The following is a 135,111-nucleotide window of genomic DNA, read 5'->3' as shown; positions in this document are numbered from 1 at the left end:
GTAGCTAACAGAGCTAGAAAGGATAAATTAATATTTTGATTTGATGGTCCTAAATATGGATTGTTCTATTTGTAGGACAATGTCACTCTTAAGTTGTACTAGCTATTTGACCGAGCTATGCTCGGTATTCGATAAAACATGAATTAAATGACATTTTCTGAAAATGATTCCTAGCTAGATCGATTTATCGCCCCCGAAATCCCCTTGAAAATTTTATGAAAATCGTTGGAGCCGATTCTGAGATTCCAATTATATAATTATATACATACAAGAATTGCTCGTTTAAAGATATAAGATAACTATTAACCCATCAATATACGAAAAAAATAAGTTGGTTAGGGTTCCGTAGTTAATCAAGTTTTGTTGATTACAGAACCCTAAAACGGAACCCTAAGAAGCTTATTTTTTGTATATTGTGCAGGTGCTATATTTTAGCGTCAAAACATTGCAGTAATAATAATATAATAATAATAACATTGTATGATTCACTCAAAATAGACATTTTAAACCTGCTATGATATATTTAAATAGTCACAAATGGTAGCGCGGAAATGTCGTTAAAATATTCTTGGAAAATTTGAGTCCAAGCCTCGAAGTCTGTTAAAATATTATATTTTTTTTTACATAATAGAAAAAATATGTTCTATTTTTATACTTTTTTAACCTTCAAGATTAAAGAAGTATAGAACCACCCCGCATTACGGTAACCGTACATTTTCCCCCAAAAAATAGCCTATGACCCTTCACTTGGTCTACTCTACATCTGAGCTAAATAACTTATAAAATTCATCCAGTAGTTCGCGAGATAAGCGGCTTCAAATAATTTTCCCGGTTTTTCCACATTTTCCTCTGTTTCTTCGCTCCTATTGGTCTTAGAGTGATAATTTATAGCTTATAGCCTTCCTCGAAAAATGGGCTATCTAACACTGAAAGATTTTTCAAAATCGGAATAGTAGTTCCTAAGATTAGCGTGTTCAAACAAACAAACAAACTCTACCGCTTTATAATATTATATGTAAGTAAGTATGATATACGAATTTTTAGATATTTTTGACACATCTTTGCGGGTATACGTCACGCAAATTAGATTTTTGTGAACCTAGTCAATGGCTGGCCAAAATATATATATATATATATATATATATTATACCTAACGGCAGATTCGACGCATGAGGCAAAAAATTCAATGAATAATTAATTTATTGATTTGTTGATGAATAGAACAGTTACTATTGCAAATGTTTAGCATAACTCGGCCTACTCTACTCCTAATTTGTGATGTTGACACTTGTGATGTTGCGATTTTTAAGAGCACATTATGTAAACAACATAAGTACTGGTGGTATTTTCTTAGAGCGCTTACAGACGAACGGCACGTGTCGGCGGCACGCGTCGGCGGCAGTCGACGACAGACGACGGCACGTGTCGACGGCAGTCGGCGGCAGTCGACGGCAGCCGTCGACAATTTATCACGCTTGCAGTTGTGACGTAGCGCGTAAAGGTAAAGGTCCACAGGTCGGTATCGTACGCAACGGACGTCTCGCATCAAACGGATATTTTTTACAGTACGTCCACTGTATCGGCAGCGTACGGATTACCGACTAGACAGTATGTTTATCTTCAAATTAGTCCAAACAAAGTTTCTAAGTGAAAATTTCCTTTTGACTATTCCATTTTGAGCATTCATTTACTAGGCTATTCGATAATCGTGCCGTACGCTGCCGATTCAGCGGAAGAGTACTTCCGCTGAATCGGCAGCGTACGGATTATTTATTTCACATTATATATTTCACAGTAGTGAAAAATTATCCGTTTGATGCGAGACGTCCGTTGCGTATGATACCGACATGTGGCCGCTTACCTTTAGGCGGTACGTCACCACTGGGGCCTACCACCACTTCTACTAAGCGACACCGTTTGACAGATAAGCAATAATTACTTTAACGTCAAGCTAGCGACCTTAAAAAAGTTGATATTTCACAGCGGATTTAACAATATTTTGCATTTTTTACTGTTTTTTAGTAAAATTATATTTAAAAAGTGAGTATGGTAATGTTATTGTAATGAAACTTGATTGTTTTAGGAAAGGTCGTGGTAGGTCCCCTGCAAGCGTCATAAACTATCAATTAACCGCTGCCGTCAGCTGCCGTCGACTGCCGTCAACTGCCGTCAACTGCCGCCGACACGTGCCGTTACTTACTAATATTTTGTTGATTTTCTTGTGTATTCGTGTCTTTTTTTCTATTGTAGCCTAATTTTCTGTTAAATCTAATAATTTTATTGCAATAATATGATAATAATGTTTATGTCAATTTTGCAATACGACAGTATGACTTCAATCCGGAATCAAAACGGAATCCATATGTGGAAACTTGCTATCAGCGTACAAGTGATTTGCTTGCTTATCTTTCAATGTAATTTTACACTGAAAGTTTAAAATTGATATAAAAAAAATGAAAAACAGGGTTAATATTATTTTATTTAGTCATATAAGACGTTCCTCCTACGGAGATGCCGTAATTTACCGTTTTTAGAACCTTATTAACTCATAATTTGAAAACTACAAAATTATGATATTTATATCATAATTTTGTAGCTTTCAATTGTATTTATACAGCAATAATCTTTAGTAAGTATATGAACGTTCCTTTAAGAGGATACACCAGGGGCTAGAGAAATGAAAAAAAAGTACTTGTAATATCTATAGCTGTCTCCCTTACCTGAAGCCTATACCGCAGAACGCGATAGAGACAACTGCAGAAAATCCAGAAAATCAACGATTCGTTGTCCCCTGACTCCTTCTCCAAAACTTAACCGATTTAAGTAGTTTTTTCATTAAAGATTAAAAAAAGGATTGAGCTGTGTTCTTATGTTTTGCTTTTTTTTGTATAATCTAGCCAAATCTGTTTTCTGGACGTTTGAACACAGCGGAAAATCTGGCCATTTTTTTGGGTTTTTGAACGTTCATATCTTATTTAATAATAAAATTATGAAAAAAAAGAAAACATAGGGACATTGTATTAGTAGCCGTAGATATTCAGGAAAAAAATTATAACTCTACTAGCATTATCCAGGGAGGAAACAGGGGACAACGTTTGTATGGAAATAAGGGCGGTGTGGACTCCTCTTAATAGTTATTAATTTTCTATTTTTTTTTATACTCATGATATCAGCTTCCAAAGTAATACCAATTTATTTAAATTCAAGCATACATTCAGTATCTCCCTAGTATTTACAAATTACGGTTATTTGAAACACACGCCAATAGATCGACAATTTCGTTAACTAACTACATACTGGACGTTTGAATATTTTTTTTGGTCTATTTTGAACTAAGATACGTAAAAAATAGGGTTTTGGCGCGATCTCGGCAACACGACAAATGTATGGTCAAGGTCACGTTTTCTCAGGGGATGGTCTTAAGATGCCAAAATGAAAAAGCACGTTCCTGGAGAACAATTCTTCCAGGGGTTTTGATCCTGGTTGGGTTGATTTTATATCTTTTTAAATGTACCATCGAAGAAAATAATTCATAGCTAGTTGACGGACCAAGTCATTTGATCGGATTATGTCAGTTCAATGCTAGTTGTGAAGTGTCGGCTGGGTTTGACATAACGCGACCAAATTACGTAGATCCCCCATCTGCCTATGAATTAACTTCTCTGATAGTACATCGCGTCGACTTGTCTACGCAACATGGATTTTTAAATTTGTTTGGCAATCACATCATAATATTGCGGCTTAATTTATTATGTAATTACAATTCAATCGATCACAGATCGTCGTGGCATACTTTTATACGAGTATTTATATTAGGAAGAAAAATGTTGTTTAAATGTTTCTGACGTCAATATAAACGATAACAAACCCGTTATGTGATCTAGTATTGTGATCTGTGAGCTGTGACACATATAATATTAGCTATCAAATATGTAACATAATGATTTTATATTTGACGACCTCTGTGGTTCAATTGGTTGAGTGTGGTGCAGCTCAAGCCGGGGGTCGCGGTTTCGAATCCCGCCGACGGAACAAAAAGTTTTCAATGTTCCCGGGTCTGGATGTGTATTAAATATGTCTATGATATAATAAAAATCTATAAATATATTATGTATAGCAAAAGTATTGAATATATTTCCGTTGTCTGGTACCTGTAGGCTGTAACACAAGTCCTTCAGGTACTTAGCACGGGGCTAGACTGACGTGGTGTGAAGCGTCCATAAATATTATTATATTATTATTGTTATTATTGTTATATAAAATGACTAGATGACGCCCGCGCCCGCAACTCCGTTGCGCCAAAATTCGTTTTTCGCACGGGAACCTCATTTCTGCAACAAAAACTATCCTATGTCCTTTCCCGGATCTCAACGTATTTCCATACGAAATTTTAGCGAAATCGGTTCAGTGGTTTGGGCGTGAAGGGGTAACAGGACAGACTTTCGCATTAATAATATTAAGTATGGATTTTTGTCTTTATTTATATCAATGACGTGAATACGCGCCTTCTGGGGTTAATGAAAATTTGTCTTGATCGGTGGTAGATCTTGTTTGTCTTCAGTCTCCGTATCCCTTTGGTATTTAGGTTTTTGGTTTTGGCTCATGGGCAATAAAATATGTAAACTGGCAAAAAAAGAGTTTACAAAAAAGATAATATTTAAGAAATAATAAAGGATCTGTTCAAAAATATAAGTTAAGATAAACAGATTAATCAATCAATAAACCAAATGTTATCTAAAATAACCTCCTCGTTTTTTGGATGTCGGTTAAAAATTATGAACCGTTGTCACGCGTTTATGTCTTTTGCTAGTGAAACTTTATTTAAGTATATTTTTTTTCAAAAATGTCAGCATGTATTTTTTTTTTAATTTCAATATGCTTATTTCAAGATTATTTCCTGATCTGATAATATGATAATTTATTTACTGAAAAAAATGCTATCCTTATACCTATACCTTTAACATGATTAAATACAGTAAATACATAATAATATCGGCCTAAAATACTGTTTTTTAAATACTTTTATACTGTTTTATGAAAAGAATGAATTGACGGAGAAAATTGAGTATTGCAATCTTGGATCTACGTGGTGATACTGTTTGAGCTGATAACGTATCAAAATTCACGTCTCGTATACGTGATGTATCACGTAGCTGATAAAAATATAATAATAAACTGACTGCTAAACATACTTTTTAGTCCATTCATACAAGTAGGCTGTTGAGAGTACTTACTAGTAGTTTTTTATTGACATTATTTTAAATAACATACTAAAAATACTGTTGAAGTAGCAGTGGTGGATTATAATAATAATAATGATTGTTATCTTTTAAGTACCTATATAGAACTTATTTTTCACACAGATGAAAACCAATTTCGGTTTCGTTTGACAGCTCGAGATTGTTGCTCTATTCCGGAAGGTGTATTATCTTTATGGTCGAGACTCGAGTTTATTACTTTTGTCAGTCCACGTGATCCTTCAGTCATAATGGTGATATTAATAATATAATAGTAATTCATAGCGCCTAGCGCCTGTACATTCCGCGTACTACTACGTAGGTAAATTGCTAACGCCGATATTGTAGGCACCACCTTATCTTATATCTTTAAGCGAGCAATTCTTGTATATATATACAGTGTGTAACAAAAATAAGTGATAATACTTTAGGGTGTGTACGTGTTCCTTGTAGAGAGTTCATTGTGGAAGTAGCAGCGCTGAAAGACCAAAATTTTTTTTCACTTTTGTATGAGCAAGGGCCCGAGCGTCACGAGTTTCCCCATACAAAACTGAATTTTTTTTTTGATCTTTCAGTGCTGCTACTCTCACAGTGAACTCTCTACAAGGAACACGTACACACCCTAAAGTATTATCACTTATTTTTGTTACACCCTGTATATATGAAATCTCGGAATCGGCGGAAATTTAGTATATAGGGGGTCTCGGGGACGATAAATCGATTTAGCTAGGAATCATTTTCAGAAAATTTCTTTTTATTCGTGTTTTATCGAATACCGTGTTTTGTCAAATAGCTAGTATAGCAATAATATGATGCTTTTGTAGTAAAATAAAATAAAGAGGCGAGGTAAATGGGCGTACCCAGGATTTTAGCTAAGAGGGGGGGGGGGGGGGGGGGGGCAGATGCACCTGTTTCGAGAAGATGATTGGTCGGAAGTAGCTTTTATTAATCTGACTGAAAAGATATTTTGTTTCCAACATAATTCCCACTTGTCAGGAAAATTGACGATTATTTTATCTTCTAGGGGTAGCTGGCCCCCCCTGCCCCTACCTGGGTACGCCCACGGGCCGAGGTTTGATTGTTATTGTAGGCTATTTATATTTACATCACTACGAAATTACTACTGGATCGATCTTTAAAATAGTTCTGACATAAATTAGACTCCATAAAAGGATACAGGCATAGCCTAAAAAGTTTTTTATAATACAAGGTGTAACAAAACTAAGTGATAATACTTTAGGGTGTGTATGTGCGCCTTATATAGAGTTGGCTGTCAAAGTAACAGCTCTGAAAGAGCAAACAAACAACAGCTGAGGTCTCGGAGGGGTAGTATTTTACAAGAAAAAGGTTTACGGTTTCACCTAGGTTTTGGATATTAAAGCAGAATTGCAATATCAAGTGTAAATTTTATTTTTACAAACGTAATTTAACATAAACCTAATGGTGAATAACACAATATACATAATATGTGTTGCATATATTATAACGTTCAATGTAAAAGAGACCGCTCTAAAAGAGTTCCTTTTGACTACTAATACTATAATAAATGACTATAATAATTATATGAGAAATGTGTACGAAACAAAATTCAACTACACTTATGTGTTTTTGCTATTGTAAAGCTTACAATAGATTATTCTCCTCATTAAAAAAGTATCACTTCAAACGCGGAAAAGTTAAAAGCAATTTATTATTTACGAGCTTTTGCCCGCGGCTTCGCTCGCGTTAAGAAGTATTATTATGTACAAACTTTCATCCCCTATTTTACCCCTTTAGGTAGAATTGATCAAAATCCTTTCTTAGCGGATGCCTACGTCATAACATCTATCTGCATGCCAAATTTCAGCCTGATCAGTCCAGTGGTTTGGGCTGTGCGTTGATAGATCACCATGTCAGTCAGTCACCTTTGAGTTTTATCCATACTAATATTATAAATGCGAAAGTATCTATGTCTGTCTGTCTGTCTGTCTGTCTGTCTGTCTTGCTTTCACGCCAAAACTACTGAACCGATTGCAATGAAATTTTGTATACAGTTATTCTAGAGTCTGAGAAAGGACATAGGCTACATTTTGATGTGGGAAAATATCTTATTTCCATGAAAATTTCGATGAAAATGAATTCGCATTGCGCGTGGCCAGCGCTCATCCCGGGGGTCCTGGGTTCGAGTCCCGCAGGCGGAACAAAAAGTTTTCAATTTTCCTGGGTCTTGGATGTGTATTAAAATAAAATTTCAAAAATCTTGAACATATTTTATGTATAATATTATAAAAAATCCAGAAATATATCAATGGAATGAACATTTTAGTTCTAATACGATTCAACAGATGGCGTTTTATTTTTTACTTTATTGTAACATAGAACTAATCATACTTATTAGTTAGTATGTTTTTGTTTATAGTTTTTAATACGTTAGAATATGATGTTTAATAATATTATAATCCATACTATACTAATATTATAAATGCGAAAGTATCTCTGTCTGTCTGTCTGTCTGTCTTGCTTTTACGCCAAAACTACTGAACCGATAGCAATGAAATTTTGTATACAGTTATTCTAGAGTCTGAGAAAGGACATAGGCTACATTTTGATGTGGGAAAATATCTTATTTCCATGAAAATTTCGATGAAAATGAATTCGCATTGCGCGTGGCCAGCGCTCATCCCGGGGGTCCTGGGTTCGAGTCCCGCAGGTGGAACAAAAAGTTTTCAATTTTCCTGGGTCTTGGATGTGTATTAAAATAAAATTTCAAAAATCTTAAACATATTTTATGTATAATATTATAAAAAATCCAGAAATATATCGATGGAATGAACATTTTAGTTCTAATACGATTCAACAGATGGCGTTTTATTTTTTACTTTATTGTAACATAGAACTAATCATACTTATTAGTTAGTATGTTTTTGTTTATAGTTTTTAATACGTTAGAATATGATGTTTAATAATATTATAATAATATTATATATATACTAGCTGTTGCCCGCGACTTCGTCCGCGTGGACTTTAGTTTATAGCGCGCGGTGTCAACAAAATTTGTGTCAAATTTAAAAACTTTTTAAAACCCTGGTAAGTGGTACCCCTCTTAGGGCCGCGCTACACCGGAATGGCAGCGCTGAAAGTGCTCGCCTCGCCGCTGCCATTCCGGTGTAGCGCGGCCCTTAATTAATCAAAATACCCAAAAACAGCTGTGCAGTGTGCACATAATCTATACTAATATTATAAATGCGAAAGTATCTCTGTCTGTCTGCCAGTCTCGCTTTCACGCCAAACGCCAAAACTACCGAACCGATTGTAATGAAATTTTGTATACAGATAGTCTAAAGCCTGAGAAAGGACATAGGCTACTTTTTTACTGGAAAAAAGTTGTAAGGGTCGTAAATTTGTTCAAAAAATTCATAATAGATGGCGCCGTGCGTCTTCTACATCGCGCTGACGCTTGCTCAAAAGTCTTTCTATAAGAGGTGGTATCATCTTACATTTAAGTCTCGATTTTTTTCGATTGTTATACTACTATTCTACGGTATTAAATAACTCAATACTTAATCTGTGCAGGCAGTGACGTAACCTTAAGACCAAATTTCACCAACGACTGTTAAAGTTAATGATCAAATTAGTATCACGTTAGCTGTTTCGTTTTTCATATGAATGAAAGAGAAGACAGGACATTTTAACAAGCTGTTAACACTAACAGACGTTGGTGAAATTGGGGCTAAACCTATCAATGATAAATAGTTTATGGGTAAAGTTGTGTAATTGGGGGGCTAAATATGCTTTGAAATTTGGCATAAAATATAAAGTTTAATATAAAAAATAAAGTACTTATTGTGTGTACACAGCTGTATTGATTTAAGGGGTACCAGGGTTTTTTTATAAAAGCTTTTGACACCAATTTTGTTGACATCGCGCGCTATAAACTGAAGTCCACACGGACGAAGTCGCGGGAAACAGCTAGTATATTATATAGATAATAATAGCGACCCGCCCCGGCGTCGTACGGGTATAAATATAATATAACCACTGAAAAAAATGATTAAAATCGATAGCCTTTTTTTTAATGCAATAAGGGGGCAAACGAGCAAACGGGTCACATGATGGAAAGCAACTTCCGTCGCCTATGGACACTGGCAGCATCAGAAGAGCTGCAGGTGCGTTGCCGGCCTTTTAAGAGGGAATAAGGTAATAGGGGAGGGTAGGGATGGGAAGGGAAGGGAATAGGGGAGGGTAGGGATGGGATGGGAAGGGAAGGGAATAGGGGAGGGTAGGGAGGCGACACTAACGGCCACTCTAACGGGAGGTAACTCCCGTTTGAGTGGCCTTACATGGCTCAGGGTTCTTAAATGGAAAAATATAAAAGAGATGTTTAATTTGATTTTTTTTTCTCAAATTGAAATTCTTTATTATGCAAACAATAATATAAAAGCTAGGTAGCGTCAAGGTAGCGTACATCACGTCGTCTAATCCTAAGTAAATAAAAACCGGCCAAGTGTGAGTTGGACTCGCCCATGAAGGGTTCTGCAGCAGCAAAAAGGTTTATTTTTATGGAATTTAAAGGTTTTTGATTTATTTTTATATTTCAGTTGATTTAATAGAAGTTAATTTAAGGTTTACCATTTATGACGTATAAAAAAACTACTTGTTATTTCGTTGGTAGTTTTTATAGTAATGTACATCATATATATTTTTTAGACTTATCATGCTACTTTAGAAGTTAGAGGGGGGGGGGACACATTTTACCACTTTGGAAGAATCTCTCTCGCAAACCATTCAGGTTAGAAAAAAATGATATTAGAAACCTCTATATGGTTTTTGAATACCTATCCATAGAAACCCCACACGCATAGCTTAGATGAAAAAAAAAATTGTTTTAGTTGTATATAATATCCCTAAAATTTTTAATAATTTTTCCATTTTTGTATCAAAATCTTAATGCGGTTCACAGACTACATCTACTTTCCAAGTTTCAATAGTATAGCTCTTATAGTTTCGGAGAAAAGTGGCTGTGACATACGGACGGACAGACAGACAGACGAACAGAGAGACATGACGAATATATAAGAGTTCCGTTTTTTGCCATTTGGCTACGGAACCCTAAAAACTTATGTTATGACAACGGATGCACGCCAAAATTAGGAAAGAAAATATATAATTAATTTGCGTGTGTTACCCAGATGTTGTCGATTTCATAAACATTTTTCATGCTCCTAATTAAAGCGCAGGCTTCTATAAATGTGCCCAATTTTTTATAATTAGTGCGCTAATAGTTTTCTTAAAAAACTCGAAACACAGATCTTTTTTCGAGTTCGAGACAGAGAGAAGTTTTTTTTCTAAGGCATACATTGAGATAAAAAGTATGCAAATAATTTAAGCGTTGCAGAGCGTTAATTTGTGCACTAAACAAATTAAAAATAGGAGATAGTAAAATTGCCGTTTTTTCCGAGTCAAGGCGGTTACGCGGAGGTTCGTAAATCAAACACGCCCCTTTTCTTTCCTATCGCAACTCGTATGACATCCGCATCCGCATGAAAATCCGCATTGATTTAACGCGGATGCAGATGCAGATGCAGATGTCCAAATTTGCGCGGATACTCCGCATTTGCGCATGCGAATATTCGCAACAGCCCTGGTTCATATGACCCATCCATTTTCGCCATGGGCCTGTAGTCTGTCGGCTTATAACATAATAATATCTTTTCGTATTAGCCACTACACCAGTATCATACATTTTTGTCAAGTTTCCTTTACCCCGCCTATAATCTATACATCTTTATGTATAGACTGTGTCAGAGAGAGAGAGAGAGACTCTGGGATCACCTGTCCACGAAATGAAACTATGTATGATTGATCCATGATCATAGTTTTTATGTTATAATTTATTATACCTATCATTTTAATGTTTTATTTAAACAACCATACATATCTGGCTCAAGGGAAAATCCGTATTTAAAATATTATATCCGTATGATTTAAGTTAATACGTGGGAAATAACCATTAATTAAGCAACAATAGTAATATTAAATAACAGTTTGTTTTTTAAAGAAAAAATTTTAATATTAAAACATTAATGTATTCCGAGCAAGGCAATGAAACGGCTCACGGCTAATTCATATACCTATAATAGGTAAAAGGCTTTTGAAGTTTTTTGAATACTTATCTGTCCATTAAGCTTTTTCCTTCATGGAGCACAATTCTTTATATTTTTTTAGCTGTTTCGTGTCCTAACTCCTAGTGAATAGAATATAGTATTATTATTTGCCAATAGATGACAGGTCATATTTTTCAGTTTATCGATTATCGAGTGATGAGGATGGTATGTTTTTCGCGTGGGACGATAGCGAAAAGTTGCAGGTGGTATGATTCCGAACAATTCCTCAGAGCACTCCCCGTGATACAACCGATAGAGGATGCAGAGTGAAGCTACATCTCGGCGTAATTCCAGGGGGTCCAAGCTGTTTGAAACACTATGGCAGTCAACAATTCGAGCAGCCCTTCGTTTGATACGATCCAGAGGGAGCAGTTGGTATTTTGGCACCACTGCCCAGAGATGAGAACAATATTCCATATGAGGCCGAACCTGCGCCTTGTAGAGTTGTAGGCGTTGGTCCGGACTGAAGTACTGTCTCGCTCTGTAACAACACCAAGCCTCTTCGAGGCTGATTTGGCCTTACCCTCAAGATGATATCGGAACTGGACTTCGCTCGATATGTTGACGCCAAGTATCTCAATGCTAGGGGAGATGGTTAAAGATGTGCCCTCGAAACGAGGATAAACGACCATTGGTGACTTTTTAGTGGTGAACGCGCAGACTTGTGTCTTGGTGGGGTTGAATTGGACTAAATTACGTCTACCCCATTCAGAGACCTTCTCCAATGAATTCTCCACCTTAAAAACGAACTTGTGTCAAGTTCGTTTCGACTCTCAGTGACATTTTGCCGAGAAATATTAGGGGAGCCGGTATATACAGCATCAGCTGTACTATCATCCGCATAGCAATGAATGCCATTGGTTTGTAACATGTCATTGATATGCAGTATGAATAAAGTAGGCGATAGCACACAGCCCTGAGGGACACCAGCATTAACAGACTGAGTTTTCGAGCATTCGCCGTCAACTACGACCTTTATGCTTCTGTCTGCTAAGAAACTAGTGACCCACTTACATAATTTCTCGGGCAGCCCGTATGATGGAAGCTTTGATAGCAGCGCTTTATGCCAAACCCGATCAAAGGCCTTCGCAATGTCTAAACTAACAGCCAATGCCACTCCCTTCGACTCAATTGCCTGAGCCAAACGATGAGTCAGATATGCCAAGAGATCACCAGCCGAGCGACCCTTACGGAACCCGTATTGTTTGTCGCTTAGCAATCCCTGGCCGTCCAAGTATCGAAGAAGCTGGCTATTGATAATGGATTCCATTATCTTCGAGAAGAGAGAGGTTATAGCGATTGGTCTGTAGTTGGAAGGATTTGAACGGTCACCTTTTTTGGGGATCGGGTGCACCAAGGCTGTCTTCCAGGAAGCCGGAACGATGCCATTGGAATAGGAGAGCCGAAAAAGACGCATCAAGACCGGAGCCAACTCTGGAGCACACTTTTTCAACACAATAGGCGGGATTCCGTCAGGCCCACTCGACTTTTGGATATCAAGGAAACAGAGGGCTTTTCGCACTGAGCGCTGATGAAACCGAATATCCGACATGATGCTCGTGCATCGCGTTATGGTCGGCGGTTTCTGCCTCCCGTCACCCAGGGTCGAGTATGACGCAAAGAACTTGCCCAGAAGATCAGCTTTGTCATTTGCGTCCTGGGCCAATGATCCATTTCCTACGTGTAGGGATGGTAGGGTTGGCTTGCAGAAATTTCCTTCACACGTGCCCCCAAGGATAGGATGCAAAAAACGACCGCATCCCATCCCAGTCTGCTGACTTGTAGTGCCACACACGACGGTATTTAACAGCGCACTGTCTTAACACCATCGTAAGTGGCACAGAACTCCTAACAAGGCAATGATCCGATGAACCAAGAGGTGCGGTTACGGATATTTGGTAGCCGTCAGGATTTGAAGTCAGTAGGAGGTCCAACAAGGAAGGATTCTGACCATCCACATCTGGGATTCGCGTAGGCGTAGTAACCAGTTGTGTCAAGTCGTTCGCAAGGGCAAAGTTGCAGACAGATCTCCCCGCAGCCAGTCGGCGTGGTGGGCATCAAAGTCGCCAAGTATTATGATCTCTGCGGATGGGATCTGCTGCTGCACAAAATCTGAAGCAGCTTTGCGGGTGCTCCAAGAGTCGGTCCGTCTCGGGGTCACCACTATGGGACCTATATAGGCACGCATAGACGCGAGGGTGGTCGTCGCAATCTATGCGGAGCCATAAGTTTGATAGGTCCATGACCTCAAGATTGCTGAGGCGGCGAGAGCTGATATCATCTCTGATATACACACACACTCCAGTTTTGGGTAGAAAGGAGTGCTCGAGGTAATACCCTGGGTGGGAAAGTTATGATGTGTCACTCGGAGATGATATCTGCGTCTCGGTTAAAAAGAGCAAAGCCGGCTTTACGGTTGGAGTGTAATCCTCTGATATTACAAAAGTCCATGTTTAATATCGAGGGAGGTGCCTTTGTGTGTTTGCTCTTGCCCCGAGCAGATTGGAGCGCAGTTTTGCCCTCCCCAGAATACGAGGGGCAGCCTGGACGTCCACGTTCAGTTCCAGGAGTTCCTGAGCCTGGAAGTCCAGAGAGGGATTCTCCAACGCAGTTGGTACCCTCCTGGGGTAACAAATTGTTTTTCAACTGCGGCATTTCTAGGGGGGTAGGGGATTGGGCCTCCGGTAAACTCACTCACTCGGCGAAACACAGCGCAAGCGCTGTTTCACGCCGGTTTTCTGTGAGGCCGTGGTATTTCTCCGGTCGAGCCGGCCCATTCGTGCCGAATCATGGCTCTCCCACGGACAAAATATGTTCTCATAGAAAAAGTTGTTCATTTTGATGGCATCATTTGATGGTTTCAAGGACAACGGTGTTTACACCATAGACTTAATATATACTGTTACACTAACACACTGTATATATTATATATATTACTAGAGATCGCCCAATGGTCGATATTCGACCTTAGTTTCAAGGACATTAGGACTACTACCTATAATATTTTAGTAAAAAATTTGTTTTTCAACTCTTGTCTCTGGTACTTAGCTGATCTCAGACTGGCCGTGTAAGCATTGTCTAATAGTATCTAAGATTCAATAAAAAAAACTATAATCCATTTTCAATTTGTCACCTTGTTGTCAACAGACTTCAACCATAAATAAAAGAGTATAATTCGTATGTATAGGCTTGTCACTCAAAAACATGTCATTTCTCATGTGTGTGTGTTGTAGTGTGTGTCATGTTTTATTTGTTAAAAAAATGTATGATAAAAGCATAATTTCAAAATAATATTAGTTCGATGCACTCCTTCACCATATAAACTATAACTGTGCAAAATTTCATGCACCTACGTTTCCCCATTTTTCGTAAAAAGGGTTACAAAGTTTTTTGTTCACCTATTAATATTATGATGATGATGTCGTAGGATGATTTGATAAATCGAACTATCGCGAAAATTCTAGGGATCAGGAAGTGGTGAAACAGGCATAATTTACATAACATACCTATTTCAATACCAACAATACTAATATAAAAGATAATATGAAGTCACCGCTATCTTAACATTCATAAACCTTAACAAAGACAAGAAGTAAGACGTAGGATCATCGCGTTGAAAACATTAAGCGATTGACGTAGTTTAGAATGGAGGGATTTTCCACTGGAACCTCACCAAACCAGAATAAACGTACATCTGCTATAACCACCGACCGGTTTTACTTTCTTGTTACTTTAATTTTTACAGTAATTACAGCCTGTGCGATAAAATTTAAATAATAACTGGAAATATTATGACGCCTAAACAAAAAATTAGCCATTCAAATTATAGATCTTTGATAAGCGGAGGAGTAGGAACCGTACAACATTATCATTTATCACTCTACAAAATTTGTGTCGAACAGTCATCTTTTCTAATAATAATAATAACGACGACGACGTTAGATAGGTACTACGTAAGTTACGGTCTATTTTCAGCAGATTTTTTTCTCTCTAATGCTAAATACTCACATACGGTTTTGCTCGATAGTTTTAATCGAATTCGAGCAAAAAAACCACCGTATGGACCGCAAAACTCACAGCTCGAAGGCTCGCATCGAGCCAGTTTGAAAGCTCGAATCGAGCCGGCTTGACAATTTTTTTGACACAGTCATTTCCTTAGTTTTTATTATTCGTAGCTAATTTCCTTCGAACTGGAGTAAAACCTATGATATTCTTTTATAAAAAAAGGAGTAAAACGTGTTTTATACGTGGGAGAGCCACGCTTCGGCAGGAATGGGCCGGCTCGACCGGAGTAATACCACGTTCTCACAGAAAACCGGCGTGAAACAGCGCTTGCGCTGTGTTTCGCCGAGTGAGTGAGTTTACCGGAGGCCCAATCCCCTAACCTCTACCCTATTCCCTTCCCTACTATCCCCTATTCCCTTCCCTACCCTCCCCTATTACCTTATTCCCTCTTAAAAGGCCAGCAACGCACTTGTAGCTCTACTGATGCCGCGAGTGTCCATGGGCGACGGAAGTTGCTTTCCATCAGGTGACCCGTTTGCTCGTTTGCCCACTTATTTCATTAAAAAAAAAACTATCGAGCAATGCTGAATGTGTGGACGAAAGCCCGGGCCGTGGTTTTTACTCTACGTGATTGCTCGATTGAGCAAAACCGTATGTGAGTACTTACACTAGGCGTGTATAGAAATTTAATTTATGGATATTTTATTGTCTTTATTCTTTCTCATTTTAGGTATTAGAACACACAGCTCAGTAGTCAGTATATATTAAGTAGGGTAACATAAAAGTTTCTTACTTGAATTCAGATGTAACTTGTAACAACTAACACCTCATTGACAACACCACGTATTATCAGAGACTTCAATACTTATGTTTTAATTTACATTACATTACATAAACTAAACATAAAGCTTACACACGAAACAAAGGCAAGTATGAGGTATTGCATCTAAAATCGCATTTTCACAACAACTCCGTGTCATTGCTAGATAACATCTAACTATAATAAAAGCACGAAATCAATAACATGATGCAGCTGTTGTATTGTAAAAATTCCAAGTAAGTACCTATTGACGACAATAATAGTACGGAATACTTTTATCTCGAGATTGGTTATAACTTGTAGTGGTGTGAGATATATGTAGCTAGCATTAAGAGCGTTATGCGGCTCTCAGATAATATTTTTGTCATTCAAAGAAACTTCGGCCATGCAGTGTTGCTTCGCTCCACTCCGCCGCAACGTAGCAGCCTAGTGTGGTTTCACCTTAATATTAGAAATTTAACGATTTTCGATATCAATACAGTATGAAGGTGAACAATTTTATCGATTTTGCGCTAGGGTGGAATAATTGAAATAAAATTCCTATATTGAATGGTCCAACCATTCGAACTCGGTAGAAATGGGTTAGTTAAATTGTAGGTAGATAATAATTAATAGATGTACAAAACAAATTGGCTGGAGCAAAATTTAAATCTATTATCTTGAATTCTCGACCTCAGTATTCAGTAATTTTGGCTATGTAACAAATAACAATCCTACTTTCCACAGACATATCGTCGCATCCTACGAATAAGGGCGCTGTTGCAAAAACCCTACTTTACAGGAGAAGGTTTTTTGTGTTTATTTCAAAATATTGTTAGACAACTTTTAGAAATTAATTATGAAATTATCGCATAACTACGTAGCGGTTGCTATGAAATTTTGAATGAGACGTTTAATTTGATATTTCGTGTAGATTTGTCCCTTATTTCTTTTTTCGGCGTAGTAAAATAAGTCTCATCAGACACAAGTAACGTTATGCCTTTTTTGTGCGGATTCAACGGGGTCTTAAGAGCATTTGTGTCTTTTTAGTGATCATTATCAAAGAATTTCCTTTTTAAAACCACATTGAAAAATCGGCCAAGTGCGAGTTGTACTCGCGCACGAAGGGTTCCGTAGCATTATACAGTAAAAATAGCCAAAAATGTGTGTTTTTTGTATGAGGGCCCCCGTAATTTTTTAATTTATTTTAATTTTGTCGTCAATTATTATTAAAGTATACGTAAGTACAACGGAACATTTCATTCCACAATATGACAAAAAATGTCATATTGTGGAATATTATTTTATATTTAAATATTCTTGTAGCACACTACCTTTAACTATTTTTCTATACGGCGGAGAAAGCCACAAAGTTCACTGCGGCTTTTTAACAAAATTAAAACAAAACATTATAAACTTTCAATTATATACTTTTCGAAATGGTTAGTATATTAAAGGCAAATTCATGTTATAATCTTTCCAATAATAACTGTTCAACTAAAGAAAAATTAAAGAAATCAATTTCGTACATAGAAAAAGGCAACAAAAGCCATTAGGGCAAACGATTCCCTAGTACTAGTACTAAGAGACGATTCCGTGGAAAAAGGCCACAGACGAAATAGTGTCTTTTTTCCAGGTAATTACTTTTAAGAATGTAAAACATTTTTTATACTTACTGTGTATTCCCTTTTACGGTTAACACAAAGTAATTTAAACAAAAAACAGTGCAATGACGCATTCGCGGAGTAAGGGCATGGTGGCGCGAGCGCCTCGTCCCCGCCCCGCGCGTCCTTTCACGCACTCCAAGAAAACGGTCACTGAAGCCTTTGTTGCTTTTTCGCCGGGGAATTTAAGAGCAAACAAATGTGGCATTTTTTAAAACTTCATTTACAGGTTATTAAAATTAACTTTTCACTGTTTTTTACACTGAAGGTTAAAGATAATGAGCTGCTGATTTCGATTTTGCAATAAAAATAAAAAGCCATAGTGACCAGGGCGCCCTTATTCGTAGGATACGACGATATATTTTGGAGGGGATCATTCACTAATCACTACACTAAAAATTTTCGCTGTAGGATATAGAAATGTCCTTTTATTATATGGCAGGATTTTGAGATTTTTCAATTTGACCTTAGATTTTGGGGGGGTCATGTCCCCTGTGGGCTGTGACCCCCCCCCCCCTTATAAAGGTGAAAGTTTGTATGTGTGGATGTATACATATGGATGTTATTTGACAGGTCGTCAAAACTCGGCCACCGTTTTTATGCCCTTTCGGTATTTGCAATTTATTATTTAAATCGTTTGTTATTTTCAACAAATACTATTATATATAACAATAATAACTTGTTATGTGAATGATTGCAGTGTAAATCATAGGAATAATCCTGAAAAATATACATTTCACAGGTAATTAATATTCACTAGAGATCGCGCAATGGTCGAAATTCGACCTTAATTTCATCGATATTAGACAATAGAATATTTTGTAAAAAATATTAACTTTATCATTTTTTTTCAACTCTTGTGTCTGGGACTTTGCTGATCTCAGACTGGCCATGTAAGCATTATCAATAGTATCTTAGATTCAATAAAAAAAACTATAATCCATTTTCAATTTGTCAATTTGTTGTCAACAGACTTCAACCATAAATAAAAGAGTATAATTAGTATGTATAGGCTTTGTCACCAAGGAAAATTCCTTGCTTGGCACTCAAAAATCTGTCATTTCTCATGTGTGTGTGTTGTAGTGTGTGTACCTAATGTTTTATTTGTAAAAAAAATGTATGATAAAAGCATAATTTCAAAATAATATTAGTTCGATGCACTCCTTCACCATATTATAACTGTGCAAAATTTAATGCACCTACGTTTACCATTTTTCGTAAAAAGGGTTACAAAGTTTTTCGTTCGCGTATTAATATTAATATGATGTCCTAATTGCTATGACGTGTTTATTGCTAATATTCTGTCTATAATTCTCTATTTCAAATAAAATATTGTTAATCCTCCCTTTTACTTCCATATTTTGCGTAACTAAAGGTACTATTGATCTTAAATTACACAATTTTTGAAGAAAAATTTTTCATCAAAATTTTGTACATAAACGCGAGTACTTCAATCAAATTTATCGATATGCCTATCGGTGTTTAACAATAACATAAAACTAATCTCAAAATGAAATGGGGGTGTAAAAGTATTATGATATGTATTTAATTTAAGAATAAATAATATACTTACTATGTGTGTTGTTTACTTTCAACATTATATTTGCATTTCTATTAATGTAAGGGCTGATTTGTCAGATAGCTTTTACCTGTGTAATAAATGAGTAACTTTATAATGTTTATATTATTTACCCTTATAAGAACCACGGGGGTGAGCTAAAACCTTTTCGTTTTCGCTTAGTTATAGAATTGCCGATGAAAATGTATGGAATTGACATAAGCGTTCGTTAATATGACGTTGAGGTTCGACTCGTCTTATGTCAATTCCAATTTCCATACATTTTGATCGGCGATTCTATAACGAAGCGAATACGAAAAGATTTTGGCTCACCCCCCTAATGTCTTAACATATTCGATGATAGAAAAATCACCCCAAACCAAAATGGGTATCTACTTTTCAATTGTCACTTTTGTTCTGCCAAATAAAATATATGATAAATAATTTGAAATACAATTATTTATTTCTCATAAAAACTCAGGTAAAATAACTCGAACGGACTATATTATCGATAGTAAAAGATACATCACTAGCACACGCACACATTTACAGATCGAAAATCGTCACGCATTTTCGGGTTGTCAGGTGGTCTATACGACAGTATATAAAGAAGTCTATGCCCGTCTATGGTATACCTCAATGTCATGTCCGGTCGCCCGTCGCTATTTGTCAAAATACCCTGTCAATTGTCATTAAGCACAGGACCGCGGTGTTACCATCGTAGTAAAATACCGATTTGAGTTGTTTCTTATTCAGTGGTTTTTCACTATTAAAAAACTACGCATTTTTCTATCCCTCAGCTCCCTCTCAATTCTCATACCTAGAATTTCGTAATTATTTAATCGTCAGATAGTTACCAAATATATTATTATCTTATATCTTTAAACAAGCAATTCTTGTATATGTCACCGTAGGATTGTAAATACCGATAGAAAATCTATCTCGCGTGATTGTGAAAGATTGTGAACCGCAACATATTACTGCTTTTAATTTAACGTATTCTTTTTCGGTAAATTGTAATCTATCGAAGTGAAACGGTCAAATTGTGAAACGGAACGCAACGCTCTAAAATTACTTTGACACATGGCATTTAGCAACTGGCAACACTTTACCGAGCGGCGAGCAAGTAGCAACCAAGCAGCAAAAATTACTCATGCTATCCAACACCTGTCACAAGATATTTTCTCGTAAAATAGAATCCTTGAGTTTATTAAAATAACTAAAACACGAAATGTTACTTAATAAAGTGCACACTTTAGCTTGAGTTCAATTCTAATATAACTCGTAATATTCACACAGAACATAAATGAAGAGGTGACAAAGTTTTGTGATCTAAAGTTTAATTTGATTTTATCATTAAATTTGTTTATTTTGGAAAATCGTGATGATTAATAGTGAAGATATACATCAGTGATAATATCGGTGAGTAATACATTTATAGTTAACGTGTAATTATGAGTGGTTACAGTCTTACATTCGCGGTACACGCCCACGGCTAAACCTGGACGATATCTATGAAATTTCACCTAAGATAATAATATAATTCTTATCGAAATCCACTTTAATGTTGTTTATTGTAAGTACATTATTTTATTGGTTTATGAATAATTTTAGGTTCCTTTGGTGCCTGCTCTAAACTGGGCCTGTTCTGTAGCTCACTAAGATAAATAAGTATAATTTCAATTTGATCGAAATTTAGTTACCAATTAATCAACCCATATTCTTACATAATAAACCTCAAAAATTTGATAAAAAATAAATTGAAGATTATTTTAGTTTATCTATCATGTCTTACTTGTAAAGGATTTAAAAACAGAAATTGATATTTAATTTATGTTATGTCTATTCGTTAAAAATCTGTAAAATTATAATTTTTCATCACCATGCCGTTGTGAATTCTTGCATTGTAAATTCTTGTTCAGTGGAAGCAAATATTACATTTTTGTGACTTCATTAAGTTATGATGGTTTTTAGATCAGTTATTCATTATTATGAATAACTGATTTAAAAACCATCATAATATTATAAAAATAATAACAATTAGTGAAGCCCCTCGTAACTAGACATGTCTGTACTTAACTGATGATTATTGGTACACAAAATCATCACTAATTGTAGGTAATGTAAAAATGAACTAAAATTAGAGGTTACTCCAGGAAATTATTTGTAGTCCAGAAAAAACCTTTTTATAATGTCATATTATCATTTTGATATCTAATAATATGTCCGAATAACTTAAAAAAACATTTTTTGGATTTGCGGTGGTCTATTACATTCTAGGAAAATTAATTTTACAGTGCATTTTGATCCCAATTCCCAGCATTGCATATGAGTAGACTGACTAGAACTAACTTATTTTATCTCCTGCAAATGGATGTTTTACTCCATAAAAAATCATAATTTGGCCATTAATAATATTAGCATAGTTATGTTTTTATGTTTGCCTAATCAGGAATTTCTTTTCGTAATAATTCAAAAGTATGTTAAAAGTCAATTAAGTTTGGCTAGGTTAGACATGCAGTTATCTTAACAATATTATTAATATTAATTCTTATTAAATTACAATTTTTAACATTGTGAACTTGTTTACAGATGTTTGGAAGCTATATCTTGGCTCCAAAGTTATTTCTTCTCCTGTGATATTTATTCAAAAGGTAAGAGTTCCAAACTATGTTTTAAATTGTAATATTTTAGCAATTGGAATTTAGAGACAGTTTACTATCTTTTTCTTAGGGTTTTATGTTTCAAAAGACACAATATTTAATGTAGTCTCTTTCACCGTCTGTTCAAATAGATATAGCATGTTTGATATGGTTTTTAACCCCCAACAAAAAGAGGGGTGTTATAGCTACACCTTTTTATTGCAGTTTCTCACAGCCTAATGCCCAATTTCTATGGTTTATTTAATGAAGTTTATCTACTTGCTAATGCTTTTGATTGGCTATTGTCATAACAAGGCATAAGAGAGTTATATTGAATATTTTATTAGTTTTCTAAATACATTGTAGAGACTCCTATGAGTTGACTGGCTTGTTTGTCATTAAGTAGATATTATAAGGTGTGGTAAAATTAACTGGTGATCTACCTGGTCATAATAATAACATTATGACCTACCGTTTTTCTAAATATTATATTATGTATACTATTTAGAAAATATTTATATTATATACTCGATATTGGTAGAGCTACTCAAATATCGCATTTTTAGTAACTGTACCAAACTCAAACTCATTCTTTAAAATATCGTTTATTTAAAGTTTTTCTTTCGAATACGACAATAATTATTATTTTTAATATTATGCAAAAAATCAGCAAACATTTTGGTGATTCGGTGGTTTCGTTGAAACCATTTCGGCTATACCATCTTATAGTGCACATGTATGTGCGCAGTGTGACGCCCTGACCTAGGTTACCTAAGTATAATGACTGGTAAATATTATTTTAAATCCTTAAATCCTGCGTACCATTCTCTTTTGCGATTGCCCAAGCATCGGTAAACAACCTCCAGAACTCGCTTCAACGCAACTAATTCTAGAAGGAACATGTGAAACATGCGTTTTAATAGTCCGTAAAGTGTTACATCAATGACGTTGTCGAAACGTAGAGATAGAGGCTGCGGCGCGAAGTGCGAACTCGGCCCGCGCGGCGACTCGGCCCGCGATACCACGATAACGTGTCGGCCCGCGCGCACGCGTCGAAAGTCGCATTCATATTCGTATCCGCACGCGCCACATAAATATTTTGTTTAGTCCGCCCGTTTTGGATACCCCCTTTTACTATGTAAGTGTTACTGTTATTTTATGTTGCATTTTTTATTATGCTTATTGGCTTTTAAATTTAATATTATTATGAATAGTATTTCGTTTATTTGTTTACCTTTACTATTAAAGTAAGTTGTAATAATATTAGTGAATATAAAACGATATAAAACAAATATATTACATCCTTAATTATAGATGAATAGTTAAATTTTTATTAAGTATTATTGCATTAATCTGCATTTTGTCCATAGTTTTGTTTGATATTTAAAACCATTTAACTCAAGCTACTTATCACCCAGAAATAATTAAAATACAATTTTAATCTTAAGCATAATTACGACCAAAATTCCTGTGATTGATTTGCAAATTTATTCGAAGTGAACCAAAAAACTTGTTTTATTTTCAAGAACTAATACCAGATATATAGGTACGTCTTAAAAGTGCGTAAATCGGACCATTACCAGCTTAATCTGTTTTAAAATTGATTATTAGTAAAAGAGATTTAGAAGTCGCTACACGTCGCCTGTCGCAATAATTTACCAAAAGTAATGATTGAGACATCATTTTCGGGTATAATCGATGACGAAATATAAACAGCGCTCGCCGAACGTGAAAAAAGTAGGTAATATGCATTGTTTGTCCTTGACTGTGTTTGATATGTTTACCTGAAAATTATGATAGATATTTATTTCAATAGATAAATCCAGTCAGCTGTAAGGGATGTACATACAACGCATATTAAATTCCTTGAACTTTGTTGCTATTATATTATGTCTGTTACTTGATACTTCTTCACGGTTACACCGCCGAATCTATTTTTATGGAATTTCGAGAACACGTGATGATACTTTGAAATCCCAGGAGAGGACATACGACAGTTTCTATCTATAAAAAAATGTTATCTATAAAAAAAATCCGCGCAAAAGAAATTGCGAGCACGCTTTTTGCCACTAGGCAAAAAGAGTTTGTCATTTAGTTAGTAGGGGGGTAGTTCCCGAACCGGTGGTAGGCATCAGGTAGACATTCTGAAAAAATTTGATTCAAATTTACTTAGAAATAAAACATTTTTTATTTTATTTATTTTATTTCTTATCGTTTAAAATCGAATCAGTCCGGTTTCTTATTAATAAACATCAAAATACATAATATTACAATTGTACTTCATGGTAATGAAATTCTACAAGTTATCTATATTCTATTGGAAATACTTATGTATTGGCACGTTCCTGAACGTAAGCTGTGCAGTGTGCTTATCTTTTATCTCACTAGCCGCTATCGATGCCATATTAAATACGCGTATCTCGCACTCGAGTTTATGACTTCGAAATCGTATGGTTAAAAGGAACGTTTTTGATAAAATTTTATCTATGTCTCACCCGAACATATCAATCTTGAATATTTGACACAAAACTTATTTTTTGCTGGATGGTTATACTTATTATACTTAACAAGATGACGCCCGCATCTCCGTTGCGCCGTAATTCGTTTATCGCGTGGGGACCGTACATTTTTCCGGAATAAAAACTATCCTATGTCCTTTCCCGGGACTCAAAATATCTCCATGCCAAATTTCAGCAAAATCGGTTCAGTGGTTTGACCGTGAAGAGGTAACAGACAGACAGACAGACATACTTTCGCATTTATAATATTTCTAGCGACCCGCCCCAGCTTCTATAAACTTAGTATATTAATTATTAAGTATGGATATGGTAGTTTGAATATAATATTAGTATGGATTATTATAATATTTATTTATTAATAAAGATTCAGATGAAATGCTTAATTATAATATACTAGACTAACACTGAAATAACTAACACTGAAATAATTTTTCAAATCGGACCAGTAGCCTAGAAATGCGAAAGTATAGACAAACTGTGGACATAAACTTAAGGTGCCGTTCTGATCTTTACCGCGGCTAATCGCGATCGACAAATATTCAATTAAAATGTCACTTTATGACAGACTATAGCCTGTGTCATAAAGTAGGATATTATTTGAATTTTTACGATTAAAGTCTGTCATAAAGTAGCATTTTAATTGAATTTTTCGGAACGAAAAAAGATCGGCATGGCGCCTTAATTTTATCTCGACAGTTTGTCTATACTTTCGTATTTCTACTGGTGGCCGTGCTAGGGCTACAGTAGTTCCTGAGATTAGCGCGTTCAAACAAAGAAACAAACAGACTCTTCCGCTTTATAATATTAGTACCTATAGATTGTCCTTTTATTTATACGTAGACTTGCATTTGTATTTATACTTTATAGTATTTAATAATAATAAAACTTTTCGAAAGGCATACTTCGTTGGTTGATTTTGAGGATTTACCATTAAGGACCGGGCAAGTAGACAGTGTAGAGACAAGACAAGAGACAATAAAAACAAGTGCGTGTCGGGCCACGCGCAATATACCTACGGTTCCGTGGTACCGCTAGTTTTTGATAATTTTTGTATGGTCAATTAATGTACATTTATAACGTGTTTTACACTACTAACGACATAATTTCAGTGACGTTCAATTTTCAAAGGAATTTGAACGAAAAGTTCTTTGATACTTTTTTTTTTAGTTGATCGACTATTACACAATAACTTTAAAGTCTTCTTAGCCGTGATAATTTTCGTTTTGAATTCAGCATATTTGCTACTCCCGTGAATTTTTTCACATTTCCAGAAGCAACCGTTTAGCTGGTAGAAGGGGGGACACTGGACTTTTTCCCCTTTGATTTTTTCAACGATTTTTTCCGCTTTGAAACTTCATATTTCACAAATCCCTATCCCTAAATCGGAAAATGATCTATGAATACTCATAATATTTTTAAAAAACCTATCCAACGACATCCCACACGGTGGACGCGAAAAAAAAATCATCCCCGCTTGATGTGTAGGGAAAGTATCATATATTTTTTTTAAGATTTTATATACCATATCTGTTTCCGCCTACGAATAATAAAAACTAAGGAATCGTTACTCCCATACTATTACCGTTTTAAATTTGGTTCCTTTTGATCTGTCATGTAACGTCAGCCTAGTACCGCTCAAGGTCACCTAAATATTGCAAATGTATTGAAATGTGTACCTAAGGTACACTTTTTTGACAAGTATTGTGGAGCATGTTTTTTGACGGAGTTACTTTTCCTTAGTTTTTATTATTCGTAGGTTTCCGCTATAACTATAAATACTAAAAACAAAATAAATTAAATATTTTAGCCCCCATACAATAAACGTGATTTTTTTAATGTTTTTTGCTCCATATTAATAATTGCAACACTCAGGCCCTTGAAATGTTCACAAAGTAAATACTCATTTGTATTTGTACTTTAATAATTGATATAAAATTAAAATAAATTAAATAATTAAGGGGGGCTCCCATACAAAAAAACACAATTTTTAACTTATTTTTGCTCTATAGGGTACACAGAACCCTTCGTGTGCGAGGCCAACTCACACTTTTCCGATTTTTAATTCTTTGTTATAAATTCAAAATATCTTTACAATTAAAAGTTCCTGTGTAACTTATTATAATTATGAAGATTTGGTACAATTAATTTACGATTTAACTTCGAGTGTAAATAATAATGATAATTAACATTCCGGCCCAAATGTTTTTTTCGTGTAGTTTTTATCACCATACGTTGTATACATTATTGTTGGCAAGGCGGAAGGGTAAACAAACACTAACACGTTTGTTAAAAAGTGTTACTTTACAACAAGGATTTTTTCAGTAATGTTGATATCATTGCGAGTTTCTTACGCCGGTTCTTCTCGCCGGGTTAGTTCCCGAACCGGTGGTAGGCATCATGTAGGACATTCTGAAAACATTTATTTTAAATTTATTCAGAAATAAAACAATTTTGATTTGATTTGATTTCAAAATATTTTTTACACCTGTTATGGCTTTAAATTTTAGTAAAGTAATTTGGTTGATTAATTTTACCGACATAGTGGTTTCTCAATATCTCTACAGAAAAAAAAACTTGTATGTTATCACTTATATAAATTTAAGCAATTTCGAAATAATTCGTAACTCTGATATACAGATAAAGAAGTAACACCGTCCTACAGATAGTTCCAAGTCCTTACATTTCCGGTCTACTTCAAGATAAACGTAGATTGTCGACTTGCAATTAATTTACAAGCAATAGTAATTACACTTGCAATCAATGTAATCAGAAATAATTACGTATTGTTTAATCGTTTTTACACGGTCAAATTCTTCTAATAAGTGATGGTGTGAAAATGATCTGTTTGACATTTCATGACAATTCGTGCTAAGTGCCGATATTATATTATGATGTAAATTAATGGGTTCATGGATGTTTCGTCCCACGACAGCTTGTCCCAAAAGGAAAACGGGACCTAACAGAGTTATAGGCGAAAGACTGAAGGATACTGGTACTGCTTCTTTCAACTTGTTGCCCACCTTCATGTCCTTAAACTGACCTTGAGACCTTAAGCCCTTTTCCAATGCTTACGTCATTAACACCTTTTAGTTATTCTTACGTAAAAATTAATTGTTTAATATGATAATTTATTTATTTTTGAGTGTATTTACATTTTTCATCAACTTCCTAATAAATACTACGAGTATATTATACCGAAGGCCGAACTAGTTTATTTATACTTCCTGTTCTCCGGTATATTGTTAAAGCAGATCACTATCATATTATGCAAACACTTTAATATTTATCTTTTATTTGTTAATGACCTTAAGTTTTAAGCTAAGATCTAAAGATTTGAGAAGATTTGTAGAGGTCGCACAATACGTCTATAAACAATCACTACGTATCATAGAGCAAATCCTCGATGAAAATAAAAAATAATATTGAATTCTCCCACATTACAAAAGAACGTAGCACAATAATTCATATAATTATAGTGACCTAACTACTAACTAGGTTGCCCCGTATTAACGGGTCAGCAGGCCTCAGATAATAAAAATTAAAATCCCAAATAATCATATCCAATGGGTCGAGTTGTTTTGGTACGAAAAACCAATGACCCATTTTACAAATAAAAAATATTCATAGTAAAACTGCATACAAAACGACCGCAATATTTAGTCTGATTGAAACTGTGCGAACACTCCGAGGCATCTATTGTGAGAATCCGACTGTATAATGAAGCGTAACGAATCTATTGAATGGTAAAGAACATTCATACATTTAATCAAAATTATTCAAGTATCTTCGTGAGTGTTTTAAATTGATTCATGTTTTATCTTAATTTCTTTTTTTTATATATTTATGAAGACATTGGACAAGTATAAGTAACTAAAAATTTTGTTAGTGAAAAAAATATATAATTATTAATTCATTTCAACATTTTGAGTAAGTAAGGCACAACAATTCGATTTTAATATGCGACATTCATTTAAAAAAAGGAAGAAAGAAACGCTTAATAAACAAACAATTTCAAACTTTTCTAACAATTACCAAAATCTCGAAAATTCTCAGTTGCATAATTCTTCTCGGAATCCGATCAAAAATCAAGGTTGGACGACGGAGACTTGTGACAAGTGAGAGTGTTGCACGAATGTCAAGGAGAGTTGGCCCATCGCGGTTGAAATGCCGCAAGTATGAGGCCGCGGGGTAACATTTGGGAAGGGCCCATTTCGCTAATGTTTTTCGGACATTCCTGACCTAATTAGGTAGTATATATACTCTATATTTTCATTCGAGAAAGGCTTACACCGTAGTAAATATTTTTGGACATTTGTGGTGTAAATAAAATGGCACCATTTTCATACCGCATACGTTTCTTTCTCTCTTCTCTTCTAATCTAATATGACCTAATTATTTTGTAGCAAATGTCCACTATACTATAAGCAGCCTCTACACGTTGGCCGTGTTTGCCGAACAGAAGAGGACGGCGCTATACTATAAAAAGAGATTGAATTATTTGCGTCTTTCTTTCTGGTATAGCGCCGTCCCCTTCTGTTCGGCAAACACGGCCAACGTGTAGAGGCCGCTTTAAATTTCAGGAAGACCTAATTATTCATGTTTTTACTAACCATATTTTAACTAACTACGTAGGAGTGAATTAGAATTATTCTTCTCAGGAAAAGCCCATAAGTACTCTTTGTAATGTTGTCAGTTGCATTGTGAGTAACTAAATTATCTTCATTAAAGTGGTTTTTATTGTTATAATGGTAAATCCTTGGTTTATTACATCAATATGGAAATTTTTGTACTTCTTTTTATCCGAAGCGCTAAGGCGAAACACATGTTTTCGTGAAAGGCCCGTATTCTCTTATTTCGTTCTACTTCTTCGCTAACTATTTAGCTAATTAGGTCGCAAGAGCACTACTTAGTACTTACTCATTTATTTAATATTCAATTCTTAATGCAGTACTTACTACAGTGGTTTTTATTATTATACCCAAATCCTAGGTTAATTGCAACGAAACACCGGTGTACGCTTTTTGGTCGAAATGCCACGGGTAGGTCAGGTTAGGAATGACTTCTTTTTGTTTTTGGGAAATACCTGTTTCTCTAATGTGTAAGTCTACTTAGTTATTTACCTAATTAGCCTAGGTAATTAGAAGCCTGACTAGTTTATTTGGAAATTCTATTTCCCTTTTTAACAGGGAAATCCTTTGCGAAACCCGCATTGGAACAAAAATGTAGAGCCAAGTGACAATTTTGTTATTTTTTTCTATAGGTCCGTATTTCTACATTATAATTATTATATCTTTAATAATTTTGAATGCATTTTAGTTTTTAACATACATAAAAAAAAAAAACATATTTCATTATATTATTATTAAATAGGTTTATACAAATGCCCTCAGGAAAGCAGAATTTTTTACATGGCTTGAGTTCATAATTTTCTTAAATATAAAAATATAGGGAAAATAAGTCTTAGTTATATTGCGTTCCAACTCCAAAAATTCCAACTTTATGTTGCTGCATAGTACAATTTTATTTTTATTCATATTAATATAATAATTTAAATTTTGTATTTTTATTACCTACTCGTTTTATTATTTTTTTGATAAAAAACGTATGCAATTATTCGTATTTCTTAATGAAAACGAAACGAAAATGATGCTCTGGTTACCTGTCAGTTGTAACCTTCGAGCTAGTGAAATTGCATTTCGAAGAATATATAAACGATAATTCTTAGTGCACGTAACACATACAGTAACGCAATGTTTGAGAACGTTCTATGGGATGGCTGTGGTGGGGTGTCTGTGGCACTAGGTCAGTGGTTCCGCAGGGCGCGGGTGGCGGGCCGCGCTGGCGCAACTCCTTACGTAAACGCTAGGGTTGCCAGGTGGACTATATCTTAGTAGAAAAGCTGGACGTCAGGTAGATAAGTTAGACATCCCATGTTATGAAGGATTTAAAAAGTTGACTATCCCCAGGTATGACCGATTTTGTAGTAGGAAGAAAATGACGACGTGAAAATTCTGTCGTAAAAATGTCATGCACTTAGAAAATTCTACAATAAACATTTCGCCAAACAAACAAACGCTCGGCACCGCCTATTTTTGGCCAGAAGATTTTTCAAAAAGCCATATTTTGGCCGGGTTTATCCTGACGTCTGACAACCCTACGCACCATATATTTGCAACAGAGCAAAGGACTCGTTTCCAGCTCCCAATAAATAAAAAATAATAATAATATATTTGCAACACATTGCTTCAGCCTTTGACAGTGAAAGTTTTTTTTTTCGAAAAGTACTTGCAAGTTGCAACCGATATCGATATTTCGGTTATCGATAACTGCGGCGAGAGACCGCGAGGTTGCAACAGCGTTTAGAATGTGTCGATACCGGCAGGTGTCTGTTGATATCAGACGGATCATTTTGTGTGCAATTTTCCTGCTTTATTCTGTGTTTTTAATTTAAAAACAAAAAAAACCCGGGGCCTAATATTATATTTTAAAAAATATATTCGAGTTAGGAGCTATATAATAACTACTTGTATTTAATTGCTTTACATTAACAAGGAAAATACAAATATTGAATACTATAATTATTAACACTTGATGACTTTACTTATGTTGAATGCTTTGTCATAAAGCAATTTTTCATAGTAAAATAATTGTTACCAAAACAGTAAATAATAATTATTTTCACATTGAGAAAAACTTAGCATTGTCAGACTCACTTACAAATGTATTACTTACTTCACAATATTTTTATTTTACCTACCTTTACTTTCTAAATACCTTCTTAAATGCATCTTCGGTACACACCTAATTAGTAGAATAGTTACATTACTTACCTGGAGTTAGGTTACCGGTCACAGCTAACTCCTTTAGAGTTTAGACAATGATGCAAACAATAGTAGTTATTAATAATTCTTATGGCTTCGAAAATTCTACACAACAATGCAGAAACTGGTCTGCAAACTACAACAGAAAAACTTGTTTTGCAAAATTATTATTAATTATGTAAGTACTCATAAGTAATAAATCTGTCATGAAAAACAAACTACAAAAACTATTTAATCATTATTATTTATTGAATAATGCAAATACATAGGTAGTTATAGGTACAAGGTAGATCTAATTCTATAATTAGGTATCTGATAACATAGGCTTCGCACAACTAAAAGATCGATCGATCGCCAAAAATGCACCGTGCGTGGTATCATATTTTGTGGGGTCAGCGGGGCTAAAATGGTCGCTTTGGAGAATCATGTTCCGAATCATAATTTGATTCATTTTTTTTAATCACAAAATGGAAGTCTGCTTGCAATTCATGTCTAGTAATTCGTACTAATTTGACATTAATTGTCAGTTTCACAGTTTTGATAATTCATTTGCTGAATTGATTGAGAGGAATTGCTAAATGTGACCATTTTAGCCCCGTTGGACTCTGGAGTGAGCGGGGCGGGGTACGCGTTGACAAAGACACGCTTTTGGTAGATTGGTGATAATATGTACATAATATTATAATGGTGCGAGTGTGATAAGAGCTCAGAAAAGCTGTAGATAATTCTTGTTATAACTTTTGTTCTAAATAGAGTAGCATACAGTAAAATAAATCTAAGGTATAACAAACCTAAACCACAAACATGAATGCAATAAGAACGACGCAATTGCCATAGTTATTTCATACTAGATGACGCCCGCAACCCCGTTGCGCCAAAATTCGTTTATCGCGCGGGAACCGTACATTTTTCCGGGATTAAAACTATCCTATGTCCTTTTCCGGGACTCAAAGTATCTCCATGCGAAATTTCAGCAAAATCGATTCAGCGGTTTGAGCGTGAAGAGGTAACAGACAGACAGACACACTTTCGCATTTATAATATTCGTTTGGATGAAAGTATGGATATTAGTATGGATACGTCCTATCTCTATTAGGTATTCTTCTGTTCTAGAGTGGCGGATATGCCAATTAGGAATTATTCACGTTTGTTAGCTCACGAGTTTCCACCGAAATTAAGCAGATTCAGCGGAAATGTTTTCATAAAGCTTTGTCAATTGAATCCTCTTCGCTCTCGACTATTCCAACCTGAGGCCCGATTCTCGAGTGTAACAATTATAAACAAAAAACTTTTTGAAAAAAAGCTTTTATTTTAATGGTCTAAAAAGAAGAAAATAAATTATATAGTAGAGGAGGGGAGGGTGCTATTTTTGTGGTCACTCGAGCGTTATGGGGACCTAGTAGGTTTGTACATTAGGTAAAGCTGTTAAAAAAATACTAAGAGCGTTTTTTTTATTTTAGCGGTGGGTTCAGAAACTGCAACCATTTTAAAGTTTTGAAAAAGAAAATATACTTATTCAGAAAATTGCTTATATAGGTAAATTATAAATATATTTTAGACAACGAGGACTAAATCATTTAGTTTAGAGCAAAATAAAATATCTGCGAAGCTTAGTGAAGCTTTATTTTTTTATTTTAAAATGTCCCTACAGGCTTACCTAACCTTTGTATCGTCAGTGCTTTATATGGAAGCTTCTTTGGGGTATACAAAACATCCCCTATCTTAATCTGACAGATCCGACATTTAAATATTCAAAAAAAAAAATTCAAAGGTAGAGGCAGGTGGCAGCACCAGCACAGACAGTAAACATAAAGTTTTGTTCGACGTTTGAGAACGTTTTTGTCAATATTCTGACACGACGTGTGCAACGTGTCGGATTTTGGTCGGATTATTTACTGTATGTGCAAGTAGCACCCCCTGTTCTGGCATTTGAGTAATCGCACGTCATCTCACTGAAGTGTCATGTAGCATGCGCGTACGAGATTGAGATAGAGTATAGACTGATCGAAATTCGACGCGTGAGAATCGGCCCCCAGTCATGTGGATGTATGTATGTACAGATTGTACACTACATAACAGGTATTCTATAACAAGAGTCTAGTATTTCGTCGCGAGTGTTATATGATAGTTCTCGGAACGTGACAATATCGCATAAGTGCACTCGACGTGAGTTTGGAAACATACGTGATACTCCGTAATCGTACACTTACCACGAAATAATATAACAGTATAAATTCTTAAGGTATTTTGACACATACAAGTAGACGTATGTACCTTTTTATGGAGATCTATGACAATGGCCTATGACCTTGGTCCTTCGCAGATAAGTAATAAATATAGGCTTTTAATTTTTTTTCTTACAAGTGGAACATGGTTGGAACACATTGCATTTACCAACTCTTCGGGCCTAGGGGGATTTGATTTTTTCTATTTATAAAATCTATATTTGTACTGAAAGCATCGTTGCTCGGTATGTTGATAGTAGATTGGATGAGGTGAAATGTGGAACGAAATTAACATTGTGTTAGGTAACGCTATGGGTCATGGTTAGATTACGCGCGGCTGTGATGACCCCACGAGTGTAAAACTACGTGACTAAGGTCTGTACTTTTGGCGGGAGGGTCCCGTTTTTAGTGAAATTCCCATTTCAGTGAAAGAGTCCTGTTTTTTGTGAAATGCGCATAGAGTCCCGCTTTTCGATAAAATATTGTAGAGTCCCGTGAGTCCCGTTTTTCGATAATTTTGCGTAGAGCCCCGTTTTCGTATTATGTCTCTACAAAGCTCACTAGTCTTCTTCTAACTATATTTAAATGTTGATAATGTTGAAAATATATTTTGGTTCATGCTATTCGTAATGCGTTATCAATGTTATATGTCCATTGTCCAATTATTTTTATCGCAAGGTGTGTACAGCAAGGGTGTGTACTGTGTAGTTGACAATTATGGCAAACCAATACACGCTATTCTGATGGGAGTTTATGGTTAAAAGTAATTGAAGCCATGTTAGCAAATAGGTTGATGTCTTATCGGTCATTTCACATTTGTCGTTAAAGCAGGTGATCGACGGGCGAGTAAAACCGCTGTTTTAAATACCGACAAACCTGGCGGCTAGTTGATGCTGATTGACTAGCGAGCAAAACCGTCGAAATCATCTCTTGTGCCAGGGACTTTTATTGCGAGCCGATTAAAATATATAGAACGACGCCGAGCCGCGAGCCAGGCTTGACGGTAAGTATTTAAAACCGCGGTTTTACATACACTGGCAAACAATAAAACCCTGCGGGGCTAAAATGGTCGCTTTGTAGAATTATAATATGATTCAGTTTCTTAAAATTGCAAAATGGTCACTCTGCTTGCAGTTCATATCTACAAATCGACAAGGCTTTATATGAACGTGGCGAAAAAAGGAACTAACGCTGCCATCATACAAAAACGTCATTTTATGACAGTTCTCCCTTACGTGCAGCCCCCCCCGCTCACGTTAGTAAAAAACCTTGTCGATCTGCAGTAATTCCTACTAATTTGACATTTGTCAGTTTGACAGTTTTGACAATTCATTTGCTGAATTGATTAAGAGGAATTATTGCTAAATGCGACCATTTTAGCCCCGCTGGTCTTACTCGCCCGTCGATCGTCCGCTTTTGTGGCTAAGTAAAATATCAAAATACTACATCAATAGAATATATTGTAGACCTATAATTAGGCTTAGGCCAAACCTACGCGACCAAGCGACTGCGAAGCGGGAGCGTCAAGTTGTCAAATGTGTGTTTTGTATACAAAAAACACATTTGACAACTTGACGCAACTTGACGCTCCGTCACTGACTCGTAGGTTTGGCCTAAGCTTTAAGGTACAGTCAATGGGCATGGCAGAAGATCGAGCATAATTTCCTGTAGATCCCTACAGGATCCCTATGATCCCTAGATGGAAGATACCTACAGTAATCGTTACGATATCGGATGTCGTACAAATCATTTTCGATAACGTTACGATTGTTTAAACATACTTACAGGAGAAGGAACTCGTGCTCATTCTTTTAATATGTAATGTACTTAAGAGGGCGACTAACCTCAAAAATCAAACATCGTCCTCTCTTCACACTCACGCCCGTCTTTCATATGCCAGGTGAAAAAGAACGACGCGGATTCATCGCCAAATTAGTTTTTTCTCAATAACTCGATAAATATACAACATTTTAAAAATCCGCTAGGTCGATCTCTCAATGATAAAATTTTATACAATGTGTTAAAATATTGACTTAGTTCAATGCGCGGTTATGACAATTAATGAAAAATTCGTGAAAATTAGATGCATCTTTGTGATTTTTTTCTATCGAGAAATTTTCAAGATATCGTGTTTTTGCTCATATCGAATTCTCGGAAATATAATGTAGTATCTAATTTTAGAAAATAAAACAATTCGGGGCTTATTTTCAAGTATAAAAATGAATTATAAAATGGACACTTTAGGGTTAGTCGCCCCCTTGACTAAGTGACTGCGCTTGGCGTTGTTTTACCAATGCAAATGGTCACACCGCAGTGTGCAAACAAGTTAAAAATCTTTAAAACCATCATTATGAGCTCCCACATATACCTGCTAATTCGTGCGAATTCGCATCGCAGTGTCACTTTTAGTTTTGTCTCAGATATTTGCCATGCGATGCAAATTCGCAGTTTTGTGTGTGAGCCCTTACCACCCGGACGCGGATCTGCTCCGCATGAAAGTTCACACCCTATCATTTAATATTACAATATGCTTTTCCTGGAATGAGGATAATCGCCCGCGTGCGGTAAGTTTGCTGCAACTTATCGTTTCATATAACATTATGTTTTTCCTGGCTTTCGGACGGCCAAGAGCATGTTGTGACCATAGTCTTGGCCGCCCGAAAGACAGACAAGACCCTAATCCTATTGCGGGCGATATATGCTTTTCCCGCAAGGAAAAACGCCCTTACGGCCGTTCCCAATATTTGATCTATCTCTGGTTTTGCCCTACTAGAGATAGGAATAGCTCATAATTGACATAAAATATATGTCTCTAATGTCTAATGTGAGTTATTCCTATCTCTAGTAGGGCAAAACCAGAGATAGATCAAATATTGGGAACGGCCGTTAGTGTGTTTCATACGCATAGTTATAACTTATACAATAAGTAATTTGTAATTTGTTAGTTCTTGACTTCTTGTTGCTATTATTATTTATTTTTTTCAGTAAATAATTTTGTGTTTAGTTTAGTAGCATTGTGAAGCCACTCATTGGCCTCTGCAGAAAATTAGTGCAGCGGGCTTGCTTGCTGCGTTTGCTGAGCTGGGGCCAATTTTTGGTGTCACACAGTATTGTAGTAATTAATTTTATAATATTATAGTCGAACTGTATACTTATATTATGATGTATTGTGTGATGCCAAAAATAAATCCATTCTTATTCTTATAAGTTATAACTTATGAGACCACAAATAGCTGATGATCAGTCAATAAAAAACAGCTTTATGTGAAATAATAAAAAGATTTTGAAGCCCGCAGTACGTGCTGATCACAAGGAAAGTGATCCTCGTTGCGGGATTGACATGTTAAGTGGGTATTATCTCTAGCGTCTACGGCGACTTAGGAGGCACTCACTGCACACTTAGCCCCAACAAAGGATGAGTAGCTTATTTTGTGGACACTGCCAGTTGCCACAATAAATCGGGAGTCCGGAATAGAGAATCTTGTATTTATTCTGTCTCTTTTTAATGGGAATATCTTCTTATATATAAAATTATCATGTCATTGCTATTTAATTTATTATGTGTTTGTGCGTCAACTTCTCCGAAACGGCTCAACCGATTTTAATTAAATTTTGTATGTACATTTGTTAGGCCTGAGCTTCGATCAAATACAGAAATATTTGATCGAAGGGCCTGAGAATATTTTTTATCTACTTTTTATATTGATAATAGAAATTTATGATATGGCATAGATGACGCCCGTACTGTTGGGCGAAATTAGTTTATCGAGAATCACATATTTTGCTGTAGCTGATATAATATTTTATGGACACTACCACGATAAAAAAAGATAGAAAATATTGTTTCTGTCCTGTTTTAATAGGTATAATACTCCCCCACACCGGTCTCGGTGACGGTGGCCGGTTTCATTGAAACCAGACCAGGTACGCAGGAGTAAATTTTATAGTGCCTTTACTCTCATAACCCAGTGGGACGGAAGACCGACACGACTGGCGAGAGATCAGGCGCAGGACCGACTTTTTACATGCCCATCCGACGCATGGATCATCTTACTTGTCAGACAATCAGGTGATCAGCCTGCATTGTCCTAACCAAACTTGGAAATAACATGTTTTCAACGCGGGACCACGACCTCCGGAGTCAAGAGCGACGCTCTAACCACTAGACCACGGAGGCATTTTTTTTTTAATAGGTATATTTAGAAGATAATAATAAATTAGATCACGCCCGCTAATCCGTTGCGCTGAGATTCGTTCATCGCGCAGGTTCTGTACATTTTGCGATGATAAAAACTATCCAATGTCCGTTCGACCTTAAAGTATCTGTATAATAAATTTCATCTTGTTCCGTTCATCTATTTAAGGGCCTGTTTCACCACAATAGCAACGTCCAACGCTATCCCTTTGCACAAACAATGGTCTCCGTCAGTCTCGAGTTGTAATAAATTGTGTCTGTCTGTCTGTTATTTCTTCACACTAAGGGCCTGTTTCACCACTTTCTAATAAAGTGCCGAAAGTGCCGAATAGGCTATCCACCACTTAAATCGATAGAATCTGTCAAAAAAAGCTGTAAAAAGCCTATTCGACACTTTCGGCACTTTATTAGAAAGTGGTGAAACAGGCCCTTAGTGTGAAGAAATAAAGACAGACAGACACAATTTATTACAACTCGAGACTGACGGAGACCATTGTTTGTGCGACGGGATAGCGTTGGACGTTGCTATTGTGCCATACTTATTTAGTCACTTCAATAAAATAATATGGGCGAATTACTTTATATGGCAAAACAACGTTTGCCGGGACAGCTAGTTAGCAATAGAGTCTTGACCTCACCTTCCTTTCTTTTATTTCGTTGAGTTGTGTCTACTAATAATTAGAACAAACAAAAAAATATAAGATTAGGTCGAAACACACAATAAATTCAACTCCAATTAATTTGTATATTACTTAAAAAAACGTTTTTTTTTCTATTATGTTTTTATGTTTCCTCAAAGATTTTTACTCGGCAAGTCCGTAATTAGCGGCTAATTAACATAATATATTATAATATTTTCCCAAAGAACTCTATCCTTATACTAATAGGCCTAATCGTTTCCGAGATTATTTTTTATTCATTCAAGGTGTACATACCGATTCACCTGCTATGAGGAAAGATCTCATTTGTTTGAGAAATGTATCGGCATTTTTGTGCTCACTTTCGGTAACAAATGTAAAAAAAAAAAACAAAATAATAAGATTGACCGTTAACGATAATATCTTTACGCGTGATATAAACAATGTGAGGGATTTAAAATATACTGCTATCGCTTAATATGTGTTTGATTTATAAGATTAAGACAGCAATTCGATAATGCTACGTAGCTGTCCTGTTTCTGTTTACCCCACTGTAGCTCGACCATGAGTTTAAAGCTATAGTATTTATCGATACTCGATACCGACTACGTAAATTTTTAGTATGGCAAAACAGCGCCTCTAGCGGTTACTTGCGGAACTAAAATCGTAAAATTCATGGTAGAGCTACTGGTCATTTGCTAGTTAATAATAGTTTACTTACGAATATTATATCAGCTAATTTTCTCCGTGTAAATCTTCAAGTCGCTTTTCATCATTTTGAACTGAATTTGAATCAACTGAAATTTATTCACTAAACAAGAATATTACGTACATTGAATTGACATACTAACAGCTTGCGTGGTTGGGCTGCCTGTATGTTGCTTTAAATAAAGAATGACTCTTTTAAAAATGCATCGCAATGTGGCTCGGTCGTTAGTCGTTACAACTTGAAGTGATCCGTAGATGATGACCTTACATAGTGTATTTCGTTTACGCCACCTTACGCTAAAAGTACAGCTTTAGTACGTGAATAGTGTAGTATAATAGTAAAAGTAGTTGCTCGATAGTTTTACTCCGAATGAAAGGAAATGACATATTTGACATATTTAATTCCATCGAGCCGGCTCGAAGCGAGCCTTCGAGCTGCCAGTTTTGCGGTCCACACGGTGGTTATTGCTCTATTTGGAGTAAAACTATCGAGCAAAACCGTATGTGAGTACTTAGCTTATAGGACCATCCATAAAGTACGGCACACGATTTTCATGATTTTTATACTCGCCCTCCCCCTTTGTCACAGGTGATCTATGAGGGCCCACCCCCTTATTATTCCCCCCTCGCTATTTAAGAGCGTTCCTGACTCCAAAAATCAAACATCGTCCTCCTCTCTTCACACTCATATTCATATGCCAGGTGAAAAAGAAGGGCGCGGATTCATCGCCAAGTTAGTTTACTTGAATAAAAGACGAACTATAATGATTATGAAAAAAGTGTTTTGAGCAAATTTAGGTTTTATCAATACCTTTTTAGATATTAAAAAATATTAAAGAAAAGACAGCAAACTTCGAAGATCCAAGCAAAAATGTGTCTAAAACAAGGTTTTTTGTAAAAAAAGAAACTATCGAGCATTTTTTCAGTAATCGTGTTGTCGTCTTGAGCATATTTTAATCTTCATGAACTGCAGTTACTTGTGTCAAAAAATCAGTTTTCTAGACCTTACAGATTTTGAGATCTAGGTTTAAGTATGTAGTCAAGTTAGGGTCAGGTGCGCTCTTAATTTATTATAATATGTATTTAAAAAATTTAAATGTGATGTCACAAAACTTAGGTCCCTCCATGTGACATGTCAACCCCTCCCCTTTGGGTAGGAGTGTGACATACTTTATGGATGAACCCAAACATGGTCGCCGTACGTTGAAAGTACAACAGTCACTCATATAAATCCCGCTTTATCTGGTAGTTTTCAGCGTAAGTCCACGCCCTGCACAGTAATTACTTATTAACCCCCGCGCTGAAATGGCCCCAGCCGAGCACGCACACCGCTCCCATTACCAGGCCACATTTAAACTCCACCAGACGTGTCACACCGACCTATCCTTGTGTTATAAATTCGCTAGTTACTCACCGACCTATCTATCTTTGTTTCAGATTAATTCGCTAGTTAATAAACCAAAGATGGAGGCTATTCAGGCGTGGTATACAGACCTCATGGACAACAGGAGCGGTGAGTTTTTCTTTTTTTGTAATGAGTTTATTACGAACGTGTAGAGGAGAATATTTGAAGAGCACAGGCAAAGAACAGGGAATGTCCTAATGAATAGATTTTGAGAAAACGGTTTTCTTTACTGGTATGTCACTAACATTCTCAGGCTTCGGCCATAGACAAAAACGTCTTTTTGGCGTCATTTGTTCACTTTTTTTAAATTAAGTAATAATTGGAGACTAAGGCAAAGATTTGACTTCAATAAAAATGGCATTCCCTATTCTTTGGGTACAGGACCCTTCATTTGTCTTTGTCAATGATCGACGACGATTGTCCATGCAGTGCATGCTGTAGACAGCTTTTCAGTGGCAATTATAATTTTTATCCATCATGGGCCAACATGGAGTTGGAGGGGCGTTATACTGAACATTTTTATAGTGATAGTGATGATTAAATGGCTAACATACAGTAATGGAAATAATGTGGCACTCTTTAAAACTGATAATATTTTTTATCAGTTCACCTGTTTTCGTTTGGTATAAACTAACTAGTTTGGTGGCTGACATAATGTTGAAATCGCCTACTCAGTTATCAGTTGCTGGAAATACTCAAGTAGGTGCAGCATTATCCTTATGTCATAATAAATATTGAATCATCCGCGCCTACTACTCAATGCATTCAGTATTTTACATGTAGGTACACCGATTTTGCTTTTATAATCCAACATTAATACAGCTTCGAATTTCGATCCAGTCCGAACCTTATTATAAAAAGTATTATTTTACACGTCAAAAATACTTCAAGTCATTATTTCTGGAGTTTTGACCAATCAAAACGCGTTTCGCGTTGGTTTGACATAATAGCGCACTCGGTCATAAACTTTGTATGAGAAATCAGCCCGCCCCGCTCCGCCACCTCACAATGTCCGCGAAGCTCTAAAATTGCGTTAAAAAGTAGAATCAGGGTCCTGTTATTGTATTGTCACTCCATAATTCATATTAGATATGGACCTATTTATGCAAAACAGAACCAACCCACACAATGACAGTTCTGAGAAAAAGCAATTTTTGCAAAAAATATTATTTATTATATTTATATTCTAATGCAATTATTAAACAGTATAATATTTTAAATAATTTTTAATGAAGTTGAATAACTACTTTGGAGAAGACAATTTTTTTCAATAATTGCTTTTTCTCAGAACTGTCATTGCGTGGGTTGGTCTGTTTTGAACAAATAGGTCCATATTGCAAATAAACTGTATCTGTTAACCTCCTAAGCATATGCAGTTGCAGTGAATACAATAATCGCGGCGTTACTAGGAAGTCGACGCGAGAGATGTGACGCAAACGTCGCGCGTCGGTTGTACAATCACCAGCATAAATATATTAATTACCATACACAGTATAGATGGTGTACGGAATCGTGAATAATATTTTCCGTCCTGGAAAAATTTGTAGCTGTACTCGACATTATAAAGGTTAAAATAATAATGTTCTTCAAATTGGCGATTTAAAAGTTGAAAAATTTTCACGTTGACTTTGAACTATTTTGCCGGTGGGCGTGATTCAAAAGGTTTTGTTCATATTATTTAAAAAAAAACATTCATAAAGAACGTTACCCATTGTATGGGTCACCAACACACCATCCGTTAAAGCTCAAACTTGCTCATATACTTAACATTTTGGTACACCTACCTAAATAATATCTGTACTTATATGATAAGTACCTATCTATTTATCAGGCATAGAAGATGTACCTCCCTACATGCCTGCCTTCTCTTTTAACCTTCTTAAGTTGTTTACTATAAAAAAATCTATACATTGCGCGCCGTCGCCACCGCTCCCGCCCCGCTGTCCACTGATTTTGACACTGGGCCTCTATCATGAGCTCTTAAATCCATTCACTTTACGTCCTTATACAGTAAGTAGAAGGACGTAAAATGAATGGATTTAAGAGCTCATGATAGAGGCCCTGAAGCTTCAAGAGAAGGCAAATCTTAGCTAGAGTTAATCTTCTCGCTTCTTAGTTATGACTTTTCGTTTCACAACGTTATCATAGCCGGCACTCGGCACTACTCGGCAGTCACCATCTCGATACCTAAATTAGCCAAACGAGGATAATAAGGGTGATTAAAGTGTGTGAAATTATAAATATTGTTACATTGTTGAGCACAAATAATGGGAACAACCACCAAAAAAAGATACTAGGTACGACTCATTAAAATTGATATTTTTATTTTTTACATATTGTATTTAAGTGATTCGTATGTAATAATTTATGAATATGGTGTCGCTTGTCTAAAAACATCCAGGGCCGAACATAATATTATTTAAACTTTTGCTTTTCATGAAATCGTCTGTCTATAAAGATATGATACCTCGTATGTGCCACAGACGTAAAAAAAGTACGGACGGATCGCCATTAAGAAATGAGTGAAGCACCCTTAATAAGCCCAGGCGATCATATGTACACATCTTGCACAAACACTAGCACTGTAATAAGCCGATCGTACCGCCATTACGCAATTAGACTGCATCGCGGTGACACATCTTTGTCATTCATAAATAAAAATAAATATGCCATCTTGTGTTGTAAAATGGTGCAAGAACAATACAACCTTACACAAAAAACATCAAGGAATAATATTTCATAGGTAAGATAACATATTTTTAAAGTATTTTGATAAAATAATGTAAATATTAATTCAACTTCAACAGGTCAGTATTGTCCATAACAAAGTGGGGAAATTTTCCCCAAACCGGGGAAAATTTTAAATTATTTTTAAATAATCAAATAATTAATTTTATTGTCTTTTATTAGTGTCATGTAAGTATTTAGCATACTATTGACCAGTAATTAGGCAGGAATACAATAATAGGGGTGTAGACAGTAAACGAAATCTAATACAAATTATTGTTTTTTTGAGAGTTTGTATTATAGAATTACCGAAAATGGACATATTTTACTTAATAACTTTATAATATTTTTTATATTTAATAAGTGATTTTTTTTATTGAAATAAGAGTGTATTTATTTTTTATACATATTTTTAGGTGTAACAAAATACTTATGTACTATCAGAGAAGTTGATTCCTATGCAAATCGGGGACATAAGTAGTTTGGTTGCGTTACGTCAAACCCAGCTGACAGATCACAATTAACATTAAATTGACATAAGTATTCGACCAAATAACGTTGGTCTGTCAGTTGCATAGGAATCAACTTCCTTGATGGTACATCTGTAAAATAAATATATTTCCTAAAAATAGTCTACACCCCTATTAATTTCTTAATTTACAAAAGTGGATATAACTGTTGTTTGACGACCTCTGTGGCTCAGTGGGTGGGCTGTCGGTGTTTCAAGCCGGGGGTCGCGGGTTCGAATCCTGCCGACGGAACAAAAAGTTTTCAAAGTTCCTGGGTCATGGGTGTGTATTAAATATGTGTATCATATAATAAAAATCTTAAATATATGTATAGTATAACAGTATTAAATATATTTCCGTTGTCTGGTACCCGTAACACAAGTCCTTCAGGTACTTAGCACGGGGTCAGACTGACGTGGTGTGAAGCGTCCATAGATAAAATTGTTGTCTTAGATTTCCTTCAGTAGTAGGGGAGGGAAGGTGCTATTGGTGTAGTCACCCGAGCGTCATTGAGACCTAGTAGGAATGAAAATATTGAATGGACCTCTAGACCAGGAATAAATTTAACACCATGTTATGTGATTTGATTTGACGTTAGCGCATGGTAGAACTCTCGATAGCTCTAACAGGCCGTTAACTGATTTAACAAGCCATTATTTATTTAAAATTACTTGATTGTTTGATGAAACGGGTTATGGGACTTAAGTATCTTATATCTTTTCGTATACAGGTTTCTTATATAGGTTTCGGGGGCGACAAATCTGTCTAGCTAGGAATTATTTTTAGAAAATGTCATTTTATTCGTGTTTTATCGAATACCGAGCAAAGCTCGGTCAAATAGCTAGTAATAATTTTATTATTGTAAATGTTTGTACATAATCATTATTACTAATAATGTTATGTAAATAATATACTTCTCTGTACGTAACATGTGTTTTTTTTCTATCTATAGTGTCATAAAAATAATATTTTCATTATGACATCTTTAACAACCGCTTACATTTCTGAAGCAAAAAAAAACATAAAAATATGTTTAAGTATAAAAAATACATTTAACTTGTCTGAGTTTACAAAATTTAAAAGTAGGGAAATTTATGATTTATATGGCAACCCTCATATCACGCACACGTCCTACACGGGCGGCCATAACTAGGCTTCACTCGTGATTAGAGAAGGTTACGTCCGTACTTTTTTTACGTCTGTGGTATGTGCAAACTGACAAACGTTTGCAGGAGAAACAATTTTTATAAATAATTATACTATAGTAGCAGTACTTGTTACCAAAAGTAGCTTTTTGCCATCAAACTCTATTTTAATGTTCAAGACATTAACGGGTTATTATAACCGAAAATACTATTTGAAATTTTTTTACTTTCACAGTGAAAAATGTGATAGCCTGTAACTGAAAACTCTATACTTTAATGGGATACATACACAGTGACAGTACACACCCTAAAATATTATTATTTATCACTGTTGTTTTGTTACACATTGTATATTATGTATCGACGAAGTAACTACTCTAATTTTAAAACTTAGCCAGTAAAAGGACGCAAAACGTACTTCTATTATCTAATGCAATAATAGAGATGAAAAGTCCTGCGAGTTTCAAAACCATTAACAATTCTTGCAGCTATGTTAATTGTTAAGTATAGGTATCCACCTATTTTTTCGTATGTAACTGCACATATTACCAAATACTTTTCGTAACTGCTTGTAACTGTCCATTTCGTTAATTACCGTAAGCGAGAATAAGGTAGAATTAGGTATTGTGGAACATTTTAACTATGTTTTTTTTGGGCTGACATAGAATTATGGCAAATTAAAGTCCTTTAAAATAAAGATTAAAAACTATATTTTAACATAGTTAAATTTTAAATGTTTCCTATAATACAATTTGAATAAAATAATAATTATTTTGTTTTAAATTAATATTTTTGTAATTCTTACAAATATAGTGTTTAACAATCCACAAATTGTATACTTAATTATATAATTATTTTTATAAATATTTTATTATATAATTTATTCGGCCTTTTATTCAATTGTTATTGTACTTAAAGCTAGCATCGCATGCTATTGCGCGCGACTTCGTCCGTTTGATTCTTTGAAACGTTGTGGATTAAAACTTTGCTGTTTGAGTAACGGATTGAATCAAACAAGTAACGCATTAATGTCGCATTCAAATGATAGAATCGAGGTACCTTAAATATCTATACTTACTAATATTTTTACAATCATTGAAAACTTAACTAGCTTCTTATTTTAATTATAAATTAATGACGCGCGTAACTCCGTTGCCGTTGCGCCTAAATATTCGTTTATCGCACAGGAACCTAATTTTTTTTTAATCCTTTCCCGGGACTCTTAAGTATCTGCATATCAAATTTCATCAAAATCGCTTCAGCGGCTTAAGTGTGTCTTAATAAATCCGAAAGTGTGTCTGTCTGTCTGTTTCCTTTTCTTATCCTGGAAATTTGATAAACGAATTTTGGCGCAACAGAGTTGCGGGCATCATCTAGTTTTTATTTGAAAACATTACACACACTACAACACACACACTAGGAATAATGACAGATTTTTGAGTGACAAGCCTATATATACGAATTATACTCTTAAATTTATGGTTGAAGTCTGTTGACAACAGGGTGAGAAGTTTAAAATGGATTATAGTTTTTTTTTTATTGAATCTTAGATACTATTAGACAATGCTTACACGGCCAGTCTGAGATCAGCTGAGTCCCAGAGACAAGAGTTGAAAAAAATATGATAAAGTCAATACTACCTATATTTTTACAAAATATAGGTAGTAGTCCTAATGTCGTTGAAACTAAGGTCGAATTTCGACCATTAGGCGATGTCTATTACGTATAATACAATAAACCCTAAACTTTATTAAAACTAGTAGTATAAGTATAGAAATTCACAATTCACATGGGGTTTTAATATTCTCTTGCTGATTTACCTTGCTGTTTTCGTGTACAACATTGCTTGCTCGGATGCCAAGGTGAAAAACATCACCACATCAAGACTAGCATGCACTAGCAGATTCCTTCACGCTTCATGATAATACAATAAGTTGTAGATGTCATTATTACTGTCGGTCAGATATACGTGGCGATGTAACACGTCTTTTTATTTTATTAGTAGATGACGCCCGCAACTCCGTTGCGCCAAAACTCGTTCTTCGCGCCGGAACCGTACATTTTTCCGGGATAAAAAATAACTTATTTCCTTTCCCGGGACTCAAAGTACTCTATATGGAGTCCTTTGAGCGGCTGAACCGATTTTGCTGAAATTTGGTATGCCAAATTTCGGCAAAATCTAAAAAATACAGTAGAACTCCAATTATCCGAATTAATGGGGACCGGGGCCTATTCGGATAATCAAATATTCGGATAATCGGATTTTTTTAAAAAAAATTGCCATTGGAGAGAATAAAAGCTACGTTTTGATATTGCACTATTTTTTTATTGAATTAAATGAAAGAAACATGAAATTTTCACATGTTTTAAATATAAATAAAATGTACTTATGTACAAGTTTAGAAATAAAAATCATTGTTTTTTAAACATCTCCGTTAATGTAAGCTGTTTTGCGGTCTTCAACCGTTTTCGGGCAGCCAGGTCACGCATTCGCTTGACGGTGAGCAGTTGCAAGTGGTCACACTCGGGCTGACGCGTGATTCGGATAATCGGCGATCCGGATAGTCGGAGTTCGGATAATTGGAGTTCTACTGTATAGCCTATAGTCTTACTCGATAAATGATATATCCTTAACACTGAGATAAGTTTTAAATCGGACCTGTAGTACCTGAGATTGAGTTCAAGCAAATGTGGCGGTACCCACAATTCGCCTAACATTCCTGCATCACGCTATCGAAGTTTTCTGAGCGCGTCGGTATATATACGACAGTTGAGATGTATCACGTGGGCTCCGGCCTGACCGAGCATACCACCTCGCTCGGTCGGAAGATCTTCCTTTGGCCTCCACGCACATATCCCACACAAACATACTCTTCAGGTTTATAATATTAGGTAGGTATAGATTTTTTTAATTACTTATCGCTTGGCAAACTCGAGTCTCGATCTAAAAGACTATGAAATGGTATGGTAATGGTATATGGCAGTGATGATGATGATGAATGTAATTGCATAGTAGCATATGCTTTCCGTTCTTAAAACAACGCCGAAACTCCCAAACTTGTATCTATAAAGAATCAGGAGTTCTCTCAGCACCTTCCGAACCACGGTATACCAGGTATACCTCGGTGCAAAATCTTACTTGTTGGTAGCATATGCTTAGAATACTTCTCACGAAACCGAAGTCACCACATGTTTTCCTATAAATTTTGAGGAGTTCCTTCGATTACTTATGGATCCTTCATCAGATCACCACTTTTGTGAATAAAATTCCAAATTGGGATGATACCCTATATACCAAAAGAAACATTTTGAAAATCGGTTAACAAACGACGGAGTAATCGTTGAATATAAGAAAACGAACATAACACCTCCCCCATTTTGAAAGTCGGTTAAAATTGTAGCCTATGTGTTATGATGTATAAGCTATATTATTGTAAATTTTCATTAAAATCCGTTCAGTAGTTTTTGCGTGAAAGAGTAACAAACATCCAAACAAACTTTCGCCTTTATAATATTAAGTAGGGGATATAATTATATTCGATCATCTGCGCACAGTAGCAGTAGGGCCACGTTGTTTACTGTTTAGCTTTAAGTTTTAGCTGACATAATCTTTGTTTGCATTAAAAAGGCTCTTAACTACTAAACCGCCACAATTGGTTAGGTCATCGCGGAATTAATATTCGGAGGCGAAGCTTTAGGTAACGGAAAAACTAATAAAATTGATTTTTGTATTTTCCATTTGCGCCCACGTACATAATTTGTAGCTTTTAGAGTTATCAATCGTTAAAAGTGTATGTGTGATGAGTGATGACTGATGGATCTAAAAGTGGCACTCAATCACACTAACCCCAGCCTTGGCACACGACAAGAGGACTCTCCTAGTAACGATTGGAGCAGCGCTTCAAAGCCGAATAGCTCAAGCTATTAGGATATGACTGACGGCTTTTAACGTAAAACGTGTAGAAACTGCAGACGGTAGCAAATGTCAAGTAGTAGTTCTCACGTGGTAAGAGAAATTCCACGGGCCCACAGAAAACCGGCGTGAAACAGCGCTTGCGCTGTGTTTCGCCGAGTGAGTGAGTTTACCGGAGGCCCGATCCCCTACCCTATTCCCTTCCCTACCCTTCCCTATTCCCTTCCTTACCCTCCCATATTCCCTCTTAAAAGGCCGGCGACGCACCTGCACCTCTTCTGATGTTGTGAGTGTCTATGGGCGACGGAAGTTGCTTTCCATCAGGTGACCCGTTTGCTCGTTTGCCCCTTTATTTCATAAAAAAAGTACAAGTTTCGGATTCAAGTATATGATGTTAGTACTCAGAAGCCAGCACTTTATTTAAAAGTAAATATAGGAGCTATAGATGGTACATGTCAAGTTAATAATATGAGAATTGAGTTTCGTACTTTCCTACTGTGAGCACGTTCCCTATCGCATCTTTTTTTATATGAACAAGAGGGCATACGAGCAAACGGGTCACCTGATGGAAAGCAACTACCATCGCCCATGGACACTTGCAACATCTCACTCGTGATGCAGCATGATGCGTGCAATTTCGACACTCATTTAAGGAAAATGAAATTGATATTAACTCATGTTTGTTTACATTTTTTAACTCAAGTTTTTTAACCTCATATTTCAGCACGGAATTTTTTCGCGAATCATTCACAATACGTTATAAATGTTTAGGTGAAAAATTAATTCACACCAACGGCAGTTAATTTTTTATAAGCTCTTTTTATTTAATTAAAATAGCTTGTAAGTTATATACAACGTTATTATTAGTCTTAATAATATATTTATGCTTATAATAAAAATAATTTACAAGCTATTTATTTTGGGAACGAAATAAAGTTGAGAAGTTTATACTTTTTCGTAGAGCTACGGGCTACGGTCTACGGCGCTACGAGTTCATACAGGACGTAGCCTGGAGGCTGGAAAGCTCGACCTGTCTACGGCGTACGTCGCGACGTAGCGCGCTGTTGTCGCTTCAACCATCAATATTAATAAGGGTTTTTCATATTCTATTTGCCACCAGGTGCCGCTATGTAGCCTTTGAGAGACTACATCTGCTGTGAAAAATCATTTTTATTTAACAAAATACAATATAACGTAATATTTTATATATTCTAAAGAATATATCTTTTACATTATCTTTTAAATTATAATTAAATTGGTTAAACAACAATAAACAAAAATCAGGATTTATAAAAATATCAGCTTATCTTATTATTGTCCTGACATTATCCTATTAGCAAAAACTCCGTGATCAAAATCATTTACAATATCTTTATTATAAATTTTAATAAAGGTTTTGGAGTTAGCGCTCCATCCTGCTGTCTTCCTTATTAAGTCTAGGTTATACATATAGGCTACACCTAATCTATTTGCTTTCGAGGTGCTAGCGTGCCTCGTACTATGGGCGGTAAAAGTAGAGACATCTATACCACATACTTCGAGTGTGTTTTTCACCCAACGGCTTAACGTTTGTGAGGTTACTTTGTAGTGTGGCTTTCTCAAACTGATAAAAAGGTAAGAATGATTATTTCGTAAGGGTTCCGTTAATTTTAAAAATTGTTTTAAAGTATTAGCTACACATATTTCAGGTTTATCCTGAAAATATGGCAGTATAAGAGCTGGCTGTGTCGAGTTAAGGCGAGACGTCTTTATAAGATCGGGAATTTTTACAATAATTCTGTCGGGGAACCACTCTATATTTTTTATATTAATAATTGATATCGTTTGCATCCTATGCCCGGTTACGAGTGCCAGCAACGTTATAAGTTTTTTAGAAATTGTCTCCAAGTCCAATGACTCGTTAGGGTACAATTCACCAATATGATTTAGAACTAGGGAGGTATCCCAAGTCAAATTGTATTTTGGCAGGGGCGGTCGCAATCTAAAAACTCCCTTAAAAAATCTTTTCAAATTGTCATTACTACTAATTTCGGTATCGAGTATTAGGGATAATGCGGATCTACAGCTATTGAGTGTACCATATTGGGCTCCATTATTATAAAGTTCTGTAAGAAAGTTTAAAATATTTGAAATTGATGTCTGATAAAAGCTTAATTTATTTTTTACACAAAATTGGAACCACTTCTTTAAACAGGAATCGTATTGTTTAATAGAGTTTTGTGAGAGAGAAGCTAACATTATATCCACTGAAGAATGTGGAACGTTTCTTCTCAACAGGGACGTCCTGACAACACTCCGGCAACCAGGGTAAGTCGTTGGTGTACTTGGCGGTTGCTGGAATGAGATAATATAAGATTTTCACTTGATTTTAAAATTAACGGCTTGGAAATTAGAAGCTTATTGTAGAAAGGAAACCATGGCTGTGTGGGCCACCACGGAACCACTACTATGCCTGTCGCTTTATCTTTCATGATTTTACGTAAAGATTTTAGAATTATAGAAACTGGTGGAAAGGCATAAAAGAAGAATTTCGACCAGGATACGGTGAAAGCATTCACTGCAACTGCATCAGGGTCTCTGTTCCAGGATATGTATCTTTGACATTTTTTATTTAATCTACTTGCAAATATATCAATATAAGGTTCACCAAATTTATGGATTATATTTTGGAAGGCTTAGTCCGCTAGTTCCCACTCGACATCTGGGTGATTACGCCTAGATCCGCCGGATACCGCATCCGCAACGGTATTTTCTGCTGAGCTAATATATGAAGCAAATACTATTATTTGTTTTTGCTCACACCATTGCCACAGATCTCGGGTTACTTGTGTAAGATGAGGAAACTGCACGCCGCCCATACGGTTTACGTATGAAATGGCAGTGGTATTATCAATCCGCAACAATATTTGACAATTATTAAAAAAATTTGCAAAAATTTTCAAGCCAAAAAAGGCTGCTAAAATTTCTAAATAGTTAATGTGCTTAGAGCGCTCCTCATCTGACCAAGTACCGCTAGCAGTCTCCTCTCCGCATGCCGCACCCCACCCCGTAGTTGAAGCATCACTAAAGATTTCTAATACGTATTCGTCGTATTTAATACTATTAGTTGGTGTATTTATAGATCGAGTCCACCATTCAAAATCAGATCTTAAGTTGCTCGGTATGTTCATATACCTTTCATAATTATCTGGGTATTTTAATAAATACTTGCACCTTTCAAAGTTTTTGGTATACAGCCAACCGTATTCGACGGCGGGGCAAGCAGATGTAAGTAAGCCAATCAAACGAGCAAAGTCCCTAATTTTACATCGTTTTAAAAGTTTAAAATGAATAATTTGATCTTTAATTTTACCATTTTTTTCTGGAGGTAAAGTAATTAGAAATCTTTCAGTATCTGTAATGTATCCTAAAAATTTACAACATGTACTTGGACATAAATTACTCTTTTCATAATTTATTATGAAGCCTAATGATTTCAAAAGATTTATAGTGTTATTTACGTTGTCTAAACATCCCTTGTAGTCATCATTTATCAATAAAAAATCGTCCAAATAAATGGTAGACATAAAGCCACAGGATCTAAGTAGTTTTACAATTGGTTTCAATATTTTCGTAAACACAAAGGGTGCCGTACTAAGACCGAATGGTAACACGTTAAATTCGAATAAATTATCATCGAATTGAAATCGTAGATATTTTTTATTCTCCTCATGAATTTTTATTAAAAAATAGGCGTCTTTTAGGTCTACGGTGCACATATAGGAATTCTGTGAAACTAATTTTATTGCAGTACGTAGATCCTCTAATTTAAAATGCTCAGTTTCAATAAACTTGTTAAGATTTTTTTAATTTAGTATAAATCTGTGTTTACCATTTGGTTTTTGCACAAGAAAGAAAGATGACAAAAATTGATTTTTACACGGCTGGCACTGGGAAATAGCCCCTATAGATAACAAGTCATCAATACATTGTGTATACTGCAATTTCTCCAATTCTGTATAACTGCGTTGTACAGGAGGATGTGTTTGTATAACCGGCTTACAAAAGGGTATCTTGTAACCGGCAATCCAGGACAGTATTGTGTGGTCACTAGTGATAGATGACCACTGTTCATAAAAATGGGTAAGTCTGCCAGCGTAACTCACCTCATATTCTACTGCCGACGACTCCGCGCTGGGTTCCCGGCTGTCGGTTGTCGATATGACGCTCTGGAGGAGCTCGCGGGCTGATATTTCTGTGCAGGTTCCTTCCTCTGATTCCCCATCTTTTGCCTGCGAACTGGGGGAGGAGCCTTCCAGTTTAAATTACTCCTTTGTGTAACGGGCACTTGGGGCTTCCTGTTTGCAGGTGTTTTAGTAGCTGGTGTGATTTTGAAATCCGCGCTTGACTTAGAAATTGATTTTGCAGTTTTTAAGGTATCAGCCAGATCCGATCCAAAAAGGCAGTTGTCAATTTTTGTTTTTGTCAACTGGTCTTTCATATCTTTTTTTAAATGATATAAGATAAAATTGCGACGTGTCATGGAATCAGTATTTTGACAGTCGCATATCAATCGAGTAGCATCCATGAGTAGCTTTATGACTGCAGTATTTTTGTTCTGCTCCTCGAGCAAAATAGTAATAGCCTCTCCGAGACACGATATCGCAGAACCCAGAACTTTTTGTTTGCTTTCAATTCCTTTATCTCTCTTTAAAACGACATCCGTTACAGCAGCCTTAATTTCTAGATTAAGCTCAGGAGCATCAATCTGGGTACAATTTTTCGGGGGAAGATATTTTTCTTGTAATTCTTTACGGAGGTCTTTTGCCAAGCCAACTGTAGCTACATGTTGGAGGCGCACAGCCAGATCGGCGTTAATATCCTTGCCGTATAATTTTTTTATTGATGGGTCGTCTCCTAACAATTCAAGCATAACATTATCCACTTCCGGCACAGCCATCACCTCAGGATCCTGGCAATCATTTTGAGGGGCAGGTAACTCGCACGAGCTAGTGGATGGAACAGGCTCGACGCTGCAGGCTAAATTAGCGGTGGCACCAGTGCTGGTGGAGGGTACAGATTGTCCTGTCTCCTCAATTTCGCCTTCAATAATCGGATCATTTTCAATCTCTGAGCCATCTGTAATTTTATACATAAAAAATAATAATCGATGCATATTTATTTCGTATTGTTTTAAATAATAAACGTAATAATAGCAAGAATTTGTCAATAGTGCGTAGGTACGCATGACACGTCTATAATAATAGCACTTAAGTACTGTATAATTTATATGCATTATATCTCTTATCACCCTGTTCAGTGAGCCGTAACGGCTTTTGTTAGTTGTATTTTATATTATTATGATAAGTGACATGCTATTTAGATAAGTAGCAATCCCAAAAATTGCTCGCAAATCTAAATTTATACACGTACTTATATTGTTACAGTATTGTTGGTAAAAATTAACACCAACTTATCAAGTAACTTAGTGTTATAGCAGGTACTTTAAAGAAAAAAATATATCCAAAAGTAGGGTACTTTGTTACCGTATTGTCTGTAAAGTGATAGCCCCAAAAGCTATCCGCAGAACAGACTTATCATGTATGATGTAACAGTATTAATTGTCATTGTACCTTTTCTGTCTGACGGCATTTCAGGATCCGATAACATATTTTCGTCATGTTCAGACGATGATGAATCACGTCGTTTTTTCTTGGCATGTTTCAGTTTTCTTTCGAGTTTTTTCAACTTTCTTGAGATATATTCGTAATCATGATCCTTTGAGTGTTTCCTTTTACCCATGTTTGCACTTTAAAACTGAAAATAAAAACCTAAAAATTAAATAGTACGTACTGGCGGAGCACTGTACTTGTGAATGACAAGCAACCGCAAGATTCGTGACAGGTGAGCGAAACTACCCACTTATTTTTTTAGATTTGTTTTTTTTTTTATAAATCTCAACTTTAGTACAAGACTGGCGTCACCGTAGGCGTAACTACTAGTGTAAAAAAGTACTTAATGCTAATCTCGAGGACAAAGCAGAAAGTATAATAGTTTATAGTAATAGTATACAACAGTATCAAAATTGTACTATTGTAAAATAATAGTGTTCATTGTAACAAGATAAAAAATATATAAATCTTTACTCTCTGACTTTTTTATACAAAAAAGAAGTAAATTTCTCAAATTCATAACAGGAACTGTCACAAAACCCATTAAATTTAAATGCCTGCCATGAGTTAAGGATTGTAAAATATGATCAAAATTCAAATTGTGTCCTGTCGGGGAAGGCCCGGTAAAAATTGCCTCTTAAGTCCGTTATCAATATCTTGGAAATTTCCATGGGAAGTCCGACAGACAGAAAGAAAATAATTATTTTATTGGCCGCCGCCCTGCAAGGTTTCGCATATTTATTGAGGCTAGTTCGTTGACCCCTTAATTAATCTGTGGGGCTATGCCCTGAAAGCCTTCGGATGACTTGAACTTGTGACCCCAAGGTTATGTTATGGCGCACTCTGTTCGTTAATTACGTGGCGTGCTTTTATTTATTTATTGAAGAAAATTACAAGAAATTTCGTAGAACTGCTGGATAGTTTATTGATGGTGATAGACGATAGCATTCGGTTGTTACAGATTATAATTCTTGAAAAATCGTCGTTCAAAAAAAAATAATTTTACAATACCTTTGAATTAAAATAGTTACGTAGAATTTTTGCAATTTAATTTTTTGTTGCAAGTTAGGCAACATAGGCCATATGCCTTTGATATCAGCATTAAGCATCAACCAAAATTATATCATTTGTTGCTTAATTCCCCTCTATTAATTTATCTTGTGAGTCGTGACATTATGACCAAAATGTAAAGGTCTACCGACTACCTTTCTTTCCGCACTCAACATGTCGGCGAACGTTTAACATTATAGTACTACGAGCTTTTGCCCGCGGCTTCGCTCGCGTTAAGTAGTATTATTATATACAAACTTTCATCCCCCATTTTACCCCCTTAGGGGGAGAATTTTTTAAAATCCTTTCTTAGCGGGATGCCTGCGTCATAACATCTACCTGCATGCCAAATTTCAGCCCGATCCGTCCAGTGGTTTGGGCTGTGCGTTGATAGTTCACTATGTCAATCAGTCAGTCACCTTTGAGTTTTATATATATAGATTTAATCGTTATTAATTTTTTCCGGCAAATCCCTATTATCAGTTTTTATTAAGGCAAAATTAGGTATGCACACACGGGACGCTTAAAAATCTAGTCTCCCTTGGGCCTTAAGTGACCCTAAAATGCAATCCCAATTTCTAAAATCTATTTAAGAGCGTTTACACCTTTCACGCTCAATTTTGCTTAAAACTGTACTTTTCAAACTTGAAAAAATCATCAACCACTTATCTTGATAAAAATGTTGATAACTTATTTTTATAGGAAATTTCACTGTCTATATAGTTAGCTGAGAAATAAATACGATTTATATTAGTATTAGAGTATTTATACGTTAAATCTCGATACCTTAACAGAGGTTTTCTTAAATTCCGATTAAGTATCAGTTTCAAAGCTTAAAATTTACGAAACCTGCGACAGATCTAATTAAAAAATAATAATAACCTATTGACAAGAACCTTAAGCAAATAATTAGCAGAAAAAAAAATCGTTTAGGAATTTAACTTTATGCAATTTAAATTCAAAGAATGAGAAATATCAAAGAAATATCAAGGAATTATAACTTTTTATTTACCTATTAATTTAACTTAATTTAATATTTCATATCATCATAGAAGAATCATAGAAGAACACTGTAATTAAAAAAAATGTTTTTAAATATCAACAAATCTTCTGTTATTTTTTTTCCTACAAATATTTTAAAACAACTATAAATCGCTGCGCGCATAGCCAATCAAATAGTCCGCCGCAGGTTTGTGTGGAAACTTGTAATTAGGTGTAAACGCTCTTAAGACGAATACAGAATCATCATTTACTTAACCAAGCACATCGATTAGTTTTTACGTTATCATTATCAGGCGCTACTGACGTCAATTACAGAATAGAGTTATTATAAAACTATTAAATTAATATGAATATTTAGCTGCATTTATTGATATATTTTGTTTATATATCAATAAATGCAGATTTATTGATATATAAACAATATATATATATAGATAATACACATCGATTATAAAAAATCGGCCAAGTGCGAGTTGGACTCGCGCACGAAGGGTTCCGTACCGTTATAGAGAAGGCCAAAAGGTGTGTTTTTGTAAGAGAGCCCCCTTAAATATTAATTTTATTTTGTTTTCAATATTAGTTGTTATAGCGGCAACAGGTATAGTACACAATCTGTGAAAATTTCAGAAGTCTAGCAATAGTTCGGTTCCTTTTTTTTATGAGATAAGGGGGCAAACGAGCAAACTGGTCACCTGATGGAAAGCAACTTCCGTCGCCCATGGACACTCGCAGCATCAGAAGAGCTGCAGGTGCGTTGCCGGCCTTTTAAGAGTAGGAAGAGTGAGGAATAGGGTAATAGGGAGGGTAGGGATGGGAAGGGAATAGGGGAGGGTAGGGAAGGGAATAGGGTAGGGGATTGGGCCTCCGGTAAAGTCACTCAATCGGCGAAACACAGCGCAAGCGCTGTTTCACGCCGGTTTTCTGTGAGAACGTGGTATTTCTCCGGTCGAGCCGGCCCATTCGTGCCGAAGCATGGCTCTCCCACGTATGAGCCTGAAGACAAACAGACGGACAGACTGACGGACAGACAACGAAGTCTTAGTAATAGGGTCCCGTTTTTACTCTTCGGGTACGGAACGCTAAAAATTAACTAAGATATTATGCTGATTGCTGAGGCATATAACCCAAACAGTGAAAGTGGGCTTAACTTAGATGCGTCCGCGCGATCGAGCGGTTTGGCCGCTAGACTACAAGAAATTATGTGTAACGATTTATTTAAATAGCAAAATGCAAATAGGTACATACAATTAATTGCTTGTGATCTCGTAGTGAAGAACCAAACGGGTTGATCGCGCGGACGCATTTAAATGGAGCCTTTGTTTGTCGCTAAACCTAGAGGCTAAATAATAATATGTAGGTAGGTTTAGCGACATACCTACTGAGGCTTTTTTTGATCTCCCATTATTTTTATTGACTTGTGGTTTTAAACAATAAAAACGTCTATGATACACGAGCTTTTGAATCACCATCTCCTAATTTAGGTATGTGCGACGTACCTATTTAACTATACATATATCCTGTTAATTTTGTTTAACGTACAAAAATACATTTATTGCGATGCACAGTATTTATACTTCATACACATTTAAATCCGGATTTGACCTTCAAAGCCTACTTTGATTTGAGCAAGTTTGCCCAAGCATTTGGCAAATGGTTATTATTTGTTTGGAAACTAAACCCGCGGTTGCTACCTAGAGTTCCGAGTAAACATAATTATTTTAAAATTAGTGGTCGCTCATAGCGAGAATTATGTGAAATCCAATTATTAAGATGTAATGTTGCTAGAACGTGAGAAACTGACTCTTAGCACCTTCTTAGCACACCACCCTCTATGTCACTTTGTTATTACTGTAATATGCTAAAATGTGACCCAAGTAAGCTATTAGTATAAGCTAGTGCTATAAATATGAGCTATAAACCAGAGACAGAGAGTTTTACTGACTTATAGCTACTTTTTCAATAAAACTCTTGCAACTACATACTTGATTCTGAAGCCGTCTCCAAACTCCTTTGGAAAAGCATATACTATTAAAGTAGTTAAAGTTACATCGTAGTTTTTAACGGGCAACACCACTCATTTCCTACTGCAAGGCGCCAGGACCAGCAGTAGTGACCAAATAAGGGAACCTCAGGGGTACCCGAGGGGTATACTAAATCTGTCAGTCACTATCGAAATCAATGAGGGACAAATGGCGCTATGTAGCCGTAGGGTCTATCGTGTCAAACAGCTGTCATATGTCACGAAATAACTTCCACATGTCACGATTTGCCCCGCGTTCCACTTGACGTTAAAAACGATCAAAACGCTCAAAATAGGAGGTATTTTGAGAGTTTTGATCGCGGGGAATATGTCTGTCTGACACGACATTTGACACGAAAGACCCTACCGTCTCTCTGGTGGCAAATGATATATCGAAAACCCCTTATTATAAGACGAAGAGGTTCTATATCAAGTACTTTATAACAATACAATTTCCTTTCAGATCCTCGTGTGAAGGACTGGCCGATGATGTCCTCCCCGATCCCGACGCTGCTGGCCTGCGTCACGTACGCCCTGTGCGCCAAGAAGATCGGCCCAGCCCTCATGGCCAACCGCAAGCCGTTCGAGCTCCGCAACGTCCTCATAGTATATAACCTGATACAGACTATATTCAGCGCGTGGATATTCTATGAGGTGAGGATCCTATTGTATTTTGTGGCTTGTACTACTTTAGCAAGTTAAATTTATGACGTTTTGGGCTCTATCCAGAAAAAGAGTTGCCATCTTCAATTAACTAAAATAGTAGGTAAGGAAAATAAGTTTGTCCTCTTGCCGGAAACGAAAATATATGATAGTAAATTCGAGCCTGTTTAAGAATATGTTCAAGTTCCTATATCGGCAAAAAATCAGTACTTTTAAAAGGAAATACGCAGACGTTGTGTTAATATATAAAAACTAATTAGTTTTTATGTTACACAGAAAATCTTTTACCATTCAACAATCAATAACAATGTGTTAAATTGATGACAATTAGACTCTAATTCGATTATATTATCACAGAACAAAAAAGGTATAACGTATACGTACATTGACGTATTTTAAAGTCGTAATGAAACAAAATTAACACAACCTCTGCGTATTTCCTTAAAAGTACTGATTTTTTGCCGATATAGGAACTTGAACATATTCTTATTTACTTGCCACTTAGCAGGCCGATATCAAAGCGTGTATGTTTAACGTATTTACTGTTGTAGTGTTAAGATACAGCTTGACTATGACAACTTGAATGAAAGACAAAAAGAACTGGCTTAGTTAGCCATTTTTGTCTCAGTTAAAAGTGCGATTTTATGGAAATTAGTAAATATGGCTAAGTCTAGTTTAATGCGAAATAGAGCGGGAGTTCGTTAAAATTATGGCTAAATGCAACTTACAGACGGATACGGATTTTCCGTCGCGGATGTAGTTTTAAGTATACTAGAGATCGCCCAATGGTCGAAATTCGACCTTAGTTTCAACAACATTAAGACTACTACGGTCTATATTTTGTAAAAAAGATTGACATTATCATATATATTTTCAACTCTTGTCTCTGGGACTCGGCTGATCTCAGACTGGCCGTGTAAGCATTGTCGAATAGGATCTAAGATACTATAAGACAATAAAATAAATATAAAAAAAGCTAATAAAAAAGCTATAATCTATTTTCAATTTGTCAACTTGTTGACAACTGACTTTAACCATAAATAAAAGAGTATAATTATGTACTTATAGGCTTGTCACTCAAAAATCTGTCATCTCCTTAGTGTGTGTGTTGTAGTGTGTGTAATGTTTTATTTGTTAAAAAAATGTATGATAAAAGCATAATTTCAAAATAATATAAGCTCGATGCACTCCTTCACCATAGCAAGCGTCCATAGATATTTAAAAAATAAAGATATTATGTAAACTATAACTGTGCAAAATTTCATGCACCTACGTTTCCCCATTTTTCGTAAAAAGGGTTACAAAGTTTTCGTTTGCGTATTAATATTATGATTAAGTCTACGCCATTCTGAACGAACTATAGGCTTCATACAATCCTAGGGGTGAAGTTACAACGCTGTGTTGTGGCACAGCATCGTGAGAATCGACATTTCTGTGCAATGAACGCCGCAATGCAATGTTGTGGCATAGACCCAAGTCCACACATGCAACCGCGTCACACTGAAACGGGCATTAACCATCGTTTCCACGAACCCCGGCTAAGTTACACTTACGTCAGCTGACATCATCAGATCGTAAAAACGATCGTCAAATATTTGCCGGCCAGTAATGCTGTCATCCGCGTAAATAAACAAATTCAATGGCTATTTGCAGAACATAACCTCAATATCTTGTGTATTTACTGCCGTTTTTGGGAATTTTTCCATTTCAAATAAACACTACTTCATATTTGCTTTAACAGCAACGTTTAATGCCTGGAGTAAAATATACCAGATATGCCAAAATAAGAATAAAAACTAAATATTGGTTTTATTTTTGATCATCATAAAATTAAGTTGCATTTAATAGCTTTGCAGAGGATGTTAAAAAAATATGAGTCAATTAATTTTAATTAATAATATATAATTTTTTCCACCTACATAGTAAATATGTATCGTCACGGCATGTAAAGATCATTAAGTGCATACTCTATTAAGGTGACGCCGCGTTAAAGTAAATACCGTGTTGGATGGTTTAGATTGCTTGTTTGCCTCTCATAGACAACAAGCAATTAAACACCGCAAAATGGAAAGGGTGTAAGCGACAAAATAGTTTTTGTCGCGTAATTTAAAAACCATAAATACATTTCATATAAGCTATGGGCAATTTAAAGTGTATGCTTGAACCAATCTAACTACAAATTTTGGAAGCTTAAATCACTCTCCTCTGTTGGCAAAATAGGAATCCCTTTTTTTACAGAGGTCTTTTTGATTGATTATTCTGTATTATAAAAGTTGACCAATCGTGTTATGCTATGGGTAATTCAAAGACAATATGATGAATACTGACAATGAACTTTAATTTCTTAGCTTTAGTCATTGCTGAGAAAAATCGATATCGCTACAGCCAAATTATCAAGGCGTCGCCTTAAGTATAAGCATGATAGCTGTTTAAAACTTGGATTGTTTGGTTTAAGTACATTACTCTAGTAGCGGTCCAGCACTGGATCACTAGTTGGAATAATTTTAAACTGGTAGAAATTGTTTTATAAGTGAGAATAATTTTACACCTTGTTGTAGAAATTTCACGACATATAAATAGTACTTAATTAAAATTACTTCACAAAACGTCTTTCACAAAACGTCCTTCAAACGTGAAATGTAAAAGGAAGTGTACCAGCTGATTGGCCGACTTAATGATCGGGTGTTACAAAAGGCAAAAGTTACACCATAGCATTAACGGTCCACATTTTTAGCAAGACTCTAGTCTCCTTCTAGAAATTTTATATCTAAACAGGCCCCTAAGCCTAGATAATAAGTATGATGTGTGTTAAAGTCATATATTTTCAGTATAATATATGGCCTAAGATTCTAAGTTTAGGCTTCAACTAAGGATATGCCATATCATCATCTCAAAAATTTTAGCGGAGAAATAATAAATTTTTCGGAAAAAAATACACAATATTGCACTCACCAAGGCACCGAGGCTATTGACCTAACAGAAACAGCTGATTGTAAGACGAGCATTTGTTGCTATAACAATGTAATCTGCTGTATGAAGTCAATGACTTGCGCCAAAGGGTGTTGCAATTTTATTTCAATTATTTTTTAAATGTAAGAAAGTAGTGCCTTATTATGCCTAAAATATAAGTATGTTCTCTTTCACAAAAAACGCTAACTAATTTGTAACATGAACTGTAATAAATACAATTAACTAGTAATTGCAGATCTAAATTATTCAAATTTACATAATTTAATAATATTATATTCATTATATTATAAATAAATAATAATATAATTTCTATCTCTTAATTATAAAATATAATGAATAACATCTTATTAGTCATTAATCTCATTATATACAATAATTATTACTGTTATAATTCAGATCTATCTCTTATCGACTTTTCTATTATATTTTGCACATGCAGATCTGATATTTATCTATATATTATATAAAACTCAAAGGTGACTGACTGACATGGTGATCTATCAACGCACAGCCCAAACCACTGGACCGATCGGGCTGAAATTTGCAGTTAGATATTATGACGTAGGCATCCGCTAAGAAAGTTTGTATATATAATAATACTTCTTAACGCGAGCGAAGCCGCGGGCAAAAGCTCGTTGTGATAGTAGATAGTGTTGTCGCGAAAATGTCATATTGTGATCGACCTTTATGAGTTCAACAAACTTTTTAAAAACCAGTTTAAAATTATATCAATAAAGTATGCTGCGAAAAGATGCTAAATGCCAATAAATCAAATCCTACCAGGATACTAACTGTAACCCATATGGTATAAATAAAATAAATATTTTACCATATTAAGGATTCGTTATACAGTTATTATGTTTGACTAGTTTGAAATTGGGTCACTGAGTTAATACTTAATAGTCATTGAACTACCAACATAAATATTTCCAATACAAATTTTTAATAAACAGTTAAACCAATTCGACACGATTAACTTTAGTGTTAAAAATCTAGCGTTTTTGGCAATTCACTTCTAGTTTTTCTGGTATGTCGCAACTTGCAATAGACGGTCAACTAGAATGATAATAAAATCGACCAGTTCGGTCACAGTCAACATCATTTCCCTTTACTAATAAATAGTAACGCAGTGGATACGACATACATTGTTTTGTCCGTTTCTGTCAAGCCCTTTCTAGTTTCTTCAATGTAACAGACAAAATAAAACATTGTATAATGTTTGCACTGTTGAAACTTGAAACACTTTTATTGGTTAGATAGAATAATATTATAAGTAAGTTAACCAGTCCTATCGTATTCATTTTACGATCGAATCAGCGTACAAATCCGCCTTATGTGTGCATCGAATTGTTCAGTTTTATCGCTATGTGTGTAGCAAAACTTCCCCCTACCTTTACCCCTCCCGCATCCCCTCGCCGCCCCCCAATTTTGGGGTAGGTTTATAAACTTTTTCCGAATTGACGGCTCGTCAATTCCATCATGCCATGCAAAAAAATTTAATAGAGATGTGTTTGTTACAGTACATGGCAAGCGGCTGGTGGGGACACTACGACTTCAGGTGTCAGCTGGTCGACTACTCGCGGAGCCCTAAGGCAATGAGGGTAAGTTACAGCCCTTACCTATAAAAAGTAGTATGCGGACCTCAAAGGCTCTACGCCTATTTTACGCACACACATGCAAGAAAACTACGCCTTGATAAGGCGTGCTGTTGCGGTGTGTGTCTTTTTATGTAGTGCGTGCTACATTAATCATAAATCTAAAGTGGACTGGAGTGGACGGAACTGACAGGACTATTTACAAACGTTGTTGATTAGTTAATATTTTGACGCTAGCCAATCACAACCGTTTGTAAAAAAAAGATAAACTTCAGTCAAAAATACTTAAAAACCGGCCATAAGTTGTAGAAGGAATTATAGTGACTTTATTGTAAAAGGCTGCTGTAATCAAATAAATTTAATTTTTGCGTACCTACATAGAAAAACTTCGTTTCCGCTAACTGTTTTAAAATGTCACGAATAATGTTTAAACTTCAATTTAAATCTCGTGTCGAATGCCCATAAAAGGATTTTTATACCTGTTGATAGGATTTATTGCTCGGTTTATTATAATTTATTTTAATATAACGAAGAACAAACGTTACATTTTATTCGTACCTGTTTACTAAACATAAAGCGTAAAATTTACATATTTAAATTTTGATTTTATGTTCTTAGAGATATACATTTTAATACTTATTAACTGAAAATATTATATTTTATATTCTCAATCGTGTGAAATAGGTACCTACTAACCTTTAAATAGATGATTACAATTGTTATAATATTAATTATTGTAGTAAATGACTTTGTTATGCTTAACCGAATGCTATGCCCTAATTATATTTTATTTGGTACATCGCTGAGTCACCAGTCTTGTTAAAAATACCCCCAATATTCAAAGTGTAACCAAAAGTAAGTGATAATCTTATATCTTTAAACGAGCAATTCTTGTATATAGTATTGTATATTCTTGTATATATATTTAATTAGCCGGGCAATTAATTCTACTTTTTGTCCCAACTCAATTTTAATTATATTAATCGGGAGAAGAGGAAAGTTAAACAAAAAACAAATGTTGGATTATATAGACACTTTAAGTAATAAAGAAAATATTAGAAAAATTATTTTGTTTACCTTTCCTTATATTAAAGAGACGAGTAAAAAACTGCCACACGAGATTAAAGAAAATCATATAAGATATAAGCTGAACAGCCTACTTTGTAGTGCCACCAACCAAAATTGTATACTTTTAAGTAACAATATCCCACAAATAGATGTGGTTGATATTAATAATATTTTAAATTTTAGGTTTAATAATCTAACATATGATAAGTTTTACTTATCACATTCTTATACCAGACATATAGCCAGATGGCTATTTCATTTTTTAGTTCTAAGACAAGCCAACAAATTGGCTAAACCATCCAGTGCTTTTATTGAGCATTCAACTTTTTTAAACAACTGTATAGATAACAGTTTGGAATATGTTCCAAATGATTTAAATTAGTTACTAAGACAACAGAGGCTCACTCTAGCAATGTATTAAGAAATATAAATAATATACGTGCCCACCACCGGGAAACTACCAAAAATAAAAGAAGTAACTGTAATTTTAATATTAATCCAAGTAGTTAAATTTTATTTTATTTTATTAATTAAGTACATACTTAAATTTTATATGATTATTACTTAAACAAAAACATTTTATTTTATGAATTAATTAATTGATTTTTATTATTATAGAATATTATTGAACTGACTGTTTACATTGAATTGTGTTAATAATGTTGTGCATATCTGTAATTGACATAAGCGCATAGCCCTAGTCTGAATATTGTAACTGATTGTACTGATTGTGTTTATGTTGTTGATGTGCCTCTGAAATAAATAAATAAATAAACTTTGTACACCAGAACTTGCAAGGGATGATAGGAAAAGAATTAGATATCGAACTGTTTTTAAATGAATATAACTTAGATATTATGTGTATTACAGAGCACTGGCTTAGAAATTGCGAATTAATATTTAACTTTTGTAATCACCAGTTAGCAAGTTCGTTCAGCAGAGAAAATGCCATTAGAGGTGGCTCTCTAATTTTAATTCATAAAAAGCTAAAGTTTAAAGAACGAAAAGATATTGTGAAATTCTCTTCTGAACGAATAATCGAAGTAGCCTGTATTGAGCTGAGCCACCTTATTATTGTAGGCGTATACAGGCCTCCATCAGGTCTATACGACTCTTTTGAAGAAATAATGGAACAAGTTTTAAATAAAGTATGTGCATCTAAAAAAAGGATTATTGTATGTGGTGATTTCAATATTAATTTGTTAGACTTAAATTGCACCACAATTAGATTCACATCCTTATTAAAATCGTTTAACCTAATTAATTTATTTAATGAACCAACTAGAGTTTGCGAAACAACTGCCACTTGCATTGACAATATTTACACAAATGTTACTCCCTGTAAAAAAGAAATAATTAATGCTCTGAGTTCTGATCATCGTGGACAGTTAGCTTCTTTTAACATTAAATGTGATAGTAATACTGAAGAAAAGATTGAGTTTATTCCTGTAAATACAAAACGTATTGAGAAATTTAGAAGTAAACTTGTTTCAAGTCTTCAGTGCTTAGATATGTCAAATAAACCAGATGAAGATTTTAATACATTGTTTAAAGTAGTGAGAAATGAATTCAAGTCTGTGTTTACTTCTAAAACGGTCAGTTTAAATAATAAAAATAATAATTTCAGAAATTGGGCAACTCCAGGTATTATTGTAAGTAGGCAAAGACTGTATGAGTTATATGATGAAAAAACAATGAATACTAGTGAATCCTTTAAAATATACGTGAAGAAATATTCAAAAATTTTTAGAAAAGTCTGTCAAGCTGCGAAGGCCCTCCATATAAAAGAAAAAATAAAGAACTCTAAAAATAAAGTGAAAACCACCTGGAAAGTTATTGCAGATGAGACTGGAAGAGTCAACTGTCGTAACTCTAAACTTGAACTTTATATTGATGATAAAAAGGTCAACTCTGACCTTGAGGTTGCGACAGTTTTTGAGAAGTTTTTTGCTGACATTCCGATCTCAACTACAAAAGACTTAAATTCCTCACCTGAAGTTGCGGAAAGGTTACTTAAAGAAAATGTCAAGGAATGTGATGTCAATTTTATTTTTAAAGAAATCGACTCCAGGGATATTATTAAGACTTTCAAATCGCTAAATGTTAAAAGTACAACTGATCTCTGGGGTATGTCCACAAGAGTTATTAAATCTATAATTGACATCATTGCCCCGCACTTAGCTCTAGTCTTTAATAATTGTATTAAAAATGGTGTGTTCCCTGACCTAATGAAGCATAGCAAGGTGATGCCTCTCTTCAAAGCTGGGACTAAGTCTGACCCAGCTAACTACAGACCAATATCTATTTTGCCAACTTTTAGTAAAGTATTTGAAAAAATAATTCTTAATCAATTACTAGTTCACTTTAACTGTAATAATTTGTTACATAACAATCAATTTGGCTTTACTAAAGGTAGGTCCACTACAGATGCAGGCATCAGTCTTCTATGTAGTATATTTGAAGCTTGGGAGGGGTCGCAGGATGCACTTGGTATCTTCTGCGACCTATCCAAATCATTTGATTGCGTTGAACATGCTACATTAATCAGAAAATTGTATCATTATGGTATAAGGGACACAGCCCTAAAACTGTTAAGTTCTTACCTTGCAAATAGAACGCAAAGAGTTGAAGTTAATTCTAAACGGTCTAATGGTAGTAAAATAAAGCTAGGTGTTCCACAAGGATCTATTTTAGGTCCCTTTCTTTTTCTCATTTACATAAATGACCTACCTTATCTAGTTAAAGATAAGCATGAGATAGTACTTTTTGCTGATGACACTTCACTAATTTTTAATGTGAAGCGACAACAATATAATTACGACGAGGTAAATAGTGCTCTCTTAAAAATAGTACAATGGTTTAATGCTAATAATTTACTATTAAATTCTAACAAAACGAAATGTTTAAAGTTCAGTTTGCCAAATGTTAGACAAGTACAAACCAATGTATTATTAAATGATGAGAAAATGAAATTAGTGGACACCACTGTTTTCCTAGGTATAACTTTAGACAGTAAATTACAGTGGGGTCCGCATATTGCAAATCTGGCGGATAGGCTCAGTTCTGCAGCATATGCTGTTAAAAAAATCAGAGAAATAACTGATGTAGAAACAGCGCGACTTGTTTACTTTAGTTACTTCCACAGCATTATGTCATATGGAATCCTTCTATGGGGAAATGCAGCGGACATTAATTCAATATTCGTGCTGCAGAAGCGAGCCATACGTTCTATTTATAAGATGTCATCGTGTGAATCCTTAAGAGAAAAGTTTAAGGAAATAAATATTCTGACCGTCGCATCTCAATATGTCTTGGATAACGTACTGTATGTAAGAAAGAACTTAAATAATTTCAAAAAGAAAAGCGACAATCATTGTTTTAACACTAGGAATAAGAACAAATTAGAAATACCAGTGATCAGACTTAGCAAAGTCAGCAAATCTTTTAAAGGCCAGTGTATACGCCTGTACAATAGAATCCCAGAAAACGTTCAAAATCTCTCTATCAATAAATTTAAAAATGTAGTAAAAGAACGTTTGTGTACTAAAGCTTATTATAAAATCAATGATTTCATCGACGACAACACACCTTGGGAATAGGGTGGTTCTTATAGGCTACTAGAATATTTTTCATAATTCCTATTGTAAATAGCTCTTAGTGATAATATTGTTATATAACACAGTCAAATTAACTAGACGCATGGTGATGACGTCATTACGAAGCTTGCATATACATTCCAGTGGTGCGTCAGGTTAATGTGACCGTGTTGTACTGTATATGTTTTAAATTGTAATTTTCCATCTTTTTAGTAAAAGATGGCCCCGTGCGAGTTTCTTACGCCGGTTCTTCTCGCCGGGTTAGTTCCCGAACCGGTGGTAGGCACCGTAGTATCGACGTTCGGTAAAGTTTTTGTAAAAAAATTACTCCGAATAAAAATATTTTTGATTTTGATTTTGATTTTGATTTTGATATATATATATATATATATATATATATATATATATATATATATATATATATATATATATATATATATATATATATATATATATATATATAAGATTTTCATGAAATTTAGTATATAGGGGGTTTATCGATAATCGATAAACTGAAAAATATGACTCTTCCTGACATCTATTGGCGAATAATAATACTATTGTGTGAGCAACTAATTGCTTTAACGACACAACAACAGCTAAACCTATTCCATCAGATGGCGTTCTTAAGTAACACGAACTCAATGAGTGTTTGCTATAGCCTATACCGAGCAAAGCTCGGTCATCCAGGAACTACTTTATGATATGCTTTAGGGTGTTTACACACGCGCCGTAGCCTGTAGCGCCACCGCCACCGCGGCGGTGCCGTGTGTAACTTGTAAGGGCTTATAGAAATACAAGGATGAGTAATGGAGCGGCACCGACCGCGGCACCGCCGCGGTGGCGGTGCCGCTGCCGCTACCGCGCCGTGTGTAAAACGCCTTAGCAGTGCTGAAAGACGTATTTTTTATTTCTATTTTCTAAATAATTCATGATGTTGGGTAATTTTTCATAAGAATCTATGATTTTTCATAGGAACGAAAAATAGCAAAAGTAATACTTTTAGCGCTGCTACTTACAAAGTAAACTCTATCGAGGGACACATACACACCCTAAAGTATTATCACTTTGTTTTGTTACACCCTGTATATCCCGATTTCACTTACCCATACTAGGGTATGGGTAAGTGAAATCGGGATATACAGGGTCTGAAAAAAATACTCCGAATATATCACACTAAGTCTAAGGTTATACGGTCAGTCTGGCATCAGTTCAGTCTATCAGTCTGGTCCAGACTGACGAAAAATGAACGTGTGATTGACGGACTGATCATTTTTTTATTATGTACTTTCCGGCCATTATTCTGGGGTCAGTCTGAGACTGATGGACTGAACTGATACCATACTGACCTTGTTACCTTAGAGTTTAGACTAGCCTTCGTCCAAATGATTACACCTCCTACCTTCAGGGATCATGTCAACTGAATTTTCATTGTTCTTTGTTTACTTTCTATTTTGTGACGTAACGTTGAACTTACCCTAAGTTCGGACACAGGGTAAGTCCGGATAATTCAAGTTATTACTAAATTAGTCAGTGTTTTTTTGCCAAGTGCTACGGCCTACGGGCACATACGCCATATTGCACTGCAACCGCAAACTGTAGTAACGTACCGTAGCTGTTGTTTAATTTAGCGTTAACTTGAATTATCCGGACTTACCCTGTATGCGAACTTACCCTGATTAACTATAATGCCAAAAGTTTCATGAATTTAAATGTTATTATTATTAGATGACGAGCACCTGCTGGTGGTACTACTTCAGCAAGTTCACGGAATTCTTCGACACGCTTTTCTTCGTGCTGCGGAAGAAGAATGAGCACGTGTCCACCCTGCACGTCATACACCACGGCATCATGCCCATGTCTGTCTGGTTCGGAGTGAAGTTTGCGCCGGGTGAGTTGGTTTTTTTTTTCTTTTTGTAAGAGGCATATTATTTTTTTAAGTAGCAGGGATGTTACCTTTTTAAATGGCACGAGAAAGCAAGTAAAAGTGATTTTATAGGGGCTAGGCGTATTCGTATAGTAGCAAGGGTGTTTGCTTTTTTGATAATTTCAAGAAACAAAGAAAAGATGAAGTGAGCAATTTAATTCCGTAGGCCGAGTCATCAGTAGGGCTTTACTTCTAAACTACCTTACAGTTATTAAAATACAGTTTCCTAGGTAGTTAACATAATATGGAAAGACCAACCTTTACAAGATGGCGTTGATAATTTTGGTCTATGATATAGATACTGTAGCACTGTAATGGAGTGCCGTGAAGTATTAAGATTCACCATCTCTTCAGACGCACAAAGACCCTGCCTAAACACATTAACAGAATAAAAAATACGTGTGGCACTGGGGACTGTAATTGCTGTCTTTAGTCGCCCGTACACAAGCACTGTGCCGAACTCTGGCAACGCCGCAACTCTGTGCCGGTCCGAGTGAAGAGTTTTAGGTTTATTTTCGTTACGGAATTTCATAATTCGGTCGCCGCGCTCAAAGCCCGTGATAAAAGCTCGAAATTCTAGTATATTCCCGCTTTTCGACGACAGATGGCGTTATTTTATATTTTGTTGCAGGCGGTCACAGCACATTCTTCGCGCTCCTCAACACTTTTGTGCACATAGTGATGTACTTCTACTACATGGTGTCGGCGATGGGGCCCAAGTACCAGAAGTACATTTGGTGGAAGAAGTACCTCACCGCCTTCCAGATGGTGAGAACTATTCATAGACTATGGTGTTTTTGGAACGAAGTTCCTTATGGCGTTGCGAAAGGAGGCTAGACGGAACAATACTTGACCTCGACACTTTTTTATTAGTACCTGCCTAGGAGGGGCAGAGGGCGTTGATAGTATTCCTGTGCGTCAACTAGATGGCGTTTTTGAGAATAAACAGCGACATATCTACCGGACGTTTACACAAATTTTATTACAATTACACCAAAAGTGTCGTTGTTAGTATTCCTGGGCGTCAATAAATGGCGTTTTTTATAACTTCGTTGTGTCCCTTGACACCACTCAAGTTTTTTTTTTCTTATTGGGGGCACGGATTTGACGATTGTACGTCCTGCCTACGGACCGATTTTCAAATCGACCAAAGCTTGGTCTCTTTGCTGCGTGCTTATAATAATATTATGCTTTATATAAAAATCGCTGCAGTATTTTAAGAGCCTATTCAATGCAAATAGTAAATCTAGCAAAATGTTTTATATCAAATGATAAAATCAGTATTACTCTAATTATAATAAAAATGACATTTTTTTCCTCTTTATAATATCTATTTAGTAGTAAAACATGAATCACGCACTACGTAAAATTAACATTCTTGTATAACTGTCTGGGCGAAGTCTGCAGGTTTTTGCCTGGGCAGGGTAGTTTTAATAAAACGTATAAATTGTAATGTTAAATTTTATATGGTAATTGGAACGGAAACTTCAAGTTTTTAGGGTTCCGTACTCAAAGAGTAAAACAGCACCTGACTGAGACTTCGTCTATTATATTATCTTTGTATATATCACTGTGTGATATCTCCTTAGCCGTGCACTCAACTGGCTGTAGTAATTTTCACTGATGAAGGTATTTCTGTTGTCGCCATAACAAGAAATACTAAAAAATACATGGTTCATGTGTGTGTATGTACTCGTATCCAACTCGCTCTTAACCAGTTTTTATATTCTTTCGAAACAATGTTTATTATAATTAACTAGCTGTCCCGGTGAACTTCGTGTCACTTTAAAACCTTTCCTGGACTTCTACGAATATTTTAAGACTAAAATCAGCCCAATCCGTTCAGCCGTTTTCGAGTTTTAGCGCGACTAACACATTTGAAAATCAATTTTTATATATAAAAGATAATATTCTAGCACAGTATACATAATTATAATATTCTAGTTAAATTTATCCTCAACTAGCACGCTAAATGTAGGTTATAATAATTATTGTTAAATTATTATGATTTAAAATAGCCTTAATGGCTAATGTCACGTATATAACGTCTATGGATCATAAATCATAATGTTTTATACATAATATGTACAAAACATTATGATAACTATAATATATTATTATGCGGTTCTGTAATATTATTACATAACCGCATAATATCTATTATAGTTCAAAGGTTAAAAATTAACTTTATTTGTATAATCTGCTGGTATTTTTCGGTTTTTCTTGACAATAGCCAATCAAAATATTATTAGCAAAATATGTTTTATATTGTGAACTAGATGATGGTCGCAACTCCGTTGCGTCAAAATTCGTTTAACGCGCGGGAACCGTGCATTTTCCGGGATAAAAAGTATTATCTGCCCTTCCCCAAGACTCATCTTATCTCCATCTTATCCTGTATCTTATCACCACACCAAAAGAGTTCGAACCTTTTTGTATGGAGCGTGGCATACCTAATTAGTTTCAAGTACTTAAAATGGCGTATTTTTGTGTACACCTATGAAACATACGTCAACCGACAGAAAAAAATAATTACAAACAACAAATATATTATTCTTTGACAAAACCTGAAATATTAAAAAAAATTCTTAAATGTCAAAACATTTAAGAAATGTTTATACTTTTTGAAATATTTCAGGTTCTTTAAATTGTTATTTATTTTACATTTTCAAACTGAAATAACTCAGAAAGTATAACATTTACGACATTTTGTCAAAGAATATTTATTGATTGTAAACAACTTCGCTTTCGATTGGCGTATGTTTCATAGGTGTACACCAAAATACGACAGGTATGCCAATAAGGTTCGATGTTCTTTCAACAAAGTCGGTTCAGCGGTTAGGGTGTGAACAACAGACAGACACACTTTCGCGTTTTTAATATTAGATGGGATAATTCCGCAAATTAATATTCGTAAGAAACAGTTCAAATGGCAATTCTAAAAAAACTGGATTTCCCCATAAAATAAGACGGTTTAATTCATATTATTAAGTATGAAGCGGAAAACTTCTTTAAACAAATTGCCTATTTAAATTCATATTATGTTACAACTCATCAGATAATGATTATTTATTGCTTTACGTATCTCCTTTGTAGGTTTGTCAACTTTTTTAAAACTTAATGTTAACTCGTTACAATCTTGTTGATTTTCTTTATCTCTACGCTTCCGCCGTTTCGCTTTGATCTTTGAAACTACTGCACGGATTGTGATGCAGTTTCCAGCTTTAGATAGCAAATGAACTGGGGTGGCGTAGTTCTGTCTTGCTGTCGTGTTTACAAAATAGCAAAATAAAATCTATTTAAGAATAGTCCTAGTCAAGTTATTTTTGATAAGGCTGGCCGCATACACACGTTTTCCGTATACGGAAATCAGAATGCATGAAATCAGTGGAAAATATATTAACTGGCGCACACATTCGCTTATTTCCGAACGTAAAAAATTCCACACGTACATTTCAAGTGCATGCCGACGCGTCGCGCGTGAAAATAATCGGCCAAGTGCGAGTTAAACTCGCGCATGATGGGTTCCGTACCATAATAGAGCAAAAATAGGCAAAAATTGTGTTTTTTTGTATGGGAGCCCCCCCTTAATTATTTACAGTATTGTAATTTTATTATTAACTATTAAATTATAAATACAATTAAGTATTTTGTGAACATTCCAAGTGCCTAACTGTTGCCATTATTGAGATCGAGCAAAAAAAGCAGAAAAATCACGTTTGTTGTATGGGAGCCCCCCCCCCCCCTTAATTTATTTTGTTTTTAGTATTTGTTGTTCAGCGGCAACAGATATATATACCTACATAATCTGTGAAAATTTCAGAAGATTTGTGAAGATTGTATCTCAGATAGAGCCTGGAGACAGACAGACGGACAGTCATTGAAGTCTTAGTAATAGGGTCCCGTTTTTACCCTTTGGCCTTTGGCTACGGAACCCTAAAAACGAGCGCTAGTCTCACGGAATTCCAAATCGTAATTATTCCACATTCGAAATCGAATACGGAAAACGTGTGTATGCGACCAGCCTAAAACAGATGCACGAGTATGAACTGGAAAACTCGCTTGTTCGCTCTATACTTATTTAAGATTTATGACTAAATAATAATTATCGCCTGTAACCTAACAAACAAGACAGTTATTATTTGCTATATTTCGCACATTCGGAATCACATACCAGTTACAATGTATCCTGTCGTCTTGTTATGAAACATCGTGACTTCTGTGAATTTAAGAATAGTATTTATTTTATTTATAGCTTTTTACAGTAATTTATTCTCAGAAAATAAGACGGTTTAATTCATATTATTAAGTACTAGCGACCCGCCCCGGCGTCGCACGGGTATAAAATAGTGTGTACAGTGTAACAAAAATAAGTGTCTACTTTAGGGTCTGTACGTGTTCCTTGTAGAGAGTTCACTGTGAAAGTAGCAGCTCTGAAAGACGATTTTTTTTTCACTTTTGTATGGGCAAGGGCGTCACGAGTTTCCAAATACAAAAGTGAAAAAAAAAGTTGGTCTTTGAGCGTACACATCCTAAAGTATTATCACTTATTTTTGTTACACACTGTATAGCCACTAAAAATGTTTAAAATTGATAGCCTATGATCGTTCACGTGGTCTACTTCTTAACTGTGCCAAATAACATAAAAATTGCTCCAGTAGTTCGCGAGATAAGCCCTTTCAAATAATTTTCCCCGTTTTTTCCACATTTTCCTCTATTTCTTCGCTCCTATTAGTCTTAGCGTGATAAAATATAGCCTATAGCCTTCTTCGATAAATGGGAATTGGAGATTGATGGACACGATTAACAAGAATTCTCATACAACCAAAAGTATTTATTGAAAACACAGACACACAGCTTACAACTTTTCGCACGGCGGGAGAGCGAGAGAATTTAGCGGGAAACAAATGACATTAGACATTGACAAATGACAAGTGACAGGTTTGTTTTTTTTACAGTACATAATATGAAGCCAAGAATAAAATTTATCTTTAACACTCCCACTAAATTTTATACTAACAAATTCCGCCTGCATTATAATTTATAATAAAGACTTATACAAACTTTAACTACTATTAAACAATATTTCATCTCTCAAATGCTCAAATTTAACAGTAGGCAGAGCTTTTGTTAAAATATCAGCTATTTGTTCAGAACTTTGTACATATTGAATATCAATTAACTTTTGCTGTACCTTCTCTCTAATAAAATTAAATTTCACATCGATATGTTTAGTTTTTTTATGATACACAGGATTCTTGATTAATTTAATAGTACTCTGGTTATCAATACATAAACAAGTACAGTTCTGTTTAATATCAATATCTTTGAAAAATTGTTTTAACCACAATAAATTTTTGGCAGCTTCACATCCTGCCATAAATTCAGCCTCAGTTGTTGATAGGGCAATACAAGATTGTTTTTGACTTGCCCAAGATATAGGGCCACCATTTAACATAAAAATATAACCTGTAGCTGATTTCCTTGTATCTAAATCCCCGGCAAAATCTGAGTCTGAATATCCAATTAAATCTACATGACCTTGGTATTTTATACATATATCTTTTGTTTTAATAAGGTACCTAATAATCCTCTTAAGCTGAGTTATATGTTGTAGACCTGGATTATTGACATATCTACTTAAAAGATTGACAGCAAATGCAATATCTGGCCTTGATGCCATAGATAAAAACAATAATGACCCAATGGCTTCTCTATAAGGAAAATTACACTGCATGCTATCTACATTTTTGATAATTTGGACATTTACATCAATAGGTGTACTACATGGGTGAGCTGTACTCAGATTGAATTTATTTATAATTTGGTCTATATACTGCCTTTGACTAATACATATTGAATTTTTAGTTTTAATAATTTCTAAACCAACAAACCGGCTTAGTTCTAGCTCTTTTATATTAAATTCATGTTTTAAGTAACTAATAATATAGTCCAACACTTTTCTAGACTGAGACATAATTAAGGCATCATCTACATATAAAATCAACAAAGCCTTATTACCATGAAAGTTACCTACAAACACACAGTTGTCAGCTTGTGCCTGACTAAAACCAAACTTAACTAAAAAATCTGTAAATTTTCTATTCCAGCAGCGGGATGCTTGTTTTAAGCCGTAAAGGGATTTATTAAGTTTACATACAGTATTTTTAGGTGCATTAACTCCATCTGGGATTTCCATGAATATAATTATCCTCTTCCAGCTCTCCATATAAGAAGGCCGTTTTGACGTCTAGCTGTATTATCTCCCAGTTATATTCTGCAGATACTGATAACAATATTCTTATAGACTCATATCTTGTAGTAGGAGAAAAAATCTCACTATAGTCTATTCCTTCTATTTGTGTAAAACCACGGGCACATAGTCTGGCTTTATATCTATCAACATCACCATTCTGCTTTCTTTTAATGTTAAAAACCCATTTTGAGGTAATGGTTCTCTGATTTTGTTTTTCAACATAACTCCATGTATTGTTACAGCTATGAGCATCCAACTCTTCTTTTATAGCATCAAGCCATAATTTACTTTCCTTGCTATTAAGGGCTTCATCATAAGTCACTGGCACATCAAACTCCATTAAATTTGCCTCAAATGTTCTTTGTCTCCGTGGTCGAGTATTCACATTAGAATCAAATGAATCAGAATAATAATTATCCGTTGATGGTTGATATGTCTCATCTTGTTCATCAACAGGAGTATGTGTACTCTCATCACTGCAATCTGAAGTAATATGCTCATTACTCACATCCCTCTCTGCGTTATCTGTCTCCTCTTCATCATCATCATCATAAACCAAAATTTCAGTTTTATTTCCTCTTACTTCAATACTTTTCTGTTCATTGAATATAACATTTCTGGATACTGTTATTCTTTTTGTGTTTGGATCATACATTTTATAGTTAGTATTATCATAGCCTACAAGCATCATTTTGCGACTTTTAGAATCCAGTTTACTTCTTAATTGATTAGGAACATGAACAAACCCCTCGCAACCAAAGACTCGAACATGGTCCAAACTTGGTTTCATGCCACACCATAACTCCATAGGTGTAATATTAGGTGTCTGACTAGAAGATGTGCGGTTTAATAAATAAACAGCACAGTTGACAGCTTCTGCCCATAGGTTGAGTGGTACATCACGGGAATAAAGCATGGAGCGAGCACTTTCCATTATTGTCCTGATTTCCCTCTCTGCACGGCCATTTTGTTCGGGAGTGTATGGAGCCGTGAGTTCATGAGAAATACCCTCACGATCTAGGTATTCTTTGAAAACTTTACTCGTGTATTCTCCACCATTGTCAGTATGTAATGCACGCACACCATGTGAGAAAAGATTTTTAATCTTTGTATTATATTTTTTAAAATAGTCTAACACATCACATTTGTTCTTCAAAAAATACACATGCCTAAAACTTGTTGCAGCGTCTTTGAAAATAACAAAATATTTCATACCTTGTACTGACGATACATTGATAGGTCCACAGACATCGCTATAAACAATATCACCTGGCTGTAGTGGTTGCCGCGATGACTTTTGAAATGGCCGACGGGCATGCTTTCCATAAGCACAACCCTCACACACAAATTTTTCACTGTCTGATAAGTCCACACCAGTTACAACATTGTTTTTGCACATTTTCTGAATTTCTTTGACATTTAAGTGTCCCAAACGTTCATGCCATGTTTTAAGATCCAATTTTTGCACAACATTGCAGACTGGATTTTGAATCGTTTTCACTTTTAACTTATATAAATTGTTACTTTGTAAATAAGCACACATTACTACATCATTGCCCTTGTAAATCAAGGCTTGAGTGTTTTTTTTCACAATACTATAACCTTGTCGAAAAACTGCTCCTTCAGAAAATAGATTTCTTCTTAGTTTAGGTACATAGAGGACATTTTTAAGGATACTTGTCTCCCACTGTCCATTTACGCACTTATTAATCAAAACATTTCCTTGTCCAACAACATCTATGTCTTCTTGGTTTCCTAACTTCAGTGTGGGTCCTGTATATTGATACATTTCAGCAAAATTTTCTCGTTTATAAGACATGTGCGCTGAGGCACCGCTGTCTAAAATCCAACTGCTTCCGTCCTCATCATCTTGCCATTCAGTGCTATCTATGTTAAAGGCCAACATATTATTATTTTTATTACCTTTTTTATTTTGTTTAGGTGCACGACAGTCTTTTGCATAATGGCCTCTTTTCCCACAATTATAGCAAACAAAACGATGATTTACTTTTTCTTTTGATTCTTTCTTTGTTTCTGAAGATGCAAAGTTTTTTTTCTTTGTACTTTGTTTGGCTACAACTAAAGCTGTCTCATTTTCTTCTTCCACACTAAAACTAGCCTCCTCATCTAATAGCCGTGCTGTCAAATTGATCACGGTTTGTTTACTTGAATCAAGTGACATCCAAGCCTGACGGAGCGATCTATACTTGAGAGGCAGTGTGCTTAATATTTTGGTTATGATAGCAGTATCGCTGATATCCTCTCCATTCTCTTTTAATTGCTTAGCTAAGCTCTCGATTTTGGCTATATGCTGAGCCATACTGTCACCCGGAACCATTCTGTATTGATAAAAACGTTCATGTAATAACATTTTATTCATTTCTGATTTTTGTTCATAAATGGACTCAAGTTTGGTCATGACCTCTAGTGCTGTCTCGCAATTCTCAATTAGCGCAACCTGTTTTAAATCCATGGCCGATGTAATTATGAACATCGCCATTCCGTCATCCTTATTCCACTGATGAGGGTTCGTCTCAGGTTTGGGCTTATTTATGTCCAAACCTTTTGCACGTAGGGCACATTTTATCTGAAATTTCCATTGTTTGAAATTGAAACCCTCGAACTTATCAAGATTCATAGTTTTTCCAAACTCCATTCTTCCGTATGAAGATCACGACAACGCCGTCTTGACTAATTGCCTTGAAACACGTTTTGTCTTGTATTCTGCTCTTTGTTAATCTTTTACGAGTAACTGAGCCCATAACCAATTGGAGATTGATGGACACGATTAACAAGAATTCTCATACAACCAAAAGTATTTATTGAAAACACAGACACACAGCTTACAACTTTTCGCACGGCGGGAGAGCGAGAGAATTTAGCGGGAAACAAATGACATTAGACATTGACAAATGACAAGTGACAGGTTTGTTTTTTTTTACAGTACATAATATGAAGCCAAGAATAAAATTTATCTTTAACAATGGGCTATCCAAGGGCGTCGCCAAGGGGGGGGGCAGGGGGGGGTATCTGCCCCCCCCCCCCCCCCCCGAGACTCTAAAAAAGTTGCCAAATATAATGCAAACAAAGACCACTATAATATTAAAATCTGTATTTTGTATTACATTATTATTAATGTAAGGCTCGTAGTACAAGTGAAAAGCTTCATGTCCTGTCGACTTTACCTACAATTCATACCTACTTTTCTCATTTATAGAGAGTGAGTAAAGTATGAATTGTAGACTGTAGTAGGTAAAGTCAATTTCGTTGAAATTGACTTTACCTACTAAACTTGAAAAATCCGTTGCTTAGTTTTAAAGATTAAAGGGAACAAAGGGACATGAGGGAAAAAAAGCGACTTTGTTTTATAATAATACTAGCTGACCCGGCGAACTTCGTACCGCCTAACAGTCAATTGAATGTCGTGTTACTTTTTAGCTGAACTAATTTAGGCTTTGATGAACGTAAAACAATGATACAAAATAATATATTTATATAGATAGAAACAAAAAAGTATTTTATTATGATGAATGATGATGAAAACATACATACAGAATGAGAATAAGAATAAAAAATAATAATTAAGTACTTCAAACTCATGTCAGAAAAAAATGATTGAAAACTATGTTGTGCAGATTGGGAAAAAAAATAAAACTCGTATTAATTCAATATCCGAAATATAATAAAAAGGCCCATTCACTGCAGGACTGCCGTGCTGTCCTGCCGTGAATGGGCCCTTTAACAGTGCCTGAACTTTCGAGACATAGACAATAGCTCAAAGAGTATATAACCACTACGTATGAATAGCTTATCAAGAAAAATCATAGACAACCTATAAAAAGAAAATTACACTTTTGTTAACCTGTAGATTTTTTTTCCATAATCTTATAACCTTTACCAATTGATTTTTTATTCTCTAAATTCCGTTCCTTTCCGATGATTTTATGTTTTTACTGTAGAATAAATCTTAGGTCTTATTTTCGGGAATTAAAAATTAAATAATTAATAAATAATTTTCGAAAATTAATGTCTAAAACAAACAAATATAACAGTACCTGAACTTTGTAGACATTTTACAAAAAATAAATTTCTGAACGCGCACATGATGTCTTCAGAAAAAAATAAAGTTGTGGCTTAAATGTCTCAGCAACCAGGCACTATTTGACAGGATTGGACAACAAATGTTTGACATGTAATAAACAAATCAGCATCTATTGAAATGATTAAGTATTCATTACACATATCGAGTTTTCATTGTTTTTAAGATGTATTCTGCTATTCGGGACGGAAACAAATCCAACAAATCAAAAACCATGGCAATCGGTCCAGCCGTTCTCGAGTTATAAGTGTTGTAACAAACACGACTTTCTTTTATATATATAGATGTATAGAAGATGTAGCGGAAAAATATAAACTTCTTTAAACAAATCGCCTATTTAAATTCATATTATGTTACAACTCATCAGATAATGATTATTTATTGTTTTACGTATTTCCTTTGTAGGCTTGTCAACTTTTTTGAAAACTTTATCCCACGACCTCCGAGTCAAGAGCCATCGCTCTTAACCACTGGACCACGAACTGCAGTGTTGCCAGATCAGGGGATTTCCCCCAAGATTTAGGTTTTCGATCAAGATGGGGAAAAAATATTTGGGGAATTTTTTAGGTGAAATTAAAAAAACATGTCAAATACAGTTTTTTGCCATATTATATCACGTTCCGCGAGCCTGTGATTTGGAATTTATGTCGAAACTAATCTATAAGTTATAACCAAAGTCTTCTGTGACCAAAATGCAAATTAAACTTACTCCTGTCAATCAATATTCTATTATAATTTATAAATACTTTTTGTAATATCCCCATCATTTCTCGACATGACCGCCTCTTCAAAAAAACGCGGCATGCCACCATCCGCTTGGTGAGGGTATTCTAAGGGATTTCTGGGGGGAAATCAAATTAGTTCAGGGGTACGTCGCCGAGACCATCTGGCAACACTGCCACGGAGGCGTTAGTACAGATGATGCAAGCTGCAACTAATCCTTATTACCCTGTCCACCCAGGTCCAGTTCGTGCTGATCTTCAGCCACCAGCTGCAAGTGCTGTTCCGGCCGTCGTGCCAGTACCCGCGCGTCTTCGTGTTCTGGATCGCGATGCACGGCTTCCTCTTCTTGTTCCTGTTCACGGACTTCTACAAGGCGCGATACAATAAGGCCGGCAAGAAGCCCAAGAGCAATGGACTTTGTATGGTGAGTTTTTTTTTTGTTATGAATAAAAAAAGTTTATTGACATGTGTAGTTCCGTGTGTTTGATGATACTCAGGCTCTTTGGCGAGATAAATGGGCATTGATATATTTTTCCTATGACTCCAACTTCTATGTAGCATAAGTAAGTGGGTTATTGCGACATCGAAACTCGGTTACAAAAATCTGACTGGTATATCGTCCTTTCTTTGTTTCCGTACTTCGTGGTCATAATTATTAGTGGTGGCAACTTGGCTAAAGGCTCAGGAAGCTAAAGCTTTCGTAGGACCCTTTTGGTAAATAAATAAATTAGAACAGAACAAGAATTTTATCATAAATTTACATGATTACATCCGTTTACTGTCGATGTTTGTCAATGAGTTATATCAATTCCTTTTGCGGCTCGACCTTGGAAGTATGGAGAATATTTGCCTTGTGAATAATTATGATAAAAGTTTTGTTTTTGTGAACATAGTATTGTACAAACAATACACCAGGATGTTCACAAGTAAACAATAATGCTCCTCTAGATCCGCCATATAGATAGTCTTTAAAGACCATTGCAAATGTTTACTATGGGGTCATAATATTTATTTATCCTAAGCAAATACCATTATAATCAATATTGTGTCTGCATTTAAGTAGCCCCGAGGTCTAAGAGCCGGGACACATAAACACGATACGACGTCGTGTCGTATTACGATGCGGCGACGTTTCACGATGCGACATCTCGTCGTGGGAATCTACGACGAGCATCGTAAAAAACTAAGCCGCGACATCGTAACGTGCCACGGTACACGGCACAACGTCGCGTCGTAGAAACTCACGATGCGTCATCTTTGAATTTTGAATAACAACTGTGGCACTGACACAGGAACGCATCGTGACTCGTGAGTTTCTACGACGCGACGTCGTGCCGTGAATCCTGGCACGTTACGATGTCGTGACGTAGTTTTTTACGATGCTCGTCGTAGATTCCCACGACACGACGTCGTATCGTGTTTATGTGTCCCGGCCCTAAGACCGAGCGTATGACGTATTTAACTTCAAGAGGATGGGCTGAATAGGCTTTTCATGAACTATTGATATGAAAGTATTCGTATTATTCTCATTTAAGGTGATCGCACATTTATCAGAAAGTCGCGCCGTACGCGCCGCATTTCGTGAACTATGCGGCGCGTACGGCGCGTGCTTGCTGATAAATGTGCGATCAGCTTTAGAGATTCGTACGAAAATCTTAAGAGGATACACCAGGGGCTAGAGAAATGAAAAAAAGCACGTGTAATATCTATAGCTGTCTCCCTTACCTCAAGCCTATACCGCAGAACGCGATAGAGACAACTGCAGAAAATCCAGAAAATCAACGATTCGTTGTCCCCTGATTCCTTCTCCAAAACTTAACCGATTTAAGTACTTTTTTCATTAAAGATTAAAAAAAGGCTTGAGCTGTGTTCCTATGTTTTGCTTTTTTGTATAATCTAGCCAAATCTGTTTTCTGGACGTTTGAACACAGCGGAAAATCTGGCCATTTTTTTGGGTTTTAGAACGTTCATATCTTATTTAATAATTAAATTATGAAAAAAAAGAAAACATAGGGACATCGTATTAGTGGCCGTAGATATTCAGGAAAAAAATGATAACTCTACTAGCATTATCCAGGGAGGAAACAGGGGACAACGTTTGTATGGAAAAAAGGGCGGTGTGGACTCCTCTTAACATCGCCATATAATTATATTATTGCAAATTCATTATTTTTAAATATATTATAAATATAATATTATCTATTGGTCACTGTTGTTTGTTTATGTAGGCATTCGTGTCCAAAATAAAGAGATTATACTAACACAAAACTTACGTATACGTTATTACTTTAGATTTGATTTGAACAAAAGCGTTCCTTTTATATAGTGTTCGGGTTCAAAGCCATGTGCTATAAGCTTATGACCTTTGACATACAACATATTATTATATGGACATACATGAGTTAACTATGTAAATTCGCGGTCAAGGGAAACGACAATCTAACTGTATTATTCGCGACTTAAATAGATTTTTCATTATTAACATACTCCATTTTAGTACAGCCAAGTAATTTTTATAGCGTATTAGATAATTCGCCCGAAAATTGACCTCAAGTCGGATACAAAATATGTCCACCTACGATTAATATCAAGGATCGAAAATTCCAAACTTTATAGATATATCGACCTTTCCTTGCACAAAAACGTCTTTTAATTTATTATTTCCTTAGGAAAACACATGATTAGGAAGTTACTTAAACTTATTTGTGCAACGGTTTGGGTGAGCAATTTTAATTAGGAGCAACAGTGTTTTTGTTGCAAAATGTAGTTAATTTTCTGATGCTCGTTAAAGTTATTATAAGGTCTTAACTCTAACGCTGGTCGCGTTATAGTTAAGACCGTACTATATTATTATTGTTGGCTTATGATGGTCCAACAAGATTACGGGCGTGTAGAGGGGCCTATTCGTTTATAATTGCTCGTAATCGTCGTAGATTGTGCTTGCTCTAAATAGGTTATCATGTTAATATCTTGGCCCAGCGTGGTAAAAGACCTTGAAGACTAATAAATATAATATTAATGACCCTGCCGCAATCGGTTAAAAAAGTTTTGTCATCGCCACTCAGTCGTGTCCTGATGGATTTCTCAATAAAATGGACAAACAAACCTCAATAACTATTATGCAAAACGCAGTCATCGTGATGTGCAAAAAATGTAAACACGCAAAGTTACTAAAATATTTATAATATACGCGTCAACATATTTGATAAATATTTATAATACTACATGACATTATATTCTATTGTAGTAGTAGGTACAATAGATTTGTGAAGTTTTTTTTTGTTCAAATCATAAATTAAATTCGGCCGGGTCTTTTCCACGCGCCCATCGATCGGTATAAAGTTGCCACGTACGTCATACAAAATAATTTTTATTTCAATAAAAAATTGCGGAATCTTACATAGTGTATTTATAAAAATTTCCGCAAAAAGTATTAACTTTATAACTTCTTAACTTTATAACTTCCCGAAACATTATTTCCATAACACACCATAAGATATACAAAAAAAAATTTTGCGTGTTCTTTTTTAGAGTTTAAACAAAAAAAAAGGTTCCTTATAATAGGTAAGAATAATGTACACGTCCACATTATGTTAATAATGTGATGTTGATGTTTTCCTGTGTTGTTTTAATCCCTTTAATAGACAAGGACAAAGCAATGTGTAGAGGGTGTAATTAAATAGATTTATGGAAATAAAATATACCCCATATTTTATTTCCATAAATCTATTTAATTTCAAGTAAAAAGATCAGTTTCTGTATTAATCATAGTGAGTTAAAAGATAACATTTAAACTATTAATACCGTTTAAATATATTTATTTGTTTATTTATAGTAAACACATTAAACTTGTAATTAATTATCTTATGACAAATGAGAGACTAGTTTTACATAATTAGCAAGGCCACGTGACTAGAGGCCGCGAAAATAAAGCATTTTAGAAAAAAAACGTATTTGTTTCGTTTAATCCTTAAAATGCTGACTTGTCAATGGCAGTTTATAAATTGTCAAATAAATGTTGAGGTCAACTTAGTATCTAGAAAATCGTAAAAATCTTATCTAAATATCTACATTAAATTGCATATTTAGCTCCTCATTTCCTCATGTTGCATACCGTTTAATTTATGATACCTACAGGTGTAAAAAAATATTACGGCATTTATACTACCTCTTAATAGTAATTACAGAAACATCATCAATTTCAGATAACTGATTTTGTATTGCATTAATTTCATCTAAGTATAAAAAATTATTAATTTAGTTACAAAACCTAGCTAGCAGTTGTATGTTCTGTGCCTTACCTCGCAGCTTTGACTATAATCTTACCCGGTGGCGTAGATATGCAACCGAGGAAGACCCTGGGACAAAAAAAATATAGTATAACCCAACCAGTGGCCGACGCCAGAACATCTACAATTTATAGATTGCAATTGAGAGATCGAGGGGCCCCGGGACACCGCCGTGAATTACTCCTAAGTAGCTATGCCACTGATCTTGGGGGGCCCCGGGACACTGCCCGGGGCATTGCTCCTTAGTAGGTACGCCACTGATCTTACCTCAACTCGAAACTTACGTGTTCTTGTTATTTTCAGACGGTACTTGAAGACAGCAGCTCACTCAGCGGCAAGAATGGCTACAAGCAAGAGGAGGGCTCCGCGGTACCGAACTCGTACGCGTCGTCGGCCGCCGACGCCTTCGTCAGACGCCGTCCCATCAGCTAGAGCGCGCGCAAACTTTCGACGAGGCACAAACGCACGTGAACTCTCGACGAGGCACAACGCGCGTAACGACGAGCCAAAACGCGCGTAACTCTCGATGAAGCCCAAACGCGCGTAGCGACGAGCCATAAATACGCGTTAAACTTTCGACGATGCATAAAAGGAGTAACCGCTCATTTCGTCGAAGTAGTGCTTCAGTCGACTGTCGAGTCATCGTATTTCATAAGTAGGAGACTTTCTACGCCTAAACTTCTACGTGTAGAAAGTCTCCTTCCTTTGGTCACGTGGTCGTCGATGTATTCACTCGTCGGAGTACTTCAGTAACGTCATCCTATATTAGAACCGGACGATTTTATACACGTAGACTTCTACTACGCGCAGAAAGTCTCCCGCATTCGCAAGACTTGAATTTTAACAATAGAAGCTCCACTTAAGTTTATCTAAGGAATTGTGTATTTAAGAATGTGTGAAAGAATCTCTACATGTATTCTTCTGCGTGTAGGAATTCTTCTGTGTGAAGAATATTTTAACGTTGAGGTAAAACCACAGTGCTCCATTCGTCGAGGTGCATGCTAAGATTTTCTTGAAGCGCGGAAGAAAGTAAGAAAACTGGAAAATCTTCCGACATGTTTAGTTGTGTCACAAATTGTGGATGTAAACAATTCATAATATAAATATTGTATTTTTCGTTCAAAACAGCTCGATTATTTTTCAATTATACTAAGAAATTCATTCTTCGAAAATCTTAGTGTTTATGTTTGTAATTACTTTTTAATTAAATGTTTTAATAACCTTTATTAAATTGAGGTTGCGGTGTAAAAATAAATTACGAAAAAAATACTCCATTCTCTGAACAAAGAAATAACACTTTTGTGACATGAGTCAATGACATGGAGGGGCTAAAATTATTTTGTGCTGCAATTTTTACCCCACCTACGTTCGTCTCGCTCTATTCTATGAATATTGAGAGAGATGCAACTACATTATAGTTTTCCTTGCTCTTACTTATGTAAACTTTCATAGTTTATTTTTTTCATAATTTTTCGGATGTCTATCGCAGAAAAGGTTTTTTTTTGTTAGTTACAAGTTATAATTTGAATAAAAAATATAATTAACACGTTTACCTTGAAATAAACAGTGTAAAGAAACTTCTTTGTCGGCTTAGGAGTACAAAAGTTTTTGGAAGTCCGTAATAAAGAGACGGAAAACCCTAATGATAATTTAATGGTGCGCCTTAACTGTTGAATATTATGTGTGGAAAATGTACTAAATAGCTCTTGTTATGTTATGTTACAAGTTATGTTACCGGAGTGAAGTTAGCAAGAATTGGCAATATAACCTAAAAATATTTACTTTGCGCTTACGCAACTCACATATCTGTCTCCGTCTGTCAGATGACTATACTTACGCAAAAGAGAAAGACAGCAATATGGATTAGCGTACACTTTAATTATTGCTTGTTTGCAATGAAAGTGATTCGTACTAACTTCACATCGGTTGAGTAACACTGGAATTGTTGATAGAAGTTCCGATCAAAACCGTTTAGGTGTTCATATGTAGCCGCCATAAGGAATGTACTGGTTAATTATAAGTGTTTTATATCGCTTCATTACAATGCACACAACTGAAGCCTACTGAATATTTGGCTATTATTTATTTTACACACCACGTTTGGTCTACTCGTTTCGAGCAAAATTATCGAATGAATAGTTAATTTTTAATCAAAGGTTAGTTGTAATAATGATCGAGTATGATCGATTCGATTGACTCGATCATTCGAATTGAAATTCTAATATGTATAAATAGTTAGGTGGATCCTTGCAACACGGTAATGTGAGCTTCTCTTTTGTATATATTTTACTAACGAGCGCCGCGGGTACTTGTATAGAGATGTTACTATAGGCTGCGCACGATTTTAAAATCGCTGGCGAAATTAGAGGCCGATAAGCACGTGTGTACCATCGAGGAAATTGATTCCTATGCAGTTGACGGACCTACGTCATGTGGTCGGCTTATGTCAATTCAATGTTAGCTGTGATCGGTCGAATCGTTTGACGTAACGCGACCAAATTACGTAGGTCCGCCATCTGCCTAAGAATCAACTTCACCGATAGTACAATACCTACCAACCCACCATAAAGATTAAAGTTTGACACTGTGCCTTCCCTCTCCGGTTTTGCCGAGCAGTCTTAAAGTTGTGCGCGGCTCATACCTGTAAATATAATTTTATATTCACGCAAGATGTTAACGTACAATTTGTATCCAGTGACATTAGGTGTCTGTGTCACGAGCATTTATTCTTTACGAGCTGCCCTTCGTTTACACGAGCGTTCTGTTGACGCAGGAGTCGCATACCATTTACATGCCAATCGTAGAGTCAGGAAAATCAAAAACGTCAGTTTAAGGCTGCGTTTCCACCGGAGCTGAGCTAAGCTGCGTTGCGAGGAATGTGTTTTTAAGAACCAATAGAAACGCTTCATTTGCCTGACCACGTTCAGCAAAACGATTTTATTGGTTCTTGTAAAACACATTCCTCGCAACGCAGCTAAGCTCATCTCCGGTGGAAACGCAGCCTAAAGCTGGGGGCCAATTATCATACCTAGATGTCGCTTCGATTGCGGGTCTCGCTTGTGCCCACGCATATTGTCGTACGCGTCGCGTGAGTGAGACAAACGGAAATTGTAGTGAGTTTCCAAGAACGGGAATCGGTCCCCGGATTTATAATATCTATATATATAAAAATGGATTTTCAATTGTGTTAGTAACGCTAAAACTCGAAAACGCCTGAACGGATTGGGCTAATTTTAGTCTTAAAATATTCGTAGAAGTCCAGGAAAGGTTTTAAAGTGACACGAAGTTCACCGGGACAGCTAGTTATTATGATAATTATTGATTTATGATGTTTTATAATGCATGTTATATCTTTTGTTCCTGATATAATCAAGGCGGTCGTTCGCAGAATCGTGTACGTCGTCAGTCGCACGCTCCGCTTTAATGTATTCACAATTATTATAATAATATAATATAAACAATATTTTACAATAATAGTATATTCAATATCGGGCCATAATTATTATTTTATTGGTTTGCCTAAAGATCACTCGATTGCTAGTTTTATTGCTTCGCAGTCAAGTTTTAGAATTCTAAAGGAAATAGATGGATATACTAATAGTGAAATTAATTCTTAGTGTAGACTAATTTAAATGGATCTTGGTATGCGTTAACAAAACGCTCGTATGGAACAATTTTGAACTAATTTTTATTACTTGAAGTCAAGTTTTTATTAGTGTTACAGCATAGGTTGAGTTGACTATCTCATAGGCTTTTAAACTTCATTAGACTATATACACGTTACGTAGGCAGAGTTCCATAGAGATTGTTATGTATATAGATATAATGTTTAGTACTGTTGAATCGGCCAACTCAACCTACATAAGTTGCAATAGTACAAAATTGTACTAGAATTACTGATGAAAGTTTCAAATGTGTAAGTACGTAATTTTTCAACATTTTTTGAGGATGCGTAAATTATGTTTATAAAATATTATTAGCACGATAAAGGGTTACCGCGATACGCAGCAAGAGAAGTCTGCGATGCAGCTAGATCTGCGTTCACCCTAACGGTATCCTGTTTGCGTTTTTACTGAAACTCTAATGATGAGGATAATCATTATCTAATCAACTATATAGGAGAAAAACTGCTATTCGACTAGTTAGTCTTATAGATTTTTTACACTTGATACTCATTAGCCGTTCTAGTATGATTTTGTAAGTCAGGTTTAGTTATAACCTTTGATAATTAAGTATTATTTTTATGTAATATGCTTTAAGTGTTGTACTGAGTAGCGAACGCGTCGCTACCTATGTTTTGGTGAATTGTATTTATTATTTTAATAAAATTTTACAATGTATAGCATGTGGACTTTTTATTAATTTCACAAACTTTACATCTAACCAGGGCCCGATCTAAGGGGGGGGGCGAGCCGGGCATTTGCCCAGAGCGGCAAAAATGAGGGGCGGCAAAATTGACTTATTCCTATCTTCCAGCCTAGCCATCCACCACTTAAGTTTGAGAATTTTACCAGCTAACCAACCTTAAGTTAGGTAGTGGAAATATTTGAGTATTTTACTTAAATATTCCTCCCATTTTCCCCCAACAAATATGTTTCCTGTATGTAAAGGGCGGCGAAAATTATCTTTGCCCGGAGCGGCTAAATGTCTAGATCGGGTCCTGCATCTAACTTCGCTATAGACAGTCAAAATAAAATAAGGTGTCCTCAGCGGAAGTAACGCACGATAGTAAAAATTAAAAAGTAAGATTTTGCTTCAAGGTTTATATACCATGGTTCGAAGGTGCTGAACAGTGAACAGAACTGCGACCTCCTTATAAATGTAAATAATAAATATGTTTGGTGGTTTCGGCTTTGTTTCAAGAACTGAAAGCATATTCTACTAAACAAATTAGATTAATCATTACTATCGTCATCATTCATCAGTACCCATACACCATGCACCTTCACATTATGATTTATGACCCTGTTATTAGTACTTTTTATTGTCTTTTAGAACAAGGCCTTTGATCATTATTCTGTATTTTATCGAGCTATTTTGAAAATTCTTTGTTATCCATACTAATATTATAAATGCGAAAGTATCTCTGTCTGTCTGTCTGTCTGTCTGTCTGTCTGTCTCGCTTTCACGCCAAAACTACTGAACCGATTGCAATGAAATTTTGTACACAGTTATTCTAGAGCCTGAGAAAGGACATAGGCTACATTTTGATGTGGGAAAATATCTTATTTCCATGAAAATATCGATGAAAATTAATTCGCATTGTAGACTGTAGTTCTTCACGCGCCTCATCCCGGGGGTCCTGGGTTCGCGTCCCGCAGGCGGAACAAAAAGTTTTCAATGTTTCTGGGTCTTGGATGTGTATTAAAATATATTATATGTATAATATGTATCATAATAATATTTCAAAAATCTTAAATATATTTAATGTATAATATTATTATAAAAAATCCAGAAATATATCGATGCAATGAACATTTTAGTTCTAATATATGACAACAGGTGGCGTTTTATTTTTTACTTCATTGTAACATAGAACTAATCATACTATGTTTTTGTTTATAGTTTTTAATACGTTAGAATATTATGTTTAATAATATTATCACTTGGTATAATAATAATCAATCTATCTTATCTTATAGAACTCCTACTGCATTTCTAATATATGTGACAAGTTGACAACAGAAGGCGCTCTAAAATAAAGGAGTTCGAGTGTACCGTGTTGGCCTATATTATTCCATCCAGAAAATATATCAATGCAATCAACATTTTAATTCTAATATATGAAAACAGATGGCGTTTAATTTTTTACTTCATTGTAATTTGTAACAGAACTAATCATACCTACTTTATTATATATTATTTTTATTCATAACTAGCTGTTGCCCGCGACTTCGTCCGCGTGGACTTTAGTTTATAGCGCGCGGTGTCAACATAATTTGTGTCAAATTTAAAAACTTTTAAAACCCTGGTAATTGGAAGCTATTATCTATACTAATATTATAAATGCGAAAGTATCTGTCTGTCTCGCTTTCACGCCAAGACTACCGAACCGATTGTAATGAATTTTTTTATACAGATAGTCTAAAGCCTGAGAAAGGACATAGGCTACTTTTTTACTGGAAAAAAGCGTTGTAAGGGGGTGAAAATGCGTAAATTTGTTCAAATTACGTTAGTTCCAAAAATCCATAATAGATGGCGCCATGCGTCTCCTACATCGCGCTAACGCTTGCCCGAAAGTCTTTCTTTAAGAGATGGTATTATCTTACATTTAGTTTTCGATTATTATTTCTTATTTACGTTATTTAATAAATCAGTACCTTATCTATGCAGTGAGCCAGTGACATAACCTTAAACCTATCAATGATAAATAGTTAATGGGTAAAGTTGTGTAATTGCGAGGCTAAATAAGCTTAAAAATTTGGTGTAAAATATAAAGTTTATTTTAAAAAATTGAAATATTATTATGTGCACACTGCATAGCTATTTTGATGTAGGGGTACCAGGGTTTTTTTTATAAAAGCTTTTGACACCAATTTTGTTGACATCGCGCGCTATAAGGTGGTAGGCCTCATGTAGACACGACGTTCTATAAGTGTTAACTTTGTTAACCTACTTAGAAATAAATATTTTTCATTTCATTTTCATTTCATATATACTGAAGTCCACGCGGACGAAGTCGCGGGCAACAGCTAGTTTTAAAATAAATTAATATATTATTATTGGGACACATGTAGTGACTTCTTGATTAGGAGCGTAGAATATGTTGACTTGGATAAGTTTTCAGGCAGAACTGATAGATCCAAAGAAGAAGTGATAGATCCAAAGTCGCTGAACAAAAATCGAACTCAGAATAGGTACTTATTAGGCGTTAGAAGATTTCAGCACCATTTTTTTCTCCAACCCTAAAAATTTGAGATACGGTATTTCGTCATTAAAACTCACGATTATGCTTGACCGCGTGACCGCTAACGGCCGTTCCCAATATTTGATCTATCTCTGGTTTTGTCCTACTAGAGATAGGAATAGCTCACATTAGACATTAGAGACATATATTTTATGTAGTTTGTAGATTTTATGTCATTTCAATGTTAGCTGCGATCGGTCGTATGTGTGAAACCAGAGATAGATTGAATATTGGGAACGGCCGTACCTAAGTCGGTTTAAATTTTTTGTTTATAATAGCAGTTAATATTAATAAGGTATGCTTTATAACACAGGTCAACAAAATCGAAAAAAAAATTGTTGCCTGCAAACTCTAATAGAAACTGCTATTAGTCTAATAGCAGTTTCTATTAGAGTTTTGTGTGCACGATATATGTCTCTATGAAGTTTTCTTTCTATCAGCTCAGATTTTAAAGATATTTCATTCCAAAGTTTCAAAAATCTCGCATTTTAGCGCATTTCAGAATCACATTGCAGTTGAAAGTATTCATTTTTATTAGTTTTGTAATATGTATGCCAGAGGGAGACACTTGTTATTGAGAATGTAACTTGTTTCAATGAATTAGGACTAATTTCCCCAATTTTATGACGGTTTTCAAAATGCTTTACCTAGCTCATACTACGTACCTAGAGTAACAATTTTTGTATGAAAAAAGAAAGTTTAGTTTACAACTCTCTTTTAAAAAAAAATATACTTACTTAATATGCAATTTAAATTGAGATCTAAATAATAGATATTGTGTATATTTACTAAACATATTTCATCAAAACTCATGAAAATAAATTATTTCAATAGTTGTAAAGCGATTCTGAAATAGACTAAAATTCGAGATTCTTGAAACTTTGGAATGAAATATCTTAAAAACCTGAGCTGATAGGAAGAAAATTTCTTAGAAACATGTGATCGGGGCACAAAGTTCTTACAGAAACAGCTTTTAGTTTTCAGGCACCTTTACTGTTGACCTGTGTAATTATGAAAGATGGTTAAAAATAATTATACTCACCTGAAAAATATATTTCGTGACAATCGCTGAAGATGGCACTAGGTATGTAGTGCCCTGTAGTGCCATATTATTGATCATAATACAGGGTGTTTAGTGTGTCTATGAGCCCCCTGTATAGAGTTGACTGTAAAGTGGCAGCGCTGGCAGACTCAGAGTATTTTTCTTACTTTTGTATGGGCAAATCCATGATGCTGTGCGCTGCGTTGGGGCGCTTGCCTATTACAAATCACAAAAAATTGCACTTTCAGCGCTGCTACTTTCACAGTGATCTCAATGTAATGGACATAATTACACACCCTAAAGCAGGGGTCACCAATTAGTTTCGCTCGGGGTCCGTTTTAAGACATGAAATGATCTTCGCGGTCCACACATTTTATATAAAAAAATTATTAAACATAGGTAGGTAATTACGGAAATTCCAAAGGCGTTTTTTAGATATCAATGATAAAAGTAACCATTTTTCGGACCGCGGTCCGCCATTTGGTGACCCCTGCCCTAAAGTATTATGTTTTGTTACCATAATGCTAGAAAGTGTATAATATGGTGCAATTTTCTGTAGTATTATAAATATATCAACTAAACATATTATAGTCTGTCAAAAAAGTGAAGAATTTAAAAAGTGGCAACGTCGTATAGTATCAATTATCATCCCTTTTCTCTTAAATTGAATTGAAAGGGTTTCTTCACTTTTTTACAGGACTATATTTTGTAGGTCATTACTCATAGGTACAATTATTATGTTCATAAATAATTATTTTGTTTTTTTTTAATCACTGTCCTTTATTAAACAAAGAAGTATTTTTTAACCGGACGTATTTTGTACGTAGAGTCACAGAATATATATTATTAGTACCAAGTAGAGTGGATATACAGTATGTTTCTGACCAATTTAGGTATATTCAAACAAACCTTCAAGTTTTTACTTTCTATAAGTATATTTTAATTTATTTCGCCGCCACTATAATATTATATATACCTACCTATACATATATATTATAAGAATAATATGCTACATCAGAATAATATTATAATTAGTATAATATTATTAACCCATCAATCCTCAAGCGGCAGCCGGCTGCCGCATAATAATTGAAAATCTATTGTGTCTGCGATACCCACGATCATGGGCGTACCGAGGGGGGGCAGGGGGGGCAGTTGCCCCCCCCCCCCCCCCTGGATCATGTTGACGTCCCTACTAAGTATATTATCTAGTAGGTACTTTTATCTATAAAAATATTATTAATTTTTTATTCTTTATAAACACCTAGCTTATAAAAAATTTGATTTGCCCCCCCCCCCCCCCCTGGCCCAGAACCTGGGTAATTCCCCCATGGCCCAGAACCTGGGTACGCCCATGCCCACGATGGAGGTGCTACATGACGATGATCTAATACTAGACAAATAACTTATCTAATAAGTTCAATTAGATATATTAGCATGATTTACCTCTACATCCTCGTACATTGTAGGTAAAAAAACTGAAGGTGTTAGTAAAAAACATGTTAACGTTAAGCAAAAACACCAACATAACAAAATATTAGCACAAACATTGTTAATGAGTGGATTGTCATTTTTTATTAAACTACTAGCTGTTGCCCGCGACTTCGTCCGCGTGGACTTCAGTATATATGAAATGAAAATGAAATGAAAAATATTTATTTCTAAGTAGGTTAACAAAGTTAACACTTATAGAACGTCGTGTCTACATGAGGCCTACCACCTTATAGCGCGCGATGTCAACAAAATTGGTGTCAAAAGCTTTTATAAAAAAAACCCTGGTACCCCTACATCAAAATAGCTATGCAGTGTGCACATAATAATATTTCAATTTTTTAAAATAAACTTTATATTTTACACCAAATTTTTAAGCTTATTTAGCCTCGCAATTACACAACTTTACCCATTAACTATTTATCATTGATAGGTTTAAGGTTATGTCACTGGCTCACTGCATAGATAAGGTACTGATTTATTAAATAACGTAAATAAGAAATAATAATCGAAAACTAAATGTAAGATAATACCATCTCTTAAAGAAAGACTTTCGGGCAAGCGTTAGCGCGATGTAGGAGACGCATGGCGCCATCTATTATGGATTTTTGGAACTAACGTAATTTGAACAAATTTACGCATTTTCACCCCCTTACAACGCTTTTTTCCAGTAAAAAAGTAGCCTATGTCCTTTCTCAGGCTTTAGACTATCTGTATAAAAAATTTCATTACAATCGGTTCGGTAGTCTTGGCGTGAAAGCGAGACAGACAGATACTTTCGCATTTATAATATTAGTATAGATAATAGCTTCCAATTACCAGGGTTTTAAAAGTTTTTAAATTTGACACAAATTATGTTGACACCGCGCGCTATAAACTAAAGTCCACGCGGACGAAGTCGCGGGCAACAGCTAGTTATGAATAAAAATAATATATAATAAAGTAGGTATGATTAGTTCTGTTACAAATTACAATGAAGTAAAAAATTAAACGCCATCTGTTTTCATATATTAGAATTAAAATGTTGATTGCATTGATATATTTTCTGGATGGAATAATATAGGCCAACACGGTACACTCGAACTCCTTTATTTTAGAGCGCCTTCTGTTGTCAACTTGTCACATATATTAGAAATGCAGTAGGAGTTCTATAAGATAAGATAGATTGATTATTATTATACCAAGTGATAATATTATTAAACATAATATTCTAACGTATTAAAAACTATAAACAAAAACATAGTATGATTAGTTCTATGTTACAATGAAGTAAAAAATAAAACGCCACCTGTTGTCATATATTAGAACTAAAATGTTCATTGCATCGATATATTTCTGGATTTTTTATAATAATATTATACATTAAATATATTTAAGATTTTTGAAATATTATTATGATACATATTATACATATAATATTTAATACACATCCAAGACCCAGAAACATTGAAAACTTTTTGTTCCGCCTGCGGGACGCGAACCCAGGACCCCCGGGATGAGGCGCGTGAAGAACTACAGTCTACAATGCGAATTAATTTTCATCGATATTTTCATGGAAATAAGATATTTTCCCACATCAAAATGTAGCCTATGTCCTTTCTCAGGCTCTAGAATAACTGTGTACAAAATTTCATTGCAATCGGTTCAGTAGTTTTGGCGTGAAAGCGAGACAGACAGACAGACAGACAGACAGACAGACAGAGATACTTTCGCATTTATAATATTAGTATGGATTTACCTACGCGATCATGTGAAGAGATCGTGGCTACGTATGCCCACAGTGATCCTCTCATCTGAAACATTATTTATAAATAAATTTACAGACAGGTTTCTGTTCTTCACCGTAGAAGAAGGGGCGTAGCTACCGCCGTACATACCGTATCAATTATACGGGGCTTCGGGCCGCAGGAGCCAACGTACACAATCAAAAATGAATGAAATATTTTCTATGTTTTAATTAACAAAAGGCAAACCTTCCTATTATAGGCCTCCAAACGAAATTTTATATGGGGCCCCGGCAAGGCACGCTGCGATTCTGCATGAAGGAATAAAATAACCATAACAACGGCATGGTAATTACAAGTACGACCAGCTTTTACCAGCGTCGTAGAATGGGGTTCGTAACAACGAACTTATGAGATTTAGCTACTGTCTTTCGATCTTCCTCTTTTGTATAATTTAGGATTCACTGGGTTTTATATCTCATGCATGTCGTATTTATTCAAGAACTTATTATTATGGATTGTATTTTTAGAATTCACTCGATCTTATATTAATGTCGTTTAATCAATCAAGAACAGGGTTTTTTTAATAAATAAACATAGCTGGGCACCGTTAATGAAATAGTTAACTTCGTTAATCGTTAATGCGTTAAAAAAAATGTTAACTTCGTTAAACGTTAAAGCGTTACATTTCGGACGAATTAACGCAAGTTAACGTTAACGTTAATCGTTAATCTATACTATTAATATTATAAATGCGAAAGTATCTCTGTCTGTCTGTCTCGCTTTCACGCCAAAACTACCGAACCGATTGAATGAAATTTTGTATACAGATAGTCTAAAGCCTGAGAAAGGACATAGGCTACTTTTTTACTGGAAAAAAGGGTTGTAAGGGGGTGAAAATGCGTAAATTTGTTCAAATTAAGTTAGTTCCAAAAGTTAATAATAGATGGCGCCGTGCGTCTCTTACATCGCGCTGACGCTTGCTCAATAATCTTTGTATAAGACGTGGTATCAACTTACTTATAAGTTTCGATTTTTTTCGATTGTTATTTATATTCGACGTTATTAAATAACTCAGTACTTTATATGCAGTGACGTAAGCTTAAACCTATCAATGATAATTATAGTTTATGGGTAAAGTTGTGTAATTGGGGGGCTAAATAACCTTTTTTTTTATGAAATAAGGGGGCAAACGAGCAAACGGGTCACCTGATGGAAAGCAACTTCCGTCGCCCATGGACACTCGCAGCATCAGAAGAGCTGCGCGTGCGTTGCCGGCCTTTTAAGAGGTAATAGGGTAATAGGGGAGGGTAGGGATGGGAAGGGAAGGGAATAGGGGTGGTTAGGGAAGGAAATAGGGTAGGGGATTGGGCCTCCGGTAAACTCACTCACTCGGCGAAACACAGCGCAAGCGCTGTTTCACGCCGGTTTCCTGTGAGAACGGGGTATTTCTCCGGTCGAGCCAGCCCATTCGTGCCGAAGCATGGCTCTCCCACGTATAAAAATTTGGGATAAAATATAAAGTTTAATTTTAAAAAATGAAATATTATGTGCACACTGCATAGCTGTTTTGATTTAAGGGGTACCAGGGTTTTTTTATGAAAGCTTTTGACACCAAGTTTGTTGACATCGCGCGCTATAAACTGAAGTCCACGCGGACGAAGTCACGGGCAACAGCTAGTATGTAATATGGCCTTGTTGTAACTTTTTTTTTATGAAAAAAGGGGGCAAACGAGCAAACGGGTCACCTGATGAAAAGCAACTTCCGTCGCCCATGGACACCCGCAGCATCAGAAGAGCTGCAGGTGCGTTGCTGGCCTTTTAGAGGGAATAGGGTAATAGGGGAGGGTAGGAAAGGGAATAGGGTAGGGGATTGGGTCTCCGGTAAACTCACTCGGCGAAACACAGCTCAAGCGCTGTTTCACGCCGGTTATTTGTGAGAACGTGGTATTTCTCCGGTCGAGCCGGCCCATTCGTGCCAAAGCATGGCTCTCCCACGTATAACTTATATCATTGCGTTAGTGTACATACAAAACCTGATGATTTAAGGTTTTGGAAGTTAAAATGTTAGGGACAAAACAAAATACTTCTATAATTATTATTGTATTCTACCTAACTAAATTATAGTGCACTCTCCTTTATCAACATGCAAAATATGATTTATAATAACAATAAATAAATCACTCTCTCTATAAGCACCGGCGCTGAGCAATGAATTGATAAAACGAAACAAATCTCTTCTCATTCGCACGCGCCTTAAAATGTATCTAGTATTGTTTTTGTTTCACCCGCTGCTGCCGTGCCGCTGCCCTGTCTGAACATGTTTTCGCGCCGCGCCGCGGTGCCGTGCAGCAAAAATAGTAGGCATTGGATTAACGATTAACGGACTTCTGCATATTAACGGAAGTTAACGAGTCCGTTAATATTTTTAAAAGTTAACTTAAAAGTTAATCCGTTAATCAAAATGTTAACTTTGTTAATTAACGGTTAACGGATTAACGAGTTAATGCCCAGCTATGTAAATAAATATTTTTCGGAGTCCATAAAGTAATAGGTACACCATAACACGAATCACGACACTTATCAAGGGACTGTGCTATTTAGCTAAATCATTGCAGAACTAAGTATTTATTATTAAGAATTAAATAAATAATGAAGTTTAATAAACAATTCGCCATCCTATAGGTAAGAATGTGGTGTTAAGTGTTAGTGAACAGTGATTATATTATTGTAATAAATTACTTATTAGTTATTAATATAAACTATAAAGCTATAATAATTAATAAATAAATTTTATCAGATGGGAACTGATTTATTATAGTTCATATATTAGTTCCTCCTTAAATATGAAATTGGCGTTTTGTTGTAGGTACAGGCCACTTTGATCTCAAATATCTCCTCTTTGGTTAAAAATTCCAAATTAAATTTTATATATTCATTTATTTGACACATTTGAGTTTCCAAAACAGTCATTCATTTGTTTTTTTCGATGTTTCGAGTCGATCATATCGCACACACGGATTTTTTACGTCCGTGATCGCACAATGGAAAAATTGAAATATCGCTCTATTTACGAATATGAGTCCTGCAGAAACAGCTCGAAGAATGAACAATGTGTATGGCGCTGGTGTCGCAAAAGAAAACCCGATACGGTTTTGGTTCCAACGTTTTCATTCTGGCGACCTTCAGAACAAGCCCCGTGGACGACCCGAGACCAAAATGAATAATGAAGAATTAAAGGAAAGGAGTGGAAGCGGACCCAACGCAAACCATTTCAGAGTTAGTGCTGCTAACTTCGGTGTAAGCAATGATGAAATACTCAAACCAGATATGTTACTACCGCGCGCGTTGTGAAGCTTCAAATACGGCCCAATTGGGCCGTCTGTTGTTTAGTCTGCATCGAGCGCAGTCACGAACGTGCCGCGTCTTGTCTTACCTAAATAAATTGAAAATGACGTCGTGCGTGTTTCGAAAATGTACCAATTATGACTCGAAAGTAAACAAAACACATGGAATCTCTTACCACATGTCTTGATTGCAATAAATACCTCGATTATTTACATTTTTAATTATTTTTTCGAACAATCTGGAAAAAATCGAATTTTCGTCATAGCTCAGGCGAAGAAAGAGACAGCGATACGATTCGAGGCTTAAAAATAGAACTGTCTCTTTTATGTAAATGGTTTTTCGTATCTTTTGTTTCACTTATCTGTCAAATTTGTCAATGTCTGCAATTTTGAATTTGAAAATTGTTCGGAAGAGATTTTAGCCGCAAAATAGTATGGACGTAACATATCTGTATAAGTAGAATATCATTGGGTGTAAGTGATAAAACTGCTTTAACCCACTTGAAGCAAATTGGGAAGATAAAAAACTTGAAAGGAAAAACCTCACGAACGAAGCAAACCAAAATACGCGTCGACTGCGTTACATTGCTCAACCGACACAATAATGAAGGGATTTTAAATCGGATCATTACTTGCGATGAAAAATGGATCCTTTACGATAATCGGAAGCGTTCGTCGCAATGGCTGTCCCTTGGAGAATCAGCCAAATCCGGCCCTAAGCGAAAATTGACTCAGAAAAAGTTACTCGTGAGTGTTTGGTGGACTAGTGCCGGTGTCGTTCACAATTAATAACAGCTTTCTAAAATCTAGCCAAACAGTTACGGCAGATAATTGTCAGCAACTGCAAAACATGTTGGAAGAACTAGCTGCTAAACAACCAAGGCTGGTCAATCGCTCTAGGCGACTGCTGCTTCAGGACAACGCCAGACCACACACTGGAGGAGCTGCAATTGGAATGTCTGCGACATCCACCGTACTCCCCGGACCTTGCTCCAGCAGATTACCATTTTTTTCGGAATTTGCATAACTTCCTACAAGGAAAAAAAATCAACTCTGATGTGGTAGTCCAAACCGCATTCAAAGAATATATTGACTCTTTTCCGGGCAATAACGAGTTTCGTTCCTTTTACATTATTTAATATTTTCCTGTATATATTTTGATAACCCGCTTAATAGCTCTTCAAATGATGATATACTCATTCTAAAGTAGGCCATTTTTTTCTACTTACTTTACTTACTATCTTTAATGCTTTGTATTTTCAAAAAGTACTCGCCATCGGAATTCATAGCCTTATTAAATGGATGTATCGTACCTTCTGTACCTGAATCTTCTGACGAATCTTCTGTCGACTTTCGAGGCGCCGGAGTTCTGGCCGATGGATGTAGTATATCGGAGGTTCCGGGGGAGACTCCGGAACGAAGCGAGTCACGTCGCCGGCAAAATATGAGTGTTAGTTTTTAACACTAGAAAGACCGGAGCGGTCAAATGACCGCATTTTCGTTTTTATTTTGCGATATTTTTGTTACCGTTGCGTGAAATTCGTTTTCCTCTCGTGACATTTGATAATTTTCGATTGTTTAAATTGTGATAACATGGTTTTAATGATTGCTCAATAATTATAAGTTTTAAATAACAACCTACCTAGAAAGACCGCAGCGGTCAATTGACCGCTTGAATAAAATTTCTAAAGAAAGTGGGGTTTTCCTGCAAGTTTTATTTTTCTTTCAATTTTTTTATTATTATTATATTTTTTGTGTGTATTGTATTTGAAATTTGATTTAAAATTTATAAAAAACTGGACTGAAATAGACTTGTCAATGACTCATAGGACAAAAGTCGGATAAATACTTTTATTTATATAAATGGTCTAAAATTTATTTACAAATATAGTATGTGCACAAATTAAACCTTTTGCCTTGCCTATATATAAAATATGTATGTTAGTTTTAAGGTATTTGTTATATGGGCCTCTGATGCCCGAATTAAATGATTTGATTTGATTTGATTTGTACCGTATATTTAAAAACTGAGAGTTATGTCTTCTTACTAACAGTTAATAAGCAATAAGTTTCTTTCGACGATCCATGCTAGAGACACGTCCATTCACAATAAAAATCACGAGCATTACTGGTTACCCTGGTTACCCTGCCAAAACGCCGTTTTTCGCGACGCCGCAACGCAAACTGCCGGTTTCAGCGGCACGGCGTCGCAACGCGGTTATGTGTTTCGGCCATTAAAGTAAGCAGTACTGTCAGGGAAGATGTTTTAAAATAATTTTGCAAGACGAGCATTGACAGAGAGAAGTCTGGTGGCTTACGCGCGGCCGTAAGCTCAGAGACATTCATGAGTCATCATTAAATTTCAACTTAATGAAGAGTTTGACCGATACTGTATGAGGTTTATGTCAAAATCTTTAATTACAGCTATGTTTTTTTTATGAAATAAGGGGGCTAACGAGCAAGTGGGTCAACTGATGGAAAGCAACTTCCGTCGCCCATGGACACTCGCAGCATCAGAAGAGCTGCAGGTGCGTTGCCGGCCTTTTAAGAGGGAAATAGGGTAATAGGGGAGGGTAGGGATAGAAAGGGAAGGGAATAGGGGAGGGTAGGGAAGGGAATAGTGTATTGGATTGGGCCTCCGGTAAACTCACTCACTCGGCAAAACACAGCGCAAGCGCTGTTTCACGTCGTTTTTCTGTGAGAACGTGGTATTTCTCCGGTCGAGCCGGCCCATTCGTGCCGAAGCATAGCTGTTCCACGTATATACAATTGTTAGTCTCTTGTTGCGGTAGTTAGTTTAAAAACTAACGATAAGAATTTTCAGACACTTTCTACCCTGCAGCTACCATCTATAAGCTCCTTGCATGTATACAGACGAAGGCAGGGTGTTTCCTATCCAAATGTGAATTAAATGCCGAAATTTACTAGTAGGAGTCGCTCTGTGTAAAGAACGGTATGAAACGGTACGAGCGGCCAATATTTGTATTTGTGTCTAGACTAGAGTGTGCCATTTCATCAATTTTCATTGGATTTTTGTCAAGAGACAAAAGCCATGGCTAAAGCTGGAAAAAGTGGATATACATCGAGCAATATCACATCACACCTGTATCTCTCGTGTATGCAAATGCAAACAATTAGTCGGGACCGGTCAGCGACACGTGACGACAGTATCGTGCATGTTCTACACGTGCTACCGCCGATTGGACCCTAATGCCAACGACATAGAGGTCACCCCGTAGAGTATTGAACGGATTGTACACGTGTACAAACGTGACGTCGGACAAACCTGAATATGATAATAATTATAGTTGACCCTCTCCATAAAGATGAGAAAATAGAACTAGTAAACTGGTCTTGGGTGCTGATATTATGATGAAAATAATTAAATAGGAGTAAGTCATTTAGAAATAAAAGGGCAAAGAATTCAGATAATGATTTATCATTGTTTTAATTTCTTTCTAATTGATTAATCAAAGCGGCTCAATGACTGAAACAGGCTCAAAGGGGCATAGCCCTCCCTCAAATCTCTTTTTATTTGGCTATTATTTTTTATTATACTATACTGCAATTTAGTAAATAAAATCGACCAAGTGCGAGTTGAACTCGCGCACGAAGGGTTCCGTACCATTATAAAGCAAAAATGTCAGACGGACAGACAACGAAGTCTTAGTAATAGGGTCCCGTTTTTACCCTTTGGGTACGGAACCCTAAAAACTAGATGACGCCCGCAACTCCGGTGCAACTTGCGCCAAAACTCGTTTATAACGCAGGAACCCTCGTTTATTGCCCGATTAGAATATCACATCCTCCCCCCTCCTCGTTGTTTATCTCCAAACCAACTAGCAACAGACTAGTTATAACCACGATTAAACTACCCTGGTGTTAACTAGACCAGTAGCTTAGACCCTTTTGAAAAAAAGCGGGAACCCTATTTTTTTTCGGGACAAAAAGTATCTCCATGCCAAAAAGTAAAATTGGTTCTGCGGTTTGTGCGGGAAGTGATAACAGAAACAGACAGATAGACTGACGGACACACAGACTGACACACTTTCACGTTTGTAATATTAGTATTGATTGACTCTTTCAACTGTGAGAACCACTTCTTTTTTTCTGAGTCTTTCAACTATCTTTAGGTACACTTCTCTGTACGAGTATAAATAACGAAATACTAGAAATACCAGTGATCAGACTTAGTAATGTAAGTAAAAAAATATTATTTTTATTTATAATTCAGTATATACGAAATGTTAGGCTCAATCACAAAAAAAAATCGTAAGAATCACTTTTATGTGGGCCAGCGGTTCCCAAAGTTTTTGGAGGTGGAACCCATTTAGGAAGCGTAATTTTAGATGAATCCCAGAATTTGAAATATGTTGTCTTTAAATGAATTGTTTCCATACTGTCTGTGTCTTATGACATTTCGAAAGGAATTCATGTATCGCTCGCGAAGCCCCTGCAAGGCCTTTCCAGGCCTCCACGGAGCATACTTTGAGAATGGCTGACGTAGACTAATTCGCAATTACTCGGAACATAAAATATATTTGTATCGAGACAAAGCCAAAACTCAGCAACAGCCATCCTTCAATTTCGAATTTCAAAGTTCAACCACCACTTGGGTTGATGCAGACCGCAACGTTTTTTTTAAATGAAATAAGGGGGCAAAGGAGCAAACGGGTCACCTGATGGAAAGCAACTTCCGTTGCCCATGAACACTCGCAGCATCAGAAGAGCTGCAGGTGCGTTGCCGGCCTTTTAAGAGGGAATAGGGTAATAGGGAAGGGTAGGGAAGGAAATAGGGGAGGGTAGGGAAGGGAATAGGGGAGGGTAGGGAAGGCAACCGGCGGAAAACCGGCGTGAAACAGCGCTTGCGCTGTTTCACGCCGGTTTTCCGCCGGTTTTCTGTGAGACGTGGTATTTCTCCGGTCGAGCCGGCCTATTCGTGCCGAAGCATGGCTCTCCCACGTGTAAAACGTGATGCGTATAGATTTGCATTTCTAAATTTATATGGATTTGACAGATTCGCAAGACCTCTCACCCAATTGAAATTGTCATATCCATACAAATTTATGCCTCGCCTCGCCTCGTCACGTTGCGGTCTGAAATGACTTTAAGTCACAAAACAACTAAGTATCTCCTAACAAAGGAATTACTATTATACACTTAGCTTCAATATATTGCTGTTGTATAAAAGAGTTACAAATAAAACACTAACGGGCTACGGTTTTCGATATAGGACGCTGGTAACAAACTGACATTCACTTTGGCGATTACTAGTACATAATTAAAAAAACCAGTTTGTTTACCATAAACAAAATAAACCAAAAACACAATAAGCTGGTGCGGTTATTCGCGTAGGTTTTCCTCAAAGGTCCTTGAACTCTTCCTCAAAAGCTCGATATAATTCTTTGATGACGTTCATAACGGATATAATTTATGAGATAAGTTAAAGCTAAGAATTCCAGAGTTCGGTTTGCATGCATATTGTAAATTGTAATTTAAATTACTATATTTTTGTGTCTACTGTCACTTTTAAATCTTGAAAATCGTCCGTTTTTGGGAATACAGGGCCTTAAGGCGAGGATAAACCCTAATTTGTTATTCCGTGACTCCCGGTTTACCTAGTTCCAATATAATAACGAAGTGTTAAAAATATGAGATATAAAGCACAATATTCAAAATACCTTAAACCAGAAACATTTTAATAAAACTTAATACTTTGGCTATAATTAATTTACAAACTCACCTCCGATAAAAATATTTCATCGAAATATAAGTATTAACTAGGATAATTATACATTTTATTTGAATAAATTGTTAGTAAATATATATTAAAAATTCTTTAACCGAACAATTATGTTTCTTAATGTTTATTTCCAAAGAAATTTAAAAATAAACATGAAAAATAGAGAAAATCCGCTCGAGTGACTTCAGTTTTAGGCTAAGCTAAAATGAATCTCATTGCGATGCGTATACGCTTGGTCTTTGGTTGTGTGCAAAGTTATCGTTTTGGATTGAGATTAATCCCCGTCTTAAGGAACGCTAATACTGTATAAAAATTGTTTGTTCTGTATTTAGGGGAAAAGAGACTGCTAGCTCTAACTACAGGTTTCCTAACCTATATAGGGTAGCAGGCGCTTCACCTCACTTGAATTTTATGTAGTGTCTAATAAATGTTATTCTATTTATTTTTTATTTTGCTGAATTTTGGTATGGAGATACTTTGAGTCTCGAGAAAGGACATAGGATATTTTTCATCCCAAAAGAATGTACGGTACCCGCACGATAAAGTAATTCTGCGCAACGGAATTCCAGGCATTGACTAGTAATAAGTATAGTTATAGAACTGGATCCATAACAATTAGGAAGTGGATTTAAAGTAAAGCGCATATTTCTTGTGCAGTGCGTCGAATTCCGTAAGATCGGACTTTGAGCCCGTGTGATAAATAAGTTCATTTCGAACTACAGAAATAAAATTATCATACCTTATACATATACCTAAAAAGGTATTAATTATTTACATACATATTCGCTTATTATAATAAGATTAAACGACGTATGAGCAACCTACAGCTATAGTCGAAGGGTATCTAAATGTAAGTGTCCATTATTTTAGGAAAATTTAAATCTCTTTTCTATTCTTCAAAACAAATTCTGATTATTATATTATTAAAATACCATAATTATTATGATTTAATTAAAAGACATGAATTATATATTCATGCATACATTATGATGAGAATTAAAGCGTAAATATTTATATAAATATAAATATCGGCACGAATGGGCCGGCTCGACCGGAGAAATACCACGTTCTCACAGAAAACCGGCGTGAAACAGCGCTTGCGCTGTGTTTCGCCGAGTGAGTGAGTTTACCGGAGGCCCAATCCCCTATTCCCTACCCTACCCTATTCCCTTGCCTTCCCTTCCCATCCTTACCCTTCCCTATTCCCTCTTAATAGGCCGGCAACGCACCTGCAGCTCTTCTGATGCTGCGAGTGTCCATGGGCGACGGAAGTAGCTTTCCATCAGGTGACCCGTTTGCTCGTTTGCCCCCTTATCTCATAAAAAAAAATACACAAAAACCTACCGTGCTCACGTGTTTATAATTATGGTGATCAAACCTTTCGTCCTTAGCTATCAAATATCAACATAATTTTAAGGCTGTAACTAAAAGCAGCCTTACTGTCGTTGATGTCTTATATATGACGTTCCAATGTTATCAAATTTTTTGAATTTCTTACCATTATTTTAAAGACATACCTTAAAATGTATATGTAATTCATTAGAAATAAATAAATAAAATATGTTTTTATTCAAAAGAAAATTATATCTATTCATACTCATGCTTTTTGTAGCAATAGATTTCTTAAGGCTAAGCGACGCCTTTTTTCATGAACTTAAGGACTTATACTCAATTGTATGAATATCTAATAACAAACGCTATAAAGTATAGAAAAAGAGTCTTATTATTGTCATAAACACTTTAAAAAGAATTCTTCGCAACTGAAGAATGAACTAAGAGATCGGTCATCTTGGCGTTCATTGAGAGAGGCCTATGTCCAGCAGTGGACGACTATAGGCTGATATGATGATGATGATGATGAAGAATGAACTCTCAAACTTAACTCTTCAAGCCCCATAAGAGCACCGGTGATCGCGACAACAATAGAATACAATAGCATTTCCTGGAATCCGCGATCGAAGTATAGCTGACTACATCCACTTTAAACCTTAACTATTATCTACGTCTCTATGAATTTTTCAATTGTTTGCTCTAAGTGTTTCGTCCTCGCACAATGTCGATAAACTTTTAACAGTCGCGGACGCAATCGTGCTAACACTTGTCAATTTACGTCGACGGTTTAATGTACTCAAATTTTAAAACAAACTTGGACGACATGAAGCAACCGCAGAAGACATGTCGTCGCGACACTACTGGTTTAGTATGTATTTCTATGAAATACCCTGCGCAGCTAACGACACGAAGCTAGCGACACATTTATACGTGGGAGAGCCATGCTTCGACACGAATGGGCCGGCTCGACCGGAGAAATACCACGTTCTCACAGAAAGCCGGCGTGAAACAGCGCTTGCGCTGTGTTTCGCCAAGTGAGTGAGTTTACCGGAGGCTCAATCTCCTACCCTACTCCCTTCCCTACCCTCCCCTATTCCCTTCCCTTCCGTTCTCTACTCTCCCCTATATTCCCTTCCCTTTCCTTCCTTACCCTCCCCTATTACCCTGTTCCCTCTTAAAAGGCCGGAAACGAACTTGCAGCTCTTCTGATGCTGCGAGTGTCCATGGGCGACGGAAGTTGCTTTCCATCAGGTGACCCGTTTGCTCGTTTGCCCCTTTATTTCATTTAAAAAAAATCATAGAAATTGCGTGTCGCGACGACACGTCTGCTGCAACTTCATGTAGGCTTTCAACTGGTACCTTAACTCGTAAATTCCAGCAAGGTCTAAAAATTCCATCGTTTTATTCCACTGAAGTAAACGCATTATCGCCGCATCTCGAGTGTGTGATGAATGGATATTATTATATTATGCTCACTTTTATGTGCGGATCATGAGAAGCAAGACAATCCTTATCCATCTAGAACTTTATAAATAATAAAATTTACAATATACTAGACGTTTCCCGCCACTTCGTTCACGTAGAAATTGTTCATCGTAAGTCTCCTTTTCTCGGGACCCAAATTTTATCTATAGTAGTAACCGATTTTTACAACACTTGGTTACTATAACTATACTATGGATAAAATTACGGATAAACTTTAAGATGGGTACTGACCAACGTTACGAGCTGTAACGTAACTTATTGCTCGCTGTGTACTAATCGCACCGGTAACACGTTATACGACGTACTGACTGCACGAATGCTCGCTATAATTCAAGACGTGAGTGGATAAATAGGGTAAGTAACATGAAAAAACTTCCCGTTTTTTTTGTTTTAATTGAAGCCGGAAAAAATATTTGAAATAGAAAATTTTTGGATTATATGTGTAGCCAGATATATTAGCTTGGTTATGAAGTAGGTAAGTCACAAGTTTTATTAAAATAATAAGGGAAAAAATGAGTTATTATCCGTATGTTACGATATGTTACTTGTTCGATTCTTCCACTCACGTCTTCAATTAATAAGTTACATTACACCTCGTAACGCTGGTCAGTACCCACCTTTAGGGAGTGTGTTGCAAGAATAATGCAACTATAAGATAATATTAATAAGTAGGTATGGATTTGCTGCATCGAAGTATAATGTACCTGTCACCAGTATTCATTATTTGAATGAATCTGATCTCATAACTGTTGAAGACGTGACAGGTTATTTTGCACCTGATCGTAAATATTAGCTACATACTTAGAATCATTCGGAAGTAATATCCAGACATCATTATAATGATGTTTTAAATTTTAAATCAATGCGAGACAAAATTGTCCTCTTGGGTAATTTTTAAACTCAAATGCAAAATTTTTACATTTTTGAGAACGGTTTTAGTCTACATACTTATGCTACAAAACTTTAAGATCGACAAGGCTTTATATGAACTAGAGATCGCCCAATGGTCGAAATTCGACCTTAGTTTCAACCACATTAAACTACTACCTATATTTTGTAAAAAAAATAATATTGACTTTATCATATTTTTTTCAACTGGCTGGATGTGTAAGCATTGTCTAATAGTATCTAAGATTCAATAAAAAAAACTATAATCCATTTTCAATTTGTCACCTTGTTGTCAACAGACTTCAACCATAAATAAAAGAGTATAAATCGTATGTATAGGCTTGTCACTCAAAAATCTGTCATTTTTCCTTGTGTGTGTGTGTTGTAGTGTGTGTAATGTTTTATTTGTTAAAAAATGTATGATAAAAGCATAATTTCAAAATAATATTAACTCGATGCACTCCTTCAGAATATAAACTATAACTGTGCAAAATTTAATTCACCTACGTTTCCCCATTTTTCGTCAAAAGGGATAAGTACAAAGTTTTTGGCTCACGTATTAATAATAAGGACCCTGAACCATGTAAGGCCACTCTAACGGGAAAATGATTGTTATAAGTTTATTAACTAAATAAATTAAGAAAACAAATTATCAAGTAATGCTCTGTTTAATAAGGTATCATGTTATAAATCTCTTTTTAACCTAGCTTCAATAGCCATTTAATAAACTTAAGTTTTGTAAAGCTCTTCCAAATGGCCTTGCAAGGAACACAGCTCCAAACAAGGCCAATATTATACATCAGTCGTTTAACTTGAAAATAGAGTTACAAGTATTTATTTATTTGCTTTTACTAAAACGACATTATAATTTCTTTCAATTAAGCAACACATTAAATGTTCAACATATTTGTATCATTTAAAAAAACTATAACAAACATTGCTTGAACATCATCTTTTAACTAAGAGTATATTAATGGAAATTCTTAAAAAATAGTATTAATGAGTATCACATTGACATCTTATAACTAATTACCAATGCGTTTTATAATGCAATCAATTTTTTTAAAATCTTAAATGGCCTTCTTATGGGCCCGTTCTTAATAAGGCCAAAATGTTCAATATGCGTGTATAAGTTTAATAATCTTAATAAGTAAAGATGTTATAAAAAACAGTATTATTTTAATTCTTACGGTACGCATATTTTATAACTAAAACTAACTGTTTATATGTTAATGATTTTTAGATGTTCCTTGTAAAGTTCATGTTCCCTAGCAAGGCCAACTATCAAATCTTTGGTTGGGCCTTATAAGGAACCACCGGCCTTCCTAGGAACATTACCAATATTTTAACTTAAATCAAGGCATTAGTAGATTTTCTTTTATTAGTACTATACATATATACCTATACGACAATGCTCTGTAATTAAATTTGAGATAGATATAGGTTATGTAGCTAAAAAATAAAGTTTTTCAGGGTGCGGAAATTACAATTATAACCTCGACAACCAAAGTCTACAAACAGTGAGATCTCACTGCCACAATTGCGGCGCGATCGAGTTGCCGCCCCGTTTATGGCCATAAGTTTGATGGATCTAAGTGTGTAGTAGAAAGAATATGTGCTAACATGACGATAACTACGAATTTTTAACAGTTGGCCTTCAAAGGAACATGGCCTTACATGGCTCAGGGTCCTTATATAGATATGTCAATGATGTCAATGGGCGCTGCTGGTAAAGGAGAACTGTCAAAAATGACGTTCTTGTATGATAGAAGCGTTAGTTCCTTTTCTCGTCACGTTCATAAACAGCTTTGCCGAACTGTACAGTTGTAATATCCTCTTTTTGACATTCTAAATTTAACCTAAAAATATGTCATCCACTTTTGTCACCGAACAGAGTTGTATCGGTTTTCATAAACATGTAGAAATATAGCAGTTAAAAAATGTTACATAACTTAAACTAGGATAGCGTCATTTTTAATTGTTTTTAATTACATGAGTGTACTTTTAGTAGGTACGGCAATATTTCCGCAGGTGAGCGTTGCCCTAATAACGGCCATACGCCCGCTCCTGAAAGAGTGGATCACCCGGACATACGGCGCACTCTCCTTCCGTCTGACACAGGTGCTGACCGGGCACGGCTGTTTTGGTCGGTACCTGTGTGAGATAGTGAGGAGAGAGAATGACACTAGGTGTCATCATTGTGGCGACGAAAGGGACACGGCCGAACACACTGTGATGGTCTGTCCCTCATGGACAGGACAGCGTGCGGCCCTCGTGGCCGCAATTGGACAGGACCTCTCGCTACCAGCTATCATTCGTGCAATGCTGAGTAGCGAGACCGCGTGGACGGCAGTTGACACCTTCGCCCAGGAGGTTATGGCTGCCAAGGAGGAGGCCGAACGCAGCAGGGAAAGGGAGGCGGCTAAGGCGGAGACGTGCGCGACGCCAGCACAATGATCCACCCTAGCCGGGGTACTCGTGGTGGCGGCGTGGGGACGCCGTCATCAAATTCGAGTCCCAGAGTGGGTCACGATGCACAAAACGCTCCGTGCATCGTGACACCAGAGAGGGCGGGTCCAAGCAAGCCCCAAGTGGGGCCTCTGTCGGCCTGCGGGGCGAGAAGCGCCCCCAAATGAGTGTGGTCTGATAAAGGTCGGACGACCACTGACGGAGTTGTGGTGGGTGTGTCGTGCCCGTGGCTTCGTCTTGGGTGGCGAGAGGAGCGTCGCAGAGTTTTAGTGGGTAGGGTCGCGGCACATACCATCTTCCCCGCGATGAGCCCCACATATCCGCAGCGGGAGTCCCCATCCCCTGCGTCGAATGCGTTAATGCATTTCTCTGCGTGAAAAAAAAAAAAGGTACGGCAATATTTGTAATGATTTTGGATAGTTATCAATTATCATTTACAAGATGATCTGTATTTTTTGTAAAAACTAATATCAACACCATTAGCAAATATTGTTTTCATTGAAAATGACTTTCCAGTTTATTCGTCCAAAGTCCATGGGGTCCTTCTCGATGCTTCTAAAAACTGTATACACGACAAAAAGCATGTTGATCGCGTCAGCCCAGCCACTTAGCTCCGGCGAGCAAATACTAATAGTGCTTTATTTACAATATAATTCTACGACGCACATAGTCGTCTCCTTGGCAGTAACCCTGGTTTACGAAATTATGTTTAATAGATCCGCTACCGTACGCGTGCGAGCTACATGTGAACGATATCCGATGTAGTTCCGTTTTTACTTAATATTATGCAATGCGATAAACCGGAAACACCTTCATTTCTGAGATATAAAAAACCCTTTTCCGATAGCAAATTTTTGTTCAATGTCGCACAAAAAAAAGAAAAGGCAGGTCATCCTAGAACGTTCCGTGATGCGTAAGGTTTTCCTGCGCATCGCGCCTTTTTTTTCTTTTGTATGGAATCTTTACTCATTCTAGGGGGCCTTCGAGGCCCGTTACGCTTCTGATCTGGGAGCCTGGAGGCCAATTTTCATGCCATACTAAGATTGAAAAAGTTATGATGAGACAACTTTACAATCAATCTACGAATTTAGTGGGACAATTGAGATCCAAATCCTTTACCGAAGTGACCTTCCGAACTTTTAATAGCGTTATAATACTATTAATTATATTGTATGTTATAGAATGGTCGTGGATGTAGGAATTCCCGCCTACCCACGCCATAACATGTCCATCAACATACTTATTTTACAAACTTTATGGTTATTGGATCTCAATTTAGTCAATCGTTTGTACTAGTTTTATACGTGGGAGAGCCATGCTTCGGCACGAATGGGCCGGCTCGACCGGATAAATACCACGCTCTCACAGAAAACCGGCGTGAAACAGCGCTTGCGCTGTGTTTCGCCGAGTGAGTGAGTTTACCGGAGGCCCGATCCCCTACCCTATTTTTTCCATACCCTCCCCTATTCCCTTCCCTTCCCTACCCTCCCCTATTCCCTCTTAAAAGGCCGGCAACGCACATGCATGCAGCTCTTCTGATGCTGCGAGTGTCCATGGGCGACGGAAGTTGCTTTCCATCAGGTGACCCGTTTGCTCGTTTGCCCCCTTATTTCATAAAAAAAAAACAATGGCGAGGAAGGCATAACGATAACTGGATATCCTCATAAGGTTATTAAAATACTATTAGATGACGCCCGAAACTCCGTTGCGCCAAAAGTCGTTAATTGCGAAGAACCGTAAATTTTTCCGGATGAAAAGTATCCTATGTCCTTTCCCGGGACTCAAAGTATCTCCATACCAAATTTCAGCAAAATCGGTTCAGCGGTTTTTACCGGTTTGGGCGTAAAGCGTAAACAGACAGACACATTTTCGCATATTTTATTATATTAATATGGATTACGTTAAAAGACTACATACATTATGAATCCGCCGTATAACTTCGTGTTAGCAATCGGGGGTTAAACTTGTAAATTATAATTTATTTAATTCGTTTTTAAATTATACACACATTTTGTCAATTCAAATGTAAAACCTTGCGACAATTTCTTTAGTGAAAAATGTGAATAGTGAGGAGAGCGAAACCAATCAGAAAACAAAGCTCCTCGCCAACACGTTTTGTTTAAATCGCTTTTTATTGAATCGCCCGCGCCGCCGATCAAAAATGTATGGAATTGACATTTAAGCGTTCAATTAGCCGGTCCCTAGATGATCAATTGTATTGTCGATATCATGTTTCAATTTTATTGAAAAGTTTATTTTGACAATTAGATTGAAGGCGCGCGACGTTCAGTATCAACCCGAGACAGTCAATATAATAGCTTTGTCCACACTGTGCCTTTTTCTGTTCGTCAAGGGCATGCGTTAAAGCTCAGTCAACAGCGAACGTGAGGTATGCCCGCGATGCATGCCCTCTGACCGTATCAAAAAACAAAAATGACAATGTTGGGGTAGCGTTCGTTGACGCATTCAATTATTGAATGCGCCAAAACGAAAGTTGAATGAAAGAAGATGACTAAAATTGAAGACGAAAACGCATAGTGTGGACATAGCTATTAGGCAATACGTGAAAACTTTTTGTTTACTGCCCAGCTTAGCTGGGGCTGCGAACTAGCGTGAAAAAATTACAGTAATTTTTTAATATTAAACATTAAAAAACCTTATTCAAGAGAGTTACTTTGTACGTTGTACTGTAAAACTTTTTGTAAAACGACACAATCAGGTCGTGTGAAGGCAGGTTAGTTCTGTCAAAATGACTAGGAAGTTATACACGAATACTCAAGTTTCCTTTCTTGGTGAAAAAACGAGTATGTTATTTGTTTTTATTCTCAATTAATATCATCTTGGGAAAATACCCGGTTCTATAAACGTGTTATTAGCAGAAATAAAACACGATGATCAATATCACGACGTGTTCGCGATCGCGTGTGCAAAGGAAAATAGTAGTGTAAAGGTTTTTCATCGGAATTCAATCGATCGAATTAATACTAAATACCGAAATAGGTATCTATATATTAATACGTGAGAGAAAAACTTTGTAACCCTTTTTACGAAAAAACCGGCCAAGTGCGAGTCGGACTCGCGCACCGAGGGTTCCGTACAAACCTGCAAGGTTTACAAAGTTCGTTCATTACGACAATCGAGTCATAACTATGGTATTTTTATTGCAAAATGAAATTCATAACATTACAATGGGGAAAGATGGAGGAGCATAAATTTAAGACAAAGATCTCTTTATCGTTTAAGTAATAGCTCTACGCGTTCATGAGGAAAAAAGTAATAAGTTTATATTTATTAAAAATATATATTTTGTAATGTAACTAAAAATTTAAGGTTTTCGGAATTTTTCCTTTATGTGTGCTATAAAACGTTGCTTCATGCCAAATTTCAAGATTCTAGGTCGACTGGAAGTACCCTTTAGGTTTTGATTCCCTTGCGAGTACTTGCGAGTTTCAAAATATGCAGCTTAAATTGCTGTTTCTTTTGATTGCGTTGACATAGAAGTTTGATTTTGTTACAGCTTAAAGGTATTATAGACCTGAGTATTTGGTATGAATTTCAATTTAATACCTCTACGCGTTTATGAGGAAATGGGTAGTAAGTTTAAAATTATTAAAAAAAATATATTATGTGATGTAACTAAAAATTTATGGTTTTCGTAATTTTTCCTTTATCTATGCTATAAGACGTTGCTTCGTACCAAATTTCAAGATTCTGAGTTCACGGGAAGCACCCTGTAGGTTTTGATTCCCTTGCAAGTGTCGAAAATTTGCGGCATAAACGGCTGTATCTTTTGATTGCGTTGGCTTAGAAGTTTGATTTTTTCACAGCTTCAAGGGACAGTAGACCTGAGTAATTGATATAAATTTCAGCTTCATACCTCCACGCGTTCCTGAGAAAAAGGGTCTTGACAGACGGACGGACGGACAGACGGACAACAAAGTGATCCTATAAGGGTTCCGTTTTTTCCTTTTGAGGTACGGAACCCTAAAAATGGGGAAACGTAGGTGCATGAAATTTCGCACAGTTATAGTTTATATGGTGAAGGAGTGCATCGAGCTAATATTATATAAAAACGATGCTTTTATCATATATATTTTAACAAATAAAACGTTACACACACTACGACACTACTACTAGGAAAAATGACAGATTTTTGAGTGACAAGCCTATACATACGAATTATACTCTTTTATTTATGGTTGAAGTCTGTTGACAACAAGTTGACAAATTGAAAATGGATTATTGTTTTTTTTATTTAATTTTAGATACTATTACACAATGCTTAAACGGCCAGTCTGAGAGCAGCTGAGTCCCAGAGACAAGAATTGAAAAAAACTATGATGAAGTCAATATTTTTTACAAAATATAGGTAGTAGTCCTAATGTCGTTGCAAGTAAGGTCGAATTTCGACCACTGGGCGATCTCTAGTCTACAAAAATATCTATACCAGCCATTCTAAAAGCGAGCTCCGGTTGTTATGTCTATTGTGTCCGAGGGGCGCGGAGTCGGAGCTTAAATGTCATCTGAGTTCTGACATCAGCGTGGAGAAAATTAATTCAGAAACAATAGACCGCTACTCACTAAACATTTATGATTACATATATTTTTATTTAATTAATATATAATAATTTAATTTAATTACTTTAAACCAAAACGCAGAGTACGAACAATATAATATTATAACGCTGTAGAGTTCTAGACATTTTTGTGTGTTTATTACCGAAAGTTAATAAATTCTGTAGCAGTAGGTAAAGCGTACGACGTACAGCACAGACTCATTGGTACCGTTCCATCCGTTACTCATAAATTATGATTAATTATATTAAGTATTATACCCATAAATAAACCAAAAGTAATTTATCACGACTTAGTTATGACCGGTTGTGCTTGTGATATTTTGAATAACGGCACTTTTGGCAAAATAGTTGTTTGTGCCACATAATATTTTTCGCGTGTTCATATCAAGCAATAGCAGCAGTGGACAGGGAGTTGAGAATTAACCACCTCACCTCGAATTTCCCTTTCACGTCGAAGTCAGGAAGACACTTGCACGCACGGAGCTCATACGAAGCTTGCACGTACATACTACTGTCTTAGGGTTGATTCAGACCGCAACGTGATGCGTAGATGCATTTCTAAATTTCTATGGATTTGACAGTTTTCAGCTACGTGAGATGTCTTGCAAATCTGTCAAATCCATACAAATTTATGCCGCTCCGCGCCTCGCTTCGCCTCGTCGCGTTGCGGTCTGAATTGACGTTAAGACTTGGTTCACACAGCACAATCCTACACGTTTTTTTGCAGTATACGTCTCAAAATTTATACACCGATGTACTGCAACAAATCGTGCAGTACAATTCAACGTGTGAATGGTTCTATACACATTGTATGCATCCACTATTTATTCGTTAACCGATTCAGTGCGGTGTCATTTTTGGCAATTTCACGCGCCTGGCTGCGAACAAATATTTCGTATCTCCTCTGAGGCGCCTACCGCCAGGAACTTTGATATCTCCTCTCGGGCGCCACCAGCCAGGGATTGTAATTTATCGCTGTTTCGTCTGTTTCCAATTGTTTTTCTTTTAGTAGCGACCCAAAAGCAAACGTGAACGGAATTATAGTTCATTTCAAGTATTTAAAAGTGATTATTTACGTGTACAAACAGAAATGGAAGGTAAGTAACTTATTTTTATCAGGTGTTGTAAACCTTTGGCTATATTGATCAATTTATTTTCGTTTTATTGTAGAACGGGATATTACATGCTAGTCATGTATAACGCCAAAAAATGTATCTACTTTTTATAGCATTTTATAAAGAAATAAACGTTGTTTAAGTGGTAGTTTTTGAATGAAATATCTGAATTCAACAAATCAAATCAAAAAAGGAAATGATGTATTCCACGAATAATAAAAACTAAGAAAGAGTAACTGCGTCAAAAAAATTGTTCCACGAGCTACAAAAAGAAACCAGAATACATGCATACTTTATGCAAAAAGAGACCCGAATACTTATAATTTTGTGTAATTATACAAGTGACAATAATTATTGTGAACGGCTTTTTTTCGTAAATTTGAGCGTAAGTGTTTCATAGCTATTGTCATATTTTAGTCTGCGAAAAGGAACCAAATTCAAAACGGTTGAAGTATAGGAGTTACGTTTCCTTAGTTTTTTATTCGTGGATTATCCAAATACATCCATTTGAATAAAGGTTCATTTTGGCAGGGTAGTTCGCATTGAAAACTCTTTTACTCGATAGTGGAGTGAAAGCGGAGCACTCACAATTTTTTAGTGGGTACACACTAAGACTACCATCTTACCACACTCACGCCGGGTTAATAACACCACCAACTATAGAAATGTTTGTTTCATACCCGTGCGAAGCAGGGGCGGGCTGCAAGTTAGTTATAAGAATAAATTATGTTGATGTGAGATTTTGCTGGTGTTGGCGTCATATATTTATAAAATGTTTAGGACTCCTGAAGTGTAAGTTTTTATGCAATACCTAAAACTAACACTGTACACGTAAAATACGTGACAAATAAAGCTACTTTCATTGAGGGGAAATCTCTGAAAAATGTAATTTCATCATAGTTTTACAGGTAAACATTTTATCTCCTCTCGGGCGTCACCCGCCATACAGAAAAGCTAGCCATGATGCCTATCGGTGACATCCGCACGGAAACGGTTAAGACGTATACTGCAAAATAACGTGCAGGAAACGTGTAGGACAATGACGTGTGAACCTGGCCTAAAGCGTAACTAACACAAATCTTATATGAATAGGCTACTCGGAATAGACTACAACGATTTTCATGAAATTTAGTATATAGGGGGTTTCGGGGGCGATAAATCGATCTAGCTAGGAATCATTTTAGGAAATGTCATTTTATTCGTTTTCAATTGAATACCGAGCAAAGCTAGGTCAAATAGCTAGTAATAAATTAATATAGTTATGATTGTAAACTTCTATAGTATGACTCTGCATAGGTACTCGTAGGTTCTCTGAGAAATCTCGAAAAACAACTGTTCTCGCTATTTTTCCCATTTATTATAATCATCACTTTGATACCTATTACCTATGTTTCCTGCACAATGCACATATTTTTGCGATGGTAGCGAATACGGCATTTTCCGACAGTCTATAAACTCCAAGGGGTTTCCTTTGAGTTTCCGTTTTACGAGAGACAGTAATTGGGAATATTACGCAGCAGGTCGGAACAGAGGAATGCTAAGGTACTAGCACATACAGTAAATAATCCGACTAAAATCCGACATGTTGCACGCACGTCATAATATCAGAACATTGACAGAAACGTCATCAAATGTTGGACAAAATTTTTTGTTTACTGTCTGTGCTGGTGTCATAAAGTTAATATCTAGGTATATTAACTTTATGGCTGGTACTGCCCTGCCCCCCTAGACAAGCGAATACTAATGTCAAATCCATATATTTTGTAGCGTTAGCGTTAGCGCTAGCGTTAGCGTTTTGCCACTTGTCTAGGGGGGCAGAGCGGTCTAGCGTGAAAATATTGCAGTTGTATTGTAACCTTGTGTTTGTCCAACTATATTATATTAATACAACAACTTCCCACACTTATTTGGTGCGATACTCATTGGATTCCCATTTCGGCGAATGGCGATGCATGATTATTTTCGGCCTTCATTTTTTAATGAGATGACTGTCACAGTATTTTACTCACATGATTCAAATTACGAATTAGGAGTTAGGTTCGGAAAAAATGTCAAACTAATTCCTTCTTGACATAAAAAAATCGTTCTTTATTACCGCAACCTTTTCGAATGAAACATGAATTTATGTAATGCAGCAAAAAGTTAACAAGTATATACTTACCATAAAGTACCACATTGACAGACATACACACATTCGCATTTATAATATTAGTTAGGATCATAAATCATAATGTAGACACGAGGTAGCGTGTCAATCCAAGTTCCAGCAAAACAGCGCAAGCTTAGCACTACCAGCACCTTGGATGCCGAAGAAATATTATCTCCTAGCCCCTAGGGCGCTGGTACCGGCGCTGCTGGCGCGTCTACCCACTAAAACCCTATAGTGCTCCTCTCCTCGTTTAAGGCAGATTAGCGGGTACGATAGAACCTACCGCAACTCTGCCAGCAGGGCTAAAATGGTCACATTTAGCAATTCCTCTCAATCAATTCAGCAAAAAAGCAAGTCAAATTAGTAAGAATTACTACAGTGCGACAAGGTTAAATATGAACGTGGGCGGTGGCGCTGCTCGTAAAGGAGAACTGTCAAAAATGACGTTTTTGTATGATGGCAGCCTTAGTTCCTTTTTTCGACACGTTCATTTAAAGACTTGTCGAGTTGTAGACATGAATTGCAAGCAGACTTGCATTTTGCGAGTTTAAAAAAATGAATCATATCATGATTCTAATTGTGATTCTCCAAAGCGACCATTTTAGCCCCGCAGGTGTCTTACAAAACTAAGTGATAATACTTTAGGGTGTGTACGGGTCTCCTATATAGAGTTCGTGTAAAAGCAGCAGCGCTGAAAGAGTAACTTTTTAAACTTTTGTATGGAAAAATTCATGATGCGGGGACGCTTGCCCATAACAAAAAAATTTGCTTTCATCGTTACCTTTACCTTTTTGTATAAGTTGCCTAGGTAAAAAAATGAATTCTGTAATTTCTGGAGATTGTAAATAGTAAACGTTACAAGGCTTCGCGAGTTGTTTTTTTCTTTCACCTTGTCGAAGCTCTCTCATGATCTTTATGTTATTTATATTACACAAGCAATTCAGATCAGGCAGTCGTGCGCCTAACGAGGTTTCCCAAACACATTAAGTACATATTTAGTACATTTCTTACTTATCGAAAGTTTTTATCCAATAAAAATGTTATAGTTACGGAGCCCTAGAACAATTTTTTTCGATTACTATAAAGCAAATTTTTTGTGAGTAGCTTCATTTTGATAAGACAAACAACATATTTTTAATATGCGAAAAATCTTGAAAGTGGTAGCTAACAGAGATAGAAAGTATTTCATACTTTGATTTGATGGTCCTAAAATATGGATTGTTATATTTGTAGGACAAAAAATCAGCTGGTTAGGGTTCCGTTTTAGGGTACCGCGGTAGTCAACCAAGTTTTGTTGATTACAGAACCCTAAAATGGAACCCTAACCAGCTGATTTTTTGTGTGTTGGTAGGTTAATAGTTATATAATTTAAGAGTAACATTGTCCTACAAATAGAACATTCCATATTTTAGGACCATCAAATCAAAATATGAAATCCTTTCTATCTTTGTTAGCTACCACCTTCAAGATTTTTCGCAGATAAAAATGTTGTTTGTCTTATCAAAATGAAGCTACTTACAAAAAATTTGCTTGATAGTAATCAAAACAAATTTTGTTTTAAAGCTCCCTGGCTATTACGACGTTACATTATAAAATTATAATATTATGTTAGATAGAAACTGACGCCCACAACTCCGTTGCGCCAAAATCGTTTACGCGCGGGAACCGTAGATTTTTCCGGGATCAAAAGTATTCTATGTCCTTTTTCGGGGCTCAAAGTATCTCCATACCAAATTTCAGCCAAATCGGTTAAGTGGTTTGGGCGTGAAGAGGTAACAGACAGACAGACACACTTTCCCATTTAGGTATAATAGTACTATGGTATATTATCTCAAAAGTTTATACTTATATACTTGGGTTTTCCCTCAGCTCCACCCGCCTGAAAAAAGAGTTTTACTAGTGATGAGGTTAACTTCCTTGGGGTAACATTTTTAAAAACACAACAACAAACATTTGTTATGTTTTTGTTTTACCTTATTTTACGTCCATCCAATTTCTACTTTCAAAACAAAATACTTTTACTTCTACCTCATTCTGTGCACGTCATAAGACCATTAATTAACTTTAAACAATATGTCAATAACATTTGCAAAGGTATAAAAATCATCGTACATTATAAAATAACATTATAATAATTTATATTATTACGACGGTAGAAAATAATGACCTCAATTTTTTTCGTTTTACAAAAACTGGAATGATCAATTTGGCTGGGATTTACCCATGACGATTGTAGTCTAACGATCCAACGTCACAATCATAATACAGACGTTGGTATTAAAAAATATTAGCTTTTTACCTTCTCATCTTTGTTGGTAAACAATTTTAACAATATGAATAAAAAGTTAAAAATATTTCCACGAGTTAACTGAAGCAGTCATTGACCGTTTTTCATAAAGGAGGAGGTTATATTATACGTTCGGTATTTTTTTCAGTTAGTAATTGCTGCCGTAATGGGCGTTTTTCGATTAGCCGGTACCGGCCCAACGATGACCGGGCACCGGCACGGCACCGGCCCGGCGCCGGGGCTTCGTTATTCCACTCACCGGTTTACGCCGGTGGCCAGTGAATGTAGGGTTGCCAACCATTATTTATGATAACGTATCCTACTTTATTTTTGATAAAGTCTATATTATCTACTTTATAATTTTACATACAAATGAAGTAAACAAAAATACTTTATTTTCAACCTTTATCGCGATGCTTAAAAGGTAACAAAAAATTGTTAGTAAGTGCTAAAAATTGGCTGCCCTAGGGGAGTGCACACACGCACACATAGGCAACGACTACAAATCGTACACAACACATCTAGATTAGTTGGGTGGGAAGCTTGCAACCCCGGTGCCGACCCGGCGACGGCTGCCGCCGACGGTGCCAGCGCCGGTAAGTGGAAAAGCATGCCATACATTTGCATACATTTTTGCCTCCCCGGCACCGGGGCCGGTGCGGGTGTCGGGCCGGCTAGTCGAAAAACGCCCATTAACTATCGACAAAGTTATCGATCATGGCTTTCGTTGAATCGCGTGTACACACATACGTATAAATACGTTCATCTTCAGTAGTTGCGGTCACATTCCTTATTTAAATATTTGATACTGTTAGTTCAAATAAAACTTTTGGAACTGGTCGAACGCCATTTTGTGTATACGACCTTTGGACCATCAAATTCGTTTACTTTTAATGAGAACTGTCATGAATACTACGTTTCGGCAAAATATACACGATAATATAAGTAAAACGGTGGACTCGTACGTCAAATGTCTGAAATTAACACGTAAATATTATGTCAGTGAACACTCAGCACGGATGTAAACGGATTTACCAGAAGTAACGAGTGTGCGAAAGATATTAACATAATAATTAATTAATTCTCATCGAGAGCACTCGAGATTTAACGTAGTAGATAGGTTTTACTACAATTGTATCATTACTCATTAGTTTGTAAAATGTGACGAAACAAGAAATCAATTGACAAAAACTCATCGCAAAGATATTAGGTACAATTAATAATTATTATAAGAAAATCTCAAAACGAATTGCATGGATCGTATATATATATGTCACCGTAAGATTGTAAACACCGCGAGATTGTAATATGACGAAGTGAACAAACAGTTTTCCGGTGATGTTAAATTAATTATTTCGTATTTGAAATAACTTCAATGCCAAATAGTATGAGATGTATTACATAAAATAAAATTTAGATATATTTAAAGTGCTGTTTGAATGTTCGGTTATTAAAATTAACCTAATTTATAATTCAAACTGCACTTTAAATATATCTAAATTTAATTCAATGTTATACATCAAATATTCAGGTAATTGAAGTTATTTTAAATACGAAATAATTAATTTAAAATCACCGGAAAACTGTTTGTTTACAATCCATCACTTCGTCATATTACAATCTCGCGGTGTTTATAATCTTACGGTGACATATACAATGTTTCTCTTAGATTTACATTTATTACTGAACATAGATTTATTACATTTCAAAATATACTGCAATGTTTTTACCATAAAGTTAATATACCTAGCGGAATAGAGCAACAATCTCGAGCCGTCAAACGAAACCGAAATTGGTTCCATCTGTGTGTAAAAATATGTGTACGTATACACTTACACAAGCATGATTGAACATGATTTCTATGACATTAAATTGTCAACGTGCGGCACGTGCCGACTGGACGTCAAAAAAAGAGTGCTGCTGTCATGTATCACACGTCTCTTTTTACCACGCAGTGTTACTGATAGTGACATCTCTCTTGCTCAGGCCTTTGTTTCTCTATTCCGTTAGGTATATTAACTTTATGGTTTTTACCATAAAGGCAGCACCAGCACAGGCAGTACATATGTAGTAAGTTTTATTTGACGTTTAAGAACGTTTCTGAAAATATGCTGATAAATAACACATTAGATCGGATTTTGGTCGGATTTTTAACTGGGAGCGGCCTACCTTTGCGTAAACGTACGAAACGTAAAATCGTAAACGTCAATCGCATAGTATCATTAACTGCAGACGTCATGTGCGCGGTTTTCTCAATTAATACTTAATTATGATTACGTGTTATGGAAATATCAACGGAAAATTGTTATGGAAACTAGAGCATTGGACTATTCAGTGGAATTCCGAACAAATAATTTGAACGTGAATTTATTTAAAGGAAATAAACATATAAAACAATTTAAATCATTTAATATAATATTTCATTAGGATTATTTTAATGTTTACAGCAGGGATTATGATAATTGAATAAACAATGGGGATTGTCCATTTTTTTTTTAATTTTGCTCATTACAAAAACATTTCGAGGAATAAGGTCAGCGATCGTTTTTCTGTATTTAAACGAAAAAAATACCCATTAGTTACTTATATTTTTGAACAAATATGTTTAACCTTTGTTTGACCTTTAATGGCGTTAAATTAGCAATAAATTCGACCAACATCACGTTTCGAACTTTTGGTAAGCTTCTCGTATCAGCTTTCACATAATGAGAACTTGCATTTGACGAACCAGCCATTATAAATAAGATTGAAAGGAAATTTAAAACATACTCAGAGGTCAATTGTCCGCCTATGATGACGTCAGAGCGAAACTTTAAAAATTTATTGAGAAAAAACTAGCCAATGAATTTCAAAATTATTTAATTTATATTCTTAAAATACCCTATTTTAACGAAAAAAAATAAATAAAAAGTACATGTGATTTTTTTGGGACAATGCCCATTGGCTGTGAGCTTTATAATTAAATTTTCAAGAATAATCGCATCTCTAGTTCTCTACCACTAATCAAAGAGAATATATACCTACGTATACATATTTTAATAGCGTAGATAAATTCCCATCTTGGGTTAATTTTAGATGGTAACCCAATGAAAATTGTCATTTTTAATCAAGGCGCTACAAATTGTCAAACTAGCACAGTCACTTGTTATTTTTTCTTGATAATATACTTAGACAATATTTAAATAATAAGACTTTGTGTAGCATTTACAGCTGGATTTATTATACGCAGCGAAGCGAACGCGCGGTTTCGCGTCTACACCGCGAGTTTACAAGCAAATGTATGTAAATAGCCGCGTACTGACCAAGCGAGCAGCCTCGAGAGGCAGTTGCTCGGTCGGTCAGGACGTGCCTCGCCCGAGGGAAACGCATGCGTTACCTCGCCCGAGCGTGCCGCGGCCCGAGCCGAGCGTTGTCGGTTTTTGTCGATGCTCAAAGGCGCCTCGGTACGTTTGCCGCGCTCACTAGGCACGTCCTGACCGACCGAGCAACTGCCTCGCGAGGCTGCCTCGCGAGGCTGCCTCGCGAGGCTGCCTCGCTTGGTCAGTACGCGGCTAATGACGAACCGCGCCGCTATTTAAATAAATCGTTACATACATTTGAGATCTCGTGGTGTAACGGCCAAAACGCGCTTATAAATCAAGCCAAGAGGACTCGTAGCCCGTAGGCCGTAGACCCATGCGGCGTAGCTATGATGTCAGTCATCCAGAATCCTATCTGTATAAATATATTAATAGAATAACAATAATCACTATACTATGTAAACGAGCTGTCACTTTAACTAACGAAAGAAAAAAGCTTCGTAAAATGCGTTCACAATTAACGTTTCTTTAATTTCGTATATAGTAGTATGTTATTCGACTAGCCCGCAACTCCGAGCCCGAACCGTACATTTTTCGGGAAAAAAGTATCCTATGTCCTTTCCCGGGACTCAAAGTATCGCCTACCAAAATTTCAGTAAAATCGGTCAGCGGTTTGAGTTTGAAAAGGTAACAAACAAACGGACTATCGCAATTATAATATCGGTAGGATGTTCTCGTAATGTTTGTAAGATGTAAGTACCAATTTTAATTTGATACTCCACGATTTTAAAGAAAAAGCAGAGACGTCGAGTTCATCACCCACTACCCAGCACGAGAAATCACCAGGCGTGGTCCGAAGTCACAGGGGGGGTCACAGGGGACATGACCCCCCCCCCCCCAAAATCTAAGGTAAAATTGAAAAATCTCAAAATCTTGCCAAAGAATAAAAGGAAATTTCTAGCTATCCCCTAACCACCACTTCACCCGACCTTAGACATCTGCTGTGAACCCAGAACCGTCCGAGGGCGCAGAAAAACAAAAAATTGTGTAGTGACTACTGAGTGACCCCCCCCCCCCCCCCCCAAATTTCAGGCTGCGACCGCGCCTGGAAATCACGACAGGCAATAGTAAATAATGCATAATATATTTATGTATGATAATAATAATAGTACAGTATAAGCAGTCGATAAACAGGCTACGCAATATTTGACTAATAATTCACTGTGTTTGTGTTCTCGTACATTACATGTTTGAAAAGGAGCTAGGAGTGATTGTCATCATCTGTCGATCTAAAATCACATGACGACCATAGAACTTTCTAGAAACACTTAAATTAATAAGTCGGAATCAGCGTAAAACGATTATTATTATACGTTCAGAGCTATTAACGTTTTATTCATCGATCTAACGAATCCATAAATTATAAGTATATATTTTTACAATGAGCTAAATATTATATACCTAATATAATATTTAGCTCATTGTAAAAATAAATCATTAATAAATCATATTGAAGTGGCCAAGTAGAGGAAAAAGTTTTAAAATAATATCTAATTTGATTTCAAACACATTCAGGTTTTGGAGGCTATGTAGGGTAATAAGAAAAAAATCGGTTATTGTGATTTTTGCTAGGCTTATATTTATAAAAGTTAGGTTGACGGGAAGAAACTGTTCTAAGCATCAAGTCCGCCGATTTGTAGAGCTCCTGTAAACTACAATATGTAATCGTTGTGTGTGTTGTATTTTTTTTTATTTTATTTTTTTAGGTGTACAAAAATATGGTTTTCATAATAAAATACAGGATCATATCACTCAACTAAATTAATAGTATGCAAATGTCATTTAATTAATCTAAAAGGTGGAGAAAAGAAGTAGAACAAGAAGTATTTATTGAATAATATAATTATTATTAATTTATAAACATACAATAAAAAAATCTTATATAAAAATACTATTCAGTACAAAATATGTATACTGTTCTCGGCGAAACATGGCGGTAGAGGTCATTGACTCCCTGTCAAAAACTTGTCATTTTCCATATAAACCGCGATTGACACTGAAGTGTCAGATGTTGTCAATCGCGGCTTTGTATAGAAAATGACAAGTTTTTGATAGGGAGTCAATGACCGCTACCGCCATGTTTCGCCGAGTTCTAATTTTTTACTGACATTTAACAATAGGAGAGCTACAATGATGAAATTATTTACTTTTTCCTAATACTCACTCTCTTTCTCTCTCTATTTCTCAATTTACATCATGCGAACTTCTCGTACTTGTAGGTAGGTGCTATAGATATATCTAACTATTATCAAAATATTTAATTTTTATCACCTTGGTGCAAAATCATCAAGGTAACAGAGCTTTACAATTCTCGGGCATTGTTCTATTATTTCGTAACGACGATCTTCAGACGACACTTACCTCGTTCAATGTCAAAGATTCGGCAAATAGCTGTCGACGAGTTTCATCACAATCGGAAGAGCCTTTGCGCGCTCCATACATGACTCATGAGTAATGCTGAACCTTATATGATTTTGCAATATTCATCTCAAGCGGTGTCAAACAATAACTGATCTTAGGTTTGGTTATAGTATTTGCATTAACTATTAAATTTTTAATTATTACATATTTAGAAACATGCGCAGTATGTAGCCCTATTTTAACATCTTAATATCTGAAAATAGGCACAAAAACAAAGTTAAGTAGTAGACTTTAATATTAATTTGAATGACACAAATTATATTATAGCGCTGTTTTAAAATGAATAAATTATAAATACTAGAGATCGCTCAAAGGTCGAAATTCGACCTCAAATAAAAAAATTAAATAAAGTATAAGTTTCAAATTTCAACGCTTTTCTATTGATATTCTGTTGTCAAAATATTTACTTTATTATTTTTTAGACATGATTCCTGCGACAGTCTCAGATTAATAAATTCAAATGATGAGAGACTGGCCGTGTAATACTTGTCTAACAAAAAACAAAAAATTAAGATTCATTAAAAAATCTAAATCTATTTTCAATTTGACAACAGACTTCAACCATGAATAAAAGAGTACAATTCGTGTGTCAATCGAAATCTCCTAGTGTGTGTAATGTTTTATTTGTTAAAAAAATGTATGATAAAAGCATAATTTCAAAATAATATTAGCTCGATGCACTCCTTCACCATATAAACTATAACTATGCAAAATTTCATTCACCTACGTTTCCGCATTTTTCGTCAAAAGGGATCCAAAGTTTTTCGCTCGCGTATATTATATACTTAGATTACAGGTCACAAACTTAAAATTTTCCGCGTCTTAAAAGGTCAGAACGAAATGCCCCAAGTTGCGATAGAATCATTTGAAACAGAAAAAGTGTAGGTATTCAACACATATTTTTTACTTCGTTCTACAATAATAATTAACCGTCTGCTGACCTCAGCCTCCATATCCGTTATGACGCTTAACTTTTTTATCGATCAAAACAAATTAATAACAACGACGGAAAATTTGCTCACAGTGCTCAACTATATTATACTACGTGGAAAATTGTAAGAAATAAATCTTCTTATTGCAATTTATTTTAATCGAGTAACTTCTAAACGGATTTCCCCTTTTAATTTAATCATAAAAATAACTACTACTATTTTTCAGATACCTTTGCGAATGGGATCGAGCAAAAGGGCTTAAGCAAACGGAACATCATTTTTTACAAAGAAAATTTATATTTTAACAAGGGTTGTGTAAAGAAACAATTGGTATGATATTACTATGACTACATGTTGCCCGCATGTTCTTCTTGGTTTTGTCGCGTTGTTCCTAGTTAAGAAACTGTGCACTTTTCAGTTATAAACCTATCATCCTTTCCAGAAGTCAGAATCTGATATTCATCAAAATCCAGAGGCTTAGGAGTGAATACAAAACAGGCAGATAAACAGACAACATAAACACTTACATCAATACATCCATACTTACTAATAATATAAATGCGAAAGTGTGACTGTATATTATTACCTCTTCACGCCCAAACCGCTGAACCTATTTTGCTGAAATTTGGTATGGAGATACTTTGAGTCCCGGGAAAGGACGTAGGCTACTTTTCATCCCGGAAAAACGTACAGTTTTTACGCGATAAATGAATTTTGGCACAAGGGAGTTGCGTGCACTGTATTCATCTACTATACTTATTATAAAACAAAGTCGCTTTTTTTCTTTCATGTCCCTTTGTTCCCTTTAATCTTTAAAACTACGCAACGGGTTTTGACGATTCTTTCAGTGTTAGATAGCCCATTTATCGAGGAAGGCTATAGGCTATATTTTATTACGCTAAGACTAATAGGAGCGAAGAAATAGTGGAAAATGTGGAAAAAAGGGGAAAATTATTTAAAAGGGCTAACTTAAACGCGCTAATCTCAAGAACTACTGGTCCGATTTAAAAAAATATTTTAGTGTTAGATAGCCCATTTATTGAGGAAGTCTATAGGCTATATTTTATTGCGCTAAAACTTATAAGGGCGAAGAAATAGAGGAAAGTGTGGAAAAAAGTGTTATATTTGAACGCGCTAATCTCAGGAATTACTGGTCCGATTTGAAAAATTCTTTCAGTATTAGATATCCCATTTATCGAGAAAGGCTATAGCCTTCCTCGATAAATGGGCTATATTTTATGAATGGGCTTTATTTTATTACGCTAATCACCTAACACGGTGTTAAATTTAATTCCTGCTATGGAGGTCCGTTAAATATATAACAGGCTGTTATATGAGTCAAAATAACAACTTTCAAAGACAATAATATGCAACATCAATAAAAGAATCTGTTTTGACTTTTGAGACTTTCCGCCATGTTTCCGCTACGTCCTTATCATTAATTATTTTCATAGTTATGAATAATTATTTATTTTCACTTTGCCAAAAATTCAGCCTTCGGATTTTCCTTGACATTGCAATTAAACTAACTTGTATCAAAATTACCAAACCGAAATATGTAAATAAAAGTTTGTATTATGATTCATGTTTTCAGCTTTGACAGATAATAATTATTAACCTGATAAATTAAGAAGAACTATTATAGCGTAACAAATGTATGCGATCAGTGATATTTTAATTTGGTCGCATTATTTACTATTATACTACTATGGAAGAAAGTGACACATTGCAGCAAACATGTCGTATTAATCTTATACATTGCAATTTCGTCGCCTTATAACAAGAATGAACGAATTGATAGTTGTTCACTCGTTGTTCACTTAACATTGCATTTACTAATCCGCTGTTAAATTTTTACTGTGTGACATACGTATTTTAACAGTCTGTTTAATTTTCCAAGGTCCGTTAATTAATGCCTTGTTAGGATTTAACAAACAGAGGTTGGTGAAATTGGGTCTGAGACTAATAGGAGAATGTGGAAGAAACGGGGGAAATTATTGGAAAGGGCTTATCTCGCGAACTACTTGAGCAATTTTTATGTTATTTGGCACAGAATATAAGAAGTACACCACGTGAAGGATCATATTATTTTATTCATTTTTTGCAGTGGCTATATATTTATATTTTATACCCGTGCGACACCGGGGCGGGTCGCTAGTCATATTTATAAAGACGAAGGTAGTAAGTATGTGAGTTAATGTAAATTATTGTAAGTTAATATTATTATATATCTATATATCTTTATAATGTACGGCCAAGGAAAGTTCGATTACCTTAAAATATTTCGATCATACACGGCTTAAATCAATCAAGTACTTATAACAGGATATATTTCGTTTTAAATGTACTTTATTTTATAAGGTCATTCAAAGTGGTTTCGTTTCCTACTTATGCTATCATAAGCAATAAATATAATGTTTATTTTAATACCATAAACCCACGACATTACCGGTGGGAAATACTTATCTGTAAAGTTAATAGTTTGTTGTGGGTAAGGAGTTCTTCCTACAACTATATGCAAAAGAAAACACTAAAGTAAACCCAAAAATGCACAGACGATTTCATAGGCAATCATAGAAGAATATCTGTTTTAAACTTTCGTATATCGTAATCGCTTTTTTTTAACGGGCTTTGGCCCACCACACATTCCCACCACTGTATCTCCTGTGTCGCCAGGATCGACAGCGGTGTCCAACCACGAAAACCCTTTGATATGATCTCAGGGAGCCCGAGGGACATGCTAAAGCTGTCTCGGGACCAGCAACGAAATTAATCAGAAGAAAATAGGAGGAGTAGGAAGAATTCCAGATTCTTAATCGTAATCGCTTGTATTGGTCCATGATGATTGATGATTGAGTCAACAATGTGATAATATAATATACAAAAACCTAAGCATTTAAAAATATATACAGCCGGATATACAACCTCCTATTCGGAAGTCGATTAATTCGAAGTCAAATGAACTAATTTGACTTCGAATGGCACAAAACTCATTCAAAGTCAAATCAAACGCTTGACGCGTTCCGAAGGTATTCAGTTTGGTTAATTAATTTTAAACCACATTAGGTAAATCTAAAAATTCCTAAATTACAACAGTTTGTTAATTACAATAATTACATTATATTCTGTTAATCAAATATTTAATACTTAAGAATTAAATAGTTTCTAAATATTTATATTTTGAATTGCTTTGCATTTTTACAGACGATTTTGTTACGCGATAACTGAAGAAAAGAATATAACAGTTATATTATTATGTTGATAATTTTATCACTTAAATCTTATTAAACTAATTCTTATTATTACTTACTTATAATATATTTGTCAATTTTATACCTGTAAGTTATTTTATGAGCAATGTACTGTATTTTAGTTTGGTGATAAATTAATTATTACTTTTACTTATATTCTTATTATTATCTTATTAATATGCAATAGAAATAAGACAATCAATTTTCGCATTTTCTCAGCCTGACTTCTTATATCATAGATATTTAACATATTTAAAAAGCTTTAAGAAAGTATATCCATACCAAATTTCAGGTTCAGTGGTTTGGACGTGAAACGGTAACAGATAGACAGACAGACAGACACACAATCGCATTTATAATATTAGTAGGCTTTGATCAAAGTTAGTAGGTATGGATGTCACTCAATACAAGTACCTAAATGTATTCCAAAATTTTGACACAGTACTCTGAAAAGGTTTGTTGGGCTTTCGTTCGATTTTAACACTGTTCCAGGGCTTGTACCATGAAACTGTTTTGAGACTCAAACAATCTAACGAGAATGCCGCGTCCTACTCTAACAAACGTGAAATGACGTTGTTAGAGCAGGACGCGACATTCTCGTCCGATTGTTTGAGTCTCAAAAGTTTCGTAGCTGTATGCCTACAGATTTTATAGAGCGGAAGTAGGCAACACAATTGTGTTTTTCGTATGGGAGATCCCCTTAAATACTTAATATAATAAAATAAATATAATTAAATATTAAATACAGGGTGTAACAAAAATAAGTGATAATACTTTAGGGTGTGCACGTGTTCCTTGTAGAGAGTTCACTGTGAAAGTAGCAGCGCTGAAAGACTAATTTTTTTTTTTCACTTTTGTATGGGGAAACTCGTGACGCTCGGGCCCTTGCCCATACAAAAGTGAAAATTTTTTTCGTCTTTCAGAGCTGCTACTTTTACAGTGAGCTCTCTACAAGGAACACGTACCCACCCTAAAGTATTATCACTTATTTTTGTTACACACTGTATATAAAAAAACCCCCTTAAATATTTAATATAATAAATAATATTTAAATAATAAATTTAAAGTACAAATATAATTAAGGATCTTGTGAATATTTCAAGTGCCTACCTGTTGCCATTATTGATTACGAGCATAAAAGGCTAAAAATCACGTTTGTTGTATGGGAGCCCCTCTTATATGTATATTATATTTATTTTATTTTATTTTATTTTTAGTATTTGCTGTTATAGCGGAAACATAATAAATACACAATCTTCGAAAATTTCAGAAGTCTATAGCTTAAGCGGTTCTTGAGATACAGCACAGACAGACAGACAGACAGAACGGAAAGACATCGAATTCTCAGTTATAGTCCCATTTTTACCTTTTGGGTACGGAACCCTAATAACAATACTCACTCTTACATGAGTCATAGTTAAGATTAGAGTGGCTCGTTATAAAACTTTGCATTTTAAATTATGTTACAAGAAATATAATATTTTGATGATATTTTTCTATTTGAAGGTCTTTAGATCACCTTTGCACAGGCCTGAGAGCTTTATATAATAAGGTAGAATCTTCTGGAAATATACTTTTAAACATCAACAAACTTCGAATATTAATAGTTAGAGTTAGAGTTAGAGTTTTATCTGAAACTGAATTTCTTGATTATTTCTATAAGAATAACTGTAATGGGTACAAAAACTTTTATTCTGTGATACTCGTAAATCGTATATATGCAATATATAATATATATTGCATATATACGATTTACGAGTATAGACAATATTCTTACATATTATGTAAGAATATTGTCTATACTCTATCTTAGGGGTTCCCAATCTTTTTCAGCCTGCGGCGCACTTACAAGTCAATATTTTGTCACGGTGCCCTACTCTACCTAGCTATTACAAAAAGATACATAAATAAACACATTTAATGATTATAGTTAGGTTAAACAGGTAAATAATAATAAACAAATATTTAATCATCTGCCTGCTATGTATAATTCATATCATAATTTTATTTTATAAACTTATAATATTTGTTATGGATAATGATGGAGGACTCACGGCGCCCCTCTTGCCTTTCCACAGCGCACCAGGGCGCCGCGGCGCATAGTTTGGGAACTTCTGCAGTCTATCTATATTATATTCACTAGCTATTTGATCGAGCTTTCGATCGATCGAGAAACATACTAAGCTCTGAAACGAGCTATTTTCCCCATGAACAAGAATTTCAAAAAAGTATGTAAAAACAAAAGTACTTGTATTCCAATTAATGATAAACGTATTGAGAAGTTTAGGGGTGAAATTATATCTAAGATTGGAAATTTAGAATATCATAGTAGTCCAGATATGACATTTGGTAATATTTTCAAATTAATTAAAAACCATTTTGATACTACCTTCACCTCTAAGACAGTTGGAAAAAACAATAAGAGTAAATTTAGTGAATGGGCTACACCAGGTATTATGAAAAGCAGATTAAAACTGTATGACCTTTATAATGAAAGAACTATAAATCAAAGTGAACACTATATATTCAAAAATATTTAAACAAGTCTGCAGGGCTGCCAAATCTATTCACATTAGAAATAAAATTAAGAATTCAAAAAATAAAGTAAAGACAACGTGGCAAATAATAGCAAGTGAAACTGGAAGAGTCGCCAGTCACAATTCAGATTTTAAATTAAATATAGATAACAAAAATATAACTTCCGACAATGATGTTGCGACTGCTTTTGAGAAATGTTTCGCTGACATTCCAGTTTCAATTACAAGTAACCTAAAGGACTCTCCTGATGATGCTATATTGTTACTTAAAGAAAATGTAAATGAATGTGATA

General features: G+C 35.6%; 1 protein-coding gene across 4 annotated transcripts; it reads left to right on the top strand.

Moving 5' to 3' along the window:
* The first annotated feature begins 20,548 nt into the window (after positions 1-20,548).
* On the top strand, positions 20,549-87,020 carry LOC121730902 (elongation of very long chain fatty acids protein AAEL008004). 4 transcript variants are annotated; one of them, XM_042120112.1, is made up of 9 exons: positions 20,549-20,828; positions 27,909-27,912; positions 40,592-40,667; positions 59,040-59,230; positions 63,730-63,810; positions 70,197-70,359; positions 71,027-71,163; positions 81,712-81,897; positions 86,066-87,020. In XM_042120112.1, exons 3-9 carry the CDS (start codon positions 40,619-40,621, stop codon positions 86,192-86,194), a joined length of 936 nt encoding a protein of 311 aa, XP_041976046.1. In that variant the 5' UTR covers positions 20,549-20,828; positions 27,909-27,912; positions 40,592-40,618; the 3' UTR covers positions 86,195-87,020. The 4 variants fall into 4 exon arrangements, with proteins under 4 accessions (XP_041976046.1, XP_041976045.1, XP_041976043.1 ...); XM_042120111.1 differs by lacking the exon at positions 27,909-27,912 and adding an exon at positions 21,999-22,059 and having other exon boundaries at positions 40,590-40,667; XM_042120109.1 differs by lacking the exon at positions 20,549-20,828 and adding an exon at positions 23,056-23,186.
* Positions 87,021-135,111: the final 48,091 nt, after the last annotated feature.

Source organism: Aricia agestis, chromosome 10 (genome assembly GCF_905147365.1).
Source record: "Aricia agestis chromosome 10, ilAriAges1.1, whole genome shotgun sequence".
NCBI lineage: Eukaryota > Metazoa > Arthropoda > Insecta > Lepidoptera > Lycaenidae > Aricia > Aricia agestis.
Note: the sequence above shows the minus strand (reverse complement) of the source record. Positions and strands in the feature narration are given on the sequence as shown.

Bases quoted from the DNA above. Each gene is read 5' to 3' on its own strand.
- LOC121730902 (XM_042120112.1), top strand. From the start codon at position 40,619: ATGGAGGCTATTCAGGCGTGGTATACAGACCTCATGGACAACAGGAGC. The intron at 40,668-59,039 runs GTGAGTTTTTCT...ATTTCCTTTCAG, and splicing joins CCTCATGGACAACAGGAGCG to ATCCTCGTGTGAAGGACTGG. The intron at 81,898-86,065 runs GTGAGTTTTTTT...TGTTATTTTCAG, and splicing joins AGAGCAATGGACTTTGTATG to ACGGTACTTGAAGACAGCAG.